Below are 144,179 nucleotides of genomic sequence, written 5' to 3'. Positions count from 1 at the left end.
CCAACTCACTCTTTAACATAAGGCTTATTGAATGATTATATAGAAATGCATAGAGCTGATTGGTTGATTGGCCAATCCATTTGTTCATTTATCCACTCATTCAGCAAATATTTTAGAGAGTTTATAATACACACAGCACTTACTAGAAGCTATAGAACAATTTTTTAAAAGACAACAAAAAATTTATGTGGTTTGGAAAACAAAATAAGATGAATATAAAAGAAATGACTAGAGGACATAAATTTAAAAGAAATTACTACAGACTATATATATGCATACATGTATATATACACACATACACACATGTATGTATGTGTATGTATACATGTATTGTGTATATATGTATATTGTGTGTATATATACATGCATGATACATATGTGTGTGCTAATGAATAATTTTTTTATTGTATAAGTTAAAGACCCACTTGTGTAATGAAGACAGGCAAGCTGATTTGAACAGTGGCAACCTGAACATGATCACAAGTGCAGCATCAAAAAATGGAAAGAGCCCTGGATTAGGATTCAGAAGACCTAATTTCATATTCTGGTTCTGCATATACCTATGGGTATAATGTTAATGGGATTTGAAGATCTTGCCTGCCCATTAATAGGCCTCTTGTGGACCTCGTTGGGGGAGGGACTTGCCTTAGGGAGAAGCTTGCTTATAGGAAGGCTCATACCTTTTACTAATTTCTAATTCGGCACAGGAGGGTTGTGATGCCCTCTGACTCTGAAAAGGGTATATATACTCTGAGGTGAGATTTTGCTTTGAAGGCTCACTCATTGGAATGATGATTTCATATGATTTGGCCAGAGAAGACTCTGAGTAGCCATTAAGGACCCCCTCATCTTCCCCCCCCATTTTGAAAACCCAGATATTGGTGCTTCTCTCTCCAGTAACTATATATGTAATACATATAGTCAGACAGTTGGATCTGTCTGTTGTTCTGTGCTAATTTCTCAGACAGTTAGAAGCCCTGTTTGTTGACCTGTGCTATTTTCTCTGTTTGTATTTCCTCTGCTTGTCTCTGAAGGTCAGGCTGCTGACTTTTCCCCTGAACTAAGTGAATGATGTATATGTTTGATTAAAGTAAGATTGTTGACCCCTTTAAAAGCAGATCAAAGAACCTATGTTAGAAGGCCATTCTGGGTATGCTATTACAATGTGATCCTGAGTAATTCATTTAACCTCCTCAGTTTTCTCATCTGTGAAATGTGGTGGGAGGATAGATTAAATGAGTTCTAAGGTCCTTTCTAGATCTAATTCTATAATCTGTGGTTTCAGGGCAAATAATTTGATTCTAGATTTTTAAAACAACAAAATTAATTTCAACTATAATTCTTTAAAGATATTTATGGTCTTAAAATAGTTTTAGAACTCATTAATTTATTAGCTTCACTTTTCAATGTTCCAAATCAAACTCTTCTCTATAATTGGATGGGCTCCCTATGTCTCTTTAAACAGCAGAAAGACAATTCCATGTATAAATGGGACATTTCCTATAGGAGAGATTATTAATATCTTCTCAGACTCCTTCCAACTCAAATATATGCTCCTATATCTCCACATTTATACTTCTCTATCTTCATTTCATCTAATACTTTCCTCCATCAATTATCTCTTCTTTTTCTTTCATCTTAATCTTTTCTTCTCCATTGGTTACTTCCCCTAAATCTCTGTAATCCCTGTGTAGTAGTCAGGCAATAAACATTTATTAAGTGCCAGGCACTGTGTTAATGGTGGGGATGCAAAGAAAGGGAAAGGGAAAAGACAGTCCAGATCTCAAGGAGTCTACAATCTAATTGGACATAATAACACATTAAAAGGAAGGTGAAAAGCAGAGAGGGGCTATAGGAGAAGGGAAAGTGCCCAGAATAATGAAGAATCCAGTTTTGTGGGAAATTAAGAGATAGCTGACCTTGGCCTTCCTCAAATGGAGAGTTCTCTACCAAGGGAGGGAGGGGCCCCAGGGGCGGAGAGTACTGAGTACCAGGGCTGAAATGATCTTGCAGGATGAAGAGACTCTGAGAGCATAATGGAGAAGTGCAGAGGAATACAACCAGATGGGAAAAAAATGAAACCCTTCTGGGTTACTCCACAACTTGTCTCTGGAGTTTACAGCTTGGGTCCCCATGGATTTTGCTAGTCTTTCGTTTTAGGAGTAACCCTGTACGCAGCTATTCCTAAGACTATAGCTCATGAACTCCCATTAGTGTGTTTCCCTTTAACAATCAGACAGTGGGCTTAATTAGCCTTTAGCAAGCAATTTCCTAAGATGGCATGATAAAAACAGTTAATATAAAACATTTCCACCCACCTCACCCCCCAAAAATTTAGATGGCACTGTCTCCAAAATGCCCAGCGTCCATGGAAAAAAGTGGACTCAAACTTAGAGTACAATCCAAATGAGGCACATATAGAAGGTCAATGTGGCAAAGAGTAACACAAAACCTCTGGTTCTGAAAGGCCTAGAAGCACTTTCTCTCTTTGGAGAGTAATCACATAATTTCAATTAGATTAAGATCTCTACTGTTTGTACCACTCAGTTAGGCACCAAGGATCTTCTCCTTTTGTTAGTAGACATAGCTAGGCAGTGTAATAGATATACTACTTGATTTGGAATCAGGAAAACCTGAATTTGAAACCTGCTTCATACACTTTACCAGCAGTGTGACCCTAATGAAATCACTTAACCTCTGTCAGTCTCAATTTTATTAACTGTAAAATGGGCAAGTACTAGCACCGAATGTCTGTAAATGACTTTGCAAATCTTAAAGCAACATATACATTTACGTATATGTATATAAATTATTTTTTTACTATTATTATTTCTTCAATAGTCAGCTCTCTTCTCAGCTACTAGTTACTATGAAGCTTGAAACTGCTTCTTCCCTTGAATAACTACCTGTATTATTGTTTTCCTCTTGTCTGTCTCTGCTCCTGGTTGGATGATTTGTCTCTAACTGGTCCAGTAGCTCTGATGATATTGTTAATTGATGGGGATAGAAACAATAAATTCTCTTTCCCCACCTCTTAGACTCCTGAATGGCTTGCTGGTTTTATGTTTATAGGCCCAAGAGTAATGACTGATTTTCCTAGTTGCAAACATTTTCTGTGTGGTGTCAGTTGCCCTTATCCAATGGCTAAGGCTCTATATTCTTGTCAAATGATTAAGAATTTATTTCTATATTGTTTTGGACTTGTAGGAAAGATTCTTTAATACTTTCTTAACACAACGTTATTATATTCTGGGCTCCTCTATGGACACATCAGTTGAAGTACCTTTGACCTCTGTCAGGGGCCTTCTTCCCATGTGAATGGCTTAATCTTATTCATTTTGCCCAGTAAGACTGAAGGTGAGAAGTTCCTTATGTGGCAGTCCTCCAAGAGTATCTGCCAGCTTACCATACAAATCCACAAATTTTGAAACACATGAGTTTTACTTATACTATAAGGGAGGCTGAAAGACTCACATCAGAGCCCACAAAGATTTATGTCATTCATTGCCTTCTCTTGGTTTGCCACTCTTCCCACAACGAGTATACAGAACCAATAAGATCTACCCTGGATGTGCTCCCAACAATGAAGAAGGCTAAGATTTGTTGTTTTTTTTTTTAACCATTGTGATCTCCTGTCAGTATATTCACTGCTTTACAGCTTTGTGCCAACATTTCTAGGAGCTGTCCAGGGTCCTTACTGTCACCATTGCTGCTCCAAGTTCCACTTCATTGCACTATGATGTTCAACTTTCCTCAGGTAGATAGTCCTAAGTTACCTTTCCTCTAGGTATCAACTTTTAAACAGCTGGAACATCACAATGGGGCCCATTAGATTTTGAGAATAAAGACTGTGAGCTCCTTAGGGCAGGTACTGTTTTTACTTTTCTTTATATCCCCAGCACTTGGTAAAGTGCCTGGCACATAGTAGGTGCTTAAAAATTGTCAACCTGACTTGACTCTTTCCCCCTTCCAGGGTATCAAATAATTTCAGAATAAACTTCCTCTTATTTTACACCTGATTCCCACAGCTTCACCCTCCATACAAAGGCTCTCTTCAGTTATCCATGGCAATGCTTTTTTTTTCTTGAATCAATTAAGGGGATCTCTTTTTCTTGATCAAAGTTGGCTCATGATGAGCTAAAGCAATTTATCTCTTTTTCTTGTTAAAGTTGGCTTGGAATGAGCCCATAGCCATTTCCTTTATTTTCCGCATCCGTGCCCTGCCCTCTTCCCCCATCAGCACCAAAGTGGCTTGCCTTCTACCTTCCACCAAATCTTCTGGGGTTTGAAGAGTCATTCCTGCTCACTTTCCATTTCTCTTTTTTCTCTCATATTACTCCAGTGCAGCTTATATTTGCTGGTTGTGAATAGTTAGAAATCTCCAACAAAAGGTAAGGGCAGAATCAATAGCCACTAATAGCTGGTCCCAATGAAAGCATATTCAACTCAGAGGGAGATGGGCAACTCCATATATACATACAAATATTTTTTGTCTCCAGCATACTAAAAATAAATTTCCTCTGCTGTACTATACCCTCAAGCTAAAATCCTAGTTATCTCTTTAAGATCTTAACTTTTTGAATAGCAAATAGCCTTTATTGCTTCTACTGCCTCACTACCCACTCACTACTTAAACTCTGCAATTTGGTTTTCTCTTTACTACTTTACTGAACCCTCTCTCTCAAAGGTCATTAATGACCTATTATTCTTTTTTCTTTTCTTATCTTCCTGGAGTTAGCAGCTGACCCCCTTCATGCTAGTTCTCCTACCTCTATAATCACTCTTGTCTTCTCTGTATCTCCTATTTCTCCTCCTATCTTCATAAGTTTTGTCCTTTGTTGCTTTTGTGGAAGTGCCCCTCAGACAAATATGTCTTTTTTCTATGAGTTACCTTACCAGGCAGATTCACTGGATGCAGAATAAGACTGCTGGAAAGGAGCCAATCAGGAGCTGTAGCAACAATTCAGCTAGCAGCTACTGTGACTGTGTAAAACCAAACAACAATCAGCACACAGAAGGCCACTAATACAGGTTCTTTTGATCTGCTTCACTAAGGAAAGTAACTTTAAGCGGTTAACAATCTCATTTTAATTAAACATAGATATATAACTCACTCAGTTCAGGAGGAAAAGCCAACAACCTGAACTTCAGAACAAACACAAACAAATTACAAACATACACAATATAAACAGACCAAATCACAATTCATAGTTACCAAAGAACCAATGGGTCTGGGTTAGCAAAGCCAGGGGGCAGTTAGAGGGCTTGCCCAGAGTCCCACATCACTCTCCCAGTGACTGAGAGCCCCCAAACAAAACATCTAGGTTTCTTCAAAGCCAGGAGGCTCTTAACAATGGCTGCTCAGAGTCTTCACATCAATACTCCTCCATGAGTGAGAGCCCCAGACAAAATGCTAACTTCTGAGTTTTTATACTCTGTTCAGGGCTCTAAGGATTCACACCTAATCAGCAAAAGGGTGTGAGCCAGGGCCTTTACACCTACTTAGCAAAAGGGTGTGTGCCTGGAGCTTTGTACCTAGTAAGACTTAATCAAAGGCACCTAATTAATTTAGCATTCTAAGAGTAAAAAAAAGTCCTACCTTAGTTACCAATACAGGAGCCTGTAGTGAGCCAAAGTTTTGCTGGCTCCCAGATCTGCTGGCTGACCCCAAAACTGGTGGTCAACTGTTCCTGCAAAACATCCTGCTTCTATGTCCACCTGTTCCTGGGAAAGATTGTACATTCTTTTTCCCACTCCCTCCCTAAATCTCCCCTTTGGGGTTTTCAAGCATAAATCTCCCCTGCCTCTCCTGGCCTATGGGTTCCTTGGTACCTTGCACAGGAGGGCCTCTACACAGTGTTTTATATTCCTCCTGATAAAACTTTTCTGCTTTCAACCCAGCTTGAATTCCTTTGCATTTTGAGGAGTGGGCTTCACCCGGTTGACACTTTTCTCCTCTATAATCCCATTCATGTTGATATCATTTGTTCCAAGAACTTTAATTATTTCCTCATTGCAGACAATTCTACATTTGTAGTCCTGACCTCCGTCTGAAGCCCCAGGATCATATTCTAACTCTCTATTAAACATTTCCACCTGCATGAATTTTACTATGTAAAAAATGCATTTCTTCTCCTCCCCAAATATTTTATTTTTTCCCTTTATTAAAAAATCCTCTTCTTTGCTCTCTCTCCACCTCACTTCACCATATTTCCTTCCCTCCTGCATTATGGTAGAAGAAATGATTAAAGGAAGGGAAAAATGAAGATATAGGAAAGGTAATTTCCAGAATCAAAGTAAATTGAATAATAAAGGACTGTCATGCAGCTAAAATATACCTTTCTGAAAAAAAAAGCCTTTTTTGATCCTCTTTTATGCTAATTCCTTCCCTCTAAGATTTTAATCTCCAATTTCTCAATGGCCTTGAATTCCTTGAGAACAGGGAGTTTTTTTTGCCTTCCTTTGCACCCTAGCATTTAGCACTTTGCTGGCACATAATAATTAGGCACTTAATAAATACTTACTGATTTAACTTGACTTGAAAAGTGATAAATTATCTCCTTTGTGTAGCCAATGGAGACCTGGTGAGAGAAAACAAGAAAATAAGCTCATTGAGTTTCATTCACTCTCTGTCTTTATAATGATGCCAGCCATATTGTTTATCTAAAATAATTTAAAAGGATAATTCACCCAAGAACCTAGCAATGTGCAATACAATCTACAATGTAAAAGTTCTGATGCTAAATATTTCAGCTCAATAGCAATCTACTCTTCGATAAACCCAAAGAGTCCAGCTTCTGGGTGAAGAATTCACTATTTCACAAAAACTGCTGGGAAAACTGGAAAATAGTATGGCAGAAACTGGGCATAGGCCAATATCTTACACTGTATACCAAAATAAAGTCAAAAATCGTTCATGAATTAGGTATAAAGGCTGGTACTATAAGCAATTTTGGGAGAGCAAGGAATACTTTACCTGTCAGATTTATGGAGAAGGGAAGAATTGATGACCCAACAAGAAATAGAGAGCATTACAAAATGCAAAATGGGTAATTTTGATTATGTTGAATTGAAATGTTTTTGTACCAACAAAGCCAATGCAACATAGATTAGGAGGGAAGCAGAAAATTGGGAATAAATCTTTACAACCAGTGTCTCTGATAAAGGCCTCATATCTAAAATACACAGGGAACTGAGTCAAATTTTTAGGAATACAAGTCATTGCCCGATTGATAAATGGTCAAAGGATATGAACAGGCAGTTTTCAGAGGAAGAAATTAGATATCTATAGTCATATGAAAAATTCCCTAAACTACTATTGATTAGAAATGCAAATCAAAACAACTCTTATGTACCACATGTCTCCTGTCAGATTGGCCAACATGACAAAACAAGAAAATCATAAATGCTGGAGAGGATGTGGGAAAAATTGGAACAGTGTTACATTGTTGGTGGAGTTGTGAACTGATCCAACCATTCTGGAGAGCAATTTGGAACTAAGCCTGAGAGGCTATAAAAAAGATACCCTTGGACCCAGTAATACCACTTCTAGGACTTTATCCCAAAGAGATCACACAAGTGGGAAAAGAACCTGTATGTACAAAAATATTTATAGCAGCTTTTTTGTGGTAGCAAAGAATTAGAAATCAAGAGGATGCCCGTCAATTGAGGAATGGCTGAACAAGTTGTGGAGCAGCAAAACCAGAACATAAACTAGGAAGATCCTCCAAATCCAGCACATTCTCCCTGCATTGCTCCAGAATGTTACCGATAAACTCTATAATACCTCTCTCTCCTTTTCTACCAGTTCTGTCTTCCTCCCTCCTTGTTCCTTCCTTCCTTCCTTCCTTCCTTCCTTCCTTCCTTCCTTCCTTCCTTCCTTCCTCTCTCTCTCTTTCTCTCTGTCTCTGATACACACACACACACACACACACACACACACCTTTAGTCTTCTGGGATTGTTGCCACTAGCTAAACGAATTAGTCTACATCTAAATGTAAACATAGCAGTAACAAGATTGTTATTGTTTGTCCTTCTTTCTCGAACAGGACCATGACATCAGGAAAGTAATGTCTTGCCTTGCAAGTGAATTGGATTTAAGTGAGGCAGGGCTATGCAAAGTCACCAGCCTCACTCTCTCCTCCACTGCCATCTGGGTCCTGTGGCAAGATGTAGATCAGGATGACTGGAGATGGACCCAGATGCAGTGGGAGACCTTAGCCTTTTTAAGCTAAGGTCTTTCTGGAGTCTCAGTTTGTCTGAGGCAACACCCATTCAGTGATTAAGGATAGGTAAGAAATTAGGCAAAAAAAAAGGCAGCTAGGTGGCACAGTGAGTAGAGCACTGGCCCTAGAGTCAGGAGGACCGGAGTTCAAAAATCTGGCCTCAGACACTTGACACACTTACTAGCTGTGTGACGTTGGGCAAGTCACTTAACCCCAATTGCCCTGCCTTCCCCCCTCCAAAAAAATAGGCAAAAAATGACCTCTTTACTTAGGAAAGAAAAACAATCTGGGAGGGGAAGACCCTTAGGGTTTCTGGCCAGAACAGAAACAATTGCTATTTACACTCACTCTGACCCAATGACCAACTGAAGCTTGGGTTCGGGTCCATTATTGGTCAATCGGTGACAGTCAAAGTGATTTGGGTTTAAGGCATAGTCAAGTAGCTCTGTTTGAATTCCAATGGCTTCATAAATGCCTGGTTTCCAGAGCTCTATTTTAAGAAATTTATGTTTGTCTCTCAGTTTGGCCCCAACCCACTGCACCACCTAGCCACCCTTTCTGATATGTAGTGTTTGCCAATTTCCAAAGTGTAAATGCTCACACTGAAAATTTAACAACGAGCTCTCAAGAACAGATACTGACTCCAGTATGCCCTTGGTTGTATCTGACATCAGGAAAACTGTGGATACTTTAAGTTATGGCTATCAAGCAGATGTGATATACTTCAGGACACTGAGTGAAAAGCAAATTGAAAGACCACTTATTTTTGTTTGAAAGGAGTTAGTTTGAATCACAAATTTTGGTTCATGAAGTGTAATTGTGAAGGGTATTGTGGTAGCTGTGGATGAGGGCTGATGATAGGATCAAAGATGTAGAGCTAAGAGAGACCTTAGATATCATCTAGTCCAACCCTTGATTTTTCAGATAGGAAAACTGAGGGCCACCCATTAGAAAATAAACTCATTGTGAGTGGGAATTGTTTCATTCTTTGTACTTGTATCTTCATCTCCAAGCAGAGTGCCTGACAGATAGCAGTCACTTAATAAATACTTGGTGATTTGTTAGTTGAACTACAAGAATTGACCAAAGTTTCATAGAAAGGAGATGGCAGAGCTAGGGTTCAAATCTTTCCCCTGCCCTGCTCTGCCTCCCAACCTTTTGAAAAAATTCTTCACAAGGGACCTGACATATTGACCTATTGTTTATTTCTGCTTCACTTCTTAAAAACATGTCATAAGGAAATCAACTCCAATGCACCTTAGGAAATGAGATGCCAGTAAAAGTAGGTAGGTGAGGCAAAGAGGTACTTTGTACCCCAAGATTTAAAGATCCATTCAGATCCATTAACCAGGAAAACCAGAGGAGCAACTGTGCTCCTCTCACTCTGTGGAAAGAGTACCAGGCTTAGAATCAAGAAGGGTTTGAGTTCAAATCTGGATGCAGATAAGTAGGAAGGCACCATCATTTAGTCCAAACCCCTCATTTTACAGATTAGGAAACTGAAGCCAAGGCAGATTAAGTATCTTGTCCAGGGTCACAGCCAGTGAGTGTCTGAGACAGGATTTGAATCTTGATTTTATGCCAAGCCAAACACTCGCTCTGTTATTTATTTGAATTGAACTGGAAGAGGGTATAGTGGCTCCAAGGTAGACAACCTTGAGGGACAAAAGGAAACAGTACTTACTGAAGTAGGAAGAGAACTAAGAGTGTAGCGTCTCTGAAGTTAGGGAAGGAAAGAGAATCTGAGAGGAAGGGAGTAGCCAATAGTGCCAAATTCTATATAGAAGTCAATGAGGTTAAGTGTCTTTGTCTTCCTTCTGGAAAAAGAGGAAGAAAAGAGAAAAAGAGAAAAAAATGTGGATCTAGACATTATATTATGTCTGCAAGTATTTCTTTGATCTACAAACTTGGTAAGCCTTAAAGAAAAAGGGAATCAACTTATAGGTTCAAAAAAATTTTTTTGGCATGTTCTTAATATATTTATTTTAACTCCTTATCTTCTGCTCTTCTGGGTTAGAGATTAATTGGACCATACATCATTAGCGAGAATCAACCTCAAACACCTTCTAATCCAACTCCATCATTTTACAGATGAAGAACCTGAAACCCAAAGTGTTAAGTGACTTGCCCAAAGTCACATAGGTAGTAACAGAGACAAGATTTTATCCCAGGTTCTCTGCAGAGCCTTTCCTAGGAGTGCTAAGAAGCTTGGTTTCATTCTGAGACAAAGTAAGATCTTGATCATACACTTAAGAGCCAGTTCCAATGGATAAACATGGACCTACATGCCACAAATAGAAGCACAAGTTACTTATGCGTGTTACTATCAGGAGGTAATTAGGAAGTGTCCAATAATAGTGTAAGGGCAATAGCAATAAAATTCTTGCAACGTGAATAAGATGTGTATAGAAACTGCCTTTCCAAGGAGACAGAGTAACTGGCACGGTGCTTTGTGCTGAGAGGGTTCACTGACCATTTCTTCCTCCTTCCCTATTCTAACCAAAAGCAAAGACTTGCAGTAGAATGAAAACAATAATGGCTCTGGAGTGATATACATGTATATGTAAATATTTGTACATATATATGTATGTACATATATGTATGCATGTATGCATGATTACGTGTCTTTTATACATCATATGTATGTGTGTATACATACATGTGTATGTGTGTATGTATAAAACTTGTGAGTTTTTGAAGTATTTACATAGTATCATAGATCCGATAGTGTTGGATGGGACTTCCAAGGCCATTGAGTATAACTCCTTGATTTTAAAGTGAGAAAGGTAGCAATGCCATAGAAATATCAGAGATGATACACTGAATATAGATTGTCTGATTGTGCATATAATAAATTATTTCCTTGGATACAAAGCACTGTGAGATAATTAGGTGATATATACATTATTGTCCCCATTTTATAAATAAGGAAACTGAACCTTGAAAAATTTTAGTGACTTGCCCGTGGACCCACAGCTAGTATGCATCCAAGGTGGGATTTAAACCAGGGTGCCTGAATTTAAGTCCAACCCTCTATCCACTATACTAGAACATCTCTCCAAATCTTTAGATTTCACCCTCTGTGCTGTTAAAATCAGTATAGCCATTTTCTAAAAATCAGAATTGTCACTTTCTTGACTTCTACCACTGGAGGGAGCACCCACATCAATGAACTCATGTAATCCATTAAGGGAAAACAAGAACCTGATGTTTGGTGGCCAGGTTGGATTGAGCATTGCTATGGCTCTTCCTGTTTCCCAAGGATCACTTCACATAAAAAGATCACACACACACACACACACACACACATACACACACACACACACACACACACACACACACACACACACACAGAAGTAACTTTTTTCCCAGGAATGCTAAATTGGGGTATGTGTGTATGTGTGTGTTGTTATTCTTGTTAATTTGGTTTTTTTTTTACTGATAATTTTACTGCTAATTGGAATTATTTTACTTTTTCAATGGTTATAGCAATTCATTTAAAAGGACTTTGCTTCTTTGGAATTGCATATTTTTTTTCAAATACTAAATCCTATTTAAACAATGGGGAAGGAACTAAAGTCTTTGACAGAATAACATAATGTGAGAGCTGGAAGGGACATTAGAAATCATATAGCCTACCCCTTTTTTTGTTGATCTCTTTATTTCAAGTTTTAATGTTTGATGCCTGTTTTCAAACATCACATTCATTTTCTATTGCATATTTCCTACCCCCCTTTCCAAAAACTTGTACCTAGAAACAGGAGAAAACAGGTAACTCATGGAATACGTATACATTTTGGTGTGCATCATTCTACAGCCAAAGATTACCACCTCTCTACCAAGAAGAGAGAAGCATGTTTCATTATCTGTTCTGTACAACCAGTAATAGTCAATGCCATTCTTCTGAGTTCTGATGCTTTTTCAATGGTGTTTTTCTTTTTATACTGTAATTTACTGTACATTATACTGTATTTTGTTCTTCTGGTTCTGCTTTGTTTCCTCTATATAGTTTCACGCAAGTCTTTTTAAAATTAATTTATTTATTTTTAGTTTACAACATTCAGTTCCACAAGCTTTTGAGTTCCAAATTTTCTCCCCCTACCTCTCCTACCCTCTCCCTCACCAAGACAGCATGCAATCTGATATAGACTCTACATATACATTCACATTAAACATATTTTCACATTACTCATGTTGCAAAGAAGAATTATAACCAGTGGAATGAACCACAAGAAAGAAGAAGCAAAACAAAAAAGAGAGAGCAAATAGTTTGATTCAATCTGCATTCAGCCTCCATAAATTCTTTCTCTGGCTGTGGATAGCATTTTTCATCATGAGTCTTGCCTTGGGGACAACTGAATCAATTAGGGAGACAGCGTCTTCCAGAGCTCTCAGCCCACAGATAACATTGAGTTTGGAAAACTGGTCAGAAGAAGATTACATGAGATCCTTTGCTGGCACTAGAAGAAGGACTCTTGTGCATTGCCCATGTGGTTCTGGGATGCAGTTCTAGAGTACAAAAGAGTGCTTTTGGTCACTCACAGAACAGAGTGCAGACCAGAAAAGCGGTGATCACACTTCTCCTTAGATCAAACCAAGCTAGACAAACTGAAAACTCTTAGAAGCAGCTCTGAAAAGAGCAGCATGAAAAACCTGAAGCTTGTCACAATGACCCCTCAATCCCAGGAGTGGATACCAATTTTAACATGAAGTTCAAAGTCAAGAAATAGTTTGGAAAAATGAGCTAACAACAATTTTTTTAAAAAGAACCTGACCATAGAAAGTTGCTATGGTGACAAAGAAGAAGAAAACACAAACTCAGAAGAAAAAAAACAAAATCAAAGCAATTACATGCAAAGCCTGAAAATAAAATGTGAATTGGACTCAGGACCTGGAAGAACTCAAAAATGAATTTAAAAATTGAGTAAGAGAGGTAGAGGAAAAATTGGGAAAAGAAATGAGAATAATGTAAGAAAATCATGAAAAAGAGCAATAGCTTGGTAAAGGAGACACAAAAAATACTGAAGAAAATAACACCTCAAACAACAGGATAGGCCAAATGGTAAAAGTAACACAAAAATTAACTGAAGAAAGGAACACTCTAAAATGTAGAATTGGCCAAATGAAAAAGGTGGTGCAAAGCTTACTGAAGAAAATAATTTCTTAAAAATAAGAATTGGGCAAGAGGAAGCTAATAACTTCATGGGACAGCAAGAAACATAAAACAAATCCAAAAGAATGAAAAAATAGAATACAATGTGAAATATCTCATTAGAAAAACCACTGACCTGGAAAATAGATAAAGGACAATCAATTTAAGAATTACTGGACTACCTGAAAGCCATGATCCCCCACAAAAGAAAGCACAGAGTTCATATTTCAAAAAATTATCAAGGGTAACTTCCTTGATATCATAGAACCAGAGGATAAAACAAAAATTAGAAGAAGCAACTGATCACCTCATGAAAGAGATACTGAAATGAAAACTTCCAGGAATATTATAGCCAAATTCCAGAGTTTCCAGGTCAAGGAGAAAATATTGTAAGCAACCAGAAAGAAACAATTCAAATGTCACAGAGCCACAGTCAGGACAACATAAGATTTAGCAGCTTCCACATTGAAAGTTAAGAAAGGATCTGCATTATGACCACTATTATTCAATATTCTACTAGAAATGCTAGCTAAAGCAATTAGAAAAGATAAAGGAATTAGAACAGACAATAAGGAAATAAAACTATCATTCTTTGCAGGTGATATGATGGGCATAATTGGAGAACTCTAGAGAATCAACTAAAAACTATTTGAAATAATTAACAACTTTAACAAAGTTTCAGTAAAAAATAAACCCACATAAATCATCAGCATTTCTATATATTACCAACAAAGTCTAGCCGCAAGATATACAAAGAGAAATTTCACTTAAAATAATTTTAGGCAATATAAAGTATTTGGAAGTCTACCTGCCAAGACGAACCCAGGAGCTATATGAACAAAATTAAAAAACACCTTTCACACAAATAAAAGCAGATTCGAACAATTGGCAAAATATTAATTGCTCATGGGTAGGCTGAGCCAATATAATAAAAATGACAATTCTACCTAAGTTAATTTGCTTATTCAATGCCATAACACTCAAACTACCAAAAAATTACTTTCAAGAGCTAGAAAAGAATAATAACAAAATTCATCTGGAAGAACAATATGTTAAGAATGTCAATGGAATTTAAAAAAAAATGTGAAGGAAGGTGTCTTTTAAAAGACAGTAACGCCTTTAACAGAAATATGAACATTTCAATGAAGACTGAGACTAGGGTTGTAGGATATCTCAGGACATCCGGTCTGAAATGTTCCATACATATTTGGAGACACAGGATTGAAGTTCTCACTGAAGAGACTGGTGGTTGGATATGTGCACCTTGGAGTCATCTTCCTAATTTGTTTTTACTCATTCCTTTCAGTCACATCTGACCCCATTTGAGATTTTCTTGGCAAAGATACTGGAGTGGTTTGCCATTTTCTTGCACAGCTCATTTTACAAATGAGGAAACTGAGGCATACAGGGTTAAACTTCCTGTCTAAATCCAGCAATACAACTTAGAATGGTGAGTCAAAATAAAAGAGTCAAAATTCAAAAGTGGGAGTTAATACTCAGTATGCAGAACCAAACCTTTAAGACTTAAAATGCTTCCTGTCCAAATTTTACAATCATATTCAGAATGTGGATTCAAACTTAGACAAAACGACCAAAAGTCAGAATGACCAGGTGACAGTGACAATGTAACACAAGGACATGATGGCATGGTGACAATGACCTAAAGACAGGGACCATGGTGACAATGACAAAGTAACATGGGAACAGTGACAAGGTGACACAGTGGCAAATTGACTGAAAGACAGAGAGACAAGATGACAACGACAAAAATGACCCAGAGACACGATGACACGGTGGCCATGATCATGATGACAATAACAGCATGACAAGGTGACTGTGGATAAGGGGTCATTGGCACGTTGTAAAAAAAAACCCATGAAAATTGTCAAGAGGTGGCACTTACCCTGGAAATAGTGACAAAGTGATTGACAAAGTGACAAAGATAGTCACAAGGTGACAGTTACAAAGTGACACAGAAAGCAACGACATAGTAAGATGACATGGTGGCAGTGACCATGGTGACAATGACAAAGTGACAGGTTGACAGTGACATAAAAATGCTTCTCTCTAAGTCCAACTGTCAAATTTAGAACAGGGAGTAAGTTTTAAAAAGTGAAATTTTAAAATTGGAGTAAAAATTGGGAGTCAAAATTCAGGATGGAGAGTCCGACACAGGAGCCTCAAAATGTTTCCTGTCTCAATTTGGCAGTCAAATTTAAAATGGGGAGTCGAGTTTAGACTGGTAAAACTAAAAACTGGAAGTCAAAATTGGGCATCAAACTCTTTGAAGTTGGTTTTGTGAGTATAAAATATTCAGAAGTTGTTAAATTAGATTCATAAAGGTTTTTCTAGCCCAGGTCAGACAATGTCTGGGGCAATGGATTTAAACTGAGCCTTAGACACAGGTAGTTCAAAAACTGATTCTTAGCCTGGAGGCACTCTTACTTTTTTGTTTGTTTGTCTGTCTTTTACTGGGGTCAGTAGTTTACATCTTCAGGCGTATGAGTCAGACTTTTATTCTATACTTATTAGTACTATACTTATTATTAGTACTACACTTAGTACACCACTACATTAGTACTACACTATTATTAGTACTACACTTATTATTATTAGTTTGCACTTATTATTTCTAACATTTTGCCTCCTTTCCTACTAAAGAGATCCATTTGAAAAAAAATTCCTTTTCGGGTTGTGATTAGATAGCAGATTTAGATAGAAAATTTAATTTGACAGGCTTCACAATGTCCTTGCAAATACAGACACATAAATAAATTGGAAAAACCATTTACAAAACAAAAACAATCACTTAATCAATACACATTTATTAAACACCTACTATGCGCTAGGCGCTGGGGACACAAAAAGAGGCAAAAGATAGTCCATTCCCTCAAGGGGCTCACAATCTAATGGGGAAAGAACATGCAAAGAAATATATACAAAGCAAGCTACATTCAGGATAAACAGGAAATTAGAGGGATGGTCCTGGAATTAAGAGGGGTTGGGACAGACTTCCTGGAAAAGGTGAGATTTTAGTTGAGGCTTAACAATCTTGGGGAAAACATCTCTCCTGTCAGATTGACTAACATGACAAAAGAGGAAAATGATAAATGCTGGAGAGGATATGGGAAAATTGGAACATTGTTACATTGTTAGTAGAGTTGTGAACTGATCCAGCCATGCTGGAGAGAATTTGGAACTATGCCCAAAGGGCTTTAATAAAGTGCCTACCCTTTGACCCAGCAATGCCGCTTCTAGGGCTGTATCCCAAAGAGATCACACAAATGGGAAATGGACCAATATGTACAAAATTATTTATAGCAGCTTTTTTTGTGGTAGCAAAGAATTGGAAATCAAGGGGATGTCCATCAATTGGGAAATGGCTAAACAAGTTGTGGTATACGGATGTAATGGAATACTCTTGTGCTATAAGAAATGAGGAGCAAACATACTTCATTATAACCTAGAAAGACATATATAAACAGATGCTGATTGAAGGGAGCAGAAACAGGAGATCATTATACATGATTACAGACACACAGTATCTGTAAGGACTAACTTTGATAGACTTGGCTCTTCTCATCAATGCAAGGTTCAAAGACAGCTCCAAAAGACTCATGATGGAAAAAGCTATGCACATCCAGAGAAAGAATTAAGGAGTCTGAATGCAGATTGAGGCAAACTATTTGCTCTCTTTTTTCCTTCTTTTTTGGTTTCATTTCTTCTTTCTCATGATTCATTTCATTGATTATAATTCTTCTTTACAACTGGACTATTATGTAAATAAGTTCAATGCAAAGGTATATGTAGAACCTATATTGGATTACTTGCCATCGTGGGGGAGGGGGAGAAGAGAGGGAGGGAGAGAAAATTTGGAACTCAAAAACTTGTGGAACTGAGTGTTGTAAACTAAAAATAAAAAATAAATTAAAAAAAATCTTGGAGAAAGTCTGATGGTCTATGAAACAGTGAATGGAATTGCTTCATTCAGAGACTATGGGACTTAAGGTCCCAACAACCTGATAAAAACATACCATTAGCATTGTAGAACCAGAGTCAAGGCTCTATTTGGATTACAATGTTGAATTAGATAGGTCTATGAATGTTAGATGTACTCAAGAGAAGAATGTGGAGTTGGTGTGCCAGATACTGAATGAGACCAGAACAATTCTAGGAAATGAGGACAGGGTCTAGAACTGTAATCACCCCAAACTTTGAAGGCTCCAAGCCTGACCTCATCACCAACCATTCATGGATACTTTCCACCTCAATTTATAGGTGTATAGAAGAAATGAAAGACTGAATATGTCTTGTCCTACTGTGCTGCACTGTGGATCCCAAGTAACAGGGTACTTTAGGAACAGTAACTCTTCCATCACTAGAGTGGACCCAGGAAAAGTTTAACTTTGGTTGAATTCTCCTGTAGTGGAAGAATGTAAGTTTCTTCTGAAGAAAAAGCTCATGAGGACTAATATTTTCTCACTGCATGAACAGAACCAACCCCAATCACTCCAGACATTACAAGAGCGATTTTGGAAGACTACTCCCTTTGAGATAAAGGACCTTTTAGTCAATAGCATCATCACAGAGCCTAACAGTCTGTATGTCTTGCCCTTAGTGATGGTAGGGAAGAGGACTGGGAAGATTTTGATGTAGTTAGATTACAGGTCTTTGACCAAGAGATTTTCTAAAGTGAAGGAGTATACTGTATTAGCAAGCACCCTAGCACACCCAGAATGGCCTGCTAGCACAGGTTCTTTGATCTGCTTTTCTAAAGGAAAGATAGCTTCAAAGGTGTTAACAATCTTATTTTTCATTAAAGATATGCAAGTAAAGAAGGTAAAGGTCATTCACTAGTTCAGGAGAAAGGTCAGCACCCTGAACGTGGAGAAAATACAAGCAGAGAGAAATTAGCACAGAGATCCAATAGACAGGGCTCCAACTGTCCAAACAAAGTAATAGATACATAATCACCAGACAGGGAGCACCAGCATCTGGATTCACAAAGCTGGAGGCTGGGGGTAGGGAGGGGGCTTCTTAACAACGGCTACCCAGAGTCTAGTCTGGCCAAATCACGAAGACCTCAGGCAAATGTTCTTCCCATGAGTGAGCCCCAAAGCAAAATCTCACTTCAGAATATATATACACTTTTGGCTAATAGGCTCAGAGCCAGAAGGCATTACAGCCCTTGTGACTCAGTGCCTAATTAGCTTAGTACTAAAAGGTGTGAAACCCTTCCTGCAAGCAAGCCTCCTCATAAGAAAGCTTCACCTTAGGCAAGTTCCTCCCCAATGGGTTCTATGTGACTCAAGATGTTATCACAGCTGTGTGTAACAACAATGTTGCTTGTAACTGCTGTGGAGGTATAAGGCCAATAACACCAGCACACAGGAGGGCTGTTAGCACCGGTTCTTTGATCTGCTTTTCTAAGGAAAGCAACTTTAAGGGGTTTATAATCTCACTTTAATTAAATATACATACATCATTCACTTAGTTCAGGGGATTCAGCACCCTGAACTTCAGAGAAAACACAAACAGAAATTACAAGCAGAAATTATATAAACAGAGCAAATAACACAAATCAGCAGACAGGGCTTCTAACTGTCTGTCCATAGCAATACATACATAGTTACCAGAGAAAGAAGCACCAACATCTGAGTTTTCAAAGCTGGAGGGCTCCTTAGCGCTACGCAGAGTCTCCACAGGAACACTCTTCCAATGAGTGAGCCCTTTGTTTCAACAATCTGGCTAGCAGCTTCTGTGGGGAGTATAAGATCCACCCACAGCCAGCACCCAGAAAGCTGCCAACAGCACAGGTTCTTTTGATCTGCCTTAATAAGGAAAGCAAGGTTAAAGGGGTTGACAAGTTTACTTTAATCCAGCATACAGACAGCATTCACTTAGTTCAGGGGAAAAAGCCAGCACCCTGAACTTCAGAGCAAATTACAAACAAAGTACAAACATCAACAGACAGACCCAATACAATTCATAGTTACCAACATCTAGGTTCAGCCCAGGAGCTCAGAACAAGGGCTGGCCCAGAGTCACCCGCCACCACTGCTGCGGCAAAGAGCTCCAGAGAACAGACAGCCAACCCCTGGTTTTTATATCATTTTCAATGTCATGGGGGAGTCACACATGCGACTCACCACATGACCTAGAATCATCACAAAGAGGCGGGCTTAAACCCACGTGGTCTAAAATCCTCTGCTCTCCCAGACATGTAAACTAGGCCCTCCCTGGAGTTAGTCCCACCTGGGGCCCCACCTTAGTTGCCAATCCACACCCACTAAGGTTTTACACCTAATAGGGGTTTGGGCCTGGGGCTTAGCACCTAGTAAGGCTCAACGAATTACTCAAAGGGAACAAAAGCCAAATTATTCAAGGGCACTTGTTGAACTAAGTGCTAAGGAGCCCATTTTGGTTACCAACACACCCCCAAGCAAAATGGGATCAGAGGGTAGTCGTAACTATATGACTCAAACTCATGTGACTTAGGCTTTCTTGTGACTTAAGCAGGTCATCAAAGACTCTTGATTCAATCAAAGACAAGGCTCAATCAAAGGCACTTGATTGCCTTAGTGCTGAGAAGCATTCCAAAAGAAAAAAACAGTGAAAAGTCCCACTTTGCTGCCCCATTACACTGTGAACTGGGCCAGAGCTCAAAGCAGCAAGACATCCGTGGTTGAAATACCTGTGTACCTTTAAACTTGGGAACACTGACCCTGTTCCAAGGAAAAAAGGAACACGTGGTCACATAGGCCTATTAATGGATGGGGAAAATCTTATATTCCATTATTCCTACATACACCAAACCACAAATTCAAGATGTACCAAGCTGTTTGCTAGGCAGTCAATGGTTTTCAGTATTGGACTCATACAGTGAATACCATGGCTTTCCATGGCAAAGGAAGATGAGGAGAAAGTAACATTTATTTGTGCAGCAGGATTTTACCAAGTTGTGTCCTTGAGATACTTCAGGGGTACATATGGCTTTTTTAATGATTTATAGAGAGGTAACCAAAAGGTTGGGGGTGGTGGTGGTGCAGAGTGAGAATAAGCATACCAAGCACTGAGCTAAGCACTTTACAAATATCTCATTTGATCCTCACGATGACTGTAAGTAGGTCATGTTTTTATCCCAATTTTATAGTTGAGGTAACCAAGGCAAACAAAGGTTCAGTGACTGTTGCAACAATTCGGCTAGCAGCTGCTGTGGGGGGGGGGGGGGAAAGACCAACACAAGCCCAACAACAAGAACGCTGCCAGCACAGGTTCTTTTGATCTGGTTTACTAAGGAAAGCAACATCAAGAGGTTAACAATCTTACTTTAAACCAACATCTACATATAAACTCACTTAGTTCAGGAGGAAAAGCCAGCAACCTGAACTTCAGAGCAAATACAAACAAGTTACAAACATACATAATATAAACAGACCAGATCACAATTCATAGTTACCAAGAAGGCATCAACACCTGGGTTCACAAGCTGGAGGGCTCTTAACTACAGCTGCCCAGAGTCTCCACATCAACTATCCTCCAAGAGTGAGAGAGCCCCAAGCAAATAGCTCTGTTCTCTCTTTTTATACAGTCTTTGGATGTCATCAGACGTCATCTGAGTGACCAGAACTTAGGCTCCTACTATTGGCTCTGGTCTTAGCAACTCCCCTTAGGGCCCCGAGGGCTTCATGCCCATAACAGCTAAGCACCTAGTAGATAGGGGTTTGGGTGCTTTGCAACTAGTAAGGCTCAATCAAAGGGACTTAATTAATTTATCATTCTAAAACAGTAAGTCCCACCTTAGTTACCAATGCAGTGACTTACCCAGGGTCATGCAGCTAGTTAGTGCCTGAGGACAGCTCTAAATTCAGGTCTCCTTGACTCCAGACCCTACACTCTATCCATTGCACTACCTAGCAGCCTCTATTGGAAAAATGAACTAGTTCTTTGAGAGTGCTGATGTTCTTATATGATCACATTGTCTTTAGAAAGACATAGGAAATGCATGATAATAAAAAAGACTGAAGGTCTAGAAGCTAGAAGACTCTGGTCTGCAGCTATAGATTGGCAAGCTCCAGGTTCTACAGAACATCACTAAGTATGTGATTTAAATCTTGTCTCAACAGGGAGTACTGATCCAGAGGAAAGAGAAATACCAGCTGGCTACATCCAAAAAATGTTTGAAGACAAAAGACTGTTATATGACTTGGAGACTGCTTTTGAAAATCCATGAAGAATAATGCTAAACAAGTCTTTCCTATCTCCCTCTGATTGGAGAGGGTGGGAAGAGGATACCTAAGAGCTCTTCCCTGATCCTCCTTCCCCAGGGAATTCTCCCCATCATTCCCACCTGGTGGCTTTTCTGGACTTCCTCTCCAGAAATTCATCATTCTGCAAGATGAAATCAACTTGTAAACTTTCACCTCCTCAGCTGTAGGACTTCGTCATGAACCTGCACACAAGGAACTTCCCCTCCCCAGTCTCTACTCCCCACTTTTCAGTTTCTTTTAATGTGTTGTATGTCTCCTCCATTAGGTGGCCAGTTTCTTGAGGGCAGGGACTTCCTGGATCCATCTTCCTAGATTATAAATTATTTACTGAAAGAAGAATATAGGAAGATGTTGAAGTTTTGCACTGGTCACTTCATTTCTGTCTACTAAAGTTCAGTGACTAGAAGGACTCCTCAGGATAAGGATAGGCTGACAACCCTTTAGACATGGCAGGACCTATAAACCACCATACCCTTCTAAGGTCAGTCAAACAAAACTCAGGCAGATCAAATTGTCTCTTCTTTGGACTTCTTATGCTTGGTGCTGGATTGAAGTACATTAACCCAAACAACTCTACAATTTAGGATTAAAAAAGCCTTACAGCTGTCATTTAGTTACTTATTGGATTATGAACCTGAATTTAAATCCTACTTCTGTCATTTAGTCAGTCAACAAGCATTTATTAAGTGCCTACTATGTGCCAGGCACAACCTGCAAAGAACTATGTAAAATCAAGCTATATTCAGGATAAATTTGGAATAATAAAGAAAGGGAAGACACTAATATTAAGGAGATCAGGAGAGGCTTCCTGTAGACGGTGAAAATTCAGCTGGGACTTGAAGAAAATCAGGGAGGAGAGGAGACAGAGAAAAGGTAAAGAATTCTAGAAATGGAGAACAGCCAGTGAAAATGCCCAGAATAGGAAGATGGAGTATGATGTTCGAGAAAAGTAGTGGAGAGTATAGGAAGGTGTCAAGAGAGGCAAATGGAAGAGTTCATGAGACTAATAAAAGAGAGCTTAAAAGAACGCAAGATGTACCAATATGCTAGCATGTGTCAGGCACTGTGCCAAGTACTTTACAAATATTACCTCATTTTATATTCATGACAACCCTGGGATGGTCTTATCTCTATTTTATAAATGAGGAAACTGAGGGAGATAGAGCTTAAGTGATGCACTTAAGTGTCACATAGCTAGTAAGTGTGTGAGGCCAGATTTGAACTCAGGTCTTTATGATTCCAGTCCTAGAGCTCTATCCACTGCACCACCTAACTCAGTTCTCAAAGCCTGTGCCTGGAAAGGACAAGCTCTCACAGTACTAGAGAGGTGTGTGATACTTTGGAAAGAGTGCTAGATTTGGAGTCATGGACTTGTATTCAAGCCCCAAGTACCTGCAAGATCTTTGGTCGTATGACTTAACTGAGCCGTTTTCTTATCTGTAAAATGAAGGGGTCGTTTAGAAGACTTCCAAAATCCCTTTCAGCTCCAAATCTATGACCCTTGACTCTTCAGGGCTGGAAAAGCTTTGGATGTACTCCTCACAACAGAATCCATCACCTTTTTAAAGGCCAGCATAACTATCTGCAGTGAGATTCATCATGAATGAAAAATGAAGATAAATGAACAGGGCTTACAGTGCCGGACATTTAGCAATAAATTATATGGACAAAAAGCATTCATTCATATGTGTTCTACTTCCATATTGTGACTAGTTATGGCAGTAGCAGAAAAGGGGTGGGAGGAAGGAAGGTATTAAAATCAGACACACTTTTAACATATCCTACTTGTCCTGATACTGGGGACTGTCTTTGGCTTGGGTTTCAGCTAGAGGATATGGCTCACAGATATCATCCATCTGTTCTAGGCAATGAATCCAACAGTACTGGGGCTAGAATGACCTTCCGTAAATCCCACACAAAGGCTGGATTGTGTAATGCCAGCCATCTGATCCATGTAGGGACTGACAGGACATTGTTTTTCTGAGAAAATGCTCTGGACCAAAGAGGAAGTGCTTTGATTGCTTTAACTAACAATAGGACTGCAAGGATCCTATGGGTCCTGTTTCTGGGTCCATATAATTTACAGACACTCTCAACTAACTTATAATATCTGGAAATAGAGAATATTTTAATCTCAAAAATAAAAAAAATATGTAGGTCATGTGACAAAATGTGAGACTTGGTCAGTTGTTGCTTGGCTAATCAACAAGTATTATGATGTAGTCGATAACAGTGCCAGGCTTCAGATCAGGAGGAACTGGGTTCAAATTCTAACTGACACTTGCTGAGTGACCATGGGCAAGTCACTTAATCTTTCTGGGTCTCGGTTTCTTTATCTGCAAAATGAGGTGGTTAGACATGATGGTCTCTAAGCTCCCTCAAACTCTAACATTCCCTAGAGCCAGGAATACAAGTGAGGCAGGCCCAGTATTGCATGTTCGTTGTAACCTCTTTCCCTCCACCCATCCACTCACTCCCAGTGTAATCTGTACCAGCCTCTCTCCCAAATTTTCCCAGCTAGTATGCAATAAGATATTGGAAGAGAGCTCTGGAGGGTCCGCCATAATGTCAGGAACAAACAAAAGTAGACCTGGTTCTATACACATTCATTCACTCACTCGTTCATTCAACCAACAAGTATTTATTAAGCTTCAACTAAGTACAAAACAGTAGGGCATACATAGTAAATAGAAGTGAGGAAGACCCAGGCTTCAAATCCTGCTTCTGATATAATATCTGTGTAATCCTGGTAAGTCACTTATGGTCTCAGTTTTCTAGGCAACTCAAAGATCATATGTTGCAGAAAAAGGGGTGGCATGTTTGGTAGAGGGAGTATCCTCATCCGGGGGTTCTCTATATAAATTAAATCACACAATCTGGTTCCTATCTCTGTCTTTAGGTGCAAGACAAACAGCTGGAAAAGTCCAAGTAGCAAAAAAGTAACTGGCTTATTTTATCATAGCCTTTTGCTTCTCTTAGAGCTGGTGAATTTTCCAGTTAGCAATTTTCTCTATAAAGTAGAGGCAGGAGGTGGAAGATAGGAGTGAGAAGGAAGTCTTGTACTCCTTTAAGGAATCCTTCTATATTGTCTAACAGGAGGTCTTTTCCCATGTAATAGGAGATAATCCAGCAAGCACCTTGACATACAAGATGTAGTACAACGAAGGCTTCCATGGTCCAGACTGTCTATAATAGATGATTGGGGGTAGGGTGTAGGGAAGGGGCATGAAATGAGGGAACCAGGTAATTAACAACTTACACTTGGCCAAGAATGTTGAGACATCCTCTACCCACACATTAAAATTCTACATACTGTTAGTGAGCAAGGCAGATGACTCCAATTGTTGCCTGAGCTGCTGCCAAAGTAACAACAAACATCACCAAGTCATCATGGATTTGTTGCTATGTACCTCTAGTCTATTTTAAAGGAAGGAAGGGCTGCAGTATGCCCAGGAGCCCTGATATTGTCTACTTCAAAGAGTTTCTTTAATGAATGGAGTCAGGAAATACTATCCTATCCCTCACATAGCAGGGGATTAGAGAGGCTAGCAGCATATGAAGAAAAGAATAGAAGAATAATGAGGGCTGTTTGTTTTCTCCCCCAAAAATATGAAGTTTCTTGAAGGCAGGTTCTATTTGGTTTTGGTTTAGTATTCTCAGTATGTTGCATAGTGCCAGGCATATAGTAGGAGCTTAATAAATTCATGCTGGATGAATTAATAGGAAAGGAAGACCGAGGTCTGAGAAAAGATTCTGAGTGAGTGGAAAACAAGAGTCATGTCAGATTGTAAACAGTATCTCTTTGAAATGTCAAAATCCAAAGGGAAAAGATGAAAATGGAAAGCTAGGTAAAGGAAAGAAAAAGTGATCTGAGAAGACAGTAGCAGAAGAGAAAATATACTGAGTGTCAATGAACTGAATATTTATATGACTTAACCAATCCACAATTATTTTTTTCCAAGTATTTATTAAGGTCCTCCTGCCAAGTACTACGTTAGTACCATGTTAGTCACAGGAGAGGAATCAGAGAGGTGACAGTTAAATGCATGGAATATGATATTACCAAGACAATAGAAGGAGAGTCTTGGAGGAAGAATTTTCCTCTTTGAAACTTCTACAACCTTCTACTGTTCTGGAAGAATGTGAAGGTTCCTTCTTGTCCAAATAAATCAAACGGAGCTATGAGGATGGATAACCTAATCTAGCTCATGTTTTAGTAACTCTCAATTCTGAGAATTCTACAGTTTTATTAGTTTTGTACTTCTGACAGAAGAGTGAAATGGGATGTAAAAACTAAGCAGATGACAGGAAAATCAATCAACCAACAAGCGTATTAAGTGCCTATATGTCCAACACTGTGTTAGGCAGTAAAGGGATAGCAAAAGTCAGGTGGCTCAGTGGATAGAGTGCTGAATGTTGGGATTTTTTTCCTCCTTACCTAGGAAACTGTAATGTTAAGGGGGTATGTAAGATCTTCCCCACCCATTAATAAGCCTCATGTGGAGCCCATTAGTGAAAGCTTGCCTGAAGAAAGGCTTCCACACCTTTTGGTACTAAGATTATTAGGTAATGAATCAGGTTGTGATGCCTTCTGGCTCTGAGCTGAAAGAGTATATATTTGGAGAGGTGAGCTTTTGCTTTGGGGCTCACTCATTGGAAGAGTGTTCATGTGATTTTGCCAGATGAGACTCTGGGTAGCCATTAAGGAGCCCCCCGGCTTTGAAAACCCAGACGTTGGTGCTTCTCTCTCTGGTAACTATATGTGTATTGCTATGGACCGATAGAAACCCTGTCTGCTGATTTGTGTTATTTGCTCTGTTTATATAATTTCTGCTTGTTCTGTTTATATAATTTCTGCTTGTAATTTCTGTTTGTGTTTTCTCTGAAGTTCAGAGTGCTGACTTTTTCCCCTGAACTAAGTAAATGATATATGTATGTTTAATTAAAGTGAGATTGTAGACCCCTTAAAGTTGCTTTCCTTAGAAAAGCAGATGAAAGAACCGGTGCTAGAAGCCTTCCTGTTACTAGCCTTATACCTCCACAGTAGCCGCAAGTAACATTGGCACTACAGAAATCCAATATTTTGTCTCTTCAGTTATTTTAGATTAATCTTCTTTAAGGCAGTGCTATTCCCATTGACTTTTCTCCCCTCACCTGCAACCTCTTCCACACCTTTAATGCCCTTTATATATATTCACTCCATTTTCTGTGAAAAGCATGGAAGACCTCAGTTTGAATTGGGTCTCACATACTTGGTAGCTGTGTAACCCTGGGCAAGTCATTTAACTTCTGTTTGCCTTGATTTCCTTAACTGTGAAGTGATGATGATAATAGTACCCCACTTTGTAGAGTTGTTGTGAGCATAAAATGAGATGAAATTTATAAAAAGTGTTTAGCATAGTGCCTAACACATAGTAGGAATTACATTAATGCTTATTTCTTACCATTCCCCTTCTCTAGCCAGCATTTTCATTGGTAAGGAAACAAGATGACAGTTGCTTTATTTCTAAGTCTATGCCATAATGTCTTGGGCATTAACCTTCACTGAATGGGGTGAGGAAGGAAGAAGACCTATGTCCCCATGCATGGAACAACCTTGTAGAGTTATTATATACTGCAAGTGTATGGAGCTCTTCCCACTTATATGGCCTTGCACCTGGCTGCTTTATATATAACCCTTAGAATGAAAGGTCTGAGGAAAGCACCTCTTGCAAAACTCAGGAATCCCTCACTTATCTTAGATTGAGTTCTGTCTTCATAATATTTGTCATGCTCTTTCCCGTTATTTCCCTTGATTGAAAAGGGGAAAAACTGAGACATTTTGTCTATCAACAATAATAATGATGATGATGATGATGTAGTGTATTAAAATTTGTAAACTACTTTATGTATATTATCTCACTTGAGACTATAAAGAGATCACAGATGAATAACTAAGGAGACATTTTTCTAAGATTTGATTCTGTCTAGTGTAAGGAATCACTCAGATCCTCAGGGTTCAGATAAATAATTCCTTTAACAAAAAACATATTCAACAACTCCCAAGTAAAAGCATACTTCAAGGTGGTAAAAAGTAGTCTGGGAAAGTAAAAGTCATGGGCAAGATTAAAAACAGTTGGCAAGGAAGTTCCACAGTATTTCAGGAGCTCTCTGACAAAATCCTGAAACTGTTTTTATATCCTCCTCTTCTAAAGGGCCCAATGGTTTGCTCCCAATCCACTTGGGGGCAAAGTTAACTCAGATCTATTCCATTACTTCTAGAGTCAATATAGATCTGGTTGGTGTTGTGAGAGTGTGGAGCTTAATTCTTCTCCCCAGTTACGCTATTTTCCTGGTCCATAACAGCATTCAAGGCTCTCTATAAATTTGACTTTAACCCTACTTTGTAGATTTATCTTACATAGCTTCCTTTACTATACTATACAGCTTTGCCAAATAGGGCTACATTGTTCTGTGAGAAAGAATTCATTTGGACCTCTACTCAATTCCAATCAGCATTAATCAGTTTGATTTTTACATAAATCATGCAGGGATAATTAGATAAATAGGTTTTTTATAGGGGGCCTCAAACTTTAATGTAGTGTTCACTACTCGTTTATCAAGTTTTGAGGCTCACTTGAGCAACCACAAGAATGCTGACTAAGATATCTCCATTCCGTTTTGCTCAAATTCCATGTCCAAACCAAGCATGGATGGGAGGCCTTGATGCTTTGGAAAGACCCCCAGCTTATTTTTGTACTTCTGGACCATTCTCCCTTGTTGAACATGACCACTTAGTCAGTGGAGATGCCTCCATGCTTCACCCAACCCTAGTGTGGAAGCTTCTTCCACTAATGTTTAGTGGTAACTCCTTGGGTAAATTATAATCAACACTTAGAACACTGAAAACTTAAGTTACATGGTATGTGTTGGAGGCAGAATTTGAATACAGGTCATCCTGACTCAAGGGCTGGACCTCTACTTCTCTACTCAAGGTTATTAGTAATGATAGCTTTAATCACAATAGCTTCTCACAAGAAGCTACAAAGTGTATATACCATATTGTTTCAATTTCAATGAAAGAAATTAAGATTTTCTCATGAAAGAAAAATGCATTTAGATTAATTTTTAAAAAGAGAGATTTGGATAGCTGTGTATATAGATAAACCAAAAAATGATGACTATGACATATAGCTATCCTTTGTGCATTGAGACTTTCCCCATCATGGTTTCGATGTATCATGGGTTATTTCTTTTTTGGTTTTGTTTCTTCTTTCTTATGGTTCATTCCATTGGGTTATAATTTTTTTTTACAACTTGACTATTGTGAAAATAAGTTTAATGTTAAGGTGTATATTGAACCCATATCAGATTACACACCATCTGGGAGGAGGGAGGAGGAGAGGGAAGGGCAGAAAATTTGGAACTCAAAAACTTGTGGAACTGAGTGTTGTAAACTAAAAATAAAAAATAAATTTAAAAAAGAATATATCATGGGTTAGCATAAGAAATAAAATGGGAATTTGGGGGGAGTTTTGCAGAAACTGCAAGTGACAAGCAAAGGCCAGCAGATGACACAAAAAAGTTAAGAAACTCAGAGATGCATAAAATATGTATGTGTAGTCTTGTGTAATATCAACCCAAATTTTACAATAAGGTACTGTAAACACCTCATAAAAGAAAAAGAAAAAATTCAGACGTCTTCTCTGGCATGAAGGGAAGACCAAAAAATTTTACATGATTTTCCAGATTGCAGGGGTGCCATACCCCTAATCCCTGTGATGTAGAAGGGATAACTATAATTGTTTTTGCTAATTTATTCTCCATCAAGAAAGGCAGTGTGATATAGTGGATACAGAGTTGTCCTCAAAGTCAGCATTACCTGGGTTCAAGTTCTGCGGCTGATGTATGCAGAATCACTCAACCTCTCAGTACTCTAGGAAATTCTCTACAATTATAACTTACATAGAAGGTGCCAACTTTTATTGGTAAAGGGAAAATTTTCACTTGTGATTTCTTTATACCTGTGAAATCACATGTCCCATCCCAATCTCCTATCTATTCCATCATTATCAACATTATAATGATGATTATAGGAATCAGAATTAGGATTTTGTATATTCTCTAGTCCAATCCCTTCATTTCGGGAAAACTGAAGCCCTGGATATGAAGTGACCTGCCAAAGATCACACAAGTAGTAAACATCAGATCTCAGAGTGCAACTTGGATCTTCTCATTCTAAATCTATCGCTCTTTTCACTACCTCACAAGAACAAAAAGAATCAGTTATTTAAAAGAATGCATCATGAGCATTCCAGGAATGATGAGATACAGTGGTTAAATAAAAATGAGCAAAAACATTAAAGTCTGGCAAAAATTATCCTGGTTGTATTTTTTAACAGTTTGGTTGAGGTTGAAAATATGGGATTTTTTGTAAAATCAGACATAGTCTATATGTAGGTCATGCCTTGGGCAGATCTCCGTGACTCATTTGAAATACTGGCACTTCCTCAGTTCGGGTAATGAACATCTGATTTCCTCCCCCAGAGTATACTGGAGGAAAGGAGGAAAGAACAACAAAGAGGGTGGTAAAGAGTTTGAGAATAAAAAGATGGCCAAAGGGGAAAAAAGAGTAATACTGTATTCCAAGAAAATATTTTCAGATAATTTATGACTTGATTTCTCCAAAATGCAGCACTTATCAGATATCATAGCTCAGCCCCACTGTGTCTGGGTTTATACATAGGTCTCGATCTTGGGGGTGATCCCAAAGATTACATCTATTTGGCTTATTTTGTCCTCACCCAGAGTTTTTTGATAAATGTATAAGTATAGTTCAATATTGCACACATTTAGGTGGGTAAAAGGGCCCACATCTCCTATAAAAGCATTCAAAGTAACAATGTATAAATGGTGCATAGGAAAGGATCTATTTCACCCCCATAGAAATCCATCCATCCACACATACGTACATATATACAAATATTAAACTTAGCAAGATTCCATAAATAATGCAAAACAAAAACCAAAAACCCAAACATATAAAGACTTATAGTACCCTATGTACACAGTTTTCCTTCCTGTCTGGTAAGCTCTCCAAACTCATACATTCTATGGTTTGGACTCTCCTTGGAGGGGAAACACACTTTAGGTTGCTAGACAGGCAATGCTCCAGAATAGTAGTGATTCCTACTTTGACCCTCTACAGAGAGAGCCATGCAGGCATCAAAGCTTGTGATGCACAAACTCCTGGAAACAAAAATTGTTTGTTGTTTGTTGTTTTTATTGTTCTGTAGTGTCTAACTCTTCATGACCCTATTTGGGGTTTTCTTGGCAAAGTTAGTGGAGTGGTTTGCCTTTTCCTTCTCTAGCTCGTTTTACAGATTAGGAAACAGAGGCAAACAAGATAAAGCAATATGTTTAGGGTCACACAGCTAGTAAGTGTCTGAGGACAAATTTGAACTCAGGAAGATGAGTCTTCCTGATTCCAGGCCCAGCATTCTATCCATTGGGCTACCTACCAGAAGAAAGAGTAGCAATGGCTAGCAGCACTCTCCTTTAGTCATCCTCATAGTGTCTAAATAATGGGTAAGTTACGATTGGAGACAAAGTTCAGATCTTTTGCTTCTTGGTGTTTAAAGCTTTATTCCCTTGTTTATCCTACAGCTCCAGGGGCCCTGTGCTTGATTTTCTACACTCAAACTGGCACTGCCCCAGAACTCCCAACTCTGTCTAAACAGCTGGATTTAGGCTATCCTTGTCTTGTCCCAATAGGAAAGCATCATTCAGGAACCTAGACTGAGAAGTAGGAGACTTGTTAAGACACAATAGCCTATGTCAGAGATTGGATTTATTTACTATGTATAAAGGGTAAGTTGGGGAGCCATTTTATGGCTGTTATCCTATGAAAAAGGCCTACCATTGTGCTTCAGGGGGTCTAGATTTCTGGTTGGCGTAGGACTTAGGAATTTCAAGGATTGCGTACAGATATATTTCATGTAAGAAAGTATTGAGAGAACCAGCAGCCATACTCACTGCTTATTTGCTGCAGTATCTGAGGTCTGGTTATTTGTTACTCTAGATATCTACCAATAGATTTATTTGGTGCCTCAAAATATGATTCCTATATGAACTGCCTTTCATTTCCCCGGCTGATAGACTTACTGTAACCACTCATTTAGAGAGCATTTGCTACTTTCTAGTCTCTGAAAATAATCCCACCAAAACTGGAAGAATTTTTCATTGCACTCTTATGCTGTACCTTTTAGTACATTTTTTAGGTACCTGCTTTCTCTCATGAACTAGAGTAGGGTTTCCCAATTTGGAGTATGCATGTCTCCAGAGAACATGAGAAGCATGCCAAGGGGAAAAGGGGAATATTTGATAAATAATTATATTGTTCTATTGAAATATTCTGAAAGTAGTAGTATTAGTGAAAAAAATATAGATTTGTTGAACCAATAAAAATTTAGCAAATTTATGATGCTAAAATGTTGCTATGTGCTGAATACTTTTCTTTACGAAACTTGATATCTTAAATTCTTATATTCATATACATGATAAAATATACAACACATTTCCTTTCATATTGAATAAGGGCCATACTGGAAAGATTTTGGTGAAAGCCCAGGGCTAAAGGGACCTAGAAATATTGGTAATCCTTTTACTAGACAGTAAATTTTATTAAGTCAGAAATTTTATCCTATAACACTAATAATAATAGTATTCACTTTCATGTTATACTTTACAGTTTATAAAGCACTTTTAAAAAACTATAGCCTTGTAACATTGATAATATAAATATCATTATCCCCATTTTCCAGATGAGGAAACAAGCTCTGAAAGATTAAGTGACTTGCCAAGAGTAAGCCAGAAAGTAATAGATGGAGCTGGAACTTTAGGTCTCTTGGCTACAAGTTCTGCTCTGTTTTTCATCTTCGATTACTACATACTACCAAACAGTGCTTTGCGCATGATGGATCCTCGGTCAATATTTGTTGATATCAATTCATTGATGTGACTTTGATCAAGGCAAGAGTAGCATTATATTTACCTATTGCCTTAACTCCTATTTTATCATTATCCTGGGTGCTAGAGTGACAAGTGTAAGGGGGAAAGCTCATGTTCTAATGGGGGAAGTAACAAGTACATATAAAAATATCTTTAACAGAAATATAAATTAAATAACCTTATATGCACCCAAATATTTATTCATAGCATAAGTTTAGCAAAGAAATGGAAGTAAAGTTGATACTCTTCAAACTGGGAATGACTTCATAAGATGTGAGATATGAATGTAATGGAGTGGTACTGCGCTATAAGAAGTGATAAGTAAGACTTGTGAATTGATATAAAGGGAAGTAAGCAGAATCAGGAAAATGATCTATAAAATGACTATGACAACATAAATGGAAAGAAAAGAAGGAGGAAAATAAGTGAAAATGGATGCTGCTAAAATTTAAAGACCAAACACACACACACACACACACACACACACACACACACTTTTTAGCAGATATTGAGGACTGTGGTTATGGAAAATTGTATATGTTGTTGTATCTTATCAATAGGCAAATAAAGGACAACTGGAATATGTTTCTATTCGTTCTCCCCAGTCTGAAGCACCTATTAAAATATAGAGTGATAAATATCCACCTAAAAGCTTATCCCTTAGGAAGAACCAAGATTTCAAATGAGTCCAGTTCTGGGCAACACATTTTTGAAAGAACATTGACAATAACTAAGTGAATTAATCAATCTATTAATAAACATTTATTAAGCACCTACTATATGCCAGGCACTGTGCTAAATGTTGGAGATACAAAAAGAGGAAAAACACACTCCTTGCCCTTAATTTAATTGGGGAGACAACATGCAGGACAAAATATGAGGATTGGTTTAAGAACCTAGGGATACTTAGGCTAGTTAACAGAAGACTTACGGAAGGGTACGATTACTTTCTTCAAATGAAATTAAATTTAACAAAATGGTTTTTTTAAATTAAAAGGTTCTGTGCCGGGTGCTGAGAATACAAAGATACAAACAATACAGTCCTTGCTTTCAAGGACTTTATAGTTCAATAGAGGAGGTATAACATATACACAAGTATGATATAGCACAGTACATAAAGACAAAAGGAGATGTATATGCAAAGTATTATGAAAAGTGATGGAGCACATATATAATGGAAGCTCCATGGAAATTGTGGCTCCTGTACTAGAATAATAGGATTTCAAGAGACAGAAATGAGGAAGGAATATTTGAAGGATTATTATTATTATTAGACTAATGTTACTTGGCTTCAGATGACAAAAGTTGGATCAATGTGTGCTGACACCTGTCAGATCATCCACTCTGACTTTAGTCAAGTGTGAGATAGAGGACCATTTATAAACGTCACTGTGGTTCTTTATGGCCAAATCATTTTTGGCATACTAGGACAATCAATGTGGGTCCTTTAACTGTAGGGGGTGCACTCTGCAAGGCTATAAGGACCACACAGTTTTATTCATGATTCAGTGAAATAGGAAAGAGTCTCAGCTGGTGCTAAAAAAAGATTCAAGGAACTTTATTCAAACAGTCATCCTATTGGGTCTGACTGCCTGACTTTCCTATTCTTTTTCAGGCGCACTTCTCCCCTTTAAGGCTCCTCCTAATATTCATTTAAGCCACCTGGACAAAAAGGTTACTGAAAACAGGGGAAGAATGCAGTGTGGCTTCCTCAAGGTTTTGGACCTCCTAATGCTGGCCCTATGTAATGGCAAGCAGGGCTATTTTTTGTTTTGGAGTGCTTCTCAGCACTAAGGCAATCAAGCGCCTTTGAGTCTTGCCTTTGTTTCAACCAATTTGATTGAATCGGGAGTCTTTGATGACCTGCTTAAGTCATGGGAAGGCCACATGGCCACATGGGTTTGAATCACATGATTGTATGTGTGTATTTTTATATATATATATATATATATATATATATATGTGTGTGTGTGTGTGTGTGTGTGTGTGTGTGTGTGTGTGTCTATATGTGTATATATGTATATATATGTGTGTGTATATATATACATATATACATATATATGTATGTATACTTGAAGGTTAGCATTTTGCTTTGAGGCTCACTGGCTGGAAGAGTGTCATATGATTTGACCAGATGAGACTGTTAAGGAGCCCCCTGGCTTTGAAAAACCCAGATGTTGGTGCTTCTCTCTCTGGTAACTATGTATGTAATGTCTTGGTCAGACAGCTAGAAGCCTGTCTGCTGATTTTTATTATTTTGGTCTGTTTATATAATTTCTACTTGTAATTTCTGTTTGTGTTTTCTCTTAAGTTCAGGGTGCTGACTTTTTCCCTTGAACTAAGTGAAAGATACATGCATGTTTAATTAAAGTGAGATTGTAAACCCCTTAAAGTTGCTTTCCTTAGAAAATCAGATCAAAGAACCTGTGCTAGCAGCCCTCCCATGTGCTGGTGTTATTGGCCTTACACAGCCACAGTAGCGGCAAGTAGCATTGTTGTTACACCCTGCCAACTGGTAACACTAATACGACCTACAGAAGATTAGCTGTGACATTTATGTCAAGCCACCATGTCAAGGTCCAAATCACCATAATTGCCTTATGTGTCTTTTACACATCTTCCACAATACTGGTGGAATAGCAAATCTTTTGAAGCAGCCATTTTCTTGGGAAACACAATATCCTGGTCACTTTCTCCACTAGAGCTGGGTCTGTATATAGTCGTTGGAATAGAGATTTCCTGCCCAAACTCTACTGCTCCTGATCGTCTATTTTTCTTCTTGGGTAATGTAAATAATGTCTTCTTGTGGTAATTATTAATAAAGGCTATGGCCAAAAACAATATTGCCAATTCTGTATATCAGATCACCTTCTATCCCTGGTGTGAGCTGCAACAAGGGGATGACCTTGGAGCCTGTTCATTGACCTGAATCTGGTATGGATATTAGGACTGGAAGATGCCAAGAGGTGTCTTATTTCTTGTAACAACTGTAGACAACTGTGGAGCAGCTGGGATACAAGTTTAAATCTTGTTAAGAATAGCTGGAGTATTTTGATCCCAGCATCATATAGCCACTTGTGGGTTTGTTAGGAATAGAAGTCAAGTCAACTCAAGCCCTTGGATTCTTGGAATGAGTGGAAACCAATCCTCCTGTCCCCCCTTTCTTTGGAATGTTAATATGTACAATGTGTGCAGATTCAAGTATTTTCAAAAGCTCTAAACCCAAGCATTGACGTAAGCAGTGTCCAGTTTCTCAGCTTTGGGTGAGGCACACATAGCATAAGTTCAGTGACATGTGAGAACTAGTCTTAGCTGTTGTGCTAGCATATCTGCCAGGGTGTCATGATTGCCAGTATGTTGCATGGATTACAATAATGGATGGATGGACATTAATACTTCTAAAGAGTGAAGGCATGACTTCAGTGGACTTGGCAATGGTGATAGATGAGGGAGACCATGAATTACTAGCATCTGCATTAAAAAGGTATGATTTTTCAGGCCTCAAACCTAAAAATGCAGATCTGAGCTACAGGTATATGAGTTTTATGTCCTAGAACTTTAGCTCTCTCCAGGTCTGCCAGTTATCAAGACAACGAGTGGCACTATTAGTCACAGAAACTGCCATCACTGATATGTTTTCAGTAAAAAAAATCAGACCATTTTGAGTGCCACAAAATTCTTGGAAGAAGATTCTTATTAGATTGTCATGTAAGTCTTCCTCATTCTAGGCCCTGTATTATATCTACCCCACCAGATTGCCTCTACTGTTGGAAATAAAGACTATAATAATTTATTTATCTCTGCCAAGTCATAGTCTATGCCTGGGATTCACTTCCTTGTGGCACTCTCTACAAGTTGGGTACCATACTTGCTATTTTTCATCATTCAAATAGCTCCTAGAATCCCACCTTCCTCAAGAAGTTTTCATAATCTGTCATGAAGTATTAATATCACTGAAATTCCATTTCTGTAATTTTGAAGTAAATGGCTTAATTTAATTCAACAAGCATTTTAAAGTGCCTACTATGTGCCGAGTATTGAGGACACAAAGACAGAAAAAGAAATGACCCCTGCCACTAAGTAGTTTATATTCTTCTGGAGGATACAGGATGTATACAGGTAAGTAATTACAAGCTGGAGAGGTTATCATTAATAGCTGTGCAGGAAGGTGAAAGGAGTGGTTTAATGTGCTTTAAGTCTATGAACTCATTGTAGCAAGTTATTATGGAGTCTGACCAACCTCACTTGTTGGATACCTCTCAGCCTGGTGCTTAATTGGTTGTTGTATTAATTTTATTTCTCAAGCCATAAGGTATTCCAGAAGCATAAATGTATTGTTTCTTATTGATTAACATATATATCCTTTTTCATAAATAATGAATTAGTTGACTTGGGTTTTTACCCCAGTTTTTAGATAGTACTTTGAAAATAAACCAGAGAAACCTTTGTTGTCAGTATTAGTTACTCACATACAATAAGTTATAAATAAAATCAATAATAAAGCAAAGCCATATAATGATTTACAATATTTTTGCCAGGAGAACATTTGTAAACCATAGTCACCTCACCCTCTTTATAACAATAGATGTTTTTCTTCACTCCCGTCACCATAATTTGACTATTAAATTTACTCCAGATTCTGATTAAAGTCTCTTAAGAATTTTCACATTCTCATGAAAAATAAGAAACAAATATGAGGATATTTTACTTGACATAGTAGTCAGGAAACTCTTCTTTGTCCTGTCTACAGCCATCACAGAAAGTAGTCTTTCCAGAATATATACTACAAACTGCCAATTTCTCACAGACTCTTCATAGAATTCTTTTTATAATTTTTCTTTGTAACAATACAGTCATAATAACCATTTTGACAAGGAAGAAATTTCTCTTCATATCCTAACCTTCTGTCTTTAGTACCTATAGATCATATAGCCTCATAGACTAAAGATAAAATACGCACATGACTCCAGAGAAGCATTTCATAGCAAGACATTTTCAACTGTCAAATTCTCATGTCTGACTGCTTTTCTCAATATTTCATTTGAATCTTAAAGATATAGTTACAGTATTTATACTCTCTATGGGAGTCTAGTAAAAGAAGTGTTATACTGTGGAAGCTAATAAGCAGATGCTGGGATGAAGATATTAATGTACTTTTACTAAATGCATTGCTAAATGACCCACTCATACACTTAGAAAATGGCATATTTTGGCCAGATTAGCACCCTGCTATTTCAAAATATGATATTCTTGCTTAAAGTGTGGTTAATTTGTTTGTTTCTTAGGGCAGCCAAACCACAGAAACTTTGCTGTCTTTTTATCAGAAAAGTGATTTGATCACACAAAAATCCTCTTCCGCTTAATGTTTTTTGGGGATAAGACGTGTGATTTCATTGATAAACAGCAGAGGTTCTCAAGCTTTTAGTCTCAGAACCCCTTTACACACTTAAAACTTATTGAACACCCCAAAGAGCTTTTGTTTATGTAAGTTCTATCTATCAATATTTATCATGTTGGAGTTAAAACTGATAAATTTAAAAATGTTTATTCATTTAAAAAATAACAGTGAACCCATAACATGTAAATACACATAGCATATTTTTATTAAAATAAGTATATTTATTAAAACAAAAATAGTAATGAGTAAGTAGTATTGGTTTACATATTTTTGCAAATCTCTTTAAATGTCTGGTTTAATTAAAGCATCGGGATTCTCATAACTACTTCTGAATTCAATCTACTGTAATATGTTGTTTTGGTTGAAGTATATGAAGAAAATCCAGCCTTACACAGATACATGGCTGGAAAAGTAAGGAGTATATTAGTAGGCAAATAATTCCTCTGGTATTATTATGAAAACAGTTTTTACCACATGGACCCTCCAAAAAGGTCTCAGGGACCCCCAGGAATCCAGGAACCACACTTTAAATATTGTTGGTATAGAGAATTCTTGGTAAGGAAATTTCCTGCTCTATAACAGGTAGTTACCTGAGGGCGCTAATGTCATAAGCAGGACTTGACTGCCTAATCTTTCTGACTCTGACACTAGTTTTGTCTCCAGTAGCCTCTTCCATTTAATTTTCATGACCGAATTGCTATAATCTCACCAAAAGATGAACTATGGACTATTTTCTTTGTTGCACATTTCACAAGCACCATCTCAAAAAAAAAAAACAAACTTAAAATTCAAGGCTCAGTGACACTCACGCCATAAGTACATTTTCACTTCCTGTCTAAACGTGATTCAAGCTCTATTTTTATTTTTTTGGGGTGGGGAAGGCAGGGTAATTGGGGTTAAGTGACTTGTCCAAGGTCACACAGGTAGTGTGTCAAGTGTCTGAGGCCAGATTTGAACTTGGGTCCTCTTGATTCCAGGGCCAATGCTCTACTCACTGTGCCACCTAGCTTCCCCCAAGCTATATTTTTAAAAAAATCCAAAAGGTGATGCCCATGGGAAATAACTAAGTTCATATTTGCAAAATGAAGCCTAAATTTTTAAAATGCTGTTTCTATCTTTTTCATCTACAGGAACAACACTTCAAAAATTAGCCACTGTCTGATGTCACTAGTTGGAATAATTTTAATAGTTAATCATCCCTCAGGGAATTAGTATTTAGCAGTATCTCTGGCATTTATGTGATAGTAAATAAAATAACTAATGCAGTTTTCCCATCAAGTCATGTTTGAAACTACCTAGAAGGTTTTAATTTAAAACTAAGTAAGGGCCTTATTCACAAAGAATGTCTCAAAGTTTCTGTTTTTCTTTTGTGTGTGGACTTATTTCATCAGGATATGGAAGTCCCACTGTAGAAATTTTTTTGTCAATATATCGTCTACTCAGAACACCTAGAGGTTATGTGACTTGCCCATGGTCATAGAGCTAGAATGTGTAAGATGAAGTATCATAGGTGTCGGATGAAATCCCTCACTTGGAAGACACTAGGGATCCTGATTCTGGAAAGATATGATGGCGTTTTATGGAAGAACTCTGCTCGCCAATTTGAAGTATAAAGATGTTATGTAACTGGTTCTGCTCTGTTAGTCACATGATTGAGAGGAAGCCTTTTAATCAGTTTTAAAGCAAAAGCTTTATGATTGACTATACAGCTGGAACTAGGGTGAATTTAAAAGGCTCCAGTAAGCACCTGTCCCTTTATCTGGTTCTTCCATTCCAATGAGAGATACAATAATGAAATAGACCTTCCTATCTGATGTCAGTGTGGGGCCCATCTAATACGGGGCCTTTGTCCTTTGCTTCTGAATTTATTCTTTCCTATTGTAGGTTAAAAAATTGGACATCAATCAATTAATCAATAAACATTTATTTAATGCCTACTATGTATCAGGCATGGTACCATGACTCTTTGAAAGGTAGGAAAGGGGAACCACCAGAATCTGGCATCTAGTCTCTATTGGGATTTGCTGAAAGCCAGGCTGTGAGGAGTGAAGTCCTAAATGACCTGACTGTCCTAGTTTAGCAGTAGTAGAGATGCAGATTTATCTACCCATCAGACATGCTGTATTTGGAAGTTAATTTGTCATAGAAACCACATTAAATTTGAGTTTACTCTCTCCAGGGACTAAGATGGTATAGAGGAGAGCGTAAGTCTAGTTGTTGAAGGGAAATGTTTGTACTTCTTGCAGTGTCTTCTCAGTAAACACACACACATGCATATATATATATATATACACATACACACATATGTGTATGTGTATATATGTGTATGTATATATACATATACAGACATACTACACATGCAAATACAGGCATACACACATGCAAATACATACATACATATATACGTGTGTGTGTATATACATACATACATATATATATATATGTATATGTATATATATCTTTGATGTTATCTGGTTAAATGAAACCAGGATACTAAACAATGGCAGTTACATGGGGAACATACCAGGATGGAGAGGATGGAGACTCAAGCATGTGGCTTTAGAGGACAGATACTTCAACTCCTCTGTAATGTTTCCAGAATCTGGAGGATAGCCTTTCTCACTCTGGAAGAATGTGGTCAGGACATTCATTACATGATCCCTTTATCCTAAATCCAGTCTCCTAGGTTGCTGCTGCTTCTCTATTATCTGCGTTCAAACATTTTACAAAATCCTTGGGCAGATTTTTTTATTGGAATGTTAAAAGTTCTTTTCTTATTTGAGTATTTGCTTATAGGCTCTAGAATAGGTAATCATTCTTACTGAAGAAATTACCCTAATCTTCAGCACTAATCGGCTCTGAGAAGCAATACTTTTAAGTCTCCCAATTAAAGCAGTATCAGCCTGGCCAACCAGACCCTTACAAGCCAGGAGCAGCAAAGCAACCTAAGTTTGTGAATAATGGACAGCAATAGTAACGAACTGCAAAATCATATAGAACACCCAAGCCAACTGGGGTAGCAGAAGTGATATTTGGAGCTAATTAGCCAAGAATCTTTGAAAGGGCTGTCAAGTAGAAAAATGATGATTCTCGTTTCCCTGGACCTCAGAGGGCAGAGCTAAGATTAATAGGGGGTAGGTAGAGGGAGGAAGATTTCAGCTTAGCACAAAGAAAACTTCTTAATAATAATAGCTGTCCAAAAGAGAGCAGGCTAACTTGGGGGCTGGGGAGTGAGCTCCTTGTTCTAGAAGCTGTTTAAGTGGTGGCTGGATAACCACTTGTTGGAGAAATCATGATAGGGGTTGGGGATGTCCTCTGGAGTCCTTTCTAACTCTGAGATTCTTTCACTCTAAAGTCAAATTTATTTAGTATTTTCGTGTGTGTGTGTGTGTGTGAAAGCTCTATTGGAGGTCAAATTAGTATATCCTGACAGATAAATAATCTGTTGTAATAAAGGAGAGACTATAAAAATACTGAAAGTCTTCTCCCTCACAGAAGTTCCTGGACCCCTCTGTGGAGGATTTATGGGAGAACATGGACAAGAATTGCATAGAGTTGAGAAGGCATAGACAGGTTATGCTCAGCATTGTGCAGGGAATGCCTACTGGTGGACACACTGAAGTACTGAACCATGCAGTGTTCAGTAATGTTGATGGTAATTGAATTGACTGCGAATAGTGGCATTTTTTTCATTCTCTGACCAATACAAAATTACATCTCATCTGTAAAGAACTTTATTTAGTCTATTAAGTGTATCAGGCAACTTTAAGAACAAGAGGTATAGATTGCATCTACTAACAGAAACAAAGACGGCCACCAGGAGGCAGATATATATTGCTTAATATCACTATTTCTAGAAACAGAATCAGACAATTTTACATATGTAGGAACCTCTGAAATTATCTAGTGAAAATTATGCCTTTTGCAGATGGTAAAATCAAGGCCTGGAGAGATTATAGAACTGGCCTCAGATTACATAGATTATATATATTGTGATATCCCATTTGAAATTTATGAAATATTTAATTATTTTAAGTTGGCACAGGGGTGGCTAGGTGGTACAGCGGATAGAGCACCAGGCCTGGAGTCAGGAAAACCTGAGTTCAAATCTGGTTTCATATACTTATTAGTTGCATGACCCTGGGCAAGGGTCACTTAGCTACTTAGCTGGGCAAGTCACTTAACCCTGCTTGCCTCAGTTCCTCATCTATAAATTAACTGGAGAAGGAAATGGCAAACCACCCACTATCTTTGCTAAGAAAACCCCAAATGGGGTCATGAAGAATTGAACATGACCGAACAGTAACAAAATGATTTGAATTTCACAAATGATTGAGACATTTGCATAGTTTTTAAAAAGGAGTCTTATTTTACTACAGGGCAAATGATGTTAAAACTTTGACTAAACCAAATTCTCAATGAAGTGTTTTGGTTGACAATATCTTTTTAGTGGAAGGCTAAGCAGAAAACCATTTTCTATTTCAATTTTTATTACTAGAAGTCTTTCTAAAATATGTCAGCATACTTTCCTGCTTAGTGAGTAGAATATACTAACTATAACATTTCTCTGATGATTCAGGACTTATATCTGCCTTGGGGTCATCATTTTGAACATCATTTAAGACTGACCAGTACTATAGATACAAAAAGAATGTGAGACTGGGTTGAATGTGAAATGACCCACTGATGTACCCCCCCCATCTCTTTTTTTTCCCACTGAAATCATTTTCAACTTGTTTTGTTGTGATTTGTTTGTTTCCCTCTAAAGTGAAATGAAAAGCAAAAATTCTCAAATATGAAGGTTATGTTTAGCTGGATTTTAGTTAATCCAGATTTTGTTGTAAGTAGTTTGCAGGTAATTATTCAGGTGGAAAAGTTGTATTTTTTTCTTCCACGCTCTCTCAGTTATTTCAACAAGTATTTATTTTATTGTTGACATTTGTTGGTTTAAAAAAATCAATAAAAATATATCAAGGCAAAACCTGCAAAATATTTCTCCAATGCTATTTAGCAATAATGCCATTAACTTATTATAAGCAAATCTCCACCTATTAAACTCTACTGCAATAAGGTTTAGCTGATAGACCCTATGGGCCCAGCCTAGTTCTGCTTCTCTCTGTAGCTTTCTTCTACTCAGCACAGCCTCGGTCCCCGTCTTGAGCCTTCATTCCTCAATTGAAGGTATAGTTTGATAATTCTCCATATCTGGAGAAAATTACTACTGTTTCCTAAAAATGATTCCACTTACTGCAAATGACTACATAAATACATACACACACACACACACACACACACACACACACACACACACACACACACTCTCCTTCCACAGAAAGACACTGTGTGGTTTGCAGCTTTGCCATTATAATGTCAATATTGTGAGACTCCTACATGACATGAAGGGGAGAGGGCATGCTCTGGGGGATTTCTTGCTTCTCTCTCTCTCTCTCATTACTTTCATACAGGCAATCTATCACTGCTGACTCTCAGTGCAGGCGTACTGGCTTACCAGGACCAAAAAATGATGAGGTTTATTTATAGATCAAAGAAAACCCATAGAGTTTAGAACAGAGCTTATCATGAGCCAGCCCCAGAAAGTCTGCTGATGGAGATTACAGGATCCTAAATCTAGAGCTCTAAAGGACCTTCTTGATTATTGTTTCTAGTTTAGCCTCCTCATTTTATGAAGGAGGAAAATGAAGCCCAGAGAGGCTAATTGACTTGCCTAATATCACATAAGCAGTGTGCACCCCTTCCTACTGTAACACAAATAACCATTCATCGTTTTTTAGTCATGACCTGACCTGGGTAAGGATCCTGGGTGGTGTTGCCTCCAGTGCAGTTTTGCAGCATTGCATCCTATTGAGGTTCTTGCAAGCTTTGGAAGTGGAGCTCCTCAATAGTGCAGTACAATACAGCTTTTTCTCAGCTTATGGACTCCTCTCTTCCTTCAGTCCTCCACAGTTTCAGCAGGTGATGCTTGTCGCTCTTCCACAACTCTCAGTCAATGAGGTATGGTATAGCTCCTTAGGCAAGCCTCTCTTCAGAGACAAGGGATATTCCTGAGCTCCTTTGCCTTATCTGGAAATACCTGGATTCTCTGCATCCATCTTTAATGCAAAGCCAAAAAAAGAACCCTGCTCTGGATGCCTAGATATCAGTAGAACTCTTAATTTCTGCACTCATCGTTCCTGGAGTCCACTGGGTTGGGGTATTCTAATGACAATAATTAAGTAAAGTCACTACAATATTTTGTTTTGTTTTTTAAATTACAGAGATGATAGAATCATAGATTTAAGAGCCAGAAGAGACTTCAGAGACAATCGAGTCCAACTCACTCATTTTATGGACAGAAAAAGAAACAAAGAGTAAGTGAATGCTCTTTGTTACATGGTTAATACGTGTCTGAGGCAGGATTCAAACTCAGATCTCCCTGACTCCAAGTCCAGGCCTGTATACACATTGACTTAGAAAACCACATATTAACATTGTTGTTTCAGTTGTGTCCAACTCTTCAAGACCCCATTTGGGGTTTTCTTGGCAAAAGAAACTGGAGGAGTTTTCCATTTCCTTCTCCCTCCCATTTTACAGATGAGGAAACTGAGGTAAAACATTAAATGACTTGCACAGCTGGTGTCTGGGGCCAGATTTGAACTCAGGAAAATAAGCCTTTCTGAATCAAAGCCTGGCACTCTATCCACTGTGCTCCCAGCTGTCCTGTATTTAACATTATCTATGTTCAATTCTATTTTATTTGTTTTGTTTAACATTTCCCAACTACTTTTTAATCTGTTTTTGGATTCCCGGGGGAGTATTGCAGGCCCCAGTGTTCCCTGCTGACTACATTTGACACCTCTGCCCTACATGTACCTCCTAGATTCCTCAAATGTTATGCACTTGCAGACTGTCTTGTGGTAAAGGGAATACTCTCAATGTCAGCTTATCACAAGCAACACTAATGATGATAAAGAAGTCTCATCAATGAATTGGTCTTCCTGCTTCTGCAACACAAGGGAATAAAAAAAGAAAGTTCTTGAAAGTTGCTTCCCATTTGTTTTAAAACTAGAATTTTAAACAGAATCCCCATGGTGGAATCCACATTTCCCCATTCCCCAGATGGAATCCACATCTAACTATAAGGTCATCAGATTTAGGCTAGCTTTGTCAGTCTTAAATTCACTGTTCAGTTGTTCCCTTCTCTCTCACTCTCCTAGGGAGATGCCCTCCATGCTTGGTTTCACATCATCAGCTCAGGTACCTCATTTCTGTAGCTCAAGCCAGTCTAGCTCAATGCTCTTGGCTGGCATCAATGGCACCTAAGTTCAGCCAGACTCTGATACTTCAATTCCCTGTTACGGTTTCAGGTTGCTATAAAAGCCTATTTTAAACTTTTATAATGAATCTTGTTCTCAGGATTGTATCTGCCACTTCTAATATTGTACCGATGGTAGTGTGCCCAATTTTATGTAATCTCGTGTTTTTGTGCAGATTTTATATGGTTCTGATGTGAACCCTTCACTCACCAAGTTTGGTGTAGAATTTGGGGGGTAATTATAGTTATGCATATATAGCACGAAAACCCAACAGCTAGTGCATTCTCTGCCAACAAATCAGGCAAAAACCATAAATCAAATAGCAAAGCTTTTAATTAGGAGAAGACAGCAGGGCAAATTGTGATATGGGTTAAGCACTGAACTTGTGATTTCATCGGTATGAGCAGCTCCCAAAGGAGGAAATTTCTTCTCTATCAGTGCGGGTCGGCAGCTTCTTTGCAATTTATATTCTTAAGAGAGTTGTCTAGAGCACTGGGAAGTTGAATGACTTTCCTGGGGTCACATAGCTAGTATGTCAAAAACATAGTTCAACTCAGGTCTTCCTGGCTCTGAAGCCAAATCTCTATCCACTATCCATACTGCCTCTCTAGCCAAGAAAACAGTCAGGGAAAATTCGTATAGTAGGATCATAGATTTAGATGTGAAAAGTGGTTTAATGTAATCCCTCATTTTGCAGATGTGGAAACTGAGGCCCAGAAAGGTTAAGTGACTTGTCATAGATGCATTGGTGGGAAGTAGCTGAACTAGGGAGACTTCTCTCAGCCTCAATTTTCTCATTTAAAATGAGAGCCTCTCAAAGCAGGTCATGGTGTATCCCTTTTTTCTTGAAATGGATGCATATCAGGATATTGTTTGCCAGGGTTTCCAAAGGAAAAGTAAAGAACCTCATTCAGGTTCCGTCTGGGACATACAAGAAAATGAGGTGCTTCTGGACTGTTTCTTCACATTCAGTTCAGCCTAGTATGGCTTCTGTTTGGAGAAAGTAGCTGACAGTAGTGGTTTAGGGCCCTAAAAGACGCATGTTGATCTGAGAGTTTCTAGAATCCACATGGCCTCCTGAGGACAGAGTGAGTTGGTGAGGATAGAGCCCTAGTGAGTAGCTCCTGTACTAGCAGTAAGCGGTGGGGAAGAGGGTGTGCAGACTTCTGGGTCTGGTCTTTGTTGTGGGAGAAAATCCAGCCCAAGTTGTTGGGAGGTTTCTGGATTCCCCAAGGGAAAGGTTGTGAGGCAATACTGTTAATGTTCTCTAAAATTTCCATCCTGTGCCCCAACTCTATCAGCTCTTTCATAGTTATAGCTCTGACTAAGCCTAAAAATAATCTACATATATTCTTGGCATGGTCACTAGTTTGATGCTATTCAGACCTGTTGAGTGGTCCTGGCAATTCCACAATAAAACCAGCTTTGAAAGGGGCAGGCTGAAGGCATCACATACTATAAAAATACAAGCCATCTGATTCTTTTGGAGGTAGAACACTGACCAACCCCTGTCAGAATAGCTGCTGAGACAGCCTCTCTTTCCCTCACCATGGAATCCAAGAAGCTGGTATATTCCTACACACTTTCAGAGAATGAGCAGTGAATCATACATCCTATACCATGTCTCTGCAGTTGCTACTGCTGTTCCACTCTACAAACTAGAACATCGGAGGTTAAGTCTGGGAACAGCTAAGCCATATGGCCTTGGCCTCCTGGGGGCCATGAAGCCTCATCTTAACCTCAGTCATTTTCTGTCCTGCCCCCGGCCTATTGTTCTACTCACCACCTTTGTGAACTCCCAGAACATAACTCCCTTCCCTGGTCAACATTCCTTCTATAGGTGTTAGAATTAACTAGAATTAACTTTTTTAAGGGTGCTTTTACTTTTGTATTTGTATCTTCAGCACTTAACACAGTGCTTGGCACTGAGTAAATGCCTAAAAATACTTTCTATTCGTAGACACAAAAGAAATCATTTCTTGTATCTGTTATGCCTGGCACATATTAGGTGCTTAACAAACGCTTGTTGACATAAATATTTGTTGACTTGAAAATGGGAAAACAAAATAAAATCATATTTAAATGCTTTCTTGTTTTGGTCTACCTTTTCTTTATCTGATTCTTTAGTGAAGTCACATAACTTTATATTAATAGAAATAAAAGCCTTTCTAATCCAGAGCCTCTTAAATCTTTTTTTGCCTCATGGACCTCTTTGGATATCTAGTATCTAGTATCTAAGTGGTGCAATTAATACAGTGCTGGGCCTAGGGACAGGAAGATTTGAATTCAAATCCATCCACAGACATTTCCTAGCTCTGTGACCCTGGGTAATTTGCTCAACCTCTGTCTTTCTCCGCTTCTTCATTTATAAAATGAGAAAATAATAATAATAATACGTATCTCCCAGGGTTGTTGGGATGATCAAATGGGATAATATATTTAAAATGTTTAGCATAGCGCCTGGCATATAGTGCATGTGCCTGCCACACAAACACATAGTAGGTGTTTGATAAATGGCCTTCCTTCCTTTCTTTTTTCCCTCCTTCCCTCTTTCTTTCCTTCCCTCCCTCCCTCCTTCCTTCCTTCCCAAAAAGTCTTTAAAGTCAAAAAACAAAATACGTTAGATTAACAGACCAATCTATGTTGAAATATAGAAGTTCTTCCTCTGTCTTTCCCCATCTCTCTGTCTCTGTCTCTCTATGTGTATCTGTCTCTGTTAAAGGACCTCAGGTTAAGAACTTTTGTTCTAGTCCCTCAGTCCATGCATGATGCTGTGCAGAATTAGCTCTGGGAGAGAGCCTTTTGTAGTGAGGTTCTTTAGGTCAAAACTGTTTCCATGGAAACAATTTGGTGCAGTGTTACCAAGCTGTATTTTGATTTCATCACAGGCTCAACAATGAGGATAAAAAAGACCTCAAAAATAAAATCTTTTCAAATAACATCTTTTTTTGAACAATCAAGTGGGGATAAGAAGTATAAACCAAAGAGCATAGAAAGTAAACATATTAAATGTTATTATATGATTATTACAACAATAAAGATGAGCAAATATTTAGCACTATGCTAATCAAGAAGTTATTCAAATTCTTTTATTAAACATCTATTGTATGGTAGGCAGTATGCTGGGTGCTAGGGATATAAAGGACCCTGCCCTCAAGCAGTTTGTAGTCTATGGGGGGAGGGGCAACATGCACTATATTAAAAAATGCAAAGCAGATATAAAGCATCATAACTTAGATTGGGCTAGAATGAGGTGACTATGAAATTGATTGACAGGCCATGCAGAAGTAGTCATCAATGCTTTGATATCAACCTGGAAGGAGGTTTTCAATGGAGTGGACTGGAGATCTGTACCTGGTCCTGAATTATTTAATAATTTTATCGATGACTTGGAAAAAAAGGCCTAGATGAGATACTTCTCAAATTTCCGGATGATGCAAAGCTAGGAGGGAATATCAACACATTGGATGAATTTCGGGATCCAGAAAGATTTCAACAGGTTAACATATTGAAGGCATTTACTGTAGCTGTATGAGTTTTCTTTCTTGTTTCTGAGAAACACCAGAAGACTGAAAATAGATGTTCGACCTAGGGCCAGGGCCCAAAGCAAAATGCTGAAAGAAGTACAGGAAGCACCATGGGATAACAGAAAGGATTTGGACTCAGAAGACTTGATTTCAACTCTTGAATATGTGCCTTATTCTTGGGGTACCCTAGGTCATCCTCCCAATTTTAATTGCCTCATCTGTAAAATGAGAGTGGTTAAATGGTCTCTAAAAATCTCTTTGAACTCCAGTTTCTATGACTCTAGTTTTGTTTTCCTGTTTCTTTCTTACCTTGTACCAGAGCTTCTTAAACGTTTTCCATTCTCAACCCCTTCAGAGACTCTTAAACTGTGGGTCACTCCCCACTGCTCTGAGCTCATCCCTAGCATGTTTTAAGCTTCCCTCCTCCCAGACCTACCTCCATCCCCCTTTAAATAAATGTCTTATCTCTTAGACCCCTTTAACTTTCATAGTATTTTATTTTAAATGATGGAATAATTTGACAGTCTTATCTAAGCTGGGAGAGGGTTCTTTGAGAAGGTTATATAACAATGCCCTGTTTTCTTTTCTTCCCAGGTAATGCTTGTATTTTCACAGTGTTTCCATGGAGACAATATTCCTGATCTGTCTGACCAGATTAATGACAGCAGAACTTCAGACCAGATGGGAGGGAAAGACTATGTAGCAAGCAAGATGATGGGGAATATTGGATGGGGTTGGTGAGGAGGGACTCATGACAACCCTCGAATCACATTTTGTAGGTACCCACCTACTCCCCCTACATATAGGGCTAACCCTGTCAAGATATTTGGAGACACATACCCCGTTTCCCAGAGCTAAGGCCCAACAAGCAGGCTGTGCGCTGAGCTTGGCGTAACAACAATCTTATGCTCTCAGGATGGTCTCACCCTCTGGCAAAGTGTATTGCTTTGACCAGCACCAGGTGTTCACTGAGGGATTTATGATTTTCGTATTATTTGATAACTGTTTAGATTTGTTGGAGCTCTCCCTCTTTCCCAGGAACCTGAGGGCCAGAAGTAGGTGATGTGCTGCAGCCTAAAGCCATCCACCACATCTCTTGACATACTCACAATCCCTGTTTCTTGTAGGTGCCAAGTGAACTGAACCAGGTACTACATTCCTGTTCCAGCCACACTAACTCTGGTTCTGCACCTCACTGAACGATCATAAGCCTCAGTGACCTTTATGCAACTTAGAGACTATTCCCATGGAACTCAAGAATGCCTATATTTATCCCAAGAAATGACAACCACGGGAACTGCTACTCAAGACCTGAGAATAATTATGTTGTGGTCCAGCCCCCTTGTGGTTTTCTTGTATAAAATCCCTACCCCTGCTCCAGTAATTTAAGTCCTCCTACTTAGGGGGGCTTTGCTTGTAAGCATTTTCCTCACTCTGAAATTAATTAAACTCTACTTGATTCCAGACACACCTGCCTTTGGCCTGCTTTGGTCAGCTCCAACCATTCACAGATTAGATGCCAGTTCCAGTCTGGTTAACAACCCCATATCTGCCTTTTCTTCTCTCTCTTCATGACCGCTATTGCTATTCAGGCCTTCATTTACACTCACTTGAAACATGGCTATCATCTACGTCTAGCATATCCTCATTTGAATCCATCCTACACAATACCACCAGATTAATTAGATAGACAATCATAACTGTGTTACTCTCTTGTTCAAATATCTTCATTAGCTTGCTGTAGCTTCCCAGTAAAATACTACATGCTCAAGGTCTGATCTGTCTTTGTAGGCTTATTTTCCTCTATTTTCCTGATTATTCTATGCTCCTGTCAAACCAAACTACTCACCTTTCCTTGAACATAGATCTTGCTTTTCTGCTTCCAAACCTTAATCTAGACTATTCAAACACTTTGGAACCCCACTTCCTTCACTATGTTGAAATCCTAAACCTACTTTTTGATCCATCTCAAACGGTGCTCCTCAAAGCAGACTAAGTTCTCTAATACGTTCCCCTCACCCTGTATGACGTTGTGCCTCTCTCATATTGTTTACCAGTCTGTTTTTATTTGCAGGGAAGAGGATTTCTCTGATCATCTTGAATATTTTACAGGGAGGTGAGTCTTTGGAACCCTGTCACTATTTGGAGATCAACTGATTGGCTTGGACTGTTATAAATTGATTGGGGGCTGAACTGTTTGACTCAGACTGATGTAGATTGGAGCAAACCCATGTGTTGGCCCATAAAAAAGGAGGTCAGTATAAAAACTGGCCCTTTTGCTCTTTCCCCCTTTCTTACCACAGGTCAGAGACCAGAGGTTTTTGTGCCAGTTTTAGTCTCCCCCGCTCCCAGGGGAATCTATATATTGACCCTAGCTCCCCCTCCCTCTCTCCCCCTCCCCCACTCCAAGAACTTAGAACCAAACTAAATCTACCCCAGAGGCCACAGGGATTATAAATGCAGATCTGGAAGGACATGGAAGCAGCAGGAGTGGTAGTGTGGAATATCCAGGGCTTGCTCCTCAAGTCCTTATATTCTGAATGACTGAATCATATCTTGGAGAGTGACAGAGGAATGTAGCAGGAGAGTATTCATTATTACCCTAAGTGTTTATATGGGAACTAAGGACTCTTTTACCCGTATCTGTGGAGACTGTGACACGAGCTATACTGGAATTATATGTGCAAATGTCTCATGGAGAATTGTGGTTGGCGAGAACATATTTCTCTATAAAATGCCTGCCCCTCTTTAGCATTTCTGAGCTGCCCTGTCACATGGAGTGACGAGAGATCCAGGAGTTCCAGTCCCCAAACCTGGGTGGAGTGGTGAAAATTTGGTGGTATGGACTAAATCCAGATAGTGCCCTCTCAGAGGATTATTGCAGATTCAGTCTTCATACGATGTCCTGAAGATCACCCCATCGGAGGCTTTGGTAACGTCCCTGGCTGAATCTCTTCCTTGCTCTTCCCTCCCATTCTGCTTGGGAGTTGGCTGCAGCCCCAGTTGGGGGGAGGTAGTGGCTGCTCTCTGTATAGCCTCCTTTTGTATTTGCCTTTCCTCCTATGCTTTCACTCTTGGGTACTTCAAGTAATGTCACATTTTGTGTGTGTGTGTGTGTGCGTGTGTGTCCGTGTGTCTGTGTGAAAACACTACCAATCAAGGTCTATTACTTTCAGCATTGGATGTCAGGTCTGATTTAAAAAAAAAAGCCTTCCCTTACATCCTAATGCTTATAGAACTAGCTTCTCGTTACCTTTCTTTTCTTTTCCAACTTTCACACCCAGACTTTTACTCTGCTAGAGTTGATTCATTAATTAAAAAAAAAAGATCCTCAGGCTGCTGGCCTTCTGGTCATAAACCTCTGTCAAGTTAGAGAGAATGAGACTTTGAAAACGGATATTAGATCTCTTTCATCTTGGTAAGACCTGTCCTACTAAAGTTTATGTTTTATTGGCATAAAACCCCGCCACTGCCAGGATCACCTCCATGCCACAAAATGGTACCCGAGAACTTTAGCGAAGAAATGAGGACAGGGGGTGTCAAAATCAGAAGTGACACAGGACAAGTGTTCTAAAATCTACTCTAGGAGAGCTTAATGGGAGTGAATCATTGTTGCTAAAGCATAAAAATGTTTTCTAACAGATATTACCTGGTAACCATCCTGGCCAGACCAATTTCTCAGATTCAGAATCCAATTATTGCAAAAACAAAAGGCATTTAGCATTTTTTGTTTCTGTAGATGCCCAGTGTTACGGGTTTTGTATTTTTGGGGAGGTGATGATAGTAGGGAGTCTGAGTAATTCTCTGTATTCACCGAAGTTACCATTAAAAAGTTAAAAAATGGTAAAATGGTATGGGTGATGTCTTTTGCCAGAGTTCAGTGTTTGGGAGGCTCTGAAGATGTGTTGGAGGGAAGATGTATTAGGCTGCCTACCAAACCGAAAGCCTACAGAGCCATTGTGCTAACCTCATGGCTGTACGCCAGTGAAACCTGGATAGTCTACCCTCACCACTGCCAGGAAACGGAATTGCTTCCATTTGAATTGTCTTAGGAAGATTCTGAAGATCCCCTGGTAGGATAAGATACCAGACAACGAGGTCCTTTCTTGAACTAAACTGCCAAGCATTCAAAGTCTACTCCAGAGGGCACAGCTCCACATAGTTCAAACGCCAAATATAGGTCTCCCTAAAAGACTATTTCACGGACAACTCACGCTTGGCAGATGCTCACGTGGAGGTCAAAAGTGATACAAGGACACTCTCAAGGTCTTCTCTGATGAACTTCGGAATTGTGTGACATGCGAGACACTCATGTACCATGGGAGACAAATCCAGCATGGCATGCTTGCGTCACAGAAGCCACTATGCTTTATGATCAAAGCATAATTGCAACGGCTCAAAAGAAACATGAGATGCACAAATTCATGAGGACGATTTGTTCCTAACCTGTGCTAGAGCATTTGGAAACACTGCACCTGGAAAGTATACTGCTAAGATAAGTGAACTTATCTAAATCATTCAATATTTCTCTATTTGCTGTAACCAATGGTTCCACATGGTGCTGGCTGGCGGAGAACCTTTGTGTTCTCAGTGTTGTTAGGCCGAAATTAGCACAAGCAGGAAAGAATCCATCCATACTTGCAAACAAAAGGTTGTGCACAGAAAATTGCACACAAACTCTCTCTCCACTTTAGTCTTGGCCTGTAGCCTTTTCAAATTAATTTTTCTTTTAGTCACAGAGGCAGAGGAGTTGCAAAGCCTATCTCTGCAAGAAGCGGTCAGGAGCTGACAGGTGGTGGCGTGCTCCTTACTTCAAGTAGTAGTATGTTCCCATGAGTTTTTATATGTCTTGTGTGTTTTCTACCACCCACAAATTAGTAAACTAATCAGTTTTAGGGAGTTCCATCTTATTGGTGTTAACCTAAATAAATGAAACCTTTAGTTTCTCCTGGTAATTTAAAAATGGGAGTTATACAGAGCCCTTAATTTACAGGTTATGCTCAGGCCTTCATTTGCTTCCCAGAGTAATTAATCTGCATAGAATGAATCATTTTTGGGACAGCATACCTTATGAGAAAAATAAAATCTGAGTTGTAAAAACAAAACTCTTCCACCTCACACACATAAGAACTTGTTAATTGACAGCTCTGAGGACTAAAGAATTCAAATCCATGTGCAGGAATGGTTTGTGAGTGAATCAAAATAAAATACTTTGGGGATAACATCAGGTTTTTCTTTTGGCTAAATATGTAGGAAATGAAGGTATTGTTGAATAATTTTTTTTCCTAATCTGGGGTCTAATATTGGATAGGAATATAGAGCAAAAAATATGGGATGGAATTTTGAGGTAATGGGAGATCATAATTGTAATGTAGATTAAAAAAACTAATGAAATGAATCTTAGTGTATTTGCAATGTTAATTTTTTTTAAAAAAGATGGCACCACATGCTATGCTCCCTTCATCCCTATTACGGGCACTTGAGGCTAGTTCTGGGTTTTACAACTTGAAATATGTAGAGATCTTGAAGTAATTCAAAAGAAACAATGGAGGTGATTAATGCACATATATGCTGTAGGCAATCTTAGAAGATAGTACTCGTAAATAAAAGTAACTTGGCTCCTTCAATTTGAAAATTGTGTCCCCTCTAGGATACTGTCTTAGAGGATCTGAACCTTTACTCTAAAAGGGCAGACAATCTGAGTCCAAAGGCTTCTGCTGCCTTTTGCTAGCCTACTGGCCAAGGGCAGCTGCCAAAGCCTGGGCAGTAAGCTAGATTTTATAACACAAAGAACTGAGCCCTCCTACTTGAGCTGCTCTCTAGGAGGTGGTATGGGAGAACAGCAGCAGAACTGAAGACCAGCAGATAGTTTTAAATACTCAACACTGAATGTGTCCCCAAAGGGTACAGAAAAAGGACTCTCTCTGATTCAGTAAAGACATCACCAGATGATTTGTAATGTCAGAAGTATGAATTATCCCAGTAACGTGTGCTCTGGCCATAGCACATAAACTGTAGGATGACAAATCTTGTTTAGTTAAATGTCTTTTGCTTTGAAATAACGTCTCCACTGACTGGTTGGTGAAACAGACACTTTAGTGGGAGATTATACGGCATTAGGTGGATAATCAACACCCAAAATGTGATTCAAGCCTGGGGTAGTAGCATTTAGGGGTTGGAACCCTTGGTTCTTTGCACCTATACACAGATCAAAAATTGTCCTTGTTACTCTCCCCTCTTCATCCTGTCGGTATATTATGACCCTCAGCGGCCAATAATCTTACTAATCTATCCCCGTAGCTGGCTGCTTATATGGCTGCCTTAACCTAAATGTAGTCCTGTAGTAAATGGTGACCCCTACGAATTCCTTTCTATGTATGAAAGTACAGATTATTTATTTGAATTTGAACTTCAGATTTACCTACTCAGTTTTTGTTATTTCCTTTCTTCATTCATTAAGACTCCCTCTCTCTTGCCTAGACTGGAAATGTAGTAGCCACTCGTGAGCCTAATCAAGTCCCCTACTAATTTGTATGAAAGCTCTGACCTGCTGTTTCTAACCTGGGATAGCGTGCCCCACCATAGGCTGGATGGTGTGCCCCTGTTCCTAGGGGCTCACCATACTGGTGCTAGGCTTATTATATCTAGTTCACTTAGCTCTACTGCAGCTCAGAACTCCTGAGCTCAAGTGATCCACCATCCTTAGCCTCCCCAGTAGCAGGGATTATAGGCATGTACCACCATACTTCTCCACGCTGACTTTTTGAAAGACGTACTGTGTTGTGTTTTCCCCAGTTATATGAGGGTTAAAAAAAGATGAGAACTTTATCCCCACACCCTCTATAGTCATCTGGAAAATGCCATAAAGAGAAATGTATATATACTTTATCTTTTCTTTGACTATACAGAGAGCCTAACTCCCTTGTCATGCCCACGATAACAGATGAATTGTCCTTTAGGAAGAGAACTACCTACTGTACTCAGCAGTGAAGTGAAGGTTAAATAGATTTTTTATTGATACAGTACTTCCAGCTGCCTGTCATTTTTTCCAGTCATTCATGAACCAGAGTCATACTGCTGGTTTCTTATTTATTACCACTAATAAATGATTGTATAATACTGACCAGAAGGGTTACACATCTCACAGAAAACTTCCATGTGACAAGCACCATGATATGTACTGTAGAAACACAGCAGGGGCCATAAACAGTATTAAAGAAGTTTTGTTAACCCAATAATGATGATTATTACATACCAGAAAGCAATCACACTAGTTATTAGTAAAAGTTTACAAACATTAAAAAGTGCATAATAACATCTGGAGCCATTGAGGCCTGAAAAAAAGACACCACTTTATCTTAACAATTTAAAAATCAAAACGAAACCAAAAAGAAAAAAACCCAAACAAACCCCAAACAGCAGGGCTTTACTTATGTGATTAGTGTCCACATGATTATGATGGGATCATTTCTCCACTTTTTTTCATCCTTACACTGGGAGGTGGATTTTCCCCCAAAAATCAAAGCAGTAGCACAGATCTATACTTTAGCAACAGAAAATTAGGTCCTCTAGAAAGACACATTTCCAATTCTTGGAATGACTTTTTCCCCTCTCTTTTTCCCTCTCAAAAGCTTAAAAGTGATCCAAAAAACTCAAGTTTTAAAAGCTCCCAAACCTGGGAGAAAAATATAATTGACATATTGATTCCCAATTCCTGAAGAAATAGCAAGGGGCAGGCAAAGTGGCTATTTCAAACATGACAGGGGCACCAAATACATTGCATTTTAAGATAATATTCACATTAATGAATCACTTAGGAGGCCTGTGTAACTATGTTACAATACAACAAAGTGTTGATGAGTTTAGCATTAGGCCCAATCAATTTAGGAGGGTGATATTTTAATCCATCATGTGTACACCACCACATTATATTGGGGGGGGGGAATAAAAGAGGGGAGGGAGTGTGAGGTGAGAGGAAAGGAGGTAGGGAGAGAGGGGGAGGGGGAGTGATGGAGAGGGATGGGGGGAGAGAGGAGGAAGAGTGAGGGGGAGGGAGAAGGGAGAGAGGGGGAGAGGGGGGAAGAGAGAGAGAAAGAGTGAGAGAGTAAGGGCGGGAGGGAGAGAGGGGGAGGGAGGGAGGGAGGGAGGGAGAGAGAGAGACAGAGAGAGAGAGAGAGAGAGAGAGAGAGAGAGAAAGAGAGAGAGTCTTTTCAAAAATAAGTGGTAGAAAAATTCACAGTAACATAAAATCTTTTTTTTTCCTCCATAAGCAAGGGGGGCAGTGTTGAGCATCTAAATCATATAATACAAAAACATTGTAAATAACAGCTGCAAAACACAAATACATGGTTCTAAAAACAGTGCTTTCTTTATGATTCTTTTTTTTTTTACTGGGAGGATACTTTGGCCAGAGATTTTTTTTAAGCTCTGAGGATCACTTTAACCCTTTGCAAATAAACACAATTAAATCCTCTGACATTATGAGGGGCCATTTTGCTACAAGAAGAATCATCATCTGTTCGTGCTACTCTCTACAAGCATTTCATCATGGGATCAGGTGAAAGGATCCATCCGATGGAGATGTCCCAAGCTTAGCCATGCCAATTCAACCACTGCTAATGACAGAGGTAGAGAAAAGTCTGTCCGCAGATGCTTTAGCCTGTGTCCCCATTTTTAATAGGACAATGAGCAGGTTTCAGCAATGCAGAACAGCCATTTTTCTTTCCTCTCCTCTTACTTATGGAAATACATGCATTCCAGTCAGGCCTTGAAGGGTGAGAACGTCAGCAGCTGTGTCTGTAGGATCGAGGGAGACATTAGCTATCTTGCTTGGGTGCTCCCCCCTGGTTCTCCCCAGTTTGCTCCGGTGGGTTTTTCTGCCCATCTCCTTCTCCTTCTGCAAGAGACAATGATCAAGGGAGAAAGGAACAATTAAAGATGGGGGCAACATCTATTGGCAATTAAGACAAGATACTGGCATGACCTTCCCTCCTCGACCTGAAAGAACACTTTGTATTCCTTTTAAGTGCTTATGTTCCATTTTGCTATGGATATTGTATCATGTTTTATATTTATTTACTAGAATGCAAGCTTCTAGAGGGCAGGGGCCTTTCTCTCCCAGCCCCAAATAACTAGCAACCTTTTAATCAATGGCTGTTGAAACGAATTGAAAAGCAAAATAAACCAGGGAAAAATAAAACACATTCTGCTTGGAGATAAACTAAGAAGACATCAAATCTTCAATTCTAGTCATGGTGCTTTTGCTTGGTAGGCAGCCAATCCTGAAGACAATGGCTCAAATGTTTTAAGGACTGGCTGGTTCTGATGTTGTGCAATGTTCCATGAGCTCTGGACAACCTCATTCAAAAAACAAGGCTATAATTAACTCTCATCTTAGAATGATCTTTCTTTGTGCATATATATAGCATATGGCCTGGGTAAATAAATGGGAATTACGAGACACTTAAAGAACTGTCTTCATTTTCCCCCAATCTATGGTCATATGTTTTCTGAGCAGATATCAGAAGGCAAGTGATGTCTGACAATGTCTTAGAAGCATAGGAAAAAACAACAAACCGTCATCTATAGAATATAGTGCTAATCCACCAGTGGGATTATTTTATGATATCAAGGACAAATGGATCTCAGTACAGTATTTAAGAACAGAAGGGGGGTATTTGCCTTCAACCTTAAAGACAAACGGCAAAGTTTAATAGGACATGATCACCTGACAGTCGGCCCTTGGCTTGCACAAAATGGGCTTTGATTTCATTTCAGCTTCCAAAGGGGACAAATGCACAGCCACTGGAACAGCCTCCATGGCAACTGGCACACTCAATAGCAATTTAGGCAATGACTTAAGAGTTTTAGACACTAAATAATTCTCTCTCCAAGGCAAGGACATCATAGCACAGGCTAGAAACTAAAGGACTGTATTGTTCCATATAAAGATTATATCTTTTCCAGACCAAGTCCAGTTTGTCAGTACTATTTTTCAGATGCCTACATATAAATTTTTCCCTTTGATGAGCTCCTATTTTGGGAAGGAAGTTGTATCTACATTCAGACTGATAGAGTTAAGTGGAATAGAAATGAAAAGTGACCCTGGGCAAGTCACAGCTTCTGAGAGCCCCCAGTTTCCTCATTCGGAAATACTGGAATAACAGTAGTATTATCTCCCTCATAGTACTCATAGTACTTAGAGCAATGGCATCAAACTCAAATAGAAATGGAGATAGGGAGGACTAATTTATACATGAGGATCCCTGAAGGGGCATACTACTTAGTTTTAAAATGTAATGTTATCTATGTTTTATTGTATTTATTTATTGTATTAAATATTTCCCAATTACATTCTAATCTAGTTTGGGCCATACTCTGGTCTTCTACCTGTGGAGTTATTATCAATTTTTGAAATCTCCAGTTTACTAGCATTGCAATCTAAAAGTTCATTTATAAATGAATTGCTTAAAAATCAGAATGCATATCCCCCCCAAGAAAACAAAGTCACAGACTTTAGGAAGCTTTCGTTCCCCATGATCAGGAAGCTTTTCTGTAACATGGAACCAAAATATTCTTTGCTAAAACTTCTGCCCATTACTCCTAGTTCTGATCTCTTGGGCCAAGCAGAACAGTTGGTCACACAACAGTCTTTCAAATACTTGAAGACCTCATATGTGCCTACATCATCCCTAGTTCCAACAAAAGATCCTCTAATGGCATGATCTACCATGTTGGTTGCCTATCTGCCCTCCATTAAAAAAAATAATTTCTAAAATATGACACCCTAATCCAACCTCTCTAAGCCTGGAATGCACTCCCCTCCTCACATAAGTCCTTATTTTATTCAAGATTCAGCTAAAGCACCACCTTTCCACATGAAGCCCAACTGCTAATACCTTCCCTATATATTCGCTACTTTGTATTTATTCATTAATGTGTGTGTGTGTAATTCACACACACACACACAGAGCAGGAATGGTTTTATTTTGTCTTGGCATCTTTGGTGCATGGCAGAATGTCTGATACATAGTAAGTGCTCAATAAATGCTGGTTGATTGAATGATTGACAAAGTAGATATTTATATCTCTAAGAAAGAATTCTCAATGGAAACAGAAGCGAGCTTCAATAATGAGTTTACAAAGGTCCTTTCTAGACCTAGAATTGTCTTGAGCCTGAGACAGTTCACATGGGTATTGTGTATGTTGTAGTTAATCAGAGAAGGCTAGGCCTTGGAGTCAGGAAGACCTGAGTTTAAATCCAACCTCAGACATTAGCTGTGTGACCCTGGGCCAGTCATTTAACCTATACTCTCCTCAGTTTCCTCAACGGCAAAATTGGGATAATAGTGATAATAGTACCTATCTCTCAAGGCTGCTGTGAGGATCAAATGAGATAATATTTCTAAAGCACTTCAAACACTGACTGGCTGGAACATAAGAGGAACTTAATAGATGCTTGTTCCATTTCCCCTGTTATGGGGAGAATTCTTTGTTCTGGCATGAGCTGGACTAGACAGCAGCTATGATAAGTTCCAGCTCTGAGACTATGATTCTGGGAATGGAACCGTTCCTCCAATGAGAATAATATCTGGATTTCTACTGCTCTCCAGTATAGTCACACTGCACATCCATACTGAAAAAATATGAACTCCAAGAATGTTAGGAAGTTCTGATAAATTGGATGAAATGTCAAATTACCATAATTACCCCAGAATCATGGAATGTTTTATTCTCCCATTTCTACCCTTACAGAGTTCTCTTTCCTTATGAGAAAGGGCAATGCTTACCCAGGTAGGCAACTCTTAACCAATAAATATCCATCAGCTTAAATGTTCTTGGAAAGCCTATTGGTTCTTAGAGGGTCAAGTGATAGATTACTACAATGAATGAGACTTGTGACCCCTCTTCATCATAAAGTAGGCCTTCCTGGTGAAGCTCAGGGTGGTTAAAAAGAGGACATATCACTTCTATGCTTCATTTACCATGAGAAAAAGAGAAGATTCTTTTGCAGGCTGCCAACAGAGTGGCACTAGAGATGACGAGTTACGTCTCCATTACTTTTTTTTTTAGCTTTATTTTCTCTATTTAGCATGGGATAAGGTTAGGAGTATGTGGAGTTAATTGTGACTAAAGATCTTCCCTGCCTATTTAATAGGCCTCAGGTGGACTTAGTTATGGGGAAGTTTGATTAGGAGAGGCTTGTTTGTAGGCAGGCCCACACTCTTTTGCTAAGTAGGTGCTAAACCCCAGGGCCCTAAACAGTATATCCTGAGGGTGACCATGAAGCTCAGACTAGAGAGCTGTGAGGAGGAGATGATGATGAAGAGTGAACTGAAAGTAGAGGGAGCTTCACAGAAGACAGAACTTTGAGAGAAGAGAGCTGTGAGAGTCAGAGAACTGAAGAGGTAGAAAGATGCAGAGACAGGGGAGAGAGAGAGGGAAAACTCCAAGGGCTTTCAGAACGCAAGCTCTCAGAACTTAGGGAGAAGAGGACTCAGGCAAGCAGACAGTTAAGATTTGTGAATATTTACCAAAAGGCCCTAGCAGAGGGGAAGGTTGCAGGATGGCTTGGCTCCTTGCTGTGATATTTTGTTTTAATTTCCTTGCTGTTACATTGAAGTGGACTTACTGGTTTTGGAATACAATTGTTGCTATGTCAAATTGGAATTATTGGTTTTGGGATTTGATCCTCTGGTGTCTCAATAAATGTTTTACTTCTTCTGTCTTCTATACAGAGTCTCTTATATTTTGTGATTCCAAACTATGCAGGCATATTCATGTTCACCATCGATAATGTGAATCTTGCCTTACTGATACAAAGTGGGGATTCAAGACTCATTTGTGTTAATGTCAGGTACATTACACTTGTTAAATCTTCTATGTGAATGATTTAGAGGACCATTAGTGACCATGAAATGTCCAAAAACACACCACACAACATTCCTGTAGACTGTATACGTACAATGAGGCTCACAAATTAGTATGACCATGAAATGATGCTTCCATAGGTCACTGGAGTAATGGAGGTTAATGACAAAAAGAAAGCCTCTATATGCTCTAAAATATTTGTAGCAGCAAAGAGCTGGGGTAAAAATGTAGATGCCCATCAAATTGGGCTTGGCTAAACAATCTCTTACATTCATGTAGAAATGATGACCACAATGAATACAGAGAAGCACAAGAAAATTTATATATGCTGTTGCAAAGTGATAGAAGTAGAATCAGGGGAACAATTTCCTATACACAGTAACAACAACTAAAATGAAAACAACAATAAAACAAAGGAAACCGAAGGCTATTAAAGAATTACAAGTTTACCACCAAAGCAGATGTGAGAAAATACCTTCCCACTGCTTTTTTGCATAGATTGGGGACTACAGATGTGGTATACTGCACATAAAACGAAACTTTTTGGGGGGCTAAACTGTTATTTTTCCCTCTTCTTCCTCTTTGTTATAACAAATAGTTCGGAGCAGGGGGGTGGTGAGGGGAAAAAAGATATACTGCGAAATGTAAGTGATACAAGAAAAAAACCACCAAATAAGAGTGGTAATGACTAAGGAGTCAAAACTGGACACTTACCTTTGTCCAGAATCATAAAAAAACAGAACTCTTTCATCCAAGGTCATGTTCACATGTTGCTTTTCACATTCAACAAAGTCCGGTGAGGCATATTTCAATTATTACACGAACATATATGTGTCTGAGCTGGCCTGACAATGACCACCGTTTTTACAAAATTCCTCAACTACCCAACTTCCAGAAATGAATTCCTTCCTACCTTCCTCCCCCGAACACATACACATCACTCACCAGGCTTGTTGATATCAAGGTCCGATAGCTTAAGGGAGACATCAGTGGTGTTGGTGGTGGAAGAAGTCACGATGATATCGTGGATGGCATTCCTTCTACCGGTTCTTCCCGAAGCAATAAAATCTGCATACGTAGTTTCCACATCCGTCATTGCTAACAAATATCCACATAGCAGTGCCTATAGAAGACAATAGTGAAGTTGAGGTCACTATGTAAAAGGCAGTCACATGTTCAACTACTGTCCTGCAACAACATGAGCTAAAAAAATTCTTCCTATTTTAAATCTATTTTAAGACTTAAGTGCTGTTTGCAAATTTGGCCTTTGCTAAGGGTTGAGTGATTAGATCACAAAACTTTTCGACTTCCTCTCTGATCTCAGTATCTTTACCTGTAAAATGGACTAGATGTTCTCTAAATCCCCCTCCAGCCCTAGGTCTTATGATTCTAATGAAAAAAAAATGCACAAAATTTTTAAAGTAATATCTATTTTTTGAGAATAAAGTAATAGGATGTGGTAGCACTGGACTTGGAATCAGAAGCCTTGAGTTACAGTGGCAGTTTTCATGCTTATCAATACTACGATTTCAGAGAAATCTTTTAACTTCTTGGAGATTTCCTCATATGTAAGTAAAGTAGTGACAATAATACCTTCCATAGAGTTAGTAGCAGAACCAGTATTAGATTCTAGGTCTCCTGGTTCTCATCCTGATGCTCTTTCCATTAAACTAAGGGTCAACAAACTTCAGCCTCTAGGCCAAATCTAGCTGGCCTAGAGGGCCTTCTGTAGGCCCTCTGGCTAAGAATTTTTTTTAAATTTAAGTAAAGTTTTATTGTATTAAAAATGTAAGAATCATTCTTACCTCCAGGGCTGTACAAAAATAGGCAGAAGGCCCTTAGAGCGTTGTAGTTTGCTGACCCATGCATTAAACCAATTAAACAATGTACTCTCTACCTTAGGATTTGGGTAAGGTTGTGAGCCTTGTTCTTATGATTTGTGATTTGTTCACTTGAATGAATTTTAAGAATACTTTTATTACTAACATACAATATATAATAACATTTTTTGTCACTGTATTCCCAGCCACAACACAATAACTTGCATACAGTAGGGGTTTGATAAATATGCACTGAATTTGAGTTTAAGAGACCACAAATGTGGTTTCTTATACCAATGCTCTCCCTCAAGAAGACTAGAAAGGAAAAGGGATATTAGAAAATTATAGGATCATAGGTCTAGCGCTGAAAGGGACCTCTGAAGCCATCAAGTCCAATCTACTTATCGTATAGATGAAGAAACTGAGACCCAAGAAGATTAAGTGATTTTCCCAAAGTCACCAAGTAGTAAGCATCAGAGGTGAGATCTGAATCTTGTTTCTTAGGGTCTTTCTCCTGGCAGTTCTGCTATTGCCTAGTGTCCAACAGGCCAACTCTATTGGCTAACGCCCTGAGCCCATAGACCAGTGTTATTTCCATAGCTGCTTTATCACTTTATGTGGCAATACTTACTTAGATTTCTTGGCATTTCACAATATCCCAGTTAGTATCAGAAAGAAGGAAAACATATTCCTTAAGGGTAAATGAATTAAACTGCAAGAGTAGGATAGAAATGAGAAAGCTATCTTGGTGCATATTCATGCGGCAGATCTGAAGGACAAAATTCTAAAAGGAAATCATGTACCTAGAGCCGGATGGTGCCTCAGAGGTCATCTAAATCCAGGCCCTTTATTTTACTGAGGAGAAGACAGGCTCAGGGAGTTAAACCACCTAAGTGCCTAATATCACAGAGGTAAGAAAGTTAGTCAGTTGATTAGCATTTTATACTATGCGCTATGCTTGGCGATCAATGGATGAAATGCCAGGTCTGGGGTCAGGAAGACTCATCTTACTGAATTCAAATCTGTGTGACCCTGGGCAAGTCATTTAACCCTGATTGCCTAAGTTTCTCATCTGTAAAAATGAGCTGGAGAAAGAAAAGACAAACCATTCCACCATCTCTATCAAGAAAACCCTGTGTGGTGTCATAGAGTTGGACATGAAACAACAGCAAATGTGCTAAGCAGAGCCAGAATTTCAACTACAAACTGGCACCTTTCACACTGTACCACAATTCCCGGTCACAAGTTGAGATCAAATTTTAGCATAGGAAAGAACCTCAAGATCATCTCATCCAGCTTCTTTCCCATCTCATGCTGAACTATGTTATCAGCGCAGGAAGGAACTTAAAGATCATCTTATCCAATTTTCCCATTTTTTCAAAAGAGTAAAACTGAGGCTCAAAGAAGTAAGTTGGCTTGACCAAAGCCACAGACAATGAGGTGGAGGCAGAGCTGAGTTTAGAACCCAGGTTGGACCCATGTTCAGTGCTTTCCATTTATTATATTTTACTGTAATGCATTAGCTTCAGTAACATAATTTAGGAAATGTTACATTCTGAACTCCACTTAAGGGAGACCTCAAAAATGTGAGGAAAATTCATACTAAAACACCTGATCCTCTCTTATAAAATGAATGAAGCATTTATTAAGCAACTACTACGTACGATGCATGATGCTATGCACTGGAGATACAAAGAGAAAAGTTAAGGATGGTCTCTGCTCCCAAGAAACTTACATTCTAGTGAAAGGGACAACATGTATATAAAAGGTGTCAGCTCCAAGTCAGACGGCAAGGTCTCACAGACAAGGCAGATGCTAATGTCTCTTTCTTAATGTCATTTCCACTGATAAAATCAGATCAGTTTCTAATCTGGGTGGCAAGAACTTTCTTTCCTGGGTCTCTGGTAGCAGTGACTCTAGGGCTTGCAGGATGCATCTCCACTGGGGCTGCTTCTCAGGATCATGGCTGGGGCCATTGATCTGGAAGCATTGATATTCCCAAGGCCTCTAGACCCAGAGTTCTGGTCTGTCCCCATCAAGGTCTATAGGTGAAATGGTGGTGAAAATGGCGGCGATGCTTTGACTTGTCTGTCACATGCTGCTTCCCATGTCTCTGTCAAGATGCCTTTTTTATTCAGCAAGGTTGGCTATCCTCTCCTGTATTGCAGTTGGTGGGGATGGCTAACCTCTTCTCTTCAGGAGTTGCTTCCCTTAATGATGTCTATGAGGGTTGGACTGGGAGCAATGTGGCACACTGAACAGAAGGCTTGTCTTAGAGTCTCCAAGTTCTGCCTCAAGCAACTCCTTAACAAATGAAGTTGCAAGGCAGGTGTTGATCTCCCTCGCCAGGAGCCCCTTATACCAATGAAATCACAAGTTTGACTGAATATATATTATAAATGCACATACACACATATACACACAATTCACGCCCCAACTCTAAATGAACTCCCTCAGCATAATGGCATGCCTGACTCCATCAGGACACACTGGCATTAGTCATACCCTGCCCCCATTTCTATACCTTTGTACCCCAAACAAAGCAAAAATGCAAATCACTCTCTTCTCACTGACTTACATAATTTTTAGCCCCCAAATACTCAAGTCATAACCTAGAACAACTGCTTCTAAATCAATCTACTTAATGTGAAATGTCACCAATTTTTCTTCCTTATACTTGGCATTTCACATCACCCCCAAACCAAGTGAACACCCACTTGTATCTGAATTACAAGATGATTATGAAACAGATAGAGGAACTTAAAATCATAGACTGAGGTAAAGAAAAAGAAATAAAAGGGAGAAAGCTTGGGACAATGACAGGTCTCAAAATTACCTACAACCAGCTTTATAACTAGATGCAACTGCTTCTGAGGCAAATGTGTTTGGGTGTGTAAGGGTAAGTAGAGAATGTGGCAGCTGTGGGGCTGAGGCCATTCCAACCCCAAATTCAATGGAATTGGGAGAGGTTCATGGGGGTAGCCTGATAAACTGGTCTCTCCCCCTTTTGCTTTCATCTTATTCTTCTACATTCCTTCTAATGTGCCTTTTGAGAACTTCATGCTATTCTAAATAAATGAAAAACAAAACAAAAAACGGCACACTCCTCAGACTTTTTCTTTCTGCATTCCTCCCACATCTTCACATTCACTGAAGCTGGGATTAAATTCTAAACATAACTTTCATGTGCTTTGCCTATATGAGCAATGAGCTTGCTGGTGACACAGAATGGTTGATACCACATAAATTAGCATTATCCATGTGAATGGGGGAAGAAATGAATCAGAAGGGATAAGCCAAACATTTATATTTGGTTTCAGAACACAGACCACCCCCAGCACACGCCTTCTATGCAATGTAGTGATGAATTTCTTCCAATCGAATTCCACTGTGAATGAGGTGCAGGGATGGACACAGCTAAATTTGTGTTGTTATGAACAACATACAGTTCACTTTCCTTTTCACCTCCTCTCAAGGCAAAACATTAATTACTGGACCAGTATTTATCTTACTGATGGTTTCCTGGGTGGACAATTCTTCTTCACGTTCCCCTCAGTTAAGCACCCTAAAATCACTTCATTATTGTTCAGTCTTTTACGAGCATTTTTCTTCTAAGTTTATGGTGGGTTTGACATGCATGGTAATAGTATTTCCCCAATTATTCCATTTAATTTTTAGTCAAAGAGATAAGTCCCAGTCCTTCTAGTCAACCATATGATCACTAGAGATCCTGGCATAAGAGTGGTTCCAACTGTGTATTTGGAAGGTCAACTACAAGAATGTAAGTATAAAAATAGCCTTAAGAGATTCATTTCCTGTTGGTTTCAAAAAACAATAAATAACTATATTCAATGAAACCAAAGGAGTGAAATAAATAAGCTGAGCTAAAGGAAAACTTAGAGGTTTCATTTTAAGAGTAGCAATGGACAGATTTCAGTATCCCATAAAAAGAACCTAGGATGTATTCATGCAAATGAAGTTAAATCTATATGCTAAATATATATCGAACCTATCCATTTGATTATTTAACTGAAAAATGAAGCCCAAATATGTCTCAAAATGGAAACAGGGCTAAAATGTATTAAAGCATACATTTCTTTTGTACATAATGAGACAGAAAAGATTACATAAGTATTTATAGTCTGATAGGATAGAGAAAAATTTACTATTTAAAAATAAAATTATTTTAGATGCAATTTTTCATAAATAACAAATTCTCCCAAATTACAATCTAAAACTCTGATTAAAAAAAAAACCCTTTAACTTTTGTTTTCATTCTACTTTGTCCTCCTCCTCCCCACCAAGTCCCATGAACCAACCTGAGAATCTGTGTTTTTCAGGAGTCTCCTTCTGTTTTATGAGGAAGTTTTTGTCTCATCTCCATAATTCTAATCCAGTCTTTAACCAGTTTATCCCTTTCTCAGACCCTTACTTCAATTAGCTGAGAGGACAGCTTAAGTTTGGATTAGCAGTATCTATATATTAGTATTGTCAAAAGAAGCAAGGAAAAAGGAAGCCTGTACTTGTCTCCTAAATATAGCACGTTGAGTATTTTGGCTTAGATGTCTCCAAGACCTTCAGGCCTATGAACATTCTAAACTGAGTTACTGTAGTGACAGCTGGTCATATGCTAAATGCTGATTGGATGACAGACTAATTTTGCTTCAGAAATGGAAACAAATGAAATGAGACACACACTTAGAAGGAATGGATAGAATGCAACCAGCCTGCATTAAAAAGTTTCTCTAATAAAAAAGTGTCATGTCTTTTGATCAACAAAAACTCTCCTGCCCCCTTACTATATCTGCCAAGTATTGCTCCTTAACCCTTACTTGATGAAGTCTTATAAATTATTTTCTCATTGTAGGGAGTCTTTCAAGAATTTACCTTGTTTGTTGTTTGGTCCTGCTTTGCACTTAGTAGGGATACAACATTTATTGATCTAGAATTTAATACAATCATTTGTACAATACAATCTTTTTTAAGATTCCAAATCTGTATATTTTACAGGCAATAAATGAAAATTATATGAAATAAAAATGGGTGATTACTAAAGTACTCACTGGAAAGGTCCTGCAGAATTAGAAACCAGAACAGAATCATGGGATCTAAGAGCTGAGCGGGACCCCAGAAATCATCTAGTCCAATCCTTAACGAAGGCAGGAATCAATTTTTTAACATCCCTGGTGGCAATCCAACCTATACCTGAATGTCTCCCTCCTCACAGGATCTGTGTCACAAGGCTCCAATGGGTATGAATACAGGGTAGATAAATTCCTTTAGAAAACTTCTGTCTAGCAAAAAGATGTCGACATCTCTGCTAATAATAAGCCTCTTCAGGTAGAACCTGCTTCCATAGAATTCTAAAAATGACAACTTGATTCTCCTTTAGAATTCTTTGTGGGGAGATTTTCTATAGATACTAAGACACCTATAAGTGGTGCTTTACCTCACCCCGCCAATAAAAAATACCAATATGCTTCTTTTCATCCCTGATTCTGTCTAGATTTTTTAAATATTTTAGCTAAAAAAGGTGCTAGTCCATAGCACAGGTAAACAGTTCTCCACCTTTTCTGATTACTCACCAACTGGGCCCCATTCACGACTTTGCTCATGCTGTCTCTCCCATACATCATGTCCTCTCCTGCTCTTCCTACCAATTAATGAATAAGCATTACCTCTTCTAAGACCTGGCTCAATGTACTTCTGTTGGATCTCATTTATTTTCAGGAACTTTATACTCTATATGACTGAAGACAAGTTTATGCTCCCTTTCCAAAAGGGCTAAAATCTTACAAGTGCAAGCTCAGGCCCATAAAATAGCAACAGTGACTATAAATACCTGCCATTTGTATAGTAGTTGATAGTACAAAGAGAGTTTTACATTCGTAACTTGTTTAATAATTATAGCAACTCTGTGAGGAGCAGCTTTTATTATTACCATGTTACAGTTACAGAAACAATTTTAGAGAGGTAAAAAAGTGCTTTGTCAAAGGTCACAAAGCTAGTAAGTAGAGCTGGAACTCAAAACTCCATCTTATGCCCTGAAATCTTATTATCTGTCTACCATAGCATGTTGTTTCAATATCCAACATGTCCAAGGGGACTCTAAACCCCTCACTTCAGCAAAGAACAGCCCAGCTATCAGACACACTTCTCTGCGCTCTGGTACCCCTTAAACTAACATAGATGTCTCTAAACATGCTTTAATTAGGATGTTAGAGATAATCTAGTCCAGTTCTTTTATTTAACAAATAAGGAAACTATGAGACAAAGAAATGACTTAACTACTAGCTGTGTAACATAACTAGTAGTTAGTTACAGAGCCAGGACCACAACTCAAGTCTCCTACTCTGAATCTACTACTCTTGACACTATATTTAAAGACTCTTTATTTATAAGAGAAAGATGGTCATTAAAAAAGATACTCCACTTGCTCCTTTCAGGGTGAATATATCAAAAGATCTTAGAGTTGGTTGTGATCTCAAGTCTAATTTCATCCCATACAATCCAAGCATTTCTTAAGCACCTATGCCTTACACAAAGACAAAAGGAAATCCAGCCCTGGCCCTGGTTTTCATTAGAAAGGGCAGATACCACATTAACACAGACTAGTATATATATGATAATTTGGAAAGAAAGGAGGGATAGTTAAGCGGAACATGAGTAGAGTTTTGAAGGAAGCTAAGAATCCTAAGAGGAAATGGGTGAAAGGGAAGTGCATTTCAGGCATCAGGGGCAGCCTGTGCAAAATCAGAGAAATTAAAGACTGAATCCTTCTATTCATGTAATACTGCCAATTCCAGTAGTGGAGAGAATTTTTATGCTCACATCAATGAAATCACAGGTCTGGATCAAAAATAAAAAGATTGCAACTAATATGGCAATAACTCAGCTGCACCACAATGTTTTATATTGATCTTAGATAATTGTCAATTACTATTATTAGTACTGTCATAAGGCCCACTAACTTTGGATTTAATTCACACGACAACCTTCGCATTTCTCTGAAAATGATACTTACGAGATGCATTAGCAGTATCAAAACAATACCATACAATATTCCCAGTTCTGCCCCTAATGTGCTGTAACGACTATGGGTATTCATTTCCTCATCTGCAAAATTAAAAGGCTAGAGTAACTAATCCTCAAGGTTCCTAATAGCACTGACATCCTACAAGTCTATAGTAAATAGTTTAATGTAATTACTATCTTAAAATGATATTTGTAAATTAGCAAATTCCAGAATTTGCACATTCACCTTAATGAGGATTATTTCTTGCTTTTCTTTGAAAGTTTGCATCATCAGTTTAAGGCCTATTTAATAAAGTCATAGAGCTATCTGATGTCTCACTCTTTTAAAGATTTTTTTTTACATCATCTATTTAATATTTCAAAGAGTTCTTAAATAATTGATCAACTAATCCTTGCAACACCCCTGCCAAGTCAGTCAATTAGCAGAAGGAATACTGCTGGTTGGCAAGCGACAAGCAATTATTACTTGAACATTACAAATGAAGAAACTAAAGCAGAGAGAGGTTAATCGACTTGACCAATGTCTCACACAGTCAGTGGCAGGTCTGATGTCAGAACTGAAGTCTGGCTTTATCACCATTATTATTAAAAGAACAGTAAGTACTATAGACCCTTAGTATTTTAGGACTGCCTGGGAAGGAAGAGATCAAACAGTCCAATGCCCTCATTTTACAGATGACTAGATCAGCGGTCTCAAATAGCAGATCTGTTTTACAATTTATATCACCACTCTAGTACACCATCATCTAGGTTTTTGTTTTGGTCTACAAAGACTCATTAATGTGATTACATCATCTGAACAAGGGGACAAAGGGCTGCATAATATGTCTTGGAAGTTCTGAGTGATCAACCCTGGGGACGTTTGACATGGCTAAGCCTCCTACAGAGTCCTGAATTTTTTTTTTGAGAACAACTCTCTCAGAAATACATTTCCTTGTCTTGTTTGTTAAATGCAGTATCTAAAATGACTGTATTTTCTGGGAGTTCATCTGAATTAAACCTCTACTATGTGGCAAGATGCTATGCTGGGAGGTGGGATTATAGAGATGTAGGACAGTCATCCCTCAGATGGCTTATAGTCTAATAGGGGAGGGTGAGGGAGACATGATGAATGTGCAGAAAGTACAAGGCAAGGTTGTATGTGATAAGAGGCAAAGATGTTGTTATCCAAAGTGTTAGGAGAAAAGTTGAGGACAGATAAATTCTTTTTCAGGTGGGGGGAACTGAGAAAGGATTAATGGGGGGGGGAAAGAAAGCACTCCAACAGGCCAAGAGGAGGAGGGAGAACTTTTCAGGCACGGAGGAGTCTATGTAGGCAGGGTAATTCAGGATGAGATGGTAGAATGGCTAACAATCCACTTTGGCTATAAAGCAATGAAGGGGAATCTTATGAAGTAAAGCTGGGATAATGGAGTATTATAGGCTCCCATTGATTTTTGAGCTGAAAAGAACCTTAGAGGCCATCTGGTCCAATTTCTTCATTTTACAGATGAGGAACTGCAGCCCCAAAAGGGGAAGTGACTTGCCTAGTTTCACATAGCTAACAAGTATCTAAGGTGGGTTCTCAACCTAAGTACTCCTAATTCCATGTCACACCCTCTTATCTATTATACCATGCTGCCTTTAGAGCTGGGAGTGACCTCAAAGTTCATCTTGCTCCAACCCTGCTTTTCAGACAAAGAAACTGAGGCCTTGAAGGGTACATAACATTTCTAAGAACACACAGGTAGCAAAAAACAGAAAGAGGATTTTGGAACCTAGGTCACTTTGTCCTCCTGACAGGACATCCTATTCTGCTGAATGATGGTTCATATTCATCCTTTCAATGAAAAGAAAGAACCACCATATATCAGTGTGTCCTCAACCTGCTGTGCGCTTGGGAAGAGGAGGGCATCTGCTCCTTTGGGTGCTGGAGTTGCTTACACTAAGCACTGCTGCCCTCCTCTTAAAGGTGATTTGAAGGCTCATTTCCTGAGTGAAGCTTGTTTCCTTCCTTCCTCATAGCAGGAATTCTTATGCCATTGAAACCTTCCCAGAATTGAGATGAATACTGACAGAAAAAAATGGACTGTGTATTATTATTCATTTTTAACACCCTACTATTTGCTAGCAATTCCTACTTTAAAACTTGTATTTGGTGTCTCTATCTCTTCTATCAGTCATCAGTCTATTGTGCCATGAGGGCATAAGGCTAAGATCGGATCAGTATGGGTCCAGAATAAGAAATTATCCATTCTAATGTAAGCACCTGTCCATGGTGTTAACCATGGATATAACCACTCTATCCATTGTGTTAACTTCTTCATATAGTTAATTGTTATCAAATCTTTACCACTTCTTCATAAGGCTGTCATCAAATCTTTCCTCTACAAAAGGGAAGCTATTATTTCTGGAGATCATTTAACCTGATAACCTAGAAAATTCTACATCCTAGTGGAAATGTATGTATTTAGGTTGGTGGCTGAAATACAGGTGAAAAGTTAGAAGAGATAGCTAAAGCTACGTGAGTATACAAACTCTCCAAGCAAGAAAATACAAAAAGAAGCAGGCAAGAGCCAAGAATTCTTGGGGATCATACAGAGTTTAGATATGGGGAAAATGGTCAGGATGCAGACCATTGTCTGGACAGCATACACTGGGCTTGTTGGATCCAGGAGTGGGTTGGAAGCTAGGATGGAATCCACAAAACCACGCAAGAAGAGGGACCAAACTACACCTTCAGGTAGTGAAACTCAAGAAAGCAGTACTATGAAAGTCTATATAAGCACAGTGGTGCTAAATTAAGCACAGGAAGAAGTGCCAATTACTTGGCCTATAGTAGCACTAGTTGGACCGGATTCATATCAAGATGCCAACCTGGCTCATTCCTTGATCACCTCAGTGGGATATAATGACTCAGCCTGATGGTTGTCTGTGTATTTAAAGAGAAAAGAAAATCAGGAAAATATTTTGCCACGAGAGCAAAAGATTTTTCAAGAAGTGACTGGCCAATTTGCAGTCCATGCTACATAAGGTTGGGCAGCCTGAACAGTTACAAAAGACTATTTTTTGCCAAGCTCTGAGAGAGCGATTCTAATCGTGTAGTAGGGACAGAAGCCAGATTTCAGGAGTCAATAGGGGGATGGATGGATTGAAGTAGAAGATGTGGGTACAGATGAGCTATTTTAAGAGTTTGGCAGAAAAGGGAAGAAGAGATATTGAATAACAGCTGGGAGTACCAGTATTCCTAGGGAAGTCTTGAGCATATTAAGAACATAAAAGGGAGAGATTCCATGGAAAGATATGAAAGGAGAGAGAGGTGGAGAAGAAGGAGGAGGAGAGAGAGAATGAAAAGGAGAGGGAGTAGGAAAGGAGAGAGACAGAGACATATGTTAATTCTGGGAACAAAGACCCAGAGGAGGTAGGAAGTGGTAGGACCCAGAGTACAGGGGAAAGGTTTAGTTTTAGAGAGGAAGAGTGAATCCTCTCTCTGAGACCAGAGGAAGGGATGGAAGGACAGATTTGAAGATAATAATGTGCCAAAGTGAAAGAGGTCCAAAAGGAGCAAAAGTGGAGAGTTTTAACCTTCCCTGAAAACTAAGAGATGAAGTTGTCTGCTGTGTGTATGTGTGTGTGATGGGGCTAAGGATTTAAGATTCTAAAGAGAGAAAACAAAAGGTCTCCTATGGGCACTGTAGCAGGAACTTCTTAAGAAGAGAATAAGAATCAATAAATATCACTGAGAGACAAATTCAAGTCTGATGGCAAGAATCTGTAAAGGACCAGTTCTTTGCTGGGCAGTATCTTACTCTGACAGTGATTTGCATCCCAGAAATGGAGAAAGAGGGTGTGGGCAAAGGCCTAGGGATTAGCTAAACAGGCTAAGCCAAAGTTCAATGAGAATATAAGAAACTAAGAGGCTGGAAATGGAATGCTGAAACATGTAGTTGTATGTCTAGTCTGGGGAATGGAAAGAATCCAGTGTAGGCAAGGTATTGCAAAAGGAATGTGCAAGGTGGGAAGGGAGTCACCCTGAGAAGTCATCTCTAAAAGAATGATATGTAGGTCCCCTGGGTGTGATGAGGGGAACTAGAAAAATGGCAGATAAGGAGGTTGTGTTTGGAGACAGGGAAGGAGGCAAGACAAAGATATCAGATTTTTGTGGATATGTTGGTATGAAGAGCATCCACTCGAGGTATGTGAGGTCAAGGAATTTTAATAAAGATGCTAAAGTGATTGTGGATGGTGATCAGGGATGTGTTATGGGAGGCTCTAAGTCCTTGAGGTCTTTCAAGAAGATGAAATCATGGCCTTCTGAACTGCTTGGTATATTTCTAGCTTGATAGCTAAGACGTCAAATTACACACAAATGGCTGCTATTGTTCCAAATAAACTCGCTGTCTATAATTTGGAATATATCATGAAGTAATGAGACTATTGTTCATTCCATAGAACTCGAAGCCTTGGACTACTAGAATTTTCTGATGGAGCCATTTAATTCTATTAAATATTGTAAACTGTACCATGAAAGGTGGCAAGTTAAGCTAGTAGAGTTGTAAGCATAGTCAGGAAGCTTCCCATCCTGTGAGAAATTCCTACACTCTAGAACAGAGAGAAAGAATGAAATACATGAAGTTCTTTGAGGGAAGGGCCTTATTTTTTGTTTTTATATCCCCAACACTTAGGCCATTGCCTTGCACATTTTTGAAAGGACCAGGTCTATAATTTCACTGGTAGGTAGGTAGATGGTCTGAACGTCAAATCACTCCCAGTGAGGAAAATCCCCCCTCACAGTTCAGCTTGGCATCTGTTCAGCAGTTTACAGGCTCTGAGTGTTGCCTATGACCCTCAGACATTGTGACTCGCCCAGGGTCACGTATTATTTATAAGAGGCAAAAGTCTCTATCCATTGCCACAGACTGCCTCTATCAATATAAATATTAACAAATAACCCTTTATTAAAATAAGTATATGCAAAATAAATATAAAGCAAATTGTATCTAAACATGGCTATACATAGATGTGGTAATAATAGCACTTAACATTTGGGGGCAGGGGGAAAGGGGCACAGCATTTTTCCGCACTCTGCCAGCTCCAGGATCATGTGCCATTCAATTCAATCATTTAAGTGTGCACTATGTGTAAGGCACGTAATTGTAAGAGGGGTTTATAATTTTTTTTAATTGGGGAAAGGAATTCCCTGCATTTGAAGAGTGAATGTGGCTCACTTTCTTGTAATCTCGACTGTAAGTGTACTTCTGTAATGCCAACTGCGCTTTCTCCAAGATTTCCAGTATGAGATGTTTCCGAAGAACAGTTCTTCAAGAGAATGAGTCATATACTTTGGGTGGTAAATGAGTAGTGTGGTAATCAGGCCTGAGGTATATTTGGTATGATCTAACAAAACAATCAGCCACCAAGCATTTAACTGCCAGATATATTCCAACATTCGTATCGTGTTAGGTGCTGGTGGTGACAAAAATGAAACCGCTGTCCCCAGTGCTTACAATCTATCAGGGAAGATAACATGTACATAAATAATAATGATGATGATAATGTAAATCACCGTGCATATGATTTTATCTGAACCTCATGACCACCTTTTTTTGGAGGTAGGTGCTAGTATTATCTTCATTTTACAGATAAAACAGAGGTTAAAAGAGATGAAGAGACTTGCCCCCCAACAACCCCCCCCATAGTTTCCTGGTTAAATCACCTCCCCAGTTGTGTCCAAGCAGATATTAAATCATTAGTTTTCATTGACTTGGTGAATTTTCCTTAGTTGATATCTTCTATTGAGGAAGGCCCATCCTTCTAATTTGATTGACAAGCATTATTCAGTTCTTCCCTATCACTAAATACTGATCCTTCCCATGAACATTTAGAAGCACACCTGTCTGTTACATTCCAGTGAGACTATATGGATTTCTGTTTGTGTTCCAGAATCTCAGTGATGTCACTTCTAAGATTTTTCTTCCAATCATTTCTGATTATTTCTTTTCTACCTTAGCCCCAACAAGGCACTGTATGGGTGTGCTGAAGCCTTAGACTATACAGATGCATCATGTCTTCTTTTAACACCCACGGCGCTCAGACACAGTGACTCACACGGGAGAATCATTGTTCTCCCTCCCTTAAATGCTCTTCTCTCCTACCTCCCACCTTCAAGATGCAGCCAGAGTTTTGGCGGGGGGAAGATAAAAGGAGGGGTGACTTTCCAGAGAAGGCTTCCATTTGGACTTTTAACTACTACTTGTTCATAAATAAATGTGTAATAGATAATATTGTGATCAGAGGCGGGGGGAAAGAAAATGCAACATTTTCATAATTATCCATCTCTCTAACATACTATCTCTGACAGGAACACCTATCAAATAGTTACTCTCTTGAGGCTGAAATACTTGCACAGAACGAAAACTTCTCCCAGAACTGGATGCTATTATAAAAATAAAAGATAAGCAACCAGCATAACCACCCTTTTAGACACTGATGCCTCTCTCTGAGAACTACAAGACTTTAGTTGTAATAATTTTCCTCCCACCTTCCCTGCCCCACCCCCCCACCCCCCACCCCCCACTTGGTTCTTCCTTCTGCTTTTCCATTCCATGATGAAAGAAAAGTAAGTAAATGAAACACCAAAGGAAAAATCCAGTTGGGTCTAGATGGAAGTGGGAGGGATGGAGGCAGAACACATCTATTTGGAATTGGCACTCTTTTCAAGCAGGAATAAAGAACATTTCTCAATTGCACATCAAGATAATGCAATACTGTATTTAATCAAAATTAGGCAATGGTTTCTTTCTCTTACAGAATGAAAACAGGTCATCAATTTAAAAGATGGATCCACAACTGCACACATCCACGAACCTTGTTGCCTCTGTATCCTCTAAAACAGAAAGCATTTCTAATTCTCCCCTAGTGTGTAAACATCTATTTCACTCTAAATATTGCCTGTTGAAAATTCTTTATTAAGACCTTCCAATATGCCTCTTTCCAGCCAAAAGGAGGAACAGGTGCTATGACTGTGTTTTCTGCATATTTCTAGTATCTATTCCCCAAATGCCAACTTATCTTCCTTGTAGATGCCAGTTCCCTACACTGTATTTAAGCAACTCCCTCAACTGTCACGATGCCAGTGGCATGCCTTCGTTTTTCCTTCTCCCATTTGCATATATTGCTACAACTCGTTTTGTGCACATTGCTTTATTATGGACAATATTAAGACTTGCTAACTTTCTTCTAAGGAGCTTGAACTCATTTTCTGGGCTCAGACCAAAAGCTCATATTGACCAGTCAGTAAGCTTTGCTCCAGAAAGAAGGAATCACTTAAACACATAATGGAAGATGCCCTACTTTTAGCTGCTATGGATTCTACAAACAGGTAGAATTGTTTCGCTTACTTTATAGTGATCAATACATAGCTCTCAAAAGGGAGTCAAGAAAATTGTCTTGAAAGTAAAAATCCAAGGATGGGTTGAAGAGCAACTAAAACAATAGCTATTATTAGGAAAGTGATACACTGATAGACAAAACATTTCTGGCCCACAGACAGAAAGCTCAGCTGGCAAATGAGATCAGCAGCCAAGAATCTGCAGTCATTTTAGGTACTACCTTTAGAACAAAGAAGATCAATAATGCTTCTGGGAGAGTTGTTTTAATAGAAACTCATATTTCTAAGATGTCAGAGGCTTTAAAGGGAGCTCTGAAATGAGACTCCAGAGAGCTCACACCCCCTCAGTGTCAGCCACCAAAGTCATATTTCATGTGCCTCTATCTCTTTGTTCAAATTAATAACATGGTGAACAAAAGCTAAGATGTATATAGCAATACAGATACAGAGGTGACATATACTTAAAACAAATATAATCCAATCCTTTTATCTGTAAAGGTGAAGATGCACTTCCTATCCTATTCCTATTCCTATGGATAACAAACCTCCGCTTTTTCCAACCATTGCAATTAAAGATCGCCATCTATAGAGGCAAAGACTCCTTTATCCTGCTACTTTGCCATACACTCACCCTTCCTGCTCAGTCCTACCCCACTCTAGATCCTTTTGTCTTCTGCCCTATCCCTGTTTTATCATAAATCAATTCGACTTTAATCTTATTAATTAATCAAAAAGCATTTAATTACCTACTTTCTCATGCCTCACAATCTAAATGCTAACACTGAGGGGCAAAAAAGACAAAAGCAAGGAAGTTTCTGCTAAGGTAGGAGAAAATGTATAAGCATATGCAGAATCTATGGACAGTTCTCACTTTATGAAATTCACAATTCGTAAATTTGACTTGATGTAAAGAATTCTTAAAGGCATAGGGAGGTAACAGAAACACGTATGAAGAGAATCTGGAAAAGAGTGTGTCTGTAGTTCATTCCTGATTTTTGCGAGTTTGACAAAGATAAATCACATGACTTTTCAATATCTAGGGCATATCTGAATTCAAGTCTCCTTGATTCCAAGTGCAGTGCTCTGTCGTTCCACAACCTAGCTGCCAATGACAATAGAGAGGTCGGCCATCTTCCCAGAGTATGGATGTAACACATCACTGAGAACCTCTGAAGGCTTGTCAAACCTGATGACTACTCTCACCTTCTGGTGATTCACATGGGCACAAATGACACTGCCAGAAGGAATCAGAAAGCATTGCAAAAGGTTATGAAGTCTTGTGCAAGCACATGACAATCTTAGGGGCACCCATGGTGTTTCCAGTGCTGCTTTAAACGAAATGCAAGAGCTTTAGAAGAGAATGACAATTTTGGGAAATGAGCAAGAAGATAAGATGAATTTCCTAAGATGAAATGATATCTGAGAACAAGATTTGGATTTCTAGATCACAGCCTATAATATAGGAAGGACAGGCTCTTGACCAGAGATGGCATGCACATAAAATAAAGGGACACTTAAAAAAAAAGAAGAAAAAAAAATTTGCCTGCATTCTTGAAAGTTGACTCAAAAAGAGGTTTAAACTGAAAAAGAAAATAAAGAGAAAATTTCCCAAGTATATCAACAAAACTAAATATCATAGAGAAAAGAAACAACAACATAGCACAGATGCTCAGAAAAATGACAGGAAACAAAAAATCCAAGAAATGATGCAACAATAAAACCTATTGTTTCGAAGCCTTCAAAAGCCTACATCCAGATGCACCAAAGATGTACAAGGAACAAAATTAACTAGAGAGATCCTAGCTCCAAAAGGCAGATTTGACTTCATAGGCGTCACTGAGACTTGGTAAGAAAGTATCAGTGATTATAATGTAACTCTGCAAGTATAAAATCTCGTTAAGCAAGAACAGGATGGATAAAAGTTCTCTTTGCATATACATCCATTTGCATAGCACCTGCAAGGCCAGTGTCTGCCTTATTACAGAAACAAGCTAATCTCACTTCTGGCTTCTATAACCCTTTTGACTAGCACTGCTGAGCTCAGGCTTGACAAACCTGGCAGGAATGGTGGTTCACTTGGAATATTTACTACTACCTTCTGGCCTTCATTTATATGAGACAACCAAGCCAGGTCTGGCTTATTGTACTTTTGAGTGATATAGAAAATGACCTTTTAAAAATTATATATGGATGAGAAACAGGGCAGATTTAAAATTTATTTAAGTGCCTCATTAGTAGGAAGTAAGGCTTAGGCACTGGGGAAATATTGGGCTGGCTTAATAAGCAAAAATGGCAAGCAGCTAAAAACAGAAAATAGAATCTTTCTCTTACTGCACCTGTATCTCTCTCTCTCCAGGGTGTTCCCTTACAAGTACTTCAACCTCATTGGGAATTCTGCTCAGTTTTCTAGAGGAGTGGTGGATAGTAGATGGCTAGGTCTCTTCATGGAGCTGCTATATTTAAAGTATTTTGTGTAAGTTGTGATCGTGTGATTTGTGTTAAGTTTTGTGTAAGTTGTGTGAGTGATTGGGTAAGCTGTGTAAAGTTGTGATCAGGCATTCCTGAAACCTTGCCTAGAGTAGTTAGCTATACCGGATTTCATATTAGATTAGGTCCTGATGACCAAACCTGGGCATACCTAATTTAGAAGTTTAGAAATTTCAGAAAAGATTGGACATTGAGGCAGAGATGAAAAAGGATACAGAAATCAGGCAGGGGAGAGAAAGTAAATGGGGATTATTTGAAAGGTGGATGGAAGACTAGACCTGGCATTAGACCCAAGTTCAAATCTACCTTAATTTTCTTACTAGGTGTGTAACACTAGGCAAATCATTGAATCTGTTTGCTTTAGTTTCCTCAACTATAAAATGGAGATAACAGTACCTCCCCCAAAGGTTTGTTGTGAGGATTAAATGACATATTTGTTTTTAAAAAAAGCACTTAGCACAGTGCCTGGCATGTAGTAGGTGATATATAAGTGCTTATTCTCTTCCCCTTCCCACCCTTTCCAGTATTCATGATGCTTTTAAAGAAGCCTGACAAAATTCAGTCTCATTATTTTATCTTTTAAGTAGCAATTCATAGGACTATTTCCTTTTTTGTTGTGGACTGGCTCCCTCAGCCACTACCTGACCACCATATATACAGGGTGTTCCAAAAGTCTCAGTGCAGTTTTAAGCTTTAATAGCTTAATACAGCTACTAATATAGCTTTAAAAGTTTTTATTTTTATAATTTAATTAATTCTAAATGTAATTAATTTTATTTATTGGAAAGCTTTAACAACTTAATATAGCTATTACAGCTTTTGAAGCTATTAATATTGCTTTAAAGCTTAAAACCACACTAAGACTTTTGGCACACTCTTGTGGTACACCATAACCTCTCATTTGCCAAAGTGATGGCTGTGGGGCTAAAGTGATCACCCTCTCATCAACCTGACTCCAAAGCTCACCAATCACCTATCCTGGGGCCTACTAGGCACAATATTCAAAATTGCTGATAAGAGCTTCAAGCTTTATTCCCTTTAGAGGGTATTTCCATTGTATTAGGGGATTACCAAAGAAATGCATCTAATGATGGAATTAGGTTGTATCTGAGAGAAGGTGAAGGTGACTGGGGGTGGGGTGGGGAAGGAAGGATGTGTGGGGGGAGAGGGATGTGCGGCGGTGGTAAGACTTGAGGCAGAAGCTCCTTCTTGATGTGGTTCAAATAATAATATAAATAGATAGCACTTACTTAGGGCTTAAGGTTTATGAAGTGCTTTACGTGGTTATTTCACTTGACCTTCACAACAACTCTGTGGTGGCCAGGTAGTAGTAAATTCTTTTACTGCTATATGCCATATACATGACCTCATTTTATCTGCTTTGTCTTTCGCATCCCTATATGCACTAGTGTACACAGTAGGTACTTAGTAAATACAGTTTAAAACTGGAGCATTTTATCTTAGGATAAAATTTTGTTTTAAGTCAGATTTTCTTTGAATGGGGAAGTGAAAATTTTATATTCTGTACAAATTTTCTAAGTTAACATGATGCTGTAAATTTTTAATGTAAACAGTTCTTTCTCATTCACACCCCATCTGGTTTTTTCCTATGTATTCTCTGCTGCCAGATCTCATCCTTCCTAATAGACTCCTACAGTTATTATGCATCTTTGTAAATTGTCACAATTGAGAGGTGTGATGAAATTAAAGGGAAAACTAAGATTGTGTCATCAAAAGCTTTAATGAGACAGAAATGAGTTTCAAATGAGAATTGACTTTTAAAGAAGAAAACAGTGATTCAAGAAGGAACCAAAAAATACTTTTCTTACTGTACAAAGTGTTCTTTTGGTTTACTCTAATGTGAAAAATGTCTATTTACATTTACTCTCATTTATATTTTTCATGATTAATTTAAAATAAAATGCAACAGCAGACTCAGAATGATAAAGTAGTTTTGACTTCAACCAGTAATGGTATTTCTACTGAAATTCCCTTTGCTTGAGCTATAATGAAACAATGACTCACTTATCAGGTTCATAAGATTCTCCTTTAGCTTTAAAATAATAACTCAAACATATAAGAACTTGCAATTCATTTGCACTAGACAGGAAAAGTGAGTGCTGTTAGATTTATTATCTCAATAAAAAATGCAACTTTAAAAAATAAAAGCAGAAAGTCAAAATTGTGTGAATTATCAGAAATGTTTGGAAGCATAATTCCCAAATGTTGTTTACCTTTTCCACTATTTTATTTTCTTCTCTCAGAAAGCCAAATTCATACAACCTAGCCAATTGAAAAACTAGAAATGGGAAATTTTAGGAATATATGATTTAGACCTAGTGGGAACTATTTCCATCATGTAATCTAACCTGCACAATTTACAGATGAGTAAATTAAGGCAAGAGAAGGTTAGGTGATTATCATCACAAGGTCACATAGTAAATAGCTGAGCCAAGATTCAAACCTGTGTTCTCAAATTCCAAAATCAAACTGTTCTTGCAATAATATATTGTTTCTAGGTTATCATCCAAACATATGCATATGGAATTACTAAAGGACTCATCTTAACACGCTAGCAATGTACATTTGTGATAAATTTAGACTGAACACCTGTTGATGACTGCAACACGGAAGAGTGATAGGAATTAGGGTCTTGTTTACAATTCTATTTTTAAGTCTAAATAAATTGTTCATTTGGAATAGGTTAGTCTGTCTTGATTTCAGTCATTAGTAACAATGAATAAATTAAACTGTAAGCCAGTGAGAGTGTTTGGTCATTACCTATTATAACACAACATTTTCAAAAAAAGTCACATTAAAGTATTTAAGCAGATATAGATTCCCGGTGAAAATTACAGAATGGATTATTAATAGGACTGAACATTTAAAGAGAGAGAAAGTGAATGCTAAAAAGCACATGTGGTCATTAAGAAACCATTAATTTGATTTCCTCTTTTCATCCAGTTTCTACATTAGCAGATGGAGAAAAGAAGGGAAATACACATAATCTTTCTGGATTTCAAAAGGACATTTGATAAAGATGCACTATCCTTCTGGACAATATAGAAAGAGATGCTGAGTGAATGATACTATCTTATATTATTCTGGAAAACATAAAACATAAAAAGAGATGTTGTATAAATAACAGTATACTTAGTTGTTAAATGGCCAAATGTAGTGTTGTCCAATTCAACAAGCATTCATTATGTATGTATTAAGTGAATTATGTACCGTGCTAGGGACTGGGGATACAATGACAAGGCAAAAGAACCCTTCTGCTCACGTAAGGAACTTATGTTCTATCGGAAATCTATTGTATTACATTACTTCCATGTCTACTTCTGACTTTCTAGACTTCAAAATCATTCCTCACTTTGAACCTACAACCTCTCTGTCGGAATAGCAACATCATCAGTTCTCTTCAAAATAAATAAATAAAAAGCATTCTTTGGTCTACATGAGATTCAACTGCTTCTAGGGTTAGAATTGATGGCAGCTCTCCGGCTGGCTAAATCTTCACCTGTGCCACTTAGCAACCTAGAAGACACCAGTCCATCCCTCTCCCAATAGAGGACCATGCTTTATTTAAGATTCTGGTCAAAACTCAACTCCTCTAAGAAGCTTTTCATGACCAATTTCATGTAACTCTGATTACCTAATAACCCTATTTCTCTTTAGAGTATCAGCATATACTATGATTGATTTTTCATGCAAACATGCATGAAACCAAGCAATATTTTACTCTCATACGTGTATGTTCTACTTCCCAAAGTTATAAAGAAAAGCTTTAGGAACCTAGTCTTCCCTTTCTAGTTCCCTGAAGAGACAAAGGCAGCACCTTGCATACAGCGGACAATATACAATGATTGACTCAGTATTTAGTGACTGACTCAGGATTAGCCTCTGAATTCTTCTGGTCATCATTTGCTACCATGACTTTCCATTAATACTATATTGTTCGAATGTAATGGAATACTATTGTGCTGTAAGAAATGATGAGCAGGCAGACTCAGAAAAACCTGGGAAGACTTATATGAACTGACGCTGAGTGAGGGCAGCAGAACCAGGAGAACACTGTATGCAGTCACAGCCATATTGCGTGATGACTAACTTTGGCTCTTCTCAGCAAAGCCAAGGTTCTAAGACAACTCCAAAAGACTCATGATAGAAAATGCTATACATATCCAGAGAAAGAATTACAGAGTCTGAATACAGATTGAAGCACACTATTTGCTTTCTTTTTTTTGTTTTGTTTCTTCTTTCTCGTTGTTCATTCTAATGGTTATAATTCTTCTTTGCAACATAACTAATGTGAAAATATGTTTAATGTGAATGTATATGTAGAGCCGATATCAGACTGCATGCCATCTTGGGGAGGGGAGAGAAGGGAAGAAATTTGGAAATCAAGCGCTTGTGGAATTGCATGTTGTAAACTAAAAATAAAGAAATATATATTTTTAAAAAGGTCAATACTATATCATTGTAAGATTGCCTTCAGGATATTCACCAAGTCTTCCCTTTGCTTAGCTATAAGCTGGTTCAGTACCATCTGTTCCACTAGTACTTTCTATGCTGTGCCTATCATCTATCATGCAATCTCTACATACATCCTATCTGCCAAATAGACTTGTGTGGCTACAAAGTGACAGGCCTAACCCGGCAGGAATAATTAGATTAGCTTTTAGTAATATAAAGTCACTGGATTTATAGCTGAATGGGATCTTAGCAAACATCTAAATCTAAGCTGCTCATTCTACCGATAAGGAAACTGAGACCCGGCAAAGTGATGACTTGTCCAAGGACATGCGGGCGGTTAAGTGGAACTCAAACTTTCTTTGGGGTGATCCGACACCAAAATCCTGTTCTCCATACTATGCCACTTTCTGCAAGGCTAAACATTTGTCCCAAAGATGGATGTACATGGGGAAATTTCTCCAATGAAGTAATCCAATGTGAAACCTAGCAGCACATAGGAGGTGTTTAATAAATATTTGTTGTTGTTACCACATCTACCTCTAGCTATGCATTTTACTTATATTTTTTTAATGTATCTGTAGAAACTGAGGCTCAGAGATAAAAAGGACTCTCCTTGTACACACATATACAACCCCATGAGAGTATATACTATCAACCTCACAGGGTTATCAAAAGCATTCTGTAAACCTTAAAGCACATAAATACTGACTTTTATTACCATAAAATATACTCTGATGTCATGTCATGGCATAGAGGTAACCCTGACTCATTAAATTCTATATTAAATTCCATGAAGACGTTGAGTTCAAGCCCAATGATATGTTATGAGAGTCTGTCTCCTAAAAATCAGCCTAGAGATTTCTGTCTGAAGTCTCTTATAAAGTCATCAAGTAATTGTCATTTGTGTCAGGTAAGGAAAGTTGGTTAAATCACGTATTTTTCAAGTACTGAAATACAAAAGATAGGTAGGCAACTTTTGAAAATAAAGGCTAAAGTTGGCATTTGCAAAGACTGTGGATAGCAATCTAGTCTTCTGGCCAACTTCTTAGAAGGTTGGTGCATTAATCTCTCTGTAGTCTATGATCAGTAATTAAATCACAAAAAAGGTAAATGACATCAATGAGATTAGCAAATAGTATGTGAAAGCAGCTTTTTCTTATGCTTAATACCCAAGCTGCAAAAGACTATAAATTATAAAAGTATATTTCAGTAAGTTATGTACTTCACATTAAATTATACAGCATATTCATTTAAAAAAATCCTCCTTAGTTGATTTTTTAAAAGAAACCAGAATAAAGGACCTCTGCATCTTCCTTTTGGAATCTCTTCATTGTAGCCAGTGAAAAAATGAACACCTTTTTAAAAAAAAGATCTGTTCTATTGTGTGAGCAACCCTCTAATCATATTCAGAATTGTTAAGGACAATTTCTTAAATCAAACCATCTGACAGGCTGAGTAATTTTAAGTGCTTAATGCCACGGCACCTTACAAGAGCAGAATACTGAATAAAAAGAAATTGATCCTTGAATTTTGAAAATTAGCAAGGATCAAAAACCTTACGTAAGAATTTTTTTTCCCAATCTTTAGAAAAATACCTCTCAAGGACTCACAATTTCCTGTATAATCCTTTTTGTGCTTTGTATATGCATATGGAAAGGCTTGTGTCTGGTGAAAATTAAGTTCAAACTAAGAAAGAAAAGTTAAAAATCAATAGTGTCTCTGAACTGATAGACCAGGAGTATTTGTTTTGTGTGGAAAAGTACTGCTTTGTATATTACTATATGTGTTGTGTTTCATCAAGGGAAGCATCAAGTCTACCATCTAGTCTCAGAATAAACAAGATAAAAACATAATAGAATTAATAGATCTGATTAGTCTCAGATCATTTAAATTTACAGAACTGCTAAATGGCTCATAGCTATTTAGTAATCAAAATATAGTTCTGACTTTAGTTAAAACATTTCCCACAATATCAGTTTCTTGTCAATTAAAAAAAAACTGTTACCTTAAACACTGAATTTAAGATGACCTATAGATTTTCTATATGTATGGTCCCCTTGAAAGCCAGGGCCATGACATATCAAGTGTACACGATATTTGGAAGAAGGAAATTTGCCCCATGACTCACAGCAAAAAAATGTTGCTTATAGTCCCAGGGAGAAGCAGTAAACCCTTGGATTAGGCAGATTTTGAATCCTTTACCTAACAGTAGTCATTGACAGACCCACCCTCTTTGACCAGCCATAGGAAACTTAAATGCTAGGCTGGCTTCTTTGCCCCTCCCCAATCTGGGATGCTTCTAGCCCAACTATTCCCAAGTCACCTAGTTTGTATATAGGGCACAAAGCCCTATTTTAATTTTACTATAGGTAATTTTAATATTACTGTAGGTAAAATTTAGCAAGAAATGTACCATCAGCTACAAATGAAGTTACAACTACTTTGGAGTCAAGAAAAGATGCCTAAATAAGCTTTTTTTTTTTAACTTTCGGGTAAGGTTTCTTCCAACTTTGAGAGTCAATATTAGTAGGAATGATTTGAGCACAATTTTGATTAATGAAAGGGGCCAGGAAATCCCGGCTATCTGAGAGTGAGAGAGCAAAGAGATACCACCGAAGAAGAAAAAGATACAGTTCAATTAAACTTTACTTTTTTGTCTGGTTTATCATTTTCCTTAGGGCAAGTTGAGGTCAGTTTATTAGAGATCAAAATTAATGTCCAAGTTTGAAGATGATAGCAGATGAAAGAGAGTAGAATCTAGCTATACTAAAGTTACTGGGAAATTGGAGGGGAATGATGTGATTAAATAACCATGGAAAAGATGGGAAGAGGCTAATATATGTAGATTGCTTGGACTTCAAAAGATGAATGAACGGTCATTAAGGCAGAAAAAGGTCAAGGGGCTGTGGGGAACATGACCCTGTGAGTCAGAAGAAGTGGGAAGAATGTCCAATAGTGCAGAAGGGTGTAAGGGATGAAATAATCCTTCAGGAGAAGGCCAAAGTCAAGAGGTGAAAGGAATATCAATCTTAGTGTTTAAGAATAAGAATGCAAGGGAGTTTGTATTGCAGCAGGAAGGGGATTCCAGAGGGCACAGGAGGCTGGGCTACAAGGTGGACATGATAGGTAGAAAGCCTGGGGACAGGCCAAGCTGATTAGAATACAAACAAGGGATTGAGAGAACACAGGCACGTTATTTGCTTGTAAGGTGAAAATACTGGGTGAAGGAGATTGGGAAGCCAGTATAATAGGAGGCAAATTGGTATGGCATTCCCTTTAGCAGAACCTTTCTAGTAGAGGACTCTAGCAGAGTACAACTTCATGTACTCCCCAACTCAAGAATATTCAACAGATGAATGTTTTAAAATTATGACTCTGAGAGCTTGTCTCTGAATGTGTTGTCCCCAGCTGTCCTTCCACTTTTCCTGGCAGAAGCTGATTTTCCTTTACCCATGTAGAACAGCAAAAAACTACAAGATAGCCAATTTCATGGAAGGACCTTTGTTAAGTAGAATCTTCAGATACACTGCTCTTGTCTTCCCTTAATGGAAATGGGTCCTCCTTATATATTCAATTCAGAGGAACTGTATTGGTGGTGAACAGACTGTATTGCTAAAGAGTTTGTCTAAACATTTAATGTTAGAATAGGTTACAAGACAGACAAACTGGCTAACAGTGGACTTCAGGAAGAGTAAGATGGTTAAATAGGACTGAGAGTTTGGAAGAAGATAGCATTAGGTATCACACTTATAGCTTAGGCAAAACAAGTGAACAGAGGAGACTAGAGGGTCAGGGGGTAGAATGGTGTGGTCTGCTCTATAGAAAAAACCTAACCAGAACACTTGCAAAGCTTGTCTTATAGGCAATTATGAGGAACACATTGCTCAAGAAGCTAGAAATGCCATCTATTATGGATATAATTTCTAAGCACACAAAAAGCAAGAGACTAGCTCTGTTTGAAAGACATTCATTTATATTTGGAGTTGCAGTCACCTTGTTGCTAGAGTACATTTTCTACCAGTCTACTAAAGGATATGCAAAAGAGCCAGATGCTGTGTGATCGAAAACAATGAATTTGCTGAAATGACACCTACACATTCATTACGTGTGCACCTGGAAATCCAACTTTCAGAGGATGAAGTCAGCAGGCAAGAAATATGCTCAGCCACATGGAAGAACCTTGAGGCTAATGATGAAGCTATTCTGTTGAGAACTTACAAAATAACGGTAAATAGTGTTTTTTTAAAATAATTGAAAAAAATTGTTGTGCTTAGACAGACTTTTGGTATCAAAACAGTCAATTCAGTAAAAAGATTATATTATAAAATAATTGCATATAAATATAAAAATCATATCAGAAAACAACAATGAGGTAGCTACGTGGCTTTTGTGGACAAAGCCCTGGACTTGGGGTCAGGAAGACCTTAATTCAAATCCAATCTCAAACACTTATCAGCTGTGTGACCCTAAAGAAGTCACTTAACCTCTGTCAATTTGTTTCCTCATCTATAATATGGAGGTAATAGTACTATTTACCTCACTGTTGTGAAGACAGAATGCAATATTATTTGTAAAGTGCTTTGCAAACCTTAAGGCACATATAAATGCTAGCTATTATTATTTATTCTCATTTGACTTGTCATGAATTTACATGGGCCCATGCTGATTTAAAAAATAAAAATGTGAAGATAGAGAATTAAAGAATCTCAGATTTTAAAGGTATTGTATTTAAACTTGTATCTGGTTGAGAATGTTTTCTAAAGATACCCCAAAAGGGGTCACTGAGATTTTGGTGGCTTCCATAAGATAAAATACAAATTCCTCCGCCTTTTCAAGCTCTTCAAAATGTGGCTCAAGCCTACTTATCCAGGTTCATACATACGATGGCAGGGTGGGGGGAACCTGTGACCTCGAGGCTACGAGTGGTCCTCTAGGTCCTTAAGTGAGGCCCTCTGACTGAACCCAAATTCCACAGAACAAATCCCCTTAATAAAAGGGATTTGTTCTGCAAAACTGGGATGCCGTCAAACAGGTTCCCCACCCGTTTCTATTCCCTCTATATTCCAGTCTAACTTCCTTATTACTGTTCTTGGTACACAGCATTCCATCTCCTCTCTCTCTACCTGTGCATAGGAATTCCTCTAAGTCTTGAATGCAGTCTTTTTCTACCTCTACTTTTTAGAATCCCCATCCTTCAAAAACTCAGTCCTAGTGCCACCTCTTAGGGCAGAGCGTTTAAATCTGAGGTCTGTGAATCTGCTTTTTAAAAATATATATGCATGTCCTTACAAGCATGACGCAATATAATTGGTCTTCTTTATTACTTAACTATGTATTTTGTGAATTTAAAACATTGCTCTCAAAAGGGGTCTCCCCCCCACACACAAACATGAACCTCTGGCCTACAGGAAGCCTAGCTTGACCTCCACTCCGAGGTGCCAGTCTGCTCTCTCTAGAACTTATTTTGTGTTTATTTGTATTTTAATTTTTATGAAATATATTTAAACATATATTTTAAAATGTTACACAATATATAGAGATATCTATGTACATACATATTATGTTACATATATGTAGATGTTTGTGTGTATATACGTGTGTGTACACACATACACACAGTTTCCCCAAACAAAGCAAGCTCCTTGAACACAGGTATTGTTTTTCATTATGTTTGTTTGAGTGCCTAGAACAGTGCTTAGCACATAGGCATTTGATAAACGCTTGCTTAGTTTGAGTTGGAAAGCCTTCCGAGGGCGGATAGGAGGTACTTTATCTCCTTAAGTAGCCTCTTCCACTTTTGGGTTACTCTAATTAGGAAATTTCCCTTCTATCAACTTCTAAAGCTGCTTACAGCTCTAAATCTATGATCCTACCATCTGAACCCTACATTTACCTCTGCTACTCCCATTGCAAAACAGAATGTTTCTAATCTCCTTTCCTTTAAATACACTGCCATTTCGTCCTCTTCCATTCTCTCACTCCTAGTCTTCTCTTCTCTAAGCCAAACATCCCCAGTTCCTTCAGCCAGTCTTCATGAGGCATGATCCTGAGCCCCACTGCCATCCTGGTTGTCTTCCTCTGGGCATTCTCCAGTCTATCAACATCCTATCCAAATGTGGTACCCACACAATAAAATATAGCCTGAACAGGAGAACACAATGAGGTTACCACATCCCTAGTCCTAAACACTAACTATTCCTTTCTTATTGCCATCTAAGATTATTTTAGCTGAGAAATCATACAGTCCAACTAACCCATTATAAAGATGTACAAACTGAGACACGAGAAGAGTTAGTGCTCTGTCAAAGGTTGCAAAGCTTGCTCGGGGCACAGCTGGGGCTAGATGGGATTCAGGTCATCAGAAAATCCATTCAGGAGCCTTTTCACTCTACCACACTAAGGCATGGGATTAAACCAATCACCTTATCAATAAGAAAACAGTCAGGGTCTTTAAGTACTACCACTTCTTCCCCATTCTACTAGGATAAGAAAGAAGTCCATTCTCTTGTACAATATTTTACAATAATCAGAATTCCACTAGGCAGTTGAGTCAAAACATTAAATCTAACGACCTTATGTAAAGTGCAAATGAATACTGGAGATTCCAGTTAACACTAACAATACTACAAAATACAAGAAAAACCTTTACTTAGTGTTCAGTTAAATATATTTTGTCTTCTCAGCCCTGTTGGGATGTTCCATCCTTGTATGCTTCCCAGTATTTGCCATAGAATAAAAGCCAGCAAAATGAGCATTCTTGAAAAAACTGAAGAGTTGTGGGATTTAGGACTGATTTTTCCACATTGTTTCTTGGAACCCCCTAGAGCAAGGCTGAGCTCAAGTGCTACTTCACTCCAAGAGGACTTACCTGATTCTTCCTTTCCTAGTTTTCGATACAGCTGGTCTCCTTTATTATTTTATCTTGTGCATCTAAAAATATTTTTCTAAGGTGTCCCCAGCATAAAAATCTTAAGAACCTCTATCTTAGAGGAAGCCTAGCACAATCTCCACCAGGTTGCCAATGACCTCCTTCTAGAAATTTTTGTCTGTATAGTATTTTGTATTTCATTTCATAGTGGCTCCTCCCCATTACCAACTGCTTTGTAGTTACTTTGAAAATATCCTGAATTTATTTCTCTGTGAAGATGCTGTATCCCTCTAATAGAATATATGCTCCTCAAAGGCCAAGACTGTTTTTCTGTTCTTACATCCCTAGTGTACAGCATAGTTGCTGGCACCTGGGGGTGCTTTAATGAATGCTTACTCATGATTGACATGACAGCTTGAGAGAGCAGGGTGCTTGTAATTACAAAAATATTTTTATTGATGAAATATTCACTGAATTCTTCCAAGTACCCTTACTCTCTTTCTAGGCTTTTTGTGGCATCAAATACATTACCATGACAACATAAAATTCCCTCTATGTATCCGAGCTGTCCCATGTCTACTGAAGAATCTATTTAAGCAGAGCAGACAATACAGACACAGTGGGGATGCAGCTTCCTTCATATCCCGGTACTCCACAGAAAACATTCAATGTTTAAATACAAAACAGTGTTGCAAAAGTTAATCCATGTAAAATCAAGATCTATACTTACATTAATAAGCTTCTTTCCCTATATATTTTATTGTCTTTTCACACAGCTCTGGAGAAGATAATTTTGCATTTTCAGGGTTTCATTTATGTTCCTCTCCTTTGTTCCTAGGCTGGTTAATGCTAAGACCGCCAGATTCTGTTGCTAGGCAACCCTGCAGCCTCTGTGGGGCTTCATGATGCACTAATAATTCTCTGCAGTGCACCCTGTTTAAGTGCAGTGCCTTATTAGAACACCCTGCTGCCTTTGTACAAGAGGTCAGTAGGGAATTCTTCACATTAACATATATTTCTGGAGTAAAGTTAGACAAAAATTAAAAGGATTTCTGGAGAGGAAAGAAGGGCTGGAGAGAAGCCAGTAGCCACTAGTAAGAAAAAGAAAGCTCCCTCTGCTCTATAGTATATTCATACTTTTCTGGAGGGATAACATCAGACAGATGAAAATGAAATTGAATCCTCTGAAGACAAAAAAAAGGACAGGGGTGAATAGGTCTTTCCGTCCTTTCTAAAAATCAACAAACTTGCTTCTGCTCCCAACCGCAAAGAGGAGGAGGTGCTGCGTACCAGTTTAATGACAAGTAATAAACAAGCCTAAAGTGGGTATATAAATTATTTTTCAGTATTACACCAAAACTCCTATTTTAATTAAAATTCTAGCCAAATTCTGCCTAAACTCCCCTAGACATCTCTGAATATGTCAAAATAATACAAGGTTCTAAGCAGATTCTGTTAGACCACTTACTAGGTGAGCTATAGAAGGTGTTCATGCTTCAACTAAGGACTGGCTTAATTCTTTTCAACAAGAATTTATTGATATAGCTAATTGGGCACAGTGGATGGAATCCTGGACTTGATGTTAAGAAGAAGTGAGTTCAGCTACTGTTTCAGATCCTGTTTGCCTCAATTTCCTCACTGGTGAAATGAGGTTTTTGGACTCTGATGACTTCTAGGGTCCCTTCTGGCTTTAAATCTATGATCCTATGACCTATTCAATATGGAGCAGAGTTCTAGGTGCAAAGTCAAAAATAAAACAGAACTTTCCCTCAAGGAACTTACATTTCATGGGGGGGGAGGGGGAAACAAAATGATCGCAGTTAGACACATAAAAAACATGTGCAGGCTAAATGAAAAGTAATTTTTTTGGTTGAGGTTAAGAACAACTCAGATTAGGAAAGTCTTCCTGTAGTTCCTTTTTAAGTTCCTGCAATAATCTTTGACCAGTTCATGTCCCCTGAGGAGTTACATGACATAATTATTTCCTTTATTCATGTATTAAAATTGAGAGCTTCTTGAAAACAGGTAAAGCTTTTTGCCTTTCTTTGTATCTCCTGTTCTTATCATAGTGCCCTGTACCTAGCAGGAGCTTAGTAAATTCTAGTTCAGGTTAATGTTAGGAAAAAATGCAAGAGGAATTCTATCTCCTATCCAGTACTTAGTGGGAATTACTAAACTCCACCTAAGAACTGATAGGAAAACATTTACCCCCTTAAATACCCGGTTAACATAAATGTCCTCCATTATTCAAGAATCAAATAAGGAAAAAAAAGTACAAATATTTAAGAATTAGCATAGTGGGAACCAATGATCCATGCAGGCCTGCAGTGTGGTTGACAGTGATATGAAGGGACAGTCTGAAAGGATATGATGGTTCCCTCTCTAATGCTGATCTCATTAAGTTAGAAATTTACCCGATAGCATCTCTAAATTTCCCTTATAGCTTGGTCCTCTCAGACACAAATTCACCTCAACCTCTTCATGACCTGATTTGTCGCTTAGTATTTTAAGTGGGGTAATGAGTTTCATTAAGATCACTCCTTAATGTGTAAAATACTATTTCCTTTAATTTATTCCAAAATAATTTTTCAAGTTTTAAAAGTTACTGCCTTGATTTAATCCGTTAGTATTTTGTGAAATAGACCGTATATTTACCCTATCTGTATATTCCACAATCTTAGAAACTTTATAATTTTCCTTCCTTGCTTTTTATCTTCCTAGTCCAGGGATCCTTAAGTGGAATCTGTGAAATAAAAAAAAAAACACCCAACATTTTGATAATTTTATTTCGATATAATGGGTTTCCTTTTTAATCCTATCCCTTTTATCTTATGGGTCTAAAATACAGACCTACAAGTATCTCCAGACCGCCAAAGGGATCAAAAAAAATGATTAACTTCCACCCAAGACTTAAAGACATTTTATCTTGTCATTTTTCTTAAAGTATATTTAAGGTAGTGTGGTTTAGTGGATAGAGAACCAATGTCAGTCAGTAAGACTTAGATTCAAAACCTGTCTCTGACACATAATGGAAGTATGACCCTGGTAAATAGCTTTACCTCTCAGCACCCCAAGGTACTGGTCTATATGGGGAGAATTCCTCATTGGTTCCATTAAAAAACAGTAGGTACTCCCAATGAAAGAAGATAATTTACTTAAAATTACCTTTCAAATTATATGTGCATGTGGAGGTGAGAGTGTTTTTTTTAATGGCTTAAGACACTTAACTCTTCCATCACAGTTCTACTTGGATAGATAGATATTTCATTGTGATATGGAAGTCTCTCTAGGCATAAGCTCTGGCAGATCCTACCAAGATACAAAGACTTTGAGTATGGGGTTGGTAACAGATTGTGTTGGGGAGGCTCATCACCATAACATTTGCCATGACAATTCATGAAACTAAGAGGTGGGGAAGGGCATGTGTGTCTGTGTGTGAATGTATGTGGAGCAGCGACCTCTACTGGTGGAGGTTGTACCTACACAAATGAAATGGCAATTCTTCTGAATTAGTGAAGAAATTAGTTAATTTTAACTTCTATAAAATGCAAAACTCAACTAAACTTCAGACTTCATTGACCTCAAACTAATTACTGATTTGTCCTGCTTATTCTTTAAAGGTACTGGTAGTGGTGAAGGTTGTGAGAGATATTATATGACAAAGTTAAGTGAAGGAGAATGCGTGCTTCATGCCCCATTTTAGACACAAAGTTAAAGTATAAGATGCACAGATATATATATTATATATATAATATATGTATATAAGCATATATGTATATGTATATATATAGATATATATCTCAATCATTTCCCAGTAGTCATAATGATGGATATTGGCTGTGATTGAAATGAATGTTTTCTTTCTTTTAATTGCAGCTTCTCCTTTTTAATCATTTTACTCACTCTTCTCTGGACTCTCTTCTTTTTGATGACCACAAATAGAAACCTAGGTTCAGATGTAACATCGTTTTCTATAAACATTTGGGAATTTATTCCCCCCCCACCACCCTTTTTTTCAGGTAAGACCTGACATTTTTATTTTTAGACTACAGAAACATTAGGCTATAATCTGGCAAGAGAGAAGTCTATCCTGACCTTGAAGACTTTGTTAGCTACAGTTTACAGTGATTATTATCTTAAAATATAATTATCTTATAACTGTAATGAGGATATATTCACATAAGACTTGTCCATATTGAGGCTCATCTGTTTTTCTTTCTCTGTCTATCCAAACTCTCTTTGTAAATTCTCTTTCCAGCCCATCTGTTTGGCATTTTAAAACTGAAAAGAGCTTAGTATCAACAGCAAACCTTGAGAGATTTCAGTGCTCAGTTCCTGCCCTCTGTCCCCACCTTTCCAGATCATTTACAAAACTACTAACCACGGGAATTTTGTGGTCCCAAGTAAGAAATTTAAGTCATTAAATTAGGAACGCAAATGATAATTTTTATTACTTCTGCCAGTTAAAGATTTCCCTTTATCTGTGTAACATCATAATCAGTGATTTAAATACTTGAATATTTATCAAATGTGCAGAGGACATGAAATAGGGAGGTAGAGCTAATTCACTAAGTTAACAGATTCAGGATCCAAAACAGTATTAATAGGCTACAATGATGAGCCAAATCTAATGGATTGAATGTAAAGCAATTCACAAAAGTCACACTGTGATGTCTCATATCATGGCATGGTAGTGACTCTGAGTTCTCAAAGCCTGTGCCTACAGAGTAGATGCTCTAGAGGATTCTCTGAATTTGGAAAGGTTTTGAGCACAGTTCCAGCATCAACAGCCTGGTTAAACATGGAGTCCTAATGGCACCAGGCTGGCCACTGGGTGTAAAATCTCTTGCCATGGCAACCAAAGAAAGGGGCAGAGGGGAGGGTCAAATTTCATTTAGACCTCTCCAAAATTAACTGTGTTAAGTACAGGAAGAAAATAAAACTGAGATTTTAGATGAATGAAAACTCAAGTCAGTGACATGGCAACCAAAAAAAAGTGAAAATGATTTTAATCTTCAATGGATTGGTGGTTTCATTATGTGGGCGTTCAAATGGAAAAGAGAAAACTTGGGGGTGAAATAAGATGGGTTCATATGGCCGGAAGGAACCTTAGTAGCCATCAAGCTCAACTCTCTGACTTTATAAATGAGGCAAATGAGGCTTAGCTTAAGTGATTTGTCAGGGGTCACTCAAACAGTACATGTCTAATGTAGGATCTGAACTCAAGACTCCAAGTCAGTACACTGTCCTCTTATTCCTTTGCTTTAATTATGATATTAGTTTGTAGGCTTATTTTATTGATAAGAACCTGGGGGTCATTAAAAAAAATAGCTCTCTCTCTTTTCTCTTGCCTCTCTGAATCACTGGCCAATGAAACATCTTAAGACACACTGCCATAAAAACCACCAAACGAGAAAGCAAATGTTCCAGGTGGGAAATAGAGGCATTAACTAGCTAGCATTTTATTAGTATTAAAAGATATAATTTTGGGGGGAGGGGCACTATGATTGCAAGCTACCATTACATGTGCTGATAGTTTCCGGCAACCTTCCCGTGGGCAACAAAGGTGAGGGGCACTCTTTGATTTCTTCACCCAAATGTTTTCCTTTTCCTTAGGATCCAAAGTGACCCTCCATTCTAGCCATATTTGTATTTATGACATTACTTCCAACCCGCTGAGTTCCTATTGGATCCCGGTTCTCATTAAATGATTTATCTGTTTTAATTATGTGTAACCTGTAACTTAAAAGCATGCCACACCTGCGTTATTGATAAAAATGTTAAATATGGGGGCAGCTAGGTGGCACAGTGGATAGAACACTGGCCCTGAAGTCAGGAGGACCCAAGTTCAAATTTGACCTCAGATACTTACTAGCTGTGTGACCCTGGACAAGTCACAACCCCAAATGCCTCAAAAAAAAAAAAGTTAAATATGATAGGGGTGTCCTGGGTACTCCAACAGAGTGCTTTTTCCAAATGACATGAAACCATTTAATGACTACTACTCTTTGGGTCCATCATTTCTAATTCCATCTAAGTGTATAGTGTACTATTTTTTAGGCCTCATTTGCTCCCCTCCCATTCTGTCCATAAGAATAACAAGAGGTTGGCAAATGCTTTGCCAAAATCTAGATTAATATTTTTAGTATTCTGTGATCTAGTGATCTAACAGGGTCAAGAAGTGCTCCTGACGCCATGCTGGCTCTCTGTGATCATCACTTCCTTTTCTATCTTTTCATTAATCATCCTTTAGATGGCAAGAAAATTTAAAAAGGTCATACTGGAGTACAGTTTTGCACTTTAGCTCTTAAAAGTCTACATGTGTTTTTGCTTATTGGGGTGAGGAGTTTAAACATGAAGACTACGCATTCTGTCCCTCATCTTCTGGAAACCATGCCATTTGAAGAAAAGGACTTTAAGAATTCACTATAATCCTAGGATATGAGAGCTAGAAGGCCCTTTGGTAGTCATGTGGTCCAGATCTTTTACTATGGGCTATACTTTTTGTTTTTTACAATAATTTATTTTTAGTTTGCAACATTCACTTCCATAAGTTTTAAATGTTCTCCACCTTTCTCCCCCCTGTCCCCTCCCCAAGATAGCATGCAATCTGATATAGGCTCTACATATACATTCACATTAAACACATTTTCAAAATAGTCATGTTGTAGAGAATCAGAACAAATGGGGGGAACCATGAGAAAGAAAAAATAAAACTAAACAAAAAAAGAGAGCAAATAGTATGCTTTGATCTGCATTCAGACTCCATATTTCTTTCTTTAAATGTGGATAGCATTTTCCATCCTGAGTCTTTTGGAGTTTTACATCCTTGCATTGCTGAGAAGAGCAAAGTCTATCAAACTAAGTCATCACACAATGTGGCTGTTACTGTGTACCATGTTCTCCTTGTTCTGCTCACTTCACTCAACATCAGTTCGTATATGTCTTCCCAGGTTTTCCTGAAGTCCACCTGCTCATCATTTCTTACAGAACAATAGTATTCCATTACATTCATATACTACAATTTGTTCAGCCGTTCCCCATTTGATGGGCATCCCCTCAATTTTCAGTTCTTGGCCACCACAAAGAGAGCTGCTATTAATATTTCTACACATGTGGGCTCTTTTCCCATTTTTATGATCTGTTTGGGACACAGCCCTAGAAGCAGTATTGCTGGGTCAAAGGGTGTGCACATTTTTACCGCTATGGGCAACTATTTCCAACACATTTACTCAACATGATACCCAAAATATTTCTACTTAATTACCCTTAAGACCTCTGGTGATAGAGAATTCATTACTATTACAACAGATAATTTTAAACATAACTAACAAACTGATTAGTAGGGATTATTCTAATAAATTAATAGCATCATTTTACATGAGATCATTAGGACATGATTGATTATTGTTTTGTAAATATATGTCATAGAGAGTTGATAGAAGGTTTCAAACTAGATAAATTAGCTGGCTGTTTTGTAAATATAGGTCCTAGAGAGCTGATAGAAGCTTTCAAACTAAACAGATTAGCTGGCCATCAACATCAAGAAAGGGTAGTATAACGTAGCAGAGATTGGATTTGAAGTCGGAGCATTTGGGTTTGAATTCTGTCTCTGACACTTATCAATCCACAAGTGTTCATTTAGCACCTACTACGACAACGTGCCAGACAATAGGCTAAGTACTTCAGCTGCAGGGACAGTGAATGAAACTGTCTAGTCAAAATCTTGAGCAAGTCAACTGGCCCCAATCAACCTCTTTGGACTTTGTCTATAAAATGGGACTCTGTAAGACCTCTAGCTTTAAGTCCTATGATTTAAAAAGTTCTGGAAATCAATCAATCGGTATTAAGCATCTACTATATGCAAGGCACTGGGAATGCAAATATAAAGGACGAAAAAATCCCCATTCACAAATAGGTTACATTCTAATAACAAGCACATGTAAATAAGTATGTGTGTGTGTTGCATAAATACAAACATCTCCAAAACAGTTAAAGACGAGGTAGTTTGGGAAAACAGTAAGATCAAGACACTGAAACCTAAACTACCTACCTGTAGTAACTGAACGAATAACCCCCATAGTAAGGATGGATTATTGCAGTCCCTAAAAGGTGTCTTGTAGATAAGCTACAGTGTGATATGTAGTCATTTTACTGAAAGGATTTTAAGGAAGTAGCTAAAAGAAAATGAAATCAAAGTCAAATAAGTGAGGAATCTGGAGATCATGTAACAGGTTTTGAAAGCATGTTGAGAACACTGTATGAGGTTCAACTTTGATAGACTTAGCTCTTCTCAGCAAAGCAATGATCTAAGACAAATCCAAAGACATGATGGAAAATGCTGTCTGCATCCAGAAAAAGAACTATGGAGTCTGAGTGCAGATTGAAACATACTTGTTTTGCTCTTTTTTTCCCCTTTCTTGTGGTTTTCCCCTTTTGTTCCAATTCTTCTTTCGCAACATGGCCAATGTGGAAATATGTTTAATATGATTGTACATGTACAGCCTATATCAGACTGCCTGCCATCTTGGGGAGGGGGGGGAGATAGAAAAATCTGGAACTCAAAATCTTAGAGAAATGTTGAAAACTATATTTATATGTCATTGGAAGAAATAAAATGCTATTAAGTGGGGGGGGGGGGGGGAAGGGGGAAGAAAGCATGCTGAAGTGAAGAAAGCAACATATAGACAAATGTAAGTTAAAGAGAGGGTCATCCTGGAGACTTGGGAAAAGGTTAAGAATAGTGAAGAAGAAATGACCTGTGCCCTGACCAACTGACACAAGCCATCATTTTTACCTATCAACACTAACTCAGTGCTAGCGAATTGACACCTATTTTCGCCATCAGAACTTTTATCCACTCAAGTAAAAGTTTTGACAAAAGGGTGCTTTAAGATGATCCACAGGGTAATGACTAAGGAGGCAAACAATGAAAAGAAAGTGGGAGGAGGCAGCTGTCATTAAAAAAAAAAAAGCCCTGAATTTTTCATCCATATTATCACAGTCCATAAATAACTACTACCATTTCTTAGGCAAAGGACTTTGATTTTCTTCCTTTCAGCACCCCCATCCCTGCCCAGTCTCTTGCCCCAAACTTCTTAGGTATAATCTATCTAGAATGCTGCTTTGTTGCTTCTATTCCTCTCTATCAACCTTTTGAAATCTTACCTATTTCTCAAGGCTCAGATGAAATGCTGCTGCCCTTTGTGCAGCCATCAGTAACCTCTCACAGGACTTCTACAGCACTGGGTATCTTTTATAACACTTAACTCTTTCTAAACTCTATTTAGGTGATTGTATACCTGCTTTCTTTCTGAATATGCCTTGAGAGAGGATACTATATTTATACTCCCTACAGAGCCTAGGACATAGTAAATAACTAAAATTTTGCTGAAATTGTTGTTAGAATTTCTTGGAGGTAGAATAAATAAAGGATGAAGACAACAATCAGTTTCAAGAGACTTTTAAATTCTCCAAATTCGCATGAATAAAGGCCTTAGTGAATCCTTCAGAAATTTTCAAGTGGCTGGCAAATGATATTTTTAAAAAGGCAGATCGCAAATCTGGGAGCAATTCTAAGGATAATGAGATACTTTTGAATGTCTTTCATAACCCACCCTCACTTAATCTTGTCTCTGTCTTGTCCATTTATCCCTCTAAATCTTACACAGGTGACCCACCAAATAGCTGGGTTCTCCATGGAGGACATTATGTAAGCACCAGTTATAGCACTCAGAAATTGCTCTTCAATATTAAAAACCAAGTAATACACAAGTTGAAATTTCCTTGAGACAACATATCTAAACATTAATCATCTAAATCAATCCCCTAACGCCTTAATATCACAACCTCTTAATTATGATCTCTCTACTTTCAATTTCTCTCTCTAAACCATCATCTCCAACCACACAACCGCCAAAATAATTTTGCTAAAACTACTGAAGAACCTTCAGTGATTACCCATTTTCTATAAAACAGAATGCAAATTCAGCTTTACAGTCTGCCTTTAGCCTGCCTTTTCAGGCTTACTTCATCTCTCTCTTTCAGGTACTCAATGTTCCAGCTAATTTGGCTTACTTACTGCTACCTGGACTTGCCATCCCAAGTCCTTCCTCGTTGTGGCTCATGCTGGAACTTTCCCCCTTGTCTCACAATCCCTTGCTTTTTTTCTTCTAATGCTCAGCTCATGTGGCACCTCACAACATGCTATGACAGGATAAGATAAAGGAAACACTTGAAAAAGACAAGATTTGGGGGAGGGTCTGCATAGCTGTTTCCAAGAAGGTGAAAAGTAGCCCTGTAGAAAAGGGATGTGATTTGTTTTACTTGGTTCCAGAGAACAAAACTAGAAACACAGGATAGAAGTTGTAGATAAATTTCAGACATACTGAAAGCAAATGTTAACAATTAGAGCTGTCTAAGGGTGGAATGAATTGCCTTGGGAGGTAATGGAATTTCTAAACATTGAGGGTCTTTAGGTGAAGGCTTAATGACCACTTCCAGGGATAGTACAAAAGGGATCCCTGTTCCTATGCACCAGAAAACATTTGAAGTTCCTTCTAATATGTTAGCATGAACCAAAAGATTTAGTCCAAGTTTTAACTGAGTGAAGAAACAAGCATTCTTTCTCCAAATTCCATTCAGAATAATCCAACAGCACTTGTCAAGAGTTTTGCTGTTATTGGAAAGTATAAAAATTCAGGCCATGACCCTGGATTCTTGGTTTGTTACTATAAACCAGTTTACTATGAATAAACCTTTTTGGTCAGTCCACCCCAATCAGTTATTAATCAATTACCTGGACTATCATCTAATTACTCTTTGGTCTTAAAATTTGATGCACTAACTTGCATGCTGAATGACCCTGCTGAAAATCCTATATTAGTTTGCCAAGAGCATTTTTGAAAAAAAATGACAAACTGATACTGTCCTCCACCCATTTTCTTGTAACAAGAAATGAATAGAGTAGCATTTTAGTCTCATTGCTCATATTAACACAGTGAAGTCATGGTTATTTTGGAATCAGGATCACAGTATTAAAAAGAACTTAATTTTTTAAAACCAAGTAACAGGCCTTTTCTCTGTGGTTTGCTTTTTTTCAAGTTTTGCTATTTTCTGAATCATTCCCATCCTCCCCACTGCCCAAATACTATGGTACCTTAATTTTTCTAATCTGAAAGTTTAAACTCAATAACACGTATCTAATAGCATACTGTAATAGTCCTCAGATCCTTCCTTGGGGCTGATGTCATGTAAAATTTCTGGGGGTGATGGGCCCCAAAGGATGACAACATTAAGGATAGCAGTCAGCAATTCAATACCCTAGGAGGTGATTAAAAAGCAATCTTGCCACTTTTGCAGAGTGTGTAGAATATAGTACTTGGCAGTCAGTGAGACCTGGGTTTTCTTCGAGGTCGATCTCTACTATCTACGAGCTTGATAACCAGAGATAAGTAATATAACATCCCTGGGCTTCAATATCTACAATTATAGGGCTGCAGTGAAGCCCAAATAAGAGAACATACATGTCTGCTTTTACTATTATTGTTGTGGTTATCTTTATGCACTGGGTCTGTGATTTCATTAGTGTGAATTATCTCCCTCTACCACTGCAAATCTGCAACTGTCCTATAACACTCTTAACTACTTACTGACTTGGACACTAAGTGACTTGCTTGGGTCACACAGCCACATGTGTGCCTGTCAAAAGATAGTACTCAAACTACTATGCAACACTCCATTGGTGTTATTTGGCTAAATCTAAGGCAGGCTCCTTCTCTTAGGGACCCACTTTAAACTGAATCATCTAACAAGTTTAAGCAACTTTAGCATCATGGAAAACAGACCAGGAAATGTTTTTGAAAAGGTTATAGTGTGTCTAACATACATTGAGAACCAGGGGGATGAGGCCCTACCTTGGAGTGATTATTACACACTCATCCCAGTGAGAGACCTTGCTGCAAACTGGAACCCACACAGAGTTTAATTTTGTGCTCACTGTGCAATGCTGCCCACACAGCAGCATTAAGAAGTACCTATTGAGGCATTAGGCCTGACAGGTGGTTTGGTTTTTTTTTTCAATTTTAAATGCAGATTCATCTTATGACAGCAAATGAAGCTTAAGCCAGAGCTAGGACTTCATGTACTAATGAAAAAATATTATGCTTCAGGCAGCTGGGTATTTATGAAGAACACTGTGCTTTGCATGAGTTTACTTCAAACCGAAAAAGGGGAGGGGGAACCTCATTAAAATTTCAGCACAAATTTAATTATTGTCAATCATTCCCTCCTCAAGCCATATGGCAGCATTTTCTATGCAGTCATTTAGGAAGACAGGAATGTGTGCCATATAGAAGCAGTTTTCCAGAAGGAAAACAAAGAAACAGCTTACAGTACAGGCACAAATGCTAAATTAGCAGTTTCATTGTATTAAACAAAGCCTGTGGATTTTACTCACTGACTATTCAGGAAGAAAATTCATCGTATAAACAAAGCGATCCACGAAGCTATTATTGTGGACCAGCAGAAGATTCTGCAAACAGATTAAAAAAAAAGAAGAAACCACACACACAACTGAAAATTTACATTTGCAGAGTTTAGCTTTTACTATTTACATACTACCTTCCCATGTATTACTTCCTTTGCTCTTCACACCAACCCTGGGTCAGTACAGGAATGTCAAGAACTATTGTTCTTATTTTAAAAGCTCATAGGACTATAGATTTAGTAGTAAAGATCATCTGGTACAACTCCTTCATTTTGCAACATAAGGAAATGGAGGTCCAGAGTGGTTAAGGGGGTTCTGTCCACTACATTCCACTGCCTTTCCTTAAAACAAAACTGTTGTAGAAGCAATCTTTAAGACTGGACAAAACCAAGCCTACCAATATGTCTGCTCTGCTTCCAAGAATCTTACTGGACCACAGAATGCTCTTAAGGGAGTAATGTTTAATAAAGTTAGAAAGGTTGGTTGGGTCCAAGTTGTAAAGGGCTGTAAATGCCAACTGGAGGAGTTTATACTTGATCCTTGAAGGGAACAGGGAACAAGTAGAATTTACTGAATGGGGAAATGACACAGATCTGAGATTTAGGAAATACTACTTTGGCAACTGTGTGGAGAATAGATATGACTGGTGAGAAATGTGATGCAGGGAAACTAATTAGGAGGCTATTGTAATAGTCTAGAACCAAGGATGATGAAGGCCTGAACCAATAAGGTGATAGCTGTGTGAGTGAGGAGACAGATGTGAGTGATGATGTGGAGGAAAAAAAGCAATATGATTTAACAAAGGAGTGGATCTGTGAAGTGAAGAAGGATAAAGGCTTGATAAAGCTAGATGACTGGAAGGATGCTGGTACCATTCACAGATACAGGGAAGTCTGGGACAGGGGTGAGTTGGGGATGGAAGGGCTAAGGAAGATAACAAATCTAATTAAGTTCAAAGAGGCTTATCATCAGGAGGTTGGACACGAGGTGACGAATTTTTTGGCCACAACTAATCAAATAGTCTGCAGTGTACATCAGCACAGAGAGTACTCACGCAAAGGACACCATGGCGATACAAAGATGAAAATGCAAAGTGCATACTTTAATACTTCAGTAGCTATTCTCCTTCTTCTCAGATAGTCAGAAGAGGAGGAAACAACAGATGGTGTGGGGTACTCAGAGCCGAGGATTAGCAGAAGGAGCATCACATTAGGCCCAACAGTTGGGAAATTCCGGGCTACTGGTAAATGCATTATTGAAGTGGCTGGCCATGCCACCCAGGATAGGTAAGAAAGCAAATAACGGATTAGGGAGAAAGGAAGAGATTAAAGAACTGAAGACCATGATGGGGAAGAAGATCAAGTTTCAGGAAGAGTGAGGGAAGAAAAGGCAGAGAGGAGGAAATTTTGGAGTTGTTCCATTCTTAATGATCATGAGTTTTAGAATGTCTATGTCAGTAAGTGGCTTGGAGAAGGAAGTCACTAGGGGAAGAAGAATTATGAGATCAGAGTATAAGATTTAACTGAAGCTGCTGAGGAGGATTCTATGGTCCTAAAGGTAAAAAAGGCCACAGAGCAGATGCAGAGGTAATCATATCCTGGAATGAACAGGAACACAGATTTGGAGCTGGTAGGGAGCTCAGACCTTCTTTTTATATGAGGTCACTGAGGCCCAGGAGGAAAAGTAACTTGTTCAAAGTCACACAAAGCCTAAGCATGAGACGCAAGACTTAAACCTAGGTCTTTTGACTCCAAAGCCAAACGTTCTTTCTACTTGATTTTCTGGTATGCTCTCCAGTGCAATAACCATATTTCAAATCACTCCATAAAAAGAGTGAAAAAGTTCCTCAGATTCCCATCACCAGCTTCCCATGTAGAAATTAATGGTACTTTTCCCTTATAGTATAAAGGAAAAGGATAATACAATTAATCTTAATTAAGGCACAGAAAGAGGACAGAAAAAAAATCTAGTAAGACCTATATGAACTAATGGGAGGCAAAGAAACCTAGAACCAGAGGACTGCAGTACAGGATGACCAGACTACAAAGGAAAAATGTATACTTTGATTAGCTAGGGATGCATCGTCAAAAAAAGAAAGTGAAAGCAGACAATGAAGGAATAATTGATAAGCTGCCATAGACATTTAGAAGTTTGAATTCATTTACTCAAACGCCACAGATAGAAAAATTGTTAAATTGGTTTTGTGAATGTAGATACTTAAGTAATGAACCTTCTTACACAAATCTTTTTATTTGGTTGCTCATACAGGATTGATTCTTTGTCCCATACATCACAACAGCCGTTTCCCATGTTCTCTTCTCTCCCCAACACTCCACCAACATTCTCCCCGCCCCCCATACTCTACTCCTTACCAAGTTTGAAATGATTCAATTGCTCCAGCATTCTGCCCACTCACTCATTTGTTACTGGACAAGCCTCTCCCGCTTACCAGCAGCAAAATTAAAGTTAATAGATGCATTAAAACTGTGATTATTAGCATTCTCCACTCCAATTTTTTTTTGCTATTCTGTCACTGTCACTGTAGAAGTGTCAAGGGGCCACAGTGGGCTCAAGGTATTTTTTTTGTTAATTCTTTTGCTCCAACTGTTTCCACAACAAAAGATTTCACTGCCAAATGGCCAGCCTACTAGTGGCGAGCCTTTAAAGCACTACACAAATGTCGATGATTATGTGCTTACTATAAAACTTTTTTTGAGAGCACAAGGTTGTTTTTTCAACTTCATGCTTCTTCAGTAGACAAATCTTATTGCATGTCCTAAATTTAATAGGTCACTTGATCCTATGAATGACTAATGTGGGAATTCAGCAAAACAGATATTTTGCATTTTCTACTTAAATAGTACCTTCTGTCCCAAATGTCAAAATACTCAACAAGCAATCAAAATAAATCTCTCACTAGATTTCCCAGCACCTTTTAGAGTAGGCAACCAACATATTATCACCTGTTTACCCATAATTCCAGGACCAACAAAGTTTAAGTAGTCTGCCCAATGTTCACAAGATTCTAAGTAGGGAATAAAATTTTGGTTTATTTTCTATTCTAACTAATCAAACATCCTGCCTTTTATAGGACTTGACTCATTTTAATATTCCCCACCCAGACTTCTATCATTACAAACTTACGAGGCAAAAAATGAAACTTCAACTAAGGAAATTTGAGAAGCAGTTTTTTGGGAGATCCTTTAAACTGTTTCTGGTATTATCTGATCTTTGAAGATGAATGGCCACTGAGGTATATACCTTAATTCCTATCACCCGTGGCTATATGGGGAACATGCTGCTCCAGTGACTGAGAACGGTGGAACATAAGTACTTTCAGTGCCTGCAACAACCCATCCTGGGGAGGCAAAGAGGAGAAGTAGTTGGGGAATGGAATAAATCTAACCTTTCTAACCTCTCTGGAGTCTAGACCAACTATTTGAGCAAATTCTTAGTAATACCACATCTACTCCTACTGATTCAACTTCACTCCATTTAGCAAGCACTTACTATGTGTTTAATAGAATGTGTTCTAAAAATTTTAGTGGAATTTCAAGCTTTAAGAGCTTAAAACTTTTCAGCTATTGAGATTTTCTAACACTTTTGGGATACCCTGTATGGCTCTAGATGCTCAAGATGTAAAGACAAAAACAAGCAAAACATACCATGTCCCCAAAGAGCTTACATTTTACTAGTGATATGGTAAGTAACCAAATGAATGCTGATGCTAAGATATCAAGGTTCATAGGACACTGAGGCAGTTTTGGGATTGGAATTCTGATTATCTTTTGATTAGAACCTTCCACTGACCCAAGGAAACTCACCCTTTGCAGGCACTTCTCTTCTTAGATCACTCCTGATCCCAAGGCCAATATGAAATGTTATCAATTGTTTGGGAAGTATACAGTAACAATGAGCATTTAGATCACCCCTACTGTGTGCCACGCAGCACAGCGTTAAGCACTCTGCAGATATCTCATTTGATCCTTACAACAACCCTAGGAGGAAGGTGCTATTACTATCCTTATTTTACACTTGAAGAAACAAGACAGGTAGAGGTTAAGTGACTTGCCCAGGGTCATACAGCTAGTAAGGATCTGAGTCTGTATTAGAACTCTGGCCTTCCTCACTCTAGGCTCAGCACGCCTGTATAGGCAGATGAGAATGAGAATTTTTTAACTTTCAATTAGAATACATGATGTCTTCAAAAATAACGATATGGGTCTAGGATTAAAAAAAAAATAAGAAAATGTACAGTACTAAGCTGAAATCCAGGCAGGTAAGTGTGGGATCAGAGGATCTTAGATTTAGATCTGGAAGAGTCTAATACCTTCATTTTACAGACATGGAAACTGAAGCACAGATGGGTCAAAGGACTTGTGCAAGGCCAAACAGCAAGTAAGTGGCAGAACTAGGATTCAAATGGTGGTTTGTTTTGGGGAAGAGACACCAGGGGAAAGGTAGATGGGAAATACTGATGGGGCAGAAAAATAAGACATCATTTTTTTAATATTAAAAAAATAACCTAGAACTTCTGGGAGTGGACCCAAGATGGTGGAATAGAGAAAGAAATCAGCTGAGTTCTTCCAACATTCCCCTCTAAACAACCTTAAAATAATACCTCAAATCAAATTCTGGAGCAGCAGTCAACAAAAGGTAAGACATTCTTCTAGCCCAAGACAGCGTAAGAGGTCAGAAATACAGATCTACGAAAGAGGGTAGAGGCTGTCCTGAAGCTCATGTGTAAGAAACACCAGTGGTGAGACTAGGTGGTTGTGACAGAAGCAGAAGCTTCCAGATCTCTCAAGCCAGAGATGGTAAGGGAACCTGGGAACTGGTCAGAAAGAGATTACAGGAGACTCCCGAACTAGCACTGGATGCAGGACTAAACATTGCTTGGCAACTCCATTCCCTGCCTATATCCACCTGGGTTATAGTTCAAGGGTGGGGATGGGCATTTTTGGTCATGAGGGATCAGAAGCCCCGAGAAGCAGTTATCAGGGACCTGGAGGAAGAGTATCACTTCAGATCCCAAGGGATCAAGGTACTTTCTGGACAATTAGATGGACACATAGCCCATGAATAGTTAAGCCTATTAAGTCTTTTAGTTTTTCCACTTGTAAAACAAGTATCTTCAATGACTAACTCTTGTTATGTATCAAAGAGGAACCAACCTGTTAATATCAGTAAGGTGTCCAGAAACACAACCACCAACTTTTTTGGTAAAATCTTTTAATTGTAATGGAGTAGAAATCGTGGACATTTTACTTATACCCTGTCTGCATCAAAAAAGGACTTGAGGCCAATGATGAAATGGGATGAATTCCCTAAGCTGCCATTTTGGTTTTTCTAATGCCAACAGGTGGTAAAAATACCTAGCAAAACAAATGAACAATGTTCAGGAGTCACAGTGAATTTAGAATTCAATTTACAAAAGATGACTCATTCTCCAAGCAAGAGGCAAAAATTGCAAAGCTCCCCACCCCCTGCTATATACACTGCTGGGAGGCAAGAAAAGGAGAAGCAGACAGGATTCAGTCCAATTTAAAGATCAGGTTATAGTGGTGATATATTAAAGACTCAATAAAGCCAGGAAATCTTTGCATATGACTCATCTTAATCATGACCAACAGAAACTTATGAAAGTACTAAAAATGTTAGTGTGAAGGTGCAGTTACAATTGTATATACAATAAAATTTACAGTGATTTTCACAGTCCTTTACAAAATGATCTGTCATACTGAGACAGGTATGATGAGATAAATGTCAATTGTTTAGTTGCCCTGTATGTGTGTGCAATGTTCAGGGGTGGTATTATGGGAAGATATTAAAATTGCATCTAGCAATAAGGTTCACTCAGCCTAAGGGATATAATTTTGAAAATATCAAAATCATAGCAACCCAAACTAGGCATATATATATATATGTAGATTATCATATTTAATAGGTTTATTACATCATTATCATTACCACCATTCTGATGATCAACATGAGCTCTTCATTGATCGACCACTCATCTATCTATGTAGAACCTTTGAGAATAAAAACTTAAAAAGTAATGAGGTATGGTCCCTATTTTTGCAGAATAGTAGACAAAATAAATACACATTTGTAAAACCATAAATGACAATTAACAGGGAGATGAGAGGGGCAGAAAATAGATCTTTAATGGAAAAATGGTAAAATGAAGCAAAAGAAATGCTTACTCAAAATATGAAATTAAATGTATAGTTTGAGAAAAACCTGGGGAGATTTGTATAAATTGAAGCAAAATGAAGTGAGTAGAACCAAGAGAACAACACATACAGTAACAACACTATAAAACAAAACAAAAAAACTTTGAAAAACTTAACTCTGATCAATGCAATAGCCAACCATGATGAAGAATGTTAGCCATCTCCTGACAGAGATGTGATAGACTCAAGATGCAGAATGAATCATAAATTTCTAGACATGAGCAATGTAGGAATTGGTTTTTTTTTGGCTTGGCTGTGAATATGTGTTAATAAGGTTTAATTTTTTTTTCTTTCTTAATGCAGGCAGAGGTGGGAAAGAGAGAAAAATGTTTCTTAATTTAAAAATTAAATAAACATCAATGACAAATGTATCTGAATAACTGTGGCCTGTGTCAAGAATTTAGACTACATCTTCACAGTTAAGCCACAAATTATCTGTCTGCCAAACCCCTCTTTTCTTTATGTAGTTAGCTGTGAACCATTAAGATGATTTGGCCTGAACCTAAGGCAGTAGTGCCCAATAAACAGGGCAGAAGATTTCAAAATCTTTTAAGACAACCACCTCAGTGGCTGCCACATCTTCTTTTACATTTACTCTATATCTCCTTTTCTCTGTAGTTGGGACAGGATTCCCAATAGGGAGCTTTCCTGTTTCTCCTGGGGTCTCAGCTAAAATACCTAAGGAGACCATTCGGTGCTGCCCACGCATAACACCAATGGAATTCTCTTTAACTGGCTAGGTCTGCTTACTTTAGAGACTGAGTTCCAGCTCTGTTTGTCCAACTCAGTATAAAGTCTCAGAGAACCCAATATCTATCCTTCCTCCTTTCACCTAGGTAGCATAGTAGATAGAGCACTGGTCCTGGAATCAGGGAGACTCGAGCTCCGATCCATCCTTGGACACTTACTAGTTGTGAGGACCACATGATACAATATTTGTAAAGCTCTTAGCACAATACCTGGCATATAGTAAATGCCATTTAAATGCTTATTCCCTTCCTTCCCACCTCATATACCCAGGATTAGCTTGCAAAGTTCTGGGCAAGGCTTGTTTGTTCCTGGGGATGATCACACTTGTTGACTCAGTACCAGGCACAATATTTAAACTCAGGTTTAAATATTGTCAGGTGGGATAAATACATCCTCACTGTCCTTTGCTTCTACATTATCAATAAAACCCAAATTAAATCAAAACATTATGAGGCTCTGTCTCTGTACTTTGGATAGAAGGAACATGTTTTTAACACGTGAATATACTGAGGAGACTGTATCCTATACACCTAATTTTCAGATTGGCTACATACTGAAATAATTAATTTGACATTGACAATATTAGACATTAAATTTTCACAACTAGAAACAACTTCGAAGAGATCATCTAGTTTAAATTGTCCTCTTTTATAATTTAGGAAACTGGGACACTAAGAAGTAAAGTGACTTGCCCAAGGTCACCCTGGTCAGTGGCATAGCTAAGATGACAAATCAGGCCTCATTTTTCTTTCTTTAAAACGTAAAGAAATTATTGCCCTTTTAGGAAGGGTGGCTAAGAAATGTCAATGACTTAGGGGTACTGTTTGTGGGGTGAAAAGAATGTTTAAAACTTAAAGGATGACTTTGAACCATTTGGATCAGACCTAACTGAGGAGGTCCATCTGATCCAGTTTATTAACAGCTGTGTCATTGTTAGTAAACTTGTCTTCCCCCCACCAGAAAAAAAAAGATGACTTTGGAAATGGGTTAGAATATCACAATTGCCATTTGTAAGCCACTAGAACTCGCAAGATAACTTACTTGCCGCAAAAGCCAGAAAAGAAATGGGGCTCTATTTTGAAGAACCTAATAGTTGAAATTAAAAGCAAGAGGCAGCTAGGGCAGAGTGAATAGAGCACTGGCCCTGAACTCAGGAAGATCCTATTTCAAATGGGACCTCAGACACTTGACACACTTACTAGCTGTGTGACCATGGGCAAGTCACTTAACCCCAATTGCCCTGCCTTGCCCCCTCCAAAAAAAAATTAAATCAAATTAAAAGCAGTTCTCAGAGAATAAACTAGATTGTTTACAAATCTCAATTTTGGAGGTGCTTGACAAAACAAAGAAAAAAAAGTCATAATCACACTGGCCTTTATTCTAGTATTGCCACAGACCCTCTGAGTAAAAACCTAACAGAAGATTTTTTCATTATATGTAGTGCCAATGTTCTTCATACTCACAAAGTCTTTTGTTTTGCAAGGAAGCCTTGATCCTTTTTTAGGGAAAATATGTCAGGTTTTCACTTAAGCAGTCCTTTTCAAAAGGACAACAATACCATAGGGAAAAAGGGGATAAAAAATTCAGAACATCCTCTGTGGGAAGCCTGAACAAAGGCTGTTAATGGTGCAGTGGACAGAGTGCCGGGCAGCGAGACTTGACTTCAAATATAGCCTCAGATACTTACTGGGTGACCCAGGGTAAGTCGCTTAACCGTTGCAGTCTACAACTTCCTCAACTATAAAGTGGGGACGATAACATCACCGTCCTACAGGATCAAATAAGACAACTAGCACACAGTAGGTGCTACTTATATCCTGCCCTTCAACACTGACAAAGAGGAGTACTATCCTAGAACTAAAAAACAGTAATTGCCCTGCATATGGATACCTTGAAGGGCCCATTCAAAAGCATACTTAGATTTATTTTGTGCATCACTCTCTTCCTGGATAAAACCTGGAAAATTTGGCACAAAGGGACAAAAAGCAAATCACACAACGAAGGATATAAAATCAGATCAGTGATTCAAATAGCACTAATAGGATTACTTTTGCAATTGACATGTAACTACCCATGATCAAATAGTTCTCAGAGACTGAGCTTTCAAAGTCTCAAAAAGGAAATTAGTTGTGAAACTAAGGAACAGCAAAGACATGCAAAAGCAATCAGCCCTAAAATTTACCTCAAACTACTTAGGAACAGGTTTGCTTAACTTGATTTAAGATTATTAACCTTATATAATTTTTGTTAGATCTTGCCAACTTATTGATTCATGAACAAACTATTCAGGTGTCTAAATAACTAGTTTAGAAATTTCCTCACTCTATCCTTTTCCCTACTTTTGGCCTCCATGCTGTTCTTTGATATTCCGTGTAAATTCTAGAATTATCAGTTAATCCCTTTTAACTCAATGAATTGCTGGGAGTTTTCTATATATATTTTGGGGAACAATAAGAATCTCGGCTCTCATGTAATTGTAAAATGGCATAAAATAGTCTTTTGGAGTTATAAACCTAAAACACATCAATAATTTACTAGGAAATATGAATAATTATGGTTTAGTTCTCCTTATTTCATTTTCTGGTCCTGTATGGCTCATTTATATTACGTTAAAAATCAGTAAACTTTAGTGCTACAAGGTTCATTGGAGAACATCTGAGCAAGCTGCCTTCTTTCATAGATGAGGAAACAGGAGTCCTGAATGTAACTTGCCAGTTGCTAGTTAAAGAGGCAAATCTAGGGGCAAAGCCTAGATTGGAACCCACTTCCCTGAACTCTTGGCTCACAATTCTTTTCACTATGACTCTGCTGAATGGTAAAGAAATAAATTATTTATTGTCAACCATTTTTGCTAAAATCATATTTACACAGTTCAATGACTTCTGGGGTTTTGGACATTTGGAGTACCTTATAGTTTTCTTTTTGAATTTTTTCTTCAAAAACAAGCATTTCTCTCCCACCTGAACAGCATACAAAAAATAACTCTTTGTAACAAAAGTACATAGACAAGTGAAAGAAATTCCCTACCGGCCATGTACAAAAAGTGTGTCATTCTGTATATTTTAGTCTATCACCTGTCAGCTATCATTCTTCATCAGCAATCCTCTGAAATAATAGTTAAATCTTTCTAAGATGTTAATTTTACAATACTGTTACTAAAAAGTATAAATTGTTCTCCTACTCTTACTTCGCTTTATCAGTTCATACAAGTCTTTCCAAATGCCTCTGAAACAAATCATTTCATCATTTCTAAGGGAATGATAGATTATATTCCATTATATTCATACAGCCTTTTCCCAATTGATGAACGCTACGCATAGTTTCCAGTTCTTTGCTACCACAAAAAGATTTGCTATGAATAGATTTGTACATATAGGTCCTTTTCCATTCATCTTTTATGGGGTATAGGTCTAATAGTAGTATTGCTGAGTCAAAAGGTATATGGACAGTTCAGTAACCTTTGGGTGGGGTATAGCTTCAAATCTCATTTAAAAATGGCTAAACTAATTCAGTTTCATCAAATATTAATATATATTTTCCTGCAGCTCCTCCAACAACTACCATTTTTCCTTCTTGTCAATGTGATGTCTTCATTTTAATTTCAATTTTTCTAATTAATAATTTTGGGATTTTAAAAATTGGTTGATAACTTATCCTTTGAGTATTTATCAACAGGCAAATGACTCATTCTTACCATCAATTTCCAATATATCTTAAAAATGAGACCTTTATCAAAGAACTTGCTGCAAAAAAATGCCTAGCAAACCATTCCCCCCATAATTTTAGCTGCATTGGTTTTGTTTGTGCAAAACTTTCCAAATTTTATGTAATCCAAATTGTCCAATTTTTCTTCTATGATCCCTTAAAACCCATGTTTGGTCATTAACTCTTCCCCTTTAGAGCCATAGATCTGAAATGTAATTTCTTTTTTGCTCTTTAATTTGCTTATTCTAAGTTACATATTTATTTGGATCACTTCCTAGTACATGGTATAAGGTGTTGGTATAAGCCCAATTTCCGCAAATTTTTCCCAGCAGTTTTTGTCAAACTTAAGAATCACTATCTTAGTAGCTGGAGTCTTTGGGTTTACTGACCATTAGGCTTGTTTCCTTTTTGTAAATTGTGTACTTAATCTGTTCCAGTGATCAGCCTTTCTTTTTCGTAAATCATAGACCATATCATTTCAAGGATTACTACTTTGTGGTGTAGTTTAAAATGAAGTACTGGTAGACCCCCTTTCCCTTCTACTTTTTTTCCCCCACTTTTCCCTTGATATTCTTGACTGCTTTTCTTCTTCCAGATGTATTCCATTATTTTTTCTAGCATTGTAAAGTAATACTTTGGTACTGAGATTGCCATGGCTCTGAACAAGTATATTAATTTTAAGTAGCACCATCATTTTTATACTGGCTCATTCTATTCATGAGCACTTACTGTTTCACTAATTATTTAGGTCTTTCTTGGCACAAAAACTGTTTTGTAATTATATTCATATAGTTCCCATGTGTATCCCAGTAGACAAACTCTCAAGTATTTTATATGTTTTGTAGTTGATTTAAGTGGAATTTACCTCTTCTTATTTGGGTTTTGCTGGGAATATACAAGGATGTTTTTGACTTATGTGAATTTATTTTATAATCTCCAACTTTGCTGAAGTTATTAATTAATTTAGGTGAGTCTAGGATTCTCAAAGTACATCATGACAACTGCAAAAATTAAGAATGTTTCCTCTTTACTTGTGTTTACGCCTTCTACTTCTTTTTCCTTGTCTTACTGCCACAGCTAGCTAGCAGTTCTAGCACCATAGCAAACGTAGCAGGCCTGCACAACCCGTGGCCCATGGGCCACCAAAATCCTTTTGTGTGTGTACAGGCCTGAAACAGTTTGCTGTAGTGACAATGGACATTCTTGTTTTACCTCTGAACAAGATTTTAGTTTTATCTTCGTTACATATAATTCTAGCTTTTTGTTTTAGATATTTGTTGCTTACCATAGCTTAATCAATGTTTCCTAGAGTTACCTAATGATTTCTGAAGGAAATATTCTAAACCCAGATCTGCCTGACATCAGACACATGATAAAACATGGGTTTTATTACTGGGAGACAGTCAATCCTGTATTTATAACCTATTTTAGACTACAAAAGGGGCTATGATCTAACACCTGATTTTATAAGATAGCTGATAAGAAACGTAGTAATGCACTCAACCATTGCCACTGCTTCTTTGAAGGGCATCACATTCTAGTTCTCTCAGGTATAAGCTAAGCCCATGTGGAGGTCCCTGCTTCTTTATTACTACAAAGTTCCTATCCTACTGTATTCTACCCTGTCATCATGCCCTTAGGACATACATTCTACTACCTGCCCTTCATTTTAGACATGTGCCCCCATTCAAGAAATTACATCATTAAAAATTAAATACAATGTCCTTGACAGCAGGCAGTGTTTTGCTTTTGTCTTTGAATCCTTAGTGCACAGAACATAGTAGGCACTTTAATAAATGCTTGTTTGATTGAACTGAGAGTCTATAACCCCTCCATTTTCTAGTAGACTGTCTTTATGAATGTCTGTGGCCATTACAAAAAGTAATTGCGTAGTGGCCAAGTTTCTAGGAATACGTACAGTCTTTTAGGGAGATGGTACATGTGTGGGTCTGAATTTAGGATTTTACCTGTGTAAGAAACACTCTGAGAGAAATTTCCCTCTACAAATGCAGGTTAAGTACTTGTTCTAGTCTTAGAGAGTTGCCTTCGGCAATGAAGTTTAATGACCTGCTATGAGTCACAAAGTAGGCCTCAGAGGTGAGCCAAAAGTCTGAGTCTTCCAGACTCATTAGCAATTTTACCCAAACTATGCCATGCTTCCTTATATCAAAAATCCAACAGTCCAAGTATTCCAATGACTAATATCCTTTTTTTTTAAGCTAAGTAACCATTTGGGAGTACAGCAATAAGAAAGGGAAAGGCAAATCCTGACAGACTGCAGTTGGTATTTTTAGCCACAAAAAACTACAGTCAGTATGTTCTTCGAGCTGTGACAAAGGAAGTAAGAGTTCATTCTTCCAGAAGTCCTGAGTTTGCTGTAAAAGATTTATCATTTTTTAGGTATTTTATAAGCATGAAAAGGAACAAAGATCTTGCAGATCTTGCAATTCCATGATTTGGTCTGTGGCGATACCATCCTGAACATGCCCAAACTTGTCTGATCTTGGAAGCTGACAAGGGTCAGGCCTGGTTAGTACTTGGATGGGAGATCGCTTGGGAAAGTCCACACTGGTGTATAGACTTAAAGGAGGCAGATAGGTGGTTCGGTGAATAGAGCATTGAGCTGGGGGTCAGAAGACCTGATTCCAAATCCAGTCTCAGACACTAGCTGTGTTACCCTGGTTAAGTCACTTAACCTGTTTGCCTGAATCCACTAGAGAAGGAAACGCCAAACTACTCTTATTATCTTTGCCAAGAAAACCTCAGGTGCAGTATTGGGTGTGCTATGGCTCATGGGGTCACAAAGAGTCAGACAAGACTGAACCAACAATAAAATTCCATGATTCAATATGTAAAACTGGAGAGAAGGTTTAATGACCTAAGCTAACAATTCAAAATGGGCAAATCTCTATTCTGAATGCTGAATTCTGCAAATGAGGGCCTGTGTACCGTGTTACTTTTGTATGGCTCTGGAAAGTTACCGCACAAAGTTTTATAGAATTGCACGTCAGCTGGACATACAAAACAGTCACACAGATCATAATAGTTTAGAATCTAGCTCTAAATCTATGACTTAGATGGAAAGGGGGATCAGGGAGGGATAGCAACAAAAAACACAGAGGGAATATGTAATCATTTTTCAGAATATGGGCACATTTCCATCTGACAGATAATTCAACTTCTTCCCCACAGACTCTGTCTGACTGGCTCATACTGTCAGAGTTAAAAATAAATCAAATGAAATTACATACATATAAAAACACGTATATAAACATGTTAACATTGTCTGGGTTTTTAGAGAATAAAATCATGCACAAAGACCTTGAAAAAGAAACACATTCAAATAATGAGTTTCTTCTCAAAATGACTTACTTTCAACTGGAACTGCTTTGAAAAGTCCCCTTCCTACTTGTATGTACTTTAAGAATTTAATTTTTCTTTAACCCAGAATTTAAGGTAGAAGAGCTTCAGTGATATTTACAGGACTTAACTTTTAATATAAAAAGCAGCACATACCTTTCTGTGTGTACCAATCCTTACAAAACAGGAAGAGAACAAGAAGCTAAGCTTGAAGACATTTGACATAGACTAATGAATTCAGAAGAAGGATTAGCAGTAATTTTGGCTTAGACCTCTAGAGCAAGCTCACTTCTACCCACTCCACTCAACCCTTAACAATACAATTATATCACTCTTAGGCTGGAAATGAATAAACTCTGCCCATCACAATATATTATACTAAACTCAGCAAGATGTCTTGACTAGCACTTGGCTATACTATTAACCTGCAACTGGAACATTACTGTGACTTAGATGTTGAACAAGAATCCAGAGACAAAATTATGTTCCACCCCATTCTCTACAGTTTAAATCACTATTTTCTTCATGTCATGCCTCTAAAGGAAATTCATAGGTGGATTAAAAAAAAATCACATCCCTTCAGTAAAAATTACTGTGCATGAGTTAAAACTATAAATAACAAAAATCCATCATAAGATACCAGTGCATATCTCTTTTATTCCAAAGGAAAAGGAGGTAGCTCTAAAACTTTACATGGCTGTTAGTTCTTTGTAATGAACACATATCAATCAATTTGATAGCACAATGTATATATGAGACAGTGGCATAACTTTTAGAGGGCCACTCTTAGGGTCAGGAAGAACTAGATTCAAGTCTTACCTTTGACACATATTTGCTATATAACCATGAGCAAGTCACTTAACCCAGGCAATTCTCTAAGGATATAAATTGCAGAGGAGTTATTGATCTCCACTGGTTGAGGACCATACCTGAAGTTGCACCCATATATGAAATTTTTGGGTGTCAAAAGGATCCCTTCAAATTATGAATCTTTATGAAAAATAAAATTAACATGTGATATGCTTTTTTTGGTCAGTATGAGGAATTATTAATTTCCTCTTTTGAAAAATCTAGCAATGTGCCTCATAGTTAATAGGATACTTAACATCTGAATACATAAAATTACCTTTTAGGTCATCTGCTTTGATCTATTGGCATAGAATGCCACACCAACGAAAAACTAAAATCTCTTTCAAGACTGACTTTGGAGGGCTTCCCAGTGAGTTAGTATCAATAGCTCCAACTGTTTCCAAATGCTTTTGCTGGAGGATGTGAATGTCAAAGGACCTTTGTAAAATAAGGCTATTGTCTGCTAAAAAACATGGCCACCTGCATAGCTGAAAAGAGGATGCCTCCCTAGATCAAAAGGAGAGCATTTCATAATGTACCTTTTTCCCCCCAAAGAAATCAATGTAATCTATACTCTTATTAGACCTCAGTAATACCATTTCTGGGAATAAATTAGCAGGTAAAAAGAAAAAAGGTAAAAAGCTGATAAATCTAAGACAAATTAAAATATATATGTATTCATGTATGTATGTATATACACATATCTATGCATTAAACTGATTGCTTCTGAATCACATAATTATTCAAAGAAAAGTTAAAAACAGCAATTATGTTTCCTGACTCTTATTCCCATTCACCAGGTCAAAATCTGGCAACAACTTTGCATTAAAGAGAGAATGCCAATCTTGCACTGCTTTTCCAGCAAGGCAGAAGGAGGTACAGAGTCGCCCAAAGACTTAATGATTCAATCATAACACTGACTGAGCCACTGACCATGAATTAGGCCCATGTCACATTACAGTAGACACCGAGGAAAATATAGAAGGGGCAGGACAAGGTATCTTCCTCACAATCAGAATGCTTCCTGTGTTTGGAGGGAGGAGCAGGTGGGGATTATTAGTTTAATAGTCACTGAATGGAAGGAAGCCAATGGCAAAACCTTAGACAAAAGTCTGTGTGAGGGGTATCACTGGATGAGTAGTTACGGTAAAGGCAACTAGCAGGGAACAAAAACAGCAGACAGAATACAAAAAATGGGAGAAGAACCTAATTGTTGAAAAAGACTTCAAAGAGATAGGTTTGCAATTGTTCTGGAAAATAACAAAAACTCATGTAACTAGAAATAAGCTAGTTACCATTCCAACACAATGGGAGAAAAAACAAGTTCGCAGATTATTCCAAATTGCTTTGGTATTTCCCATATTTATCTCATCATTAAAGGCGTATTTCAGTATCAATTCAGTTTGCTTCTGACTCTGTACATTTGCAGGAATTAAAAAAGGAAATAATCCACTTAGCCAGCTATTCTGTTTTAGCAGTGGCACCATTTCTTAGGGCATTAAAGCTTTCCTAATGAAATGAAAAACCTTTAAAAGAATATATTCAATGAGATGCCTCTATCAAACTATCTATTCAGTTTTTAGATTCACTTGTGGTAAAATAATGACTTTTGAAAGATAGATCCATATTGATATATTGATTTGTTCTCTCTGGAAACTAAATGCAAAGTGGAAGTAGGCCAAGTTCCATTTGGACAAATCCAAAATTTGCTTAAAAATTTTCTCTTTCACTAGCTCCCTCAATCACAATGAAATAGGATAAAAAATATTTAAAGGTTACTTAATATTTTAATAAAAAAGTCTGCACTTTTTACTGCCAACTTCTCAGGAAAAAAAAAAAGGTAAAGCAGTTAAATCACTCTAAGTCAAGCAGCACGGTTGCCACCACTGGCTTTTATCACCTACTAGGCCAAAGGCAGCCGAATTCTTTCACTTACAAAGAACCACTGGTTCTATATAAACTCCTTTCAAGTCCAACCTTGCACTACCCTAAGGCTCAGTTTTAATGGAGACTCCAATTAGAAGATGCCAGTCTGGAGAAGGGTGATGGAGTCCTGGCAAGGGATTCACTCAGTGAAATCTTTTGGGGATCAGAGCTTTCTTTATTCCTGTCCTGGAACATACCAATGTCAACCTCAAGTCCTCTAACACTCACCCTCTTTATCTTGCAAAGAAAATCTGCCTCTTTTTTGAGACGTTTAGTTTCCTCATTCACAGGGGTTGAGGTGCCATGGTAAAATCCCAGGTTTAGTTTTGAAAGGATTTCTTGTTGAACAAATCTCACTAACTCTGGACATTTTCCCCCACCCTCTCCCCTATAGTTTGTATTGTATTCAGCTCTAACCTCTCTCCTGAGTTCTAGTCCTTTATAACCATCCACCCACCAGATGTTTCAAACTGAATATCCCATAAGCAACCCAAACCCAACATGACTAAAACAAAATTCATTATCTTTCCCCCAAAGCCACCTCTTAAAAAATGTCTCATCTCTGCTGCAAGGATCACCACCACTGTTCAGGTCACCTAGGTTTGTCACTCTCACCATCACTGCATTTCCAATCGTTTGCCAGGACTTGTTTCTATCTCCAGGCTGCGTTCCCATCTCCCTATGACATATATAACACTTTAGTTTCAGGACCTCAACATCCTGAGCATAGACTACGGCAAAAGCCTCATAATTGGTCTGTCTCCCTGCCTCAAGCATACCTCCTCACCATCAATTTATCCTCAACACAGTTATCAAAATAATTGTCCCTTGTGTAAGCCTGCTCATGTCATTCCTCTTCTCCTACTTCATAAACCCTAATAGCTCCTAATTCTCTGGAAGATCAAATATAAATTCATTTAGCATCTACAGCTCTTCACAATCTAGCCCCTTTCCTATCTTTGTAGTTCTCTAAAACATCACTACCCACCACCCACTCTGCAGTCTAATCACACTGGCTTACTCGTAGTTCCTCAGAGACATTCCATCCCTGAGCCCCTGCCTGCACTGGCTGATCCTCAAGGCTGGAATGATCAGAAACATTCCCTAAGGCTACCTTCCACATAGTCTGCATGTACCAACAAGTGTACATGAAATCTCCCCCATTAAAATATAAGCACTTTGAAGGCAGGAGCTTTTTTCCCTTGTATTCCTACTACTTAGCACAGGGTCTAGCACATATTAAGCCCCCCTAATAATGTTTGCTGACTTTTGTAAGAGATGGTAAATAGGCATCATGGATATATAATTAAAGGAAGAATACCCCAATTTTACCTTCAAATTAAATTTTCTTTGGCAAAGTACCTAATTCTAAATAGTGCTTCAGTTTTTAAAGCACTGATAAGGCTGCATTTTTAGTCCCTAGTACTTTTTTACTAACCTTAATTACATTTTCATGTTAAAGGATACAATCTCAATCTTAAATTTCTCTAACAAAGAAGTGAAAAAAGTTAAATATAGTTTGGTGTATAACCTAAAGGGAGGTTTTTAAGCAAACTGGATGACTCCTTGCTGAATCAGATGTCACAGTGAATAGAGTTTGAAGCCTGGGGTCAGGAAGACCTAGAATTCAAATTAGGCCTCAGACTTTTACTAAGACACTTAACCACCCTGACTCAGTTTCTCCATCTATGAAATGGGATGATAATAATAGCACCTATCTCCCAGAGTTTTTGTTAAGGATCAAATGAGAAATGTGTGAAATACTTAAAACCATGCCTGGCACACAGGAGGCACGTAATAAATGCTTGTTTCTCTTCATCTTTGTGAGAATTCTTTGGATATTGGCCGGACCAGAAAGCCACTGAGATTTTAACTCATTTAACATTATAAAGTTATTTTATGGATTCGCTTATGTCTTGGATAACTTTTGTTATGAAAATTGGTGGGAACTGTAAATAGGGATGGGAATTCTGATCCCTATATGTCTCCAATAGTTAACATCCACCCTGTTCCACCCCAACAAAGCACAATTCTGAGGTGACCGTTTATTATATACATTACATGGCCAAGGGAGAGAAATGTGGATGAACAATGCTTGTCGTGATTCATTTCTTGCAAAAACGTCACGAAAAAACGTTCTAACGGGGCCACTACAAAATATACAAAGAATACATTATTCTCCAGTAAGTATTACTTTCTAACGAAGAATCCATGGCAGAATTGTGCTTTTACAGGACTCAAGTCTGCCTCTCCAGGATAGGTTAGTTTAGAAATCTGATCATCTTTAAAATAGTACTCAATTTAGGCAAGTCTGACAAGTTTTCCTAAATGGTTAAATTGGGTGTCAGGCTCATGTCTAACATTATTTCTGCTGGTTCCAGCAGGATCAAATTTAGAAAACAGGCAAATCACTAGGTGCTCTAAATCCCTAAGCTGGTTGTTTTTGGTATATTTCAATTACTGAAGAAACAAGGTGTGATAGACCATCAAAATGCCCAATAAAATTTCTGTGCTATTCTCGATCATACTCTAATATACAGGGGGAAGAAAGCCACACCGCAGCATCTGTTGCTGCTGTTTACCAACAGCACCTATGCCTGAAACCTATCCCTGTCCTGCCTGGTCAATATAGTACATTGTTGAAGCTGGCGTTAGGTTATTGTTCATCCAAGACATGGGAAGAATTTCCAGTTTTCTGTTTGTTTTTGAGAAAAGCTAACTTTTATCAAGAAATGACCAAGTCAAAGAAAAACACGCATGAGGGTGAGTGAGTGTTGTGTGTGTATGTTTTTCTGGGGAAAAGAGAACATCTCTTGAAATACTACACTGACTTTTAAAAACCAGCCTAATAAGGTTTTATTTTCCAAATGCTTACTGGGGGGAAAATTGGCCATAAGACAGGCTTTGTGGGGCCTTTATTAATGTGTTTAGGTTCTAATTAGCACAAATATCATATATATGAACACATCAAGTCCCCTCTTCCCTAGTGACAAAAAAAGACCAGCCGTGCTCATCCTCAGGAGTTTTAACATCTTATAGTTCAAGCTCTTCCTGGAATGTTTCAAATGGTTTTAGACTTTGGCTTACATAGGACAGATACATTTACAGATGGGTTTGGCTCCATTCTAATTCTGGATGAAGTAGAGCTGGGACTATATTTCATTTAGGCCTTGCATCCCCAGTACCTAGCACAGTGCCTTGGTCATATTAAGGCCCCTATCATGGGCAGGTTGAATTGAACTGGATGAGAAAAATCAGCAAAGAATGTGATATATGACTTGACAGCTGTGACAAAATTGTCATGTTGGATTGGATAATCTGTCCAGCTTTGGAGCTTTAGTAAAATCTGCTATAGGAGAAGTTCTATACCTAGGAACCAAAGATACCCAAGAAATCCATGAATTTGGATAGGGGAAAAATTACATTTTAATTTTCACCAAACTTTAAGTGGAATTGAACATTCCTTGCCCCCTCCTCCCCCCAAAAGATACCACATACATTGTTGGTACAGTATTTGCCTGCTAACAGTATGGTAGAATAGAATGAGCAGCTTTTAGAGTTTGGGAACCTAGGTTCAAATCCTGCCTCTGGCACACCTATTATTTAACCTGAGACTCCTTCTAGCTCTAAGTACTATGAACTCCAACTGTGAATTACATCATTTCTTGAAATGCGTATTAGGTGATGGCTTTGACCTTTCAAACCTTGTGTGCATTACAAGAGAACAACAATAATTCTCCGTTGTAGAGAACTTAAAAAGGTGTCCCCGAATTATTTTCATTTAGAAAGATATTTTTAAAAATACTTTTAAAAATATTTCAATGACCTCTGATTTCACAGGTATAAAATTCATGTAGACCAAACTACAGCATCACATAAAGTATAAAAGGGTTGCTATGCTTGAAAATACTAACACCTTGCGGTCAATTTTTTAAAGAGACTCTTTGAAATTAACTAGGATATTTCTTGGAGAAAAGGTGTATTTGCCAGTTTCTAGGTCTGTAATCCAAGCCTGTTCATCTTGTTAGAAGCTGCCACAGCTGGTGATCTACCCTGGCGTTGTGAGCAATCCCAACAATTATCAGCAATTTAAGATGAGGAATTTTTTTTAAAAGTATCTAAATGCACATGTACATACACATTCACATACCATAACCATTTCAGAAAATGGTGAGTGCAGGGCATCCTATAATAATCTTCATTTTGGAAAAATTTCATATTGACTGCTGTACATCTGACATTACCTTTATGGCAGAAAGGTTAAAACACTGAGACACCAAAGTAAAGCTATTCAGATATTCTTGTGCAAACACTCTCCTGCATTCTCAAATAACTTTGTGGGTTGGCCATCCTTCAATACCCTTTATATGGATACACTGAATTGGAAAAACCATACAACGTGACCTTTTGGAGTTTCAGAGATTCACAGAACTTTCTGGAATACCCCATCCTAACTGTCGCTTTGACTAGCCCTTATTTCCTAGTGACATCATGAAATTCTCATGATGTTTCCCAGAGCACAGCCAAAGAAGTACTTTATATAACAGGTCTGAAAGGATATCTGAGAAAGATGAAAATATCTGTAGAATTCGAAGATAAACTGGTAAGAATTCAAAGTATTCTCATGTTGCTAATTGATCATTAAGATATTATTTATCATTGTGAAAGAGACTGCTCTGCGTGCGTGTGTGTGTGTGTGTGTTCACATGTTTTAAACAGTTCATGGATGGAGGCAGCTAGGTGTTGCAGTGAATTGAGCACTGGGTTTAAGAGTCAGGAAAAACAAAGTTTAAATTTTGGTTCAGTTAGTAGCTGTGTAATCCTGGTTCAAATTGCTTTACCTCTCAGCTTCAGTTTGCTAATCTATAAAATTAGGATGATAGAAGGACCTACTTCCCAGAGTATTTGTGAGGTTCAAATAAGATAACAGGTACAATGCTTGAATACCTTCAAGAATTATAGAAATGCTAGCATCATTATCTCTCTACATTCATTTCCTGAAATATTGTTTGCCCCTCCCCCCCATCAGTTCCTACCATTCCTATTGAAATTCTCTCTGTTGACATTCAAATGTTACTTCCACCATGAAGTCTTACCTGATCTTATATCGCCAGAAGTGATCTCTCCTTCCTCTGAATTTCTATTGTTCCTTGTCAAAAACACCCATATGACATTTGTCACACATAGCCTTTTATTTATTTGTATGCTTTTTATTGCACATCCCTCAGAATTCTACCAGATAAGATACTTGAGGACAGGGATGGCTTTTATTCATAGTCTCCAGCATAATGCCAAGCACATAATAGGTATTCAGTAAATATCTGACTGAATGAAAGTAATCTCTAATGGCGAGAAAATTCTTAAGAGGTAAGTAGATAAAACTTTTCAAGGCCCTTCTTTTCTCCCCAAATCCCCAAGGCAAGGACATTTACTGGAATAGCTTAATAAAAACATTTATCCTGGAACATCCCTATTGCCATAACTTTAGAGCATGCCTTCCCACAACTACTAGCCCCAACCCAGTGCCTTCTAATTATGCCAAGCAGACACTCTCATCCCATTTTCTTACTTCCATTTAACACCATAAATGCATACTTAGGCCCGAATAAAAGGAGTTGGTGACATAGCATTTAAAAAAAACCTCCTATTATAAAATGTAAATAAACCATTAATTTTCTTCAAATTTTGGGATTCAAGAGAGGTCCCCTCCATAGAAGTCATCAGTAAAAGAGCACTAGACTGAAGTCAGGAGGTATCTGGATTTCAGTCCTCACTCTGATACCTAGTAGCTGTAAGACCACAGGCAGATCACCTAATCTTTGAATCCGTTTCCTCGTCTGTAAAACAGGATTAATAAGGACTACCTAGATTACAAGGTTGCTGAGAGAGAAGTGCTTTTTAAACCTTAAAGCTCTATGAACGTGACCACTTCTCTCAAATGGCTATGGCTTAAAACAAATCACTTAAGTACTCATCTAAAATGAGTGAGTTAGAGCAGCACCTCTAAAATCCATTCCCTTCCAAATCTAAAATCTTATAAAATGTTTTTAGAATTGAAAGGGACCTTGGAGAATATCCAGTCCAAGAACATTATTTCACAGATGAGGAAAAACCAAGGTTCAGATGGGAATAGCTATCACTGATCTAGGGCTTTATATACATAAAAATTATATATGTGTGTGTATGTAATATGCACATACACATACACACACACATATAGGATGGTTTTAGTTCCATCTCACGTGATACATAAGGCCTTCGGCCAAGTGTGGAAAGGGAATATAAGATGGAAAACTTGGCTTATCATATAATTGGAAGATTGTACCATTTCAAAAATAAGCCCCCCACCCAGAACCCAGAGAAATATCAAAGAATCACAAGGATATGAGACAAGCATAACACCCAAAGTAAATCTTCCCTTGGCTTCTGAGAGGCTCAATCTGGAAAATGCCCCAAAATCAAAAGAATTATGACTGTTCTTCAAGAAAGTTTACCTCATTTAGCAACATAATCTAATCTCTGGGTTCACAAAGTTTTTTGTTAATAAATTTTTTTTAAATCTTTCCCATCAATAAGCACTTATTGAGCACCTATGCAAAGTATCGACGAATAATATGTATAAAACATGCACCTTACCTCAAAAAAGCTTAAAATCTATTCCAGGAGAGAAGACTAACTCACAGGTACTAGCAGCAAACAATACAAGATAACACATAATTAGGTGCCATATAACGTGACAAAGACTTAGATCAATAAGGATCAAATGCCTACTATGTCATGCCAGACACTGCCCACCGTCAGCTTGGCAGGGAAAGAGTCATGGAAACCCCAATGTGATTTCTCCCACCCAAATCTTTCCAGCCCCAGTCACTAAAACATGACCATAAAGACAAAATTTTTGACATACAGGCTCTTGTAGTAATTCGAAATAAAGTAAAGACGACTGGGTTGGTGGCACAGAATGGAGTAAGAAAAAAGATACCAGAGACTTTCTTCCACTTAGCAAATCTGAATCTTTCCAGGTGATATTCCAGTGGTTTCTTCTATGCTCCATTCTCAGTGGAGATTGAAGACATAACTACATTGGTCTGAATGGAGGCCACACCCCTAAAATGAGATCTTGTTGAAAGGAAAGAAAATACAGGTAGATATTGAAAATTAACACCAGTTACGAATCTGCCTCTAGGTTTTATACAAGCCAAATTTAAATTCATATATTCATAACATGTCAAGCACCTGAGCGACGCACAAGGCTCTGAACTATACACTGGAGATGCTGAGATTAAAAAAATGACCTAACCTCTGCCCTCAAGGAGCTTACATTCTGGGGGGGGGGGGGTATAGCATGTACATAGATAAGGAAATTGAAGGTAATTTGTATGGGAAAATGCAGGGTTCACATTTGGAATAAGTAGTAAGTGAATGACCAATCCTTTTATTCCTCAAACAAGTTGAAATTTCTTTTTCACTCTTCATAAACTCAGCTTATTTCAACACCATTTAGCAGCATGAATGGTGGTACTAAAGGATGACCTTATTTTGAACAGATCATTTTGATTCTTACTCTTGTACTCTTTAATTTCTTGACATCACTTAGTTTTCTAAGCTAGATCATGAATGTATTTTCCCTTTTTTTTCTAATCACTATCTGTGATTTCATAGGTTTAGGTACAATACTGAAAAACTTCATACCATATATAACTTCAGTACCATTGTCAACAACCTGCCTGATCCTTTTGCAGCCTTTACTACCATTGTTTAATCTCTACCACTATTTTTGAAGACCCCTGTTAGGTCTAACAATAAATTAAATTTTATCGCTGCCCTAGGACTCTTGCCAGCAAAAGTAGTAGAGTGGTTAAACTAATATTTTTTTTGTCTCCCATACCCTGAATTCACACCCATTTCTCAAGAATGGACAATATTTAAGAGCTGCATTGATGAATTCTATTAAATGTAAAAAAAAAATTAAGCTCACTCCCAAACCAACATTAGGTTTTCTTCTCCTTTCCTTCTTGTCAAGTGGTTCCATGACCCCATCAATGCTGTTCTTTCTCTCCCTCCCGCCCAAACACCTGTAAAATGACTACAGCAGTGCTAATGGCTATCACTGCCAGCAAATCAAATTTATTTCTTGTTGAAGGGGCACATTTTCTTTAGGAAGTTATTCCTATAAGGAAGATTTCTACACAAACACCCCCACCCCAGCACTACCTTTTCCAAAGGAAGACGTTTTAACATTTATCAAAAAATTCGGTTAAAATCAAAACACAAACTCAAAGACTTCATAAATCTGCGGGTTAAATTTCTGAAGATTCTGGATGTCACGGTTTACCACTTGAGAAAAGTCTGCAAAAAATACCACCACAAGATAAATTTTGTTAGGAATGTAGGGAAGAGGACTAGCAAAGAGTTGCATGCTCCTACTGCCCTCTCTAACCTGTACTTTTAGTTATGCTTTTATTTCTTCAAGCATTTTGGGGGTCAAAATCCTCAAAGCAATAATATGGATATAGAATATATATCAAGTGCTACTTAGATTCTACTTGTTCATTAAAATGAACTGATTCCCAATGCACATTAAACTTGAACTATAAAGAATATATGCACCAAAATCCTATTAATATCCTTTAATTTTTCAAGATATGGAAATCCTTTAGAATAGCTTGCTTGGGACTGCTGTCACTTCTTGGAGTTCTGTAAGTCTAAATTTGATCCTCTAATTTCTCATTTGCAAATAGATATTAAAAAGAGGAGAGGAAGTTTCTCCGAGGTATCTTTTCTGGTCAAACACAATGAGATACACTAGATTTAACAAAGTGTTTGGGGTTTTTTGTTTTAGAGCCAAATACACATCAGAAAGCTAGTGAAGAGAACAAAGTAATTTTGCCCCATTTTCTATTATTTCTGTTAAAATAAAATTGCACAACTGTTGAAAGTCTCTCATATTGCTACTTTAAAGATAAAAAAGCTAGTTCTAGCAGAATACCACTCCAGCACACGCACCAGCATAAAACGAATCTCAAGGTCTAGATGTTAAGTGGCATATTCCTAAATCTTGTTACAGCAATGTTATCCATTTTGTAGCATTTTTAACCAAATGTTTATTACAGAGAGGCAATGAAGGCAGGGAATAGGGTAGGGTATTAACCTTTCAATTTTGGCTGTAAAAATTACAAAGAAATAACAGAAATCTCCAGGTTAAGGATGAGACATCCTTAAGTATTTTGCATTAACATAGATTGGAATGTCCCAATAGAGACAACACCACGACTAGCCCAAAAAAAGAAAGGTAAAGCAGTGAAAACAGGCACTGAAGGAATACAAAGACTATGATATCTGAATGCTTTTTATGCGCCACATTTAATGAAGTTTAAAGGGGAACCCTGGGTTGACACAGTTGCTTCTCTGGAAAGGCTCTCCCATAAAGCTAACAGATGGGGAGGGAGGGGGAGGGCAGAGGATGTCGAGAAATAAAGGAACAGTGTGAGATTCTGATTGAGTCACTGTCTATACCCAGGGGAACTGCATATACAATACCCCCACTCAATTCAATCCTTCTGGCAGCTGCAGTGATTACAACTGAGCTGTAAAAAACCATGTTTGTAGTGGGCTAAAAAGCAGGGTTTTCCTCACCACTGCCTCTGAAGGCGCCATGCAGACAACAGCTGCACAAGGTTGTCTCTTTCAATAGGAGAGAGAGGTTGCAATTAACCACGTACTGCAATACCCTTCCTAGGTCCTTGAAACAATTAGATGTAGAAAAAGTGTGTAAGCAGGAGAATAAGGACCCATAGGCTGCAGAGAAAGAAAAGATATCTGGGTTACCACCACCCCGCCAAAGTCTAATCCAAAGAAATTACTAACGTAGAGGAGATAGACACTGTACATCTGCAGGAGACGCTTAATAAATACTTGTTGATTGATAAACTGTACATTCAAAAACAATCACGCGGTCAAGTGGGACGCACGTTGCAAAGACATTGGGCACAATATATTCTTCAAATAGGAAATCTTAAAGGGTCAATGGAGGGAGCTTTGGTTTGGAAAACAGGTAGAGAGTAGATACCTGCTATCTAGGGTAAAAGGGGGGGGGGGGGGAGAGAAGAGAGTTCAGATGGCTTTTCCCAGCTGGGAATGCAACACTGCTGGAGAGACCTGCTGCTCTCACAGATACCGCATATCGCAGGGGGCGGGAGGACGCAGGCAGAAGAAAGGCTCCAAGGATTCAAAGCCCTAGACCCTCCCTCCTCCAGCTTCTCCAAAGCCAGAAAAAACGTTGCAGATTTTGTTTTTCCATTAAAAAAAAAAATCCTCCCTCGCCCACAGCTCTAAAATCAACCCTTTGCAAAATAAAATAAAAAAATAAAAACCCGATCCCAGCCAGTGCTTGCTGCTGCCTCGATTTCCGCAGTGCAGGGTACCCCCGTAGTGTAAGCAGCAGCCGCCCCTCGGGCAAACCACCTTCCTATTAATACAGAGCCCAGCGGCAGCAGCGGCTGCAGCACCATGCAGCCGCAACGCCCCCCCCCCCCCCAAGCTCGCTTACCTTCCCCAAGACCCACTCAGTGCATTTTCCTCCTCCCGCGGCTCCCAGAGACCTGCGGCAGCAAGTCAGTCCCTGGCTCCAGCGGGGACTGGGGGGGGTGGAGTGGGGTGGGGTAGGGTGGGGAATCTGATCAGTGTCCTAGCGCCCCCCCCCACCTTCACCCAAACCTCCTCCTCCCCAACCTTACTGTCACCGTGCCCCCCCTTCTCCCTATTTCCCTCCTCCCGTGCTCCAGCTGCGGCAGCTGCTCCACTCACCCAGCTCGGGCTGTGCATGAAGTCATCTCCCCCCCTCGCCACCTCCCCCCTCCTCACTCCATTCCTCGGCATGGATCACCACACTCAGCTGCCAGCCACAGGGGGGAGACCAAACCTCTCCAGTCCCCCGGGAGCGCGCTCCCCCGGAGAGCCTGCGAGCTCCGATGTGCTTTACCCCCAATTTATATCCCCTTAAAAATAAAGCTGCAGGATTGGAAAAGAAAGGGCGATGGCAGAGAAAGATTTCTCTCTATAAAGAAGCATTTCTCTTCCCGAGCCCTCCCCTGGCATTCCCGATGGATGGATAGCTCCATCAGGCTGGAGTTCGGCTGGTCCTGGGCTCCCTCTCTGGTACCCCAATCTCGATTAATGTTGGGGTTTTTTTCCCCACTTGGATTTTGAAATTAACGTTCTTTTCAGGCCTTTGCGATAAATGCACAAAACATGCATCCGATTCCAAAGGTATTTATAAAGAAAAGGTCCAAATGCCCTCCTACGTCCCCCCAAAAAACCCCAAATCCTTACCGGCTCCCATTACTCACCCCCCACTCCAAATCTTCCATTTACAACCCCCCCCCACCCCATCCCAAATCCTATCCCCACCCCCAACAACTAAAACAATAAAAACAAAAACAAACAAAAAGAAAAAAAAAACAGAAAAAACCCGTCTCCAAGCCACTCACGGTAGCGAAATCCATCCTGCAACAGCCAGGCGTGAGTCTGCTGCTGGTAACTGCAGAGCCGCAAAGAGGCGGGGAACAGAACAGAGAAGGAGCAACCTGGAGAGCTGCCCTAAGCAGAATGGGACGTGCTTCTCCTGCTAGAGGGGGACCTGCAGAAGCAGGGTGGGGCCTTTTTGCAGCCTGTCAAGCCGCAAGTGATGGGAGTTTCCCCTGCTGGTGTCCCTAGCATTTGGCAGCCCAGAGGTCTGCACCACTTCCCTCCCAGCTGAACATTCGGGAAGCTTAGAGACGCAGAGGAGAGGGCAGGGGAAGAGAGGAGGGGGGCTGGAACCGGGTGGGGGTAGCTAGCCCCTTTGTCAAGGGGGTGGGTGGAGTTAGGAATTGATTGTTTGCATTGATGAGCCTTTGCTCTCGGTAAACTGCAGCAGGAGCAGCTAATTCTTCCAAGTTAATTGGAAGTATCCCCAAACACCAAAAACAAGGTGTAGGGGGGCACAGGGGAGGAAACCCATGGGGATGGTTTTGCCCCAACCTTTACTCATGAAAGATGACTAAAGACAGAAAGTCCCTTTCCCATTTCCCATTTCCCATCAGCTCTTGGCAAGATTGCAGGTAGACTGGGTCCTTGGTTAACAGGGATTTGATGGGGAGACGAGTGGGGGTCTCTAATCTTCCACCGGATTTGCTTTGGTGAGGCTTCATATGGAGTCAACTATCACTGGATCAAATTGGCTTTCCCCCTCAGATTGCAGCCTAAGTAAAATCTAGGAAGAAATAATAAAAAGGGAAGTCTGATTAAAAAAAAATCCTCCAAATGCATAAAATTCCTTGGGATCAATTAACCAACTTATGCTCAAAACCTATATAGACCCAATTATAAAAGCCTCTTTAAATAAACAGTGATTTCAGTAACTGGAGGAATAGTCAGGGCAAGTGGCTGGACCATACCAATAAATTTTTTTTTAGATGACGACACTACCTAAATGAATGCATAGGCTTAGTGCTGTGCCAATTAAACTACCTAAGAGACACTATACAGAAATTGACAAAGTAATTACCAAAAGGCCATTTTAATATAAGAAGGGTGTTCCTAAAAATCGAAAGCTAGTTATACTTACAATGGAAAGTACTAGAAGCTTTCGTCATTGCAGGGGAAAGCTGACTTCAGGGGACTGCAGAAGGACCAGCTGATAAAACAAACACCTCCTCCACTTAGCTGGTTAATACCTGAAATGCAAAATATTAGAGAATCACAAAAACTCAGAGTTAGAAGGGACCTAAGAGATCACTTGGTCCAGCCTATGCCAGAACAGGAATTTCCTTTACACCATCTCAAAAAGCCATCCAACCTCAGTATGGAGCCAGTTAATCCTGGGAACCCATTCCCACCTGAAGTAAATTTCTGGGATTTGAAAAGGCACTCCTTAGCAGAAGCTTAAGGCTGATGAATCTTTTTCAAATGAAAACACGCCTTTGAGAGAGAACGCACAAAATCTCACTGATGTCTCAATTATGTCTCAGTGTAAATGGATTGACCATAAAATCTTCTAGTTAATTTAGATCACAGAAACAACATTAAAGCTCTGGGTGTCTGAAAGGGGAAGCAGAGGAGTTCTCCGCCTGGGGCAACAGCAGTAAGATTCTTTTTATTTAAGGTCTTAGAGAAATAGAAATATCTCTATCATGGTGTTTTAAGCAAAAACGGGGTAACTTGTTGTTGGAGACTGTAGAGATGCATGCCTGATGTACAGATTGTATTAAATCTATGGTTTAATTTGTACAGCTTTGGTCTTGGGACTTCCCAGGTAAGCTTTCTAGAACAGGTAGGCTAAATTTGCTGATGAATAAAGCATCTGTAGGATGCTTTTCCTTCCATCTATATGCTCCTCAAGCTTTTGTAATCTGTCCCTTGGTCCCATGACTGTATTGAAGCCATTCTCCCCAAGATCTCCAATGATCTCTGAAAGACTAAAGCATAGTCCTCATACTCCTTGACTTTTCCTTATTATAATAAAGAACTTTTGAGTCTTAACTCAAACAAATATCTCACCTTTGTAGGAGCTAGTGAGGCCCCAAAGCTTTCTACAGGAGAAACTGAGTCATCAGGACATTGGAGGAATAACTGTCCAAGTACATGCTTAAGGTGGGGATGAACTGATAATTGTATTCTTTTATTTTTCTGGCAAGCTTATTTGTGATATGTGCATGTATTTTCCTAATTTCCCTTAAGATTTTGTTAGCCTTTTCTTATTTCAAAATTTTTCATTATTATTTAGTCTTAGCTCTATAAACTATCCCCTTAGTACTTGGGTTGGTATAGCACCAAGTTTATGGATTGATTTAAGTAGTACTGTCATCTTTATTATATTGGCATGACCCAAGTATAAGCAATAAATATCCTTCCAATTATTTGTCTTCCTTTATTTTAAAGGGTTCTTTGCAATTGTATTTGTCTAAGTCTTGAGCATACCCTGATAGACCTACTCCTATATATTTTATGCATTGATTTGTTATTTTGAATAGGACTACCTTTTCTATTACTTTCTCCTATATTTCGTGATACTCATATATAAGTACTGTATAGACTATATAGAAATACTGTTTACTTTTATGGATTTATTTTGTATCCTACTATTTTATTGACTACTTATTATCCTTCAATTTTTTTGTCATTCTTTATTCCTTTAAAGAATGTTTTGTAAGTGTGTATAAGTCGAGTGTGCCTTAGTATATTGAGTCACAGATATTTTATGCGTTTTGGATGGAACTTCCTATTTTACTATTTCTTTTTTCATATAATTATAGCCTTAAGTGTACATGTGTATGTATTTTTTGTGTGCGTATGTATTTTAAAGGTTCTAAGCCTGTTTTGTAGGATTTGTAGTATACATACTTTGGCAAAAGCTCTTTCTACATCTCCTGATATAATCATTTGGTTTGGGATGTTTTTCCTTTGTTGTTTTCTCAATGTTGAACCATTCTTGCATCTCCATTATAAGTCCAATTTGATCAAAATGAATAATTGTTTGTTATGTTATTGTCTTTTTCTAGTACTTATTTAAAAATTTGCAAACAGAATTCAACATGTGTGAGTCTCCAAATAGGGCTGAATAGTAGTACACATGTTAAATTCTAACTCTAGCAATAGAGAATGCTAAGTAAGTAATACTTATTTTTTTTCTTGAACCAATGTAGACTCATCTTTAAATGTATTCAAAACTATGTCAAAGCAGGAACTAAGGACTTTTTTTAGCCTTCAGGGGGGAGGATTTCCAATTATTTGTCATCCTTTATTTTTAAAGGGTACTTTACAATTGTACAAGTCTTAAGCATACCCTGATAGTTAGATCTGCTTATAGATATTTTATGCTTTGGTTAATGTTATTTTGAATAGGACTACCTTTTTCTATTATTTTCTCCTAAATTTTGTCATATTCATACATGTGTATTGTGTTTTATACAAAGAAAGACTTTTTTATTTTTGTGGATTTATTGTTATCCTATGATTGCAGTCCTCAGATATTTGAAGATTATTACAGAAAAAGAATTACTTATTTGCTTGGTCCACAGGGCAGAACCTTTATCAGTGGATTTAAGTTATGTGGAAGTTATCCAGCTCTGTAAGAAAGAGAATATTTAAGCAATCAGAGCCACCCCAAAATGAAATACATTTATTTCAGGTAGTGATTTTCCTATCTCTGGAGCAATTGAGTATGCAAATCCACTTGTAGGGGGTGTTGTAGAGGGATTCATGTTTCAAGTAGGGATTGGTCTAGAAGAGCTTTTAGATCCTTTCGTATTCTGAGTTCCTGTGATTCTATTATTACAGTTACCACTCTAGATTTTTCCAGCTCTTAACATCAGAGGAGAACTTTTCATAGGGAAAGGTGAGTTGTTTCAGGAGGCTTGGATGAATCCCTGGACCACAAGTACTTTAAGGAAGCATCTGGGAGTAAACAAGGTGACTTCATAAACTGATTAAAAACAGCTGAGGTTTATATACATCAGCTAATAATTATCTTCCATCACCAAAACAAAACTGAATTCCAGGCACTGGGCTTGGGATACAAAGTCAAACAGTCCCTACTCTTACATGGGAGGTGGGGGTGGGGTAAAACAACATGACATAAATACATACAAAATGTATATAATGTAAATTTCCAGTGGGGGTGAGTGGGAGGATATTTGCAATTGTAGGCAACAGAATAGGCTCTGTCTATAAGAAGTGCTCAGATGAACTGAGCCTTGAAAGAAGCTAAAGATTCTAAGAGGCAGAATGAGGATGGAGTGCATTCTAGGCATGAGGTAACAGCTTTGAAAAGGAACATAGAGTGGATCTAGAATATTCCGTTTAAGCAATAGAAAATAAACCAGTTTGGCCAAAATGTAGAGCATATGAAGGGAAGTAATAAGAAATACATCTGGAAAGGAAGGGCAAACCAGATTGAGAAGGTCTTTAAAAGATAAATAGAGGAGTTTGTACTTTATTTTAGAAGCAAAGGGAGAGACTGAAACTGCTTGAGCAAGGAAGTGACAGACCTGTGCGTTATTAATGTCGATTTGCCAGCTTTGTAGAGGCAGTGGAGGAGAGACACTTGAGTGAGGGAGGCCAATTTGGAGGCGTGTCCAGTAGTCTAGGTGAAGGCCTGGGCTAGGGTGATTGTAGTGAGTGGCAAGAAGGGTATTGGTTATGGTGGGTGGATCATAGATTTAGAGTTGCAAGGGCTCATAGAAGTCATCATGCTCAACAAACTCCCCCCACCCCCTCTACCTCTGCCTTCACTTTACAAATGAGGAAACTGCCTCCCAGAGAGAAGTCAGAGAGGAGAATGGAAGATGATGACAAGATTGCAGGCCTAGGTGACCAGAGAGGTGGCAGTACCCTCAACAGAAATAGTGGAGGTAAGAAGAAGAGAGAATTTTTTTGGGGAGGAGGGTAGATACTTAATTCAATTTTAGACATGTTAAATTTAAGATTAACTTATTAGGGAGGTCAATTGGAAATGTCTGAGGGCTAGTGATACCAGTCTTGAACTCAGGCAAGAGACTAGGAGCAGATGGATAGAGCTAGGAGTCAATGCATCTCCCAAATTCCCCACTTAGGCTACATGATGTCCTTTCATGACTTCCTTTCCTCTTCAAAGCTGCCCTTGATTTGACTTCACTGGCTTATAAAATTTGGGAAGAGGATATCCAATATGATTTACCCTAGTCCCCACATCTCTGTAGGGATTTTCCAGATTTTGAGGTATGCTCACAATGTAAGAAATGGGAGGAGGAGTTTTGCTTCCACAGAACTAAAGGTGTACTTTCCCCCCTCCCCCACCCCAGCTTTAGCAGAAACCAGGTCTCAAGGTTGGTCAGGTGAGAGGTCAGAGGCTTGTATGCACGTGCATAAGGCACTCAGGGGAATTAGAGAGGCCAAACTGCTTGAACCAATTCAAGCTTATCTAGGGTCTGGTCTAGGTCAAGAATCCAGGCCTACTGATTTGCATATGTTAAAGAAGGAAAGTAGGGGAAGTAAAAGAATGTAGTTTAATCCTAAACTAAGACAAGGAAAATCTAATTAACTTCACTTTTGCTTCTGTATCCTTATTATCCTACCTGTATATACTGTATAACCTAGGAAAACTATGTAAAAAATAAAGATTGTAAACCAACCATAACTCTAGCAGCAGTGGAGGGAATGGTTACCCCTGCTCCTGCAGCTGTATCAGTGTGAGTGTTCCAGTGAACACTACACCCGTTCTCTCAAGGAGCGCAATAAATGCCTTCATCTGCCCTCTCTGGTCCTGAGTTCTTTGGGTGAGAATGGGCAAATCACATGGATTTTCCTAAGGTTAAGGAAAGGAAAGCAGTGAGCAGCGGAAGCTTGTCTAGGGCTTACTTCCTGTTCCTACCTTGGGGAGTCCTTTGATCCCCACTGGGACTTACTTTCTGTTCCTACCTTGGGGAGTCCTGTGATCCCCACTGTGGTGTTAAGAGGGCAACCACTCGGGATTTCCCTGGCGAACCCTGTGGTTTGCACAGCCTTCGTAAGGGGATATCACTTGGGACATCACTTGGGACTTCCAGCCCTGTCTCGGGAGCCTTGTGATCTTACCGCCATTCTAAGGGGCCATCACTTGGGTCCTCCTTAGGGTCTGACCCCTAGGAGGCCCTGTGATCCCCACAGATTAAGGGGGCTACCACTTGGCCTTCCTCTGGGAGTCCTGTGGTCTGCACAGCCTTCCTTAGGGATTATCACAGTGTTCTTCCTCAGGAGTTTGGCCCTGCTTAGGAAGTCCAGTGATCCCCAAAACCACATTTTCTCACAATTTGGGGAAGTCCAGTGATCCCCAAAATCACGTTTCTCATAACAAGAAAAGCTAAAGGTATGGATGTACTGTGGCTTTCTGTGAGAAGAGGCTGGGGTTGTAGATGTTTCTAGTCTACTTCCAGAACATATTCATCATTCAGTTGATTCTGAGGGGCTGGAACAGTTTAAGTTGTATTACTTACAATAATTAATGAAACACTCACTTAGATTGTGAATACCCTCAGGGTCAAGCCTTTGATGAGATCAGCACTTTAAAATCCTTGGTTGGGTCCGGCATATTAATGTATATATTTAGATGAAATTCCTAGCACTAGACTTACTCTTTTAGTTTAAGGGAGTCTTTCCAAAAGTCCCCATTAAAATGCAAATCTAAGTAGTGTCCATTAGCTATATTGGATCATAGATTTAGAGATGGAAGGGCTCACAGAGGTCATCGTGTCCAACCAATTCCCCCCCACCCCCTTCACTTTACATATGAGGAAACTGACTTGCAGAGAGAAGTGCTTTTACCCAAGGACACAGAGTTTTTAAGTGGTTGAGTTCATGTTCAAACACAAGTCCTCCAAGTCCTTAGGTCAGCAAAACAGGCAATTATTAAGCACCCTACTATGGATCAGGTGCTATGCTGGGGACATACAGAAGGTCAAGAGCACTACGCGTTTTCAGAGACCTCATTTGCAAGTTATGTACAAACAAGATATATACAAACTAAATTGGAGATTATCTCAGAGGGAAATGCTAGTGATTAATTAATTATTAAAGCTAATTAAGGGGGGGGGGGATCAGGAAAGATTTCTTGCAGAAGCTAGGATTTTACCTGAGACTTCAAAACCAGGCAAGTCAGGAGGTAGATACAGGGAGGGAGAACATTCCAGGCAGTAAGTGAAAATTCATGGAGTGGGGAGATGGAATGTCTTATTCTGGGAACAACACTGAGATAAAGAGTAGACCTATAGCGGTCTATCCCCTGTTGATGAATGGGGAATCTGCCCCTTTGCTCCCTCTTACCAGGCCTAGAGTACTTAGCCCTACAAGTACGAGGGTACTTATTGCCTGAAAGGAGAGATATAAATAGGCATTTGACAGATATGTCATAAAGACAGTACTTACCTATTTCACAATTTAATGTTTCGGAGTAAATGGTAAATACCTGCTATCTGGTGAATTTCACTTGATCATACAAGCCTTATAAAAAGCCTTTCATTTTCCTGATAGTAGACCTCATTTCCTAAAGAGGTCAGGCTCCACCTCTTCCCCATTTTTGTGCTTTTAAAAAAATAATTTAAATGACCTGTTTTGTTTTCTCATCATAAAATTTACTTAATAAGATTATTCTTAATTAGTGAGAGGGATCTTGTATCAAATTAAAATAGTTAAGTAAACCTCATCTGAAAATGCATGCAACATGAACCAGGGAATGACAGTCCAGAGTACATAGGATGGATGATGAAGAAAGTGAGAGAAACCCTTTCTGGAGAGGGGAACAAAAAATTAAATTTAACAAACTAATGAACAGGACTAGTTGGAGGAGAGGAAGAGGGAATCCACTTGACTAAGTGAAAGGGGGAAAAGGAGGGGTGGGAGAATTAACCAGATAAAAGCAGGACAGAAAAAGGAAAACTAATAAGCAAAATCCCAAAGGTAAAGGAATACTAAAAGGGAAGGGGAAATCTGGGGAGAGAAGAGGACCTTAAGTAGGGTTAATAGGGCCACCTTAAAAAAGATTAAGATAAAACAACTGGAGGAACATAGGATTGTATTTACAGCAGAAGTGGGGGAAAACATAACTAGAAAAAAAAAACAATATTATAGACAACTGGAGGAAAGTAGAAACCTAACTCTCGTAACTTTAAATATGAACAGATTAAACAATTCAATAAAATGAAAAAGAGTGACAGATTAAATAAGAAAACAAAACCCTCCATTGCTTGCAAGAAACATTTAAAAAACAAAGACACACAAAATAAAACTGAGGGAATGGGAAAGAAAATTTACTACGCATCAAGTTATTTCAAAAAAGCAGGAGCTGTAATCGTGCTATCAGACAAAGCATAAACAAATATTCACAAAAAGGGATCAACAAGGAAACTGCATTACCCCAAAAGGAGCCATAGACAACAAATCAGTATCAGTAATAAACTCATGCGCTTCGAAAATATTAAATGAGCTACAAGAAGACATAAACTATAACACAACAGTGACAGGAAACTTCAAAATTTCTCTCTCAATTTTGGATAAATTTAGCAGAAAGATAAAAGTAAAACCATGGGAATTGAACAAATTGCTGAAGAAGCTAGAATTAAAAGATTTATGGTATCTTCTAAAAGAGAATTCTAAAGAATATGCATATTTCTTGGTACCACATGCAACTTTTACAAAAATTAACCATCCATGTATTATGGCACAGAGATACTTCAAACAAATGTAAAAAGGAAGGATAGTTAATGCATCCTTTACTGACCATAGTACAATAAAAGTAGTCATTGGTTCTGGGACCACAAACAAAATTATACAGATGCAAATGGAGACTTAACAATGAAATTCTAAATAATGAGTGGTTCAAAGAACAAATCATTAAAAAAAAAACCCGATAACTGTGTGAAAGAAAATGATGATGAAAAATTTCTAGGACGTAGCTGAAGCATTTCTTAGAGGAAAACCCATATCCCTACAAATGTGTATTAACCAAGTAGAAAAAAGAGAGGATCAATGAACTGAATATGCATTTACAAAAAAAAAAAATTAGAAAGCCAACAAATAAACCACTTTAAAATAAGCACCAAAGTGGATACATTAAAAAAATAGAGGAGTAATAGAAAAATTGGAAATAAAAAAAGATAAAACTAAAAACTGGTTCTTCAAAAACAATGCTAAAATTGACAAACCTTTAGCTAATCTCATTAAAAAGGGCAAAAAGTCAAACCAATAAGATACCAAATGAGGAAGGTGAAATTAAAGCAAAACTGGAAGAAAAAAAAGAATAATTAGACTGTATTATGCTGTTACATATCAGGGAAATGATGACATGACTAGCAGTTGACTTTGATTTGAGTGAGGGAGCACTGTGCAAGGTCACCAGCCTCACTTTCTCCTCCAGAGCCATCTGGGTCCAGTGGCCTGATATTCACCAGGATGACTGGAGATGGCCCAGGATGCATTAGGAGACCCTGGTTCTTTTCAAGCTTTTCTGGTTCTCACTTTGAGTGAGGTAACGCCCATTCAGTGAATAGGCTTCTTTAAGAAGTTAATCAAGGAATGGCTCCTTTAATGGAAAAACTCAAAAAAAAAAAAAAGATCCAAGTGGGAGGGGAAGACTCTCAGAGTTCCTGACCAAAAGAGAAATAGTCACCATTTAGTATTTACATTCACTCTGTTCTAGGAGGGCAGGGACCTAATATCCACTCTATGAGCTCCAGGGTGAGTTGGGTTTAAGGCTTGGTTTTTGAGAAAGAAATCTAGCCAGTAAACCCAAAGTTAAGGAGGCAGTCTTCTGTCTTGGAAATGTACCTTCCTTTGGGCAAAGCAGCATGCAAACAGGAAGAGCTCAGTAAATACTTTGTTTACTTAGCATTCCACATCTAAAACAAGACCTTTAAAAACCACAGTTTTCCTAATAGGATTAATGAACATTTCTGCTTACCTGTATTGATGCTATTACTTATGTCTTATGTGCCTCCAGTATGATCCTGGTGCCCCCAAGTCACTATAATTTCTTGAATTGACGTGTTAAATTCAGTCAGTGCTTGTTTTAAGCAGTTGATATAATCTGGAATTGATGATTCACCAGTGTCTATAAGAATTCTCCTGAGGCCATATATTAGCAAAACTAAGAACACAAAAGAAATAACTTTGAAGAAATACCTTCAAAAATATGATACCCAAACTATCAGAAGACCAGATAGAGATATTGAATAACCCAATCTCAGAAACAGAAATAAATCTACCTCTAAAAGAACTACTAAAGGAGGAAAAATCTCCTGGTCAGATTCATAGGAGAATTCTATCAAACTTTAAAAGATAAAATGAGTAACCATACTTCACAAATTCTTCTCAAAATTTTTGAAATTGAGAGAGAAATCACCCTACCAGTATTCTTTTATGAGATAAATATAATTCTAATATCTAATAACAGGTATGGGGGAAAAAGCTCTATAGTCAAATATTAATGAATATTAACTCAAAAAGTTTAAACAAAATCTTGTCAAACAACTACAGTGATTTATCCAAGAAATCATTCATTATGACATTAAGTAGAACTTGTACCAGGGATGCATAGATGGTTCAATCTTAGGGGGAAAAATCAACAAAATTAATCATATTCCAAATGCAAAAACCACAAACAGCCTTTGACAAAGTACAGCACTCTTTTTTGCTAAAAATCCTACAAAGTATAGGCATAGAGAGGGACCTTTTTAAAACATCATAAAAAACATCCATCTAAATCCAAAAGCACGAATCATATGCAATGAGGATACACTAGGATGTTTACTAGTAAGTACAGGAGTGAAGCCAGGAGATTCATTCTCCCAATTTGTTATTTGATATAGTTCTTGAAATGTTAGTAACAACAATAAGATGAGAAAGAAATTAAAAGATGACAATAGGTAAAAAGGAGATAAAACTATCTCTTATTTGCTGGTGATTTGATAGTATACTTTGAAAATCCTTGGATATGAGGACAGATATAAATTGAGATAATAGCTTCAGCAAAGTTGTAAGCTACCAAAGGGCAATAGTCAATGTTGGAGGGCTTAAGGAATGATAGGCACACTAATACATATTTGGTGAAGCTGTGAAATTATACAAACAATTTGGAAAGCAATTTAGAATCCTGCAAATAAAGTGATTAAAATATTCATACCCTTTGAATACCCAGATACTCCATTACTGGGCTTATTGCCCCCAAGGGAGCTTTTGATAAGAAGAAAGTTCCCATATATGCTACCAAAATATTTGTATCAGCATTTTTTGTGATAGCAAAGAATTGGATACAAAGTAAGAGTCCATCTATTGGCACTAACTACACGAGTTGTGGTATATGAATGCAATGGAATATTACAATGCTGTAAGAAATTATGTATGTGACTATAGAGTAGCATGGAAAGATCTACATGGATTGATGGAGAGGGGAGGAAGCAGAGCCCAGAAAACAAGATATACACCAGCTACAATAATATAAATAGAAAGAATAACCAAACACCAAAAAATCAAAAATAAATATAGCAAACTTTTAAAGATCAAGGATGACTCAAATGAAG

At 38.3% G+C, this 144,179-nt stretch overlaps 1 protein-coding gene across 3 annotated transcripts; it reads right to left on the bottom strand.

Annotated features, from left to right (window-relative positions):
- Positions 1 to 55,862: 55,862 nt before the first annotated feature.
- Positions 55,863 to 132,954, bottom strand: PKIA (cAMP-dependent protein kinase inhibitor alpha). 3 transcript variants are annotated; one of them, XM_036749743.1, is made up of 3 exons: positions 132,603 to 132,954; positions 62,691 to 62,868; positions 55,863 to 57,771 (listed from the first exon to the last, which is right to left on the bottom strand). In XM_036749743.1, exons 1-3 carry the CDS (start codon positions 132,615 to 132,617, stop codon positions 57,692 to 57,694), a joined length of 273 nt encoding a protein of 90 aa, XP_036605638.1. In that variant the 5' UTR covers positions 132,618 to 132,954; the 3' UTR covers positions 55,863 to 57,691. The 3 variants fall into 3 exon arrangements, with proteins under 3 accessions (XP_036605638.1, XP_036605646.1, XP_036605640.1); XM_036749751.1 differs by lacking the exon at positions 132,603 to 132,954 and adding an exon at positions 126,210 to 126,230; XM_036749745.1 differs by lacking the exon at positions 132,603 to 132,954 and adding an exon at positions 67,885 to 68,166.
- Between the last annotated feature and the right edge of the window lie 11,225 nt (positions 132,955 to 144,179).

This window comes from Trichosurus vulpecula, chromosome 1, assembly GCF_011100635.1.
Source record: "Trichosurus vulpecula isolate mTriVul1 chromosome 1, mTriVul1.pri, whole genome shotgun sequence".
NCBI lineage: Eukaryota > Metazoa > Chordata > Mammalia > Diprotodontia > Phalangeridae > Trichosurus > Trichosurus vulpecula.
Note: the sequence above shows the minus strand (reverse complement) of the source record. Positions and strands in the feature narration are given on the sequence as shown.

Excerpts from the sequence above, each read along its gene's own strand:
- PKIA (XM_036749743.1), bottom strand. Across the intron at positions 57,772-62,690 it reads CCTTGATATCAACAAGCCTG|AAGGAGAAGGAGATGGGCAG; the intron begins GTGAGTGATGTG and ends TGTCTCTTGCAG.